The sequence below is a fragment of the Dendrobates tinctorius genome, unplaced genomic scaffold (genome assembly GCF_039654945.1).
Source record: "Dendrobates tinctorius isolate UK_male_01 unplaced genomic scaffold, ASM3965494v1 ptg000165l, whole genome shotgun sequence".
In the NCBI taxonomy this organism is placed as follows: domain Eukaryota; kingdom Metazoa; phylum Chordata; class Amphibia; order Anura; family Dendrobatidae; genus Dendrobates; species Dendrobates tinctorius.
In genome coordinates, this window is record NW_027361832.1 from 6,644,141 (window position 1) to 6,764,641 (window position 120,501).

Consider the following 120,501-nt stretch of genomic DNA (forward strand, 5'->3'; position numbering starts at 1 on the left):
TCAGTGATACCAATTTTATTTACAATCATCTTTTTTATCGTGCTTTATTCCTCTTTTTATTTGGCGGTGTGAGAATAAAAAGCGAGGCAAGAAACAATGCTTTATTTTATTGTGGTGTTCACTATAGCGGTCAACTAGTGGGACAGTTTTATAGGTCGGGTCGTTCCGAACACGGTGATACCAAATATGTGTACTTATGTTGTTTTTTTTTTTTTTCATAAAAATACATATTTATTGGTACAATACACAATTTTTTTTTCCTTTTATATCTTAACTATTTTTTTTATTTTTTTTTTTACTCTTTCACTTTTGCTTTGTCCCACTATTGGACTTTCACTTTTTACTGTCTGATCGCTTGTAAAGCATAGACAAGCAGGAGCATACTGCTAGGGAATTTAGATTGTGAGCCCCATCGGGGACAGTGATGATAATGTGTGCAAACTGTAAAGCGCTGCGGAATATGTTAGCGCTATATAAAAATAAAGATTATTATTATTATTATGGTGTAAGCAAGTTTGCTAGCGCTGGTGACCTGGATGTCGTCATGACAACATCAGGTCATCATGGCAATGATCGTGATGACATTGATAATCGGAGAGCAGAAGGGGCTCCCTCCCTCTGCTTGCCTGCTAAATACTGCGATCGATATCGATTGCAGTATTTAGAGGGGTAAAGCCCCGAGAGCGGTGCGGGAACGGCTCCTTCACTGGGTGTCGGCTGTCAGAATCGCGCATGTACAGTCTCTGTGCAAGCAAAAAAGCCTCCACAACTTTGTCAACGGATTGCTGTTGGATCTGGTTTAATGAATGACTACTGGGCATGTGAACGCAGCCTAAATTTCCCTTTAGGCTACTAGTGGGAAAAATAGTTGCCGTTTTAGTCCACAGTTATTATCAAATGTGAGAAAAAATGTACCATTTGTTCCACAAGTTTATTTGTACAAATTAACACCATAATTCTGGCTCATTTAGTTTGATATACCTGCCCTAAGTACAGTCTTATATGACTCGCATCATATTTATTACCCTAAGTGTTTTAGACACTGGAAGCACCAGATTTCTGGAAAAAAAAACAACTGAAAAGTCAAAATTTTTTTGTGCAATGCAAGGTTGCGGGAAAAAAAAAAATCACCCTTCTGCTGATTTCACACCATTTTCATAGTGGGCAGACCTGGAGCGCGACGACACCTGTTCGTCAATTTCATGATGAGTGAAGGCATTCCCTAAGTCACAGATCATCATCCAGCAGAGGCTGGAGTAAGATTTGTGGTGAGGCGCACGTCACTCTGCACCTTGCCAGATTCATTAGGAGGCATACGCTCTAAAATACTCAGTTATCAAAATTGGCAAGAGAATCACCGGTCTTGATCAATTGGGGCCTCTGTGCCTTGTCCAACAAGGGGTATGACTGCTCTGAAATGGGCATGGTTTGTCATAACAGAAGTGTGGCCTAATATGCCCCAAAATTTTTGCACAAAGTTTTGCCACAAAAATTGTGTAAATTTAGATTACAGTCTTAAAATATACCACATTTATCAAATAGCATGAGTCATTGTGATAAATCTTGTTCATTAAGGGGGCGTCTAAAAATTATCCAGTGTAGGCTACATAGCACCCCGTGTTTAATGGGTGTTTTTTTTGCGAATTTTACAATCAGTCTTCGGCCTGTGTATTCACATATCTCCACAGTAATAAAACATAGAGGTCAATAATTAAAATATTTGTCTCCATAGTCAGCCGCGTATACACTGGCCATCACATTTCCTAAGCATTGCTCACCTGTTACCTTCCTGCACAAAATTCACAGGCTTAGCTGAAATATCGCAAGCCGGTGAGAGGGAAGGCTACAGGGAAGTCTTCTATTACACAGTGTGAATAGACGTGGATTGCACACTGCTTCCTTTCCTGTTTGTTCTGTTTTACAGGCCTGAACAAACTAGGTCTGTTCTTGTGAAACCAGATTATTCAGATGTTTGTGTGCACAGGGGGAAGGGAGGACTCCGGGAAGAACTGCCAGTTGACTGCAGAACACTAGTGCCTCTTGTGCCAGAGTCTGACACTTAATACCGGTGACATAAACATGTGACGCAATCATATCTAGTGAATATAATCATGGTCCGAGTACAGGCAGCAACGTACGGACCAGCCACAGGTCTCCCGATCCAAACTTCGCTGGCTCAACAGGCACACAGTATATGGAGGCTGTCAGGCCTGGGTCAGGAGACTCACAGCTGGTCCATGCATCTAGGGGCCCTAGTCAAGTGTGGTCCTAAATGCTCACATATTGCACCATCACACTCAAACATTTACATGCACAGAGTTTAGACCGTTAAAGGAGTGCGATCTACTATATTCAAAGCGTTTGGCGCTTGTTTCCCGGCTTCTTTACACAGGATGACGAGAATGATGGCCCATAACAATCACTAATAGATCAGTCTGTCCCTATACAGTATCGGGTTATCCAATAATGGATAGTTGGAAACCGTGGTGTGGCGCCCCCAGGAGTATGGTCGCCACATTGGCTTTGCCTTCCTCCAGGGGAGGGTAATGCCAGGATTGGAGGCAATGATGGGTCTCTCTCACAGTCAATAGATACATACAACACAGTTCCACTCCTGGCCAGCAGGGGGAGCTCTGACCCAGGATTGTGGGGAGAGGAGGGCTCTCTGTGGGCCAGGAGGAAGTAGGAGTTAGTTAGTCTGCGGAGAGTGAAGTGTGCAGACGTGGAATGAGAAGCTGGAGGTTGAGCTGCGGAAGGCGAGCTCTCTCAGCTTGAGAGCGCAAGGACTGGAGTCTGGTCTCCACAGTGGTACGGATACTAACGGTCCTGCCACAGATACGAGAAGAGTAGGAGGCTGTAAATGCCCTACTCCCATCTAAGACTTGTCGGATAGAGAGCCGGGGATTCAGAGAGAGAGAGAGAGAGAGAGAGAGAGAGGAGTCCCAGAGAGAGAGGCTACAGCTGTCTGCCGTGCAAGTGGAGTTCTAGGAACATCTGGCAGGAGGAACTTCAGAGTAACTGAGTACTGGAGTGCTTCACACCACACAAGCGCTAGGAAGGAGACTGCACAGCCCGTCTGTGAGAGAGAATCCCTGAGTTGCTTCCAGGCTAGCCTGCTCCAATACCATCTGTAATCAGGACCCTGGACTGCAGTTATCAAGTAAAGGTACAGAAATTGCACCCCGCTGTGTCGTGTCTGCTTCCTACCCTATCGGCACTGCTATATCCCCGTGTCAACCACCTATACACTGCCCTGGGGTTACAGCTTCACCTGTGGGGAGCTACACCATCTAAGCTGTGACACACCATCAACCCCAGAGGATCTGCACGCAGCGTTGGCTAACATCTTACTTGCCAAACACCACAGGTGGCGTCACAAACTTTCCTTATAAACTACATTACAAACATCACCGCCATTGATATTGGGCCCTAGGGCCACGGACCGGGTCACCGCTGCTGTGACACACCCCCATGACACCGGCCCAGTACCGAGTACCCCACAGCCCTGGGTGAAGCGAGGGCGACCCAACATTGGCGTCACCAACAGGATTACGGAGCCCGGTATCCCCGGGTCCTGTGTGCCATAGACTGTGTTTAAAGACTGGTGTGTGAAATTTGGTGCCAGTTGCCGCCATTGCCGCGCTGCTTGGCGCACGCGGGAAGAAGGAGGCAGGCCTTCGTGGGCGGAGCTTGTCACAGAGCGCGAAGCAGTGAAGTGCCGCGCGGGAAGAAAGAAGAGCGTGCGAGAAGAGGAGGAGCTGAGGCCTACAGCCCGGAGCATCGGGCCTGTGAAGCGGCCGCTGGTGAGCCTACACAACCCCTGGCCCTGGCTAACGTTAACTAGGGGGGGAGAAGATGTCCACACCACAAGGTGATGCAGCGGCGGACGCCGCCACCAACCCCGCAGCACCTCAAGGAGGAGCGCCTGCCGCAGTGGTCCCCATCATTCCGCTGTCTATGCCCTACATACAGGGAGCGGCCTGGCTACCGCAGTACTCGGGTGAGTCACATACCATGAGTGAGTTTAAAGAGAGACTGTGCAGCTTGTTTAAAGTTTACCCCCTGTCTGGAAGCCAGAAAGTAAATATCCTGATTGGACAGCTCATGGGTGCAGCAATGAGAGAAGTGAAAGCCTGGCAGGACACTGATAAAGAGACTGTTGTAAAGGTCCTGGCCAAGCTGAAGAGCACTTTTGACACCCGCACTGCCACTGAAATCAAGATGAGGTTCTTTGGCTGCAAGCAGAGGGCACAGGACAGTATCAGGGATTATGCTCTCAACCTGCAGGAGGCGCTGCGAGCAGTTAAGCAAGTTGATCCTGACAGCGTAAAGGAAGAAGATAAACTGTTGAAGGAGCAGTTCATTGAAGGACTCCTGTCCAGTACCCACCGAGGACAGTTGCGTATAATAACCCTGCAAAACCCTGATCTGGACTTTGCTGAATTTAAGGACAGGGCTATCCGGGTACTGCAGGAATCCACTGACAGCCGTCCAGCGCCCCCTAGACACCAAGCGATCACCTATCATCAGGAAGCAACATCCTTTCCTTCCATCCCTGTGGAGGCCAATGCACAAACTCTGGACAAAGATCCAACTGAGGAGCTACGTCTACAGGTCCAGGAGTTGACCAAAGGAATGGCTGCACTCACTAAAACTGTGCAGTCCCTGTAGGTGTCCTCCAAAGACAAGATTCAGCTTGCTTCCAGTCCAGAGGATGTCGCGTGGCTCCGGAGGAGAGCCCCGCCACTTCAAGGAAGGAACAACGATCACTATGAAAAGGATGGACGTCCCATCTGTCATTGCTGTCACAAGGCAGGTCATCTTGCAAGGTACTGTCCTTTAAACGAGCAACCCCTGGGGCAGAGGGCCAACCCCCAGGAGTAGGATCCCCAGGCCCAAGGAACTGGAGTGCCAAGTATGTGGGAGGGAGACCAATCCTTCCCGTGGTGATTGATGGTATCCCCTGGTATCCCCCAGGTGACCACCATGCCCTATATTCTTTACCAAGAGGTATTGGGCTGATTCTGAACTCACCCGTGGTCCCACTGATTAACTGACAGTAGTTGCTAGTAATGGTCAGACCTTACCGCAGATTGGATGTAAGGAGATTACTGTTAAAGTGGGGAGGGTGGAATTAAAGTCTCAAGGTCTGATAATTGTTGATATTGATAGACGTGAATGTAACCCTACGATGACTCTTGGTACAAATGTAATTGAAAACTGTCTGTCCGAGGTTATTGTCTTGTTGCAACAGGTGGCTGAGACTGCTGGTTCCGGAGAACAAAGAGTCCTGCAGAAGGAGATCCGAGCCCTGATGCAAAGACAACAGGTGGAACTCTCTGGCGGAGAGATTGGCAGCGTCAGAGTGAGTGATGCCATCCCCATTGCAATACCCCCCAGATGTGAAATGTTGGTATGGTGTCGGGCAGCCATAGGTTTTAGAGGGAGGGATTACCAGGCATTGGTAGAACCAGTATACTCCGAAAGTAGGCCCACTGTCCTGACAGCCAGAGGGGTGGTTGATGTCAAGAAAGGGAGAGTACCTGTACGTCTTCTGAATTGTGGGGAAGAGGAAGCCACAATACCTCGGTACGCCACAGTTGCTAAGCTGCTCACCGTTAACAACAACTCTTTGCAGGCAGCAGAACCTTTGGTCTCATCCGATCAGGGGGAGGACAATGGTTCTGTGAAACAGCCAGAGGAGTGGTGTCAGCAACTGCAGGTGGGAACTGACTCTATACCTTCATACCAGAGAAATGGTGTCTACAGAGTGACACAAGAGTATGAGCGGGTATTCAGCAAACACCCACTAGATTTTGGGCAGGCAAAAGGGGTCCAACATCATAACCCCACAGGGGACCATCCACCCATAAAGGAGAGGTACAGACCTATACCCCCAACACAGTACCAGTGTGCTAAGAGTATGTTGAGGGAGATGAAGGAGGCTGGGGTTATCCGAGATAGTTGTAGTCCCTGGGCAGCTCCAATAGTTTTTGTAAAGAAAAAGGATGGTACCATGAGAATGTGTGTTGATTACAGGAAAATTAACAGCATTACACAATGCCTACCCACTACCTAGAATTGAGGAATCCTTAGCTGCACTTAAAACTGCTAATTACTTTTCCACCTTGGATCTCACCAGTGGGTATTGGCAGGTTCCCGTGGCAGAGGCAGATAAGGAGAAAACCGCATTTACCACTCCAATGGGTCTCTGTGAGTTCAATTATATGCCATTTGGGCTCTGCACTGCTTCGGGGACATTTCAACGGCTGATGGAGTGCTGCCTGGGACACATGAACTTTGAAACGGTCCTGCTGTACCTGGATGATGTCATTGTTTTCTCCAAAACCTATGAAGAGCATCTGGAACATCAGGCTGAAGTGTTTGAAGCTTTGTCCAATTTTGGACTGAAGGTGAAGCCCTCCAAATGCCACCTCTTGAAGCCCAAGGTACAGTACCTCGGTCATGTGGTCAGTGCAGAAGGTGTGGCACCAGATCCTGACAAGGTCACAGTTATCAGGGACTGGCCGAAGCCCAGCAACCTTCATGAAGTACGCCAATTCCTTGGACTGGTAGGCTACTACCGAAGATTCATCAAGGGCTTTACTGAACTAGCCACCCCTATACAAAACCTTCTGGTGGGGCAGTCTAAGAAGAACAAGCAGAAAAATTCCACCTTTGAATGGACTGAAGAGTTAGAGAGGTCCTTCACCAGATTGAAGATGGCTCTCACACGTGACGAAGTTTTGGCCTACACAGATTATGAGAAACCCTTTGTGCTGTACACAGATGCCAGCAATGTGGGACTAGGAGCGGTACTGTCTCAGGTACAGAACGGAAAAGAAACAGTGATCTCCTACGCCAGCAGGAAGTTGCGTCCCACCGAAAGGAACCCTGATAACTACAGTTCTTTCAAGTTGGAGTTCCTTGCCATAGTCTGGGCTGTCACCGAAAGATTCAAGCATTATCTAGCCTCCGCCAAGTTTACAATCTTCATGGACAACAATCCGTTGACCCACTTGGGCACTGCAAAGCTAGGTGCACTGGAGCAGCGATGGATGGCTCGGCTGTCTAATTACAAGTTCACTATCAAGTACCGAACAGGGCACAAGAATGCCAATGCTGATGCGCTGTCCAGGATGCCGAACCTACCAGATGCAGGAGAAGACCCCGAGGCTCTTGAAGAGATAAAGCTACCTCCCTTTCACAGGCCACTGGCGGCCCAACGTGCTCAAGGAGTGAGAGACAGACGGTCTGGCTTGAAGGAGGTCACCCTGAATCATTTGCCCCATCATGACTGGGCAGAAACGCAAGATAGTGACCCTGCAGTCCGCCTGGTGAAGGAGCTGTTGATACGAGCTGTCTCACGCCCAGAGGTGGATGCTCCTGAAGAAACCCAGCAGTTGTGGAAGGAGAGAGGCCGGCTGTTTATATACAAAGGGAAGCTGTATCGGAGGAGTATCAATGCCCGCACACATGAATTGGTCTGGCAGGTAATAGTCCCAAAGAGGGAGGCATCAATGGTCCTGGAAGCATACCACCAAGGAGCTGGACACTTCGGATGGAAGAATTTGGAAGCATTGCTCCGAGAGAGGTTCTACTGGGCTGGTATGAGGAAAGCCATTGAGAGGTGGTGCCGGGAGTGTGGACAATGTAACCTGCGCAGAAAGGATCGAGACAGCCAGAGAGCTCCCCTGCAACCAATCATCACCAAACAGCCCCTTGAGTTGGTAGCCCTGGACTATGTGAAGCTGGTTCCCAGCCGGTCGGGCTACAGCTATGCTCTTTCCATTGTGGACCACTACTCAAGATTCCTGGTAGTTGTGCCTGTCAAAGCTCTCACTGCCAGGACAGCAGCCAGAGCATTCCAACAACACTTCTGTAGGCCACATCGGTATCCTGAAAGAGTACTCATAGATCAAGGTCCAGCTTTCGAGGCAGAAGTGTTCCATGAGTTCTGCAACTTGTATGGTTGTAAGAAGTTCCGGACAACACCTTATCACCCACAGACCAATGGCATGTGCGAGAAGATGAACCAGGTGGTGATTGACCTGCTGAAGACATTGCCCTTCGAGAAGGGGAATCTGTGGCCTGAGAAGTTGCCAGATCTGGTAGACCTCTACAACCATATTCCAGTGAACTCTACCAACTGTACTCCAGCATACCTGATGAGAGCAAGACCGGGTAGGCTGCCTGTGGATTTGGACATGGGAGTCCTCACGCCGGAGGCCACGTCGCCAGATGCTGACTGGGACAAGGAAAGGCAGCAGCAGTACAGAAGAGTACAAGAGTGTGTGGAGAAGAGTCTGGCCCAAGCAAGGCAAAAGCAAGAGAAGCTTTACAATCAGAATGCACCTGCTATCCCCTTTTCGCCGGGAGAACTAGTCCTCAAAAGGAAGAGGAGGTTGCACAAACTGGATGATCAATGGGAGGCTGAACCTTATACCATTCTGCCCTCAAACTTTGATAATGCTAAAGTATTCCTTGTTAGTAAAGATGGAGGAGAGACCTCAGCAGCGGTATCCAGGGATCATTTGAAGTTATGCTCTGAGCAGTTAAACGAGAGGAAAGAAGAATCAGATAACCTCCAACTCGCAGAGGCCGAAGAGAAGGTCAGCACAGTGCTTGGGGAATTCCCTGCAAATTGGACTAGAATTAATGATGCAGTAGTGGTACCAGTGTTGTTATTTCCCCAAGTGGAAGCACAGGAGGACGTGACTCGAGAGGATCAGGAAAATCAGGTAGCAGAAGCCACACCAGCAGTGGAGCCAGAGAACCCTCGCCCTGCCAGTGGTGAACCTGTTGCACCCCTGGGGAGTCCAAGAGTCACTAGACAATCACATATCCCTGTGCCAGGTAGAATCCCTAGTAGTGTACCCAGTACCTCACACACTATAGCACCAGTGTTACGCAGATCTACTCGTACCACACAGGGAATGCTACCAGTTAGGTTCCGCATATGAAGTAAATGTAAATGTTGAAACTGTTGAAATGTAAATATGTAACTGTTTTCCAAGTTTTGTGCCTACAGGTAAGATTTTCCTTTGAGTTTTTATGGACACTGAACCACAGGACTTGTGTGTGGTAAAAAACTTTATTTGTATATACTTTACCATTTGCCCAGGAATGGACCATGGACATTGATGATGGACTTTTCATCATAGGACCATTTTTGGAAACACTTGGTTTTTGTACATTTTTCCCTTTTTCAATCTTGTACAAATTATTATTGTCTAAATGTTTATATGTTATTCATGTTTTCTTTGTTCAGCCCAGGAGTGCTGACTTTCACTAGGGGAAAATGTGGCATCCCCAGGAGTATGGTCGCCACACTGCCTTTGCCTTCCTCCAGGGGAGGGTAATGCCAGGCTTGGAGGCAATGATGGGTCTTTCTCACAGTCAATCCATACATACAACACAGTTCCACTCCTGGCCAGCAGGGGGAACTGTGACCCAGGATTGTGGGGAGGAGGGCTCTCTGTGGGCCAGGAGGAAGTAGGAGTTAGTTAGTCTGCGGAGGGTGAAGTGTGCAGACGTGGAATGAGAAGCTGGAGGTTGAGCTGCGGAAGGCGAGCTCCCTCAGCTTGAGAGCGCAAGGACTGGAGTCTGGTCTCCACGGTGGTACAGATACTAACGGTCCTGCCACAGATACCAGAGGAGTAGGAGGCTGTAAATGCCCTACTCCCATCTAAGACTTGAGGCACAACAGCAAACAGATAGAGAGCCGGGGATTCAGAGAGAGAGAGGAGTCCCAGAGAGAGAGGCTACAGCTGTCTGCCTTGCAAGTGGAGTTCTAGGAACATCTGACAGGAGGAACTTCAGAGTAACTGAGTACTGGAGTGCTTCACACCACACAAGTGCTAGGAAGGAGACTGCACAGCCCGTCTGTGAGAGAGAATCCCTGAGTTGCTTCCAGGCTTGTCTGCTCCAATACCATCTGTAATCAGGACCCTGGACTGCAGTTATCAAGTAAAGGTACAGAAATTGCACCCCGCGTGTCGTGTCTGCTTCCTACCCTATCGGCACTGCTACATCCCCATGCCAACCACCTATACACTGCCCCGGGGGTTACAGCTTCACCTGTGGGGAGCTTCACCATCTAAGCTGCAACACACCATCAACCCCAGAGGATCTGCACGCAGCGTTGGCTAACATCTTACTTGCCAAACACCACAGGTGGCGTCACAAACTTTCCTTATAAACTACCTTACAAACATCACCGCCATTTATATTGTGCCCTAGGGCCACAGACTGGGTCACCGCTGCTGTGACACATCCCCCTGACACCGGCCCGGTACCGAGTACCCCACAGCCCTGGGTGAAGCGAGGGCGACCCAGTGGCAGAACCTCATAATGCACACCTCAGCTGTTGCAAAACCTCATAATGCATTTATACTCCTGAAAGTGGTTATTGACATGGCGAATCTTAAAGTAGGTGTGCAAAATACAATTTTCACACTGATGGCTGATTCAAGCGGTTGTCACGTGATTACTCGCATGCGATTTGCAGACTTGTGGTCATGTGACGACTGACGTCTCTTCTCTCTTGTCTCATTGTTCTCATTTCCGGTTTAGAGAATTAGGAGGAGATGTCAGTCGGCACATGACCACAAGTCTGCAAATCGCATGTGAGCGATGACATGAAGTCACTTGAATCAGCAAGTAGAGAGAAATCCTAACAGATCACAAATATTACACACCTGTAGGATGTGGCATCTAAGTGTCAACTTGAATACTTTTGCAAGCCACTGTGTAATAGATTAAAAATATATAATATTAATTACCGACATTGGCTTGCAAAAGTATTCAAACAGTTCCCCCTCCATGGCATTTTTTATGTTTTGCTACTTCACAACCTACATCATCAGGTCATGTAAAGAACATGCCTACAACTGCGAATATTTGGTTTCCTATTCTTGTGAAGCAAACGACAAATAGGACAATATTACTGAAAACTTCAGTGTGCATAACTATTCACCCCCCTAAAGTCAGTACTTTGTTGAGCCTCATTTTGCAGAAATTACAGCTTCAAGTCACTTCGGATAAGTCTCTATGAGCGTTCAACATCTTGCCACTGGGATTTCTGCCCATTCCTCAAGGCAAAACTGCTCCAGCTCCTTCAAGTTAGATGGTTTCCTCTGATGAACCGCAATCTTCAAGTCTGACCACAGAGTCTCAATTAGATTAAGGTCTAGGCTTTGACTAGGCCGCTCCAAAACATTTACACATTTCCTAATAAACCACTCGAGTTTTGCTTTAGCAGTATGCTTTGTGCCATTGTCTTGTTGGAAGGTGAACCTCTGTCCCTGTCTCAAATCACTGACAAACAGAAACAAGTTCTGCTCTAGAATATCCCTGTATTTTGCAAATATTGGTCTTCCCATTGACTCTGGCCTATTTCTCCTGTACCTGCTGTTGAAATACATCCCCACAGCATGATGCTGTCTCCGCTATGTTTCACTGTGGGGATGGTGTTCTTGGGGTGACGAGCCATATTGATTTGGTGCCAGAATTTACCTTGGTGGCGAAAAAAGTTTATTTGGTCTCATTTGACCACAGAACCTTTCCTCTCTATATTTGGGGAGTCTCCCAAATGTCTTTGTCAAACTCCAAAGGAGCCTTACAATTTTTGTGTGTAAATAAAGTTTTTTCTGCCCTCTATACCATAAAGCTCACCTCTATGGAGTGTATGGCTTATTTTGGTCGTATGGACGGATACTCCTGTCTTTGCTTTGGCACTCTGCAGCTCCTTCAGAGTTACTTTTGGTCTCTGTGCTGCGTCTCTGATTAACAGGCATAGTTTTGGCAGGCAGCTCACTCTTGGCAGATTTTCATGGTACCATGTTCTTTCCAAATCGGATTACAGAAATATTTAAACAGGGTATTATGTAACAATAGGTTAAAAGCCAAGGGAGGCGTGTAGACACTGGTTAATCTACTGCAGATAAGGGAAAGCATACAGACAAATGGGGATCATCTTCATCTACAGACTAAATATCTGGGTGGTCAACTCCTACTCTGTATAGTGTAGCTGTGGGAACCAGGATTTAAATGTCAGACAACCGGAGGGTGTACCCGGAAGTCATGTGATCAGTGTATAGGACGGGAGAACAAGCTGGTGAGTCACAAGAGACCCAGACAATTCTACAATGCAGCATTTCCCTTATAACGGTGGCTACTATTACAGCCCCAGCTCCAAGGGAAACAAGATGACAGTCAATTATAGATCAATATTTTAAACCCTTCGTCTGAGTCACTCTCCCAGGGCTGTGGGGTACTCGGTACCGGGCCCAATGAGCTTCAATGGGAGATGTCACGGCAGCTGGGACCCGGCCCGTGGCCCTGGGCGCCCATTGTAAAAGGAGTTGTTGCAGTGTGCTTATGGTGATGAAAGTTTATAAGTGATTCGTGACGCCACCTGTGGTGTTCGGCGATGAAGATGTAAGCCGACGCTGCAGACAGATCCTCTGGGACAGATGGTGTGGTGCAGCAGTGATGTTATAGCCCCCCACAGGCAGGGCTGGAGTCCCAGGGCAGTGTAGGTGAAGTGACACGTACAGTGGCGTATCTAGGGGGGGGCAGCCGGGGCAGTTGCCCCGGGCGCCGCCAGCAGGGGGGCGCAGTCGGGCCGCCTAATGCAGCGGTCCGCAGTGTCCTCCCTGGCGGCTGCGTTCTGCCGACCCCCGCCTGAGAGTCGGCGGTTCTCTGTGTCAGCTGTCAAGCTGACAGCCGGCGCAGAGAAGGAGGCCATGCCGGCTCCCAGGGAGCAATTGTACTGGCGTCTATACAGACGCCTGTACAATTGAAGCTCTGACCGCCGGGCCAGAGCGACGTCAGCAGCGTGATCAGGTCATGTGATCACGCTGCTGACGTCACTCCCCGGCGCCCAAAGCAAACGCTGGTGGTAAGTGTGCTCCTCTGTGGAGCTGAAGAACCACCGAAGATGGGAGATGAGGGGGAGTTAATGAGTGGAGATGGGGGGGATTTGTAGAGGGGATGGCGGTTAATGTGTGGGGGTATTTAGAGTGGGGATGGGGGTTAATGAGTGGGGATGCCATGGGGTTAATGTGTGGGGGGATTTGGAGTGGAGATGGGGGTTATTTAATGTGATGGGGGTTAATGAGTGGGGGGGTTAATGAATGGGGATGGGGATTAATGTGTGGGGGCATCAATGAGTGGGGATGGGGGTTAATGTGTGTGGGGGTATTTGGAGTGCAGATGGTTATTTAATGTGTGGGGGGATTTGGAGTGGTGATGGGGTTAATGAGTGGGGATTGGGTTAATGTGCGCGGGGGTTAATGAATGGGGATGGGGGTTAATGTATGGGGGCGTTAATGAGTGGGGTTGGGGTTAATGTGTGGGGGTATTTGGAGTGGGGGTGGGGGGATTTGGAGTGCTGATGGGGGTTAATGAGTGGGGATTGGGTTAATGTGTGGGGGGATTTGGAGTGGGGATGGGGGGTTATTTAATGTGTGGGGGGGATTTGGAATGGGGATGGGGTACTTAATGTGTGTGGGGGATTGGGGATGGGGGGATTTAATGTGTGGGGAGATTTGAGGACACAAAATAAAGAGTATGTATGAGGAAACAGTATGGGGGATTGGTGCAGACAGTATGGGGAGCGAATGGGTTAATGTATGTGGATGGACACAGTATGGGGAGTCGGGGATATGTGTGAGCAGACAGTATAGAGAGTGAGGGGGTAAATATATGAGGAGACAGTATGGTGAACAGGTGGGATGCTAGAGGGGAATAGTGTGAGGAGACAGTATATTGCAGATATTTTTATTTAGGGGCATTATAATGACACTTCTATCTTTAAGGGCATCGTGTGGAGATTTTCTGCAGAAGACCGGAGAAGATGGACGTCTACAGAGACGAGATGTGGATGAGAAAACTCATCATGGGGTCTAGAAGAAAAGGTGACTGACTGCAGAGACGACGTCATCTATAATGTACTTGGATGTAAATGTTATTTGTGATACTGACTAATTCTCATGTTTTTATTTGTTAGGAACATTAAAGGGGTTGTCCAGGTTTGTGCTGAGTCTGCAGTCATTCTATGTGACTGCAGACTTCTGAATTCTCACAGTGCGCGCTGAACGCTGTCAGGATTCTCTGGTGCCGGTAATTTACATACATGCGGTCACATGCTGACTAGACGTGTGTGGCCTCACTCAATGAAAATGAACGGAGCGAGGCCGGGCACGTCTAGTCAGAATGTGGCCAGAAGTATATAAATCACATACTTGTGCTGACATGACGGTACATCAGCAAGGGAGAATCCTAAAAGTGTGCAGTGCATTCGTTGTGAGAATTCAGAAGCTGCAATGTCAGGACTCAGCTCTGCAGGTTCCAGTAGTCATCACATAGACACTTCACTCATATGCGATTTTCATAGGTATGATCCTGTGACAACGAGCTTCTCTTCCTGCTTCTCTCAGTTTTTTACTGAACATTGAGAGCATTAGGAGGAGCAGCTCGTGGGTACATGGCTAAGTGTTCAAGTCGCATATGCGGCGGGGGGGGGGGGGGCGCCGAACCGAATTCTTGCCCCGGGTGCCAGAAAGCCTAGATACGCCTCTGGACACGTAGATGGTGTAGTGTCAGGCGCAAGGGATGTAGCAGTGCTGGGCAGGTTGGCGCAGGAATAAGTGGAGGACACCAGGGCATGTAGTTCCTAAGCTTTACTCACTGTCTGTTGCAGGTACAGGGGCCCGCATCTGTGCCGTGTCCTCCGGGTCAGGAGCTCAGCCAACTTCCAAGCAAGATAACATAGTAACATAACATAGTTTTGAAGGCTGAAGGAAGACCTTATGTCCATCTAGTTCAGCCTATTTTTAGTGCAGCTGTTCTGCATTGTTGATCCTGGGGAAGGCAAAAAACCCACAGAGTAGAAGCCAATTTTCTCCATAGGGAAAAAAATTCCTTCCCCTAAGCTGGGTCAACCATCTACCTATAATATTATGTTATTCGTAACCTTCTATACTGTTACTCACAAGAAAAGCATCCATTCCTTTCTTAACCCCTTCACCCCCAAGGGTGGTTTGCACGTTCATGACCGGGCCAATTTTTACAATTCTAACCACTGTCCCTTTATGAGGTCATAACTCTGGAACGCTTCCTTGAATCCTGATGATTCTGACATTGTTTTCTTGTGACATATTGTACTTCATGATAGTGGTAAAATTTCATTCAAATAACTTGCGTTTATTTGTGAAAAAAGCGTAAATTTGGCGAAAATTTAGAAAATTTCGCAATTTTCCAACTTTGAATTTTTATGCCCTTAAATCACAGAGATACGGCACACAAAAAACTTGATAAGTAACATTTCCCACATGTTTACTTTACACCAGCACAATTTTGGAACCAAAATTTTTTTTTATTAGGAAGTTATAAGGGTTAAAAATTGACCAGCGATTTCTCATTTTTGCAACACCATTTTATTTTTACGGACCACATCACATTTGAAGCCACTTTGAGGGGTCTATATGATAGAAAATACCCAAAAGTGACACCATTCTAAAAACTGCACCCCTTAAGGTGCTCAAAAACACATTCAAGAAGTTTATTAACCCTTTAGGTGCATCACAGGAATTTTTTGAATATTTAAAAAAAAATGAACATCTAACTTTTTTCACAAAAAAAATACTTCAGGTTCAATTTTTTTTATTTTACCAAGGGGAACATGAGAAATTGGACTGCAAAAGTTATTGTGCAATTTGTTCTGAGTACGCTGATACCTGATATGTGGGGAGAAACCACTGTTTTGGCGCATGGCAGGGCTCAGAAGGGAAGGAGTGCCGTTTGACTTTTTCAATGCAAAATTGGCTGGAATTCAGATCGGACGCCATGTCACGTTTGGAGAGCCCCTGATGTACCTAAACAGTGGAAACCCCCCACAAGTGACCCCATTTTGGAAACTAGACCCCCCAAGGAACTTATCTAGATATGTGGTGAGAACTTTGAACCCACAAGGGCTTCACAGAAGTTTATAACGTACAGCGGTACAATTAAAAAATCATATTTTTTCCAAAAAAATGATCTTTTCACCCCCAATTTTTATTTTCCCAAGGGTAATAGGACCCTAAAAGTTATTGTGCAATTTGTCCTGAGTACGCTGATACCCCACATGTGGGGGTAAACCAATATTTGGGCGCATGGCAGAGCTCAGAAGGGAAGCAGCGCCATTTGACATTTTTGGCTGGAATTGAGATCGGACACCATGTCGCGATTGGAAAACCCCTGATGTACCAAAACAGTGGAAACCCCCCACAAATGACACCATTTTGGAAACTATACCCCCCAAGGAACTTATCTAGATGTGTGGTAAGCACATTGAACCCCCCAGTGCTTCACAGAAGTTTATAATGCCCGGGCGTGAAAATAAAAAATTCGTATTTTTTCCACAAACATGATCTTTTAGTCACCAATTTTCCCAAGGGTACCAGGAGAAATTGTACCCCAAAAGTTGTTGTCCAATTTGTCCTGAGTACGCTGATACCCCATATGTGGGAGAAAACTACTGCATGGGCACACGTCAGGGCTCGGAAGGTAAGTAGTGACGTTTTGGAATGCAGACTTGGATGGAATGGTCTGCGGGTGTCATGTTGCCTTAGAAGAACCCCTAATGTACCTAAACAGTGGAAACCCCCCACAAATGACCCCATTTTGGAAACAAGACCCCCTAAGGAACTTATCTAGATGTGTGGTGAGCACTTTGAACCCCCAAGGGCTTCACAGAAGTTTATAATGCCAGGCATGAAAATAAAAAAATCGTATTTTTTCCACAAACATGATCAATTAGTCCCCAATTTTTTTATTTTCCCAAGGGTAACAGGAGAAATTGAACCCCAAAAGTTGTTGTCCAATTTGTCCTGAGTACGCTGATACCTCATATGTGGGAGAAAACTACTGTATGGACACACGTCCGGGCTCGGAAGGGAAGTAGTGACGTTTTGGAATGCAGACTTTGATGGAATGGTCTGCGGGTGTCATGAGCGTTTGGAGAGCCCCTGATGTACCTAAACTATTGAAACTCCCCACAAGTGTCCCGATTTTGGACACTAGACCCCCCACGGAACTTATCTAGATGTGTGGTGAGCACTTTGAACCCCCAAGTGCTTCACAGAAGTTTATAACGCCCGGGCGTGAAAATAAAAAATCATTTTTTTCCACAAAAATGATATTTTTGCCCCCAATTTTTTATTTTCCTAAGGGTAACAGGAGAAATTGAACCCCAAAAGTTGTTTTGCAATTTCTCCTGAGTAGGCTGATACACTACATGTGGGGGTAAAACACTGTTTGGGCGCATGGCAAAGCTTGGAAGGGAAGGAGCACCATTTGACTTTTTCAACTCAGAATTGGCTGGAATTGAGATCAGAAGCCATGTTGTATTTGGAGAGCACCTGATGTGCCCAAACAGTGGAAACCCCCAATTCTACCTCCAACCCGAACCTCAACACACCCCTAACCCTAATCTCAGCCCTAACCCTAGCCCTAACCCTAACCCTATCCCTGGCCCTAACCCTAGCCGAACTTTTAAATTCCTATTTTGCATCTGCTTTCTCTCAGAAAGGAAATGTAACATCAACTGTTCTTCACTGTCCCATTAAGGGAATAGAAGATTCCAGGATATCTATAAACAGAAATATAGTGAGGAAACACTTAGCTAACCTAAATGAATTCAAGTCTCCAGGTCCAGATGAATTACACCCCAGAGTACTGAAGGAGATAGCAGAAGAAATTTTTGAACCCCTCTCCATAATCTTTGAAAATTCTTGGAGAACAGGTGAAGTCCCAGAAGACTGGAGAAGAGAAAATGTTGTTCCTATCTTCAAAAAGGGGAAGAAGGTGGACCCAGGCAACTATAGGCCGGTGAGTCTGACTTCTATACCAGGAAAGATCTTTGAGCAAATTATCAAACAACATGTATGTCAGCACCTGGATAAGAATGAAGTGATTAAACAGAGTCAGCATGGGTTTGTAACTAATAAGTCATGTCAGACTAACTTAATTTCCTTCTATGACGGAATCACTGATTGGGTGGATCAAGGAAATGCTGTAGATATAGTATATCTTGACTTCAGCAAAGCATTTGACAAAGTCTCTCATACAATCCTTATTGAAAAAATGACTAAGTATGGAATGGACAAGGCAACTGTTAGGTGGATTCATAACTGGCTTAGTGATCGGACCCAAAGAGTGGTCGTAAATGGCTGCACATCCAGCTGGAAGAATGTCTCAAGTGGGGTACCACAGGGCTCTGTCCTGGGCCCTGTATTGTTCAACATCTTTATCAACGATTTAGATGAAGGATTTGAGGGTAAACTGATTAAATTTGCTGATGACACAAAGCTAGGAGGGATAGCTAATACTAGAGAAGAGAGAGAGAGGATTCAAAAAGATATAAATAAACTGGAGAAGTGGGCAGCAACTAACAGAATGGTTTTTAACAGGGAAAAATGCAAAGTACTACATCTGGGCAATAAAAATGAAAAAAGCATATACAGAATGGGAGGAATAGGGCTAAGGAACAGCACATGTGAAAAAGGCTTGGGTATACTAATAGATCACAGACTGAATATGAGTCAACAGTGTGATGCAGCAGCAAAAAAGGCAAATGCAATTCTAGGATGTATTCACAGAAGCATACAGTCTAGATCACGTGAAGTCATTATTTCCCTCTACTCCTCTTTGGTCAGACCTCATCTGGAATATTGTGTCCAGTTTTGGGCACCACATTTTAAAAAAGACATCAACAAACTGGAGCAAGTTCAGAAAAGAGCGACCAGAATGGTGACCGGTCTGCAAACCCTGTCTTATGAGGAAAGGTTGCAGGATTTGGGAATGTTTAGTTTGCAAAAGAGAAGACTGAGAGGAGACTTAATAGCTGTCTACAAATATCTAAAGGGCTGTCACATTGTAGAAGGATCAACTTTATTCTCATTTGCACAAGGAAAGACTAGAAGCAATGGGATGAAACTGAATGGGAGGAGACACAGATTAGATATTAGAAAAAAGTTTTTGACAGTTAGAGTGATCAATGAATGGAACAAGCTGCCACGAGAAGTGGTGAGTTCTCCTTTAATGGAAGTCTTCAAACAGAGGCTGGACAGACATCTGACTGGGATGATTTAGCGAATCCTGCTTTGAGCAGGGGGTTGGACCAGATGGCCCAGGAGGTCCCTTCCAACTCTGCGATTCTATGATTCTATGATGATGCTGTATGGTGGCTCGTTTTTTGTGGGACAAGATGACGTTTTCAGCGGTACCATGGATATTTATATGTGTCTTTTTGATCGTGCGTTATTGCACTTTTTGTTTGGCGGTATGATAATCATTATTTTTTGTTTCGTTTTTTATTTTTATTTTTTAAGGGGTTCGCTAAAGGGGTTAACTAATGGGACAGTTTTATATGGCAAGTGGGACATCACTGTCCTGTGACAGATCGCTGATCTGTCACATTACAGATCACTGTGACAGATCAGCGATCTGTCACAGGCACTGCTGCAGACTTCCTCATGCCTGCACTTTGCAGGCACTGAGGAAGTCAGCTCCCTGCAGGCCCCCGAAGGCCCCCGTCGCCATCTTGGATTTGGGGGCCTGCAGGAACGGAGCGCCCCGCAGCAGCGCTGCACATTGCGCTGCTGTGGGGGGCTCAGGGAAGCAAGGAGGGAGCCCCCTCCCTGCCGATGCTTCCCTTTAACCCCCGGTACACAGCGATCATGTTTGATCGTGGTGTGCAGGGGGTTAACGTGTTGGGGGCGGTCCGTGACCACCCCTGACACATTGTGCAGGGTGTCAGCTGTGATAATCAGCTGACACCCGGCCGCGATCAGCGGCGCTCACCACGTGGGCGCCGCTGATCGCGCTACACGTACTATCCCGTCCATGGGCATAGGGGCCCGGGTCCATGGATGGGATAGTACGTCTGATGTCAGAAAGGGGTTAAATTCATTCAGTGAGTTGGCCATCACCACTTCCTCAGGAAGAGAATTCCAGAGCCTCACTGCTCTTACCGTGAAGAACCCTCTTCTATGCTGGTGCAGAAATTGTCTTTCCTGCAAACGAAGAGAATGCCCCCTTGTTCTTGTCACAGTCCTTGGTACAAACAGTTCATTGGAGAGATCTCTATATTGCCGTCTGATATACTTGTACATATATATTAGGTCTCCCCTAAGTCTTCTCTTTTCTAGAGTAAATAGACCTAATTTTGATAACCTTTCTGGGTATTGTAGTGAACCAACTCCATTTATCATTTTAGTAGCCTGCCTTTGAACCCTTTCAAGTTCAGTAATGTCTTTCTTGAGCACCGGTGTCCAAAATTGCACACAATACTCCAAGTGTGGTCTGACGAGTGATTTGTACAGAGGGAGAATTATGTTTTCATCTCGTGTCCCCAGACCTCTTCTAATGCATCCCATGACTCTATTTGCTTTGGTGGCAGCTGCCTGACACTGGGCACTCCAATTTAGCTTCTTATTGACTAAGATGCTTAAGTCTTTTTCCATGTCTGATTTCCCCAGCAGTTTCCCATTTAGTAAGTATGAAGATGAAATACTCCTTTCCAACACTCCGCCAACATATGTGCCTTTTCTGAACATCTCCTCTTATAGCGCCTTTGAATGAAGTACTCCTAGTACTGAGTTACACTGGAGTTCCTCCTGTCAGATGTTCCTATGAACTCTACTTGTACGGCAGACAGCTGTAGCCTGCTTCGGGGACTCCTTGCTACTAAGTCCCGGCTCTCTCTTATGTTGCTGTTGTGCCCCCAAGTCTTGTGTGGGAATAAAGTGGTCACTACTTCTATACTTCTATTCCTCCGGTATCTGCTGCAGGACCATTAGTATCCATACAACCTCGGGGACCGGACCCTGGTCTTGCGCTGTGAACTTGGGAAGGGTTCTCTCTTCCAACCCTGTTCCTTAGTTCCTCTATTCTCCTTACGTTCTGTGCTAATCCTTCTTCCCAATGGAGAATCAAGCTTCCTTTCTCTGTCTCTTTCCTGTGCCAGCAGACCCAGATCACTGTGGCCTGCTGCAGCACTTCCTTCTTCCATCCCTCTCCCGAGATCTTCTTTGTCGCACACTCTGTCCTTCTACATCCTCATTCACTGGCTGAATGAATGACTGAATGACTGACTCAACTCTTCCCGCTCTTTTGTGTAAACTAAACTCCACCCACCTCCCAGCACGTTTCGTGTTCCAAGCAGGGAGCCACCAAGGGGTGCTATGCTACACTCCAAGCAGGGAGCCGCCGAAGTTGCTTTGCTACACTACTTTGTGGTGTGGGGTGCAGGTGTTGGAGTGTGGTCAGGTTTCTCCACTTTACCTGGATAGTGAGGTACCACACTTCAGGAGAAGGTGCAGTACCTCTGTGGCGACTGAACTCTCAGGGGTGCCACATACCCCCGTTAAACACAGCACGTCCGCGAGCTGCAAGAAAACAGAAGTTGACAAATACATGAACATACAAAATTTTTGTAATGCTAATAAACAGTTCTTATCTAATCTTCTCAATATGAGAGGCGTTGACTCTTGAACGTTGCAAACAATTTTAACTAACTATCTTTAAAGTTATGCTACCTAATTTAAAGTGCTATTTCAAGCATTATCACTTCTCACACATTTTCTACTTTCTTTTATTAACCCTAAGTGACAACCGTGGATGCCTGGTTCGTCACCTGCATCTTCCAAATCTTCACCTTTATTCAAATCGCTTTATTAAAACATTCCTATTTGTCATTGATACTTAATAGAGTCTATATAAAAGCTATTCTCTACTAATACTGTCATAAGGCACATTATAAAATACTTCACATCAAAACTTCAATAATTCTTGTAAGTGCTGGACACCGCTCCCAGCCGGGATCTCTTGCAGTGTCCTTTTGGTAGGAGCCATGCTCCACGATGAGGAAGTCCTTATTTATAAAAGACCTATGTAAAACCAAGAGAGGGCACCTAAAGAGGTGCAAACTATTTACAATGACAGTTTGTGATTCACTCCAAGATCATGATCACCATAGTTCAGATTTTCATAATAACTATTGCCAACGCAACTAGGCAAACTGAAGAAACTGGAACATAATTTTAAACAATGGGGCACAACGGTGCAAATCCCCTTTTGGGTAACAAAGTTAGTTATTCAAATTCTCCTTAAGGTTGGTGGGCCCCTCCTGGGGTACTGGAAGCTGGTTGCTTAGGCTGCTTCCAGGGGAGATGCTCTGGGTGTCTTCATCCTGTTGCTGGCGATCTACAAATTGCAGGTATTCTCTTTCTCCTGGCATGAGATTGGCACCTACTGGTATAGGGGGAATGGCAGCGATTGTCATTGCTACCGGTACTGAATGCACATCAGCTGTTGCAGATGGTATTTCTGCTGCCAACAGGTCAGCCAGGGCTGTAGCCGGCACCGATAGATGCTGCTTTGCAATCCCAAGTGGTACCACAGTTGGCGGTACTACAGCCAGTTGTTGCGGGCTGGATGCCATTGGAGTGCCACCACTCATGGTCTGGGTAATCACTGGACCATTTCTGTCCACAGTAATGGCTCCTAGAACCAGGATCCTGGCAGGGGCGGCGACCATACCTGGTGCTTCCCTGTGATGTGCTGACTCCTGCTTAGGTACCGGGGGACGAATGATGGCAGCCGCAACCCCTGGAGTGGACTGATGAACGGTTGGTAGTAGCATACGTGTTGGCACAGGACGGGGGCATGTCGGTAAAAGCCTGCGCGGCCGCGCTAGAGCCGGGCTGGGACTCAGCTCCTGTCCCACAGCCTCCGGAACCCTCATGTACCTTCTCCTAGCAGGCCGCATCCAGTGACAGCACCGGCCCAGAGGTGGTGGCGGGCGCTGTAAAGGGTGTCGCAGCGGCCGTATGATCTGCAGGTGTTGCTTGGGGGAGGATGGCTTCTCCCCGCCATTTTCTCCTGGCCTCCGCGCTCCTTCCATCATGGCGTTCTTCCCTTTCTCTTCCTTTCTCGACTCTTTTCACGCCACCGGCTCCTGCCCCTCCTTCTGGGGGCGGCGTCTTTTTCCTACTCCTCCATACCATGCCAGTATACAAACCCCTCGGGGGGTGGGCCATGTTGCTGTCGCATAGAAGTTCAGACAGGGGAGGCCCAGGATTGTTTGCGCTCTTTTCTTAGGACCACCCATGTTTTCACGCCCTTCTTCACCGCACTGGCGGCCATTTTTAGCATTCATTTTACAGTCTATCAAATTGGGTCTTTTGCACATTTCCACAAACTTTTAAGTCCAATAAATCGTAGGCACACAGAACCCGGTGGCATCGGGCTTCGTCATCCTGTTCGTGATGCCAGAAATGGGTCACCCTCCCAGGGCTGTGGGGTACTCGGTACCAGGCCTGATGAGCTTCAATGGGAGATGTCACGGCAGCTAGGACCCGGCCCGTGGCCCTGGGCGCCCATTGTAAAAGGAGTTGTTGCAGTGTGCTTATGGTGATGAAAGTTTATAAGTGATTCGTGACGCCACCTGTGGTGTTCTCAATGAAGATGTAAGCAGACGCTGCAGACAGATCCTCTGGGACAGATGGTGTGGTGCAGCAGTGATGTTATAGCCCTCCACAGGCAGGGCTGGAGTCCCAGGGCAGTGTAGGTGAAGTGACACGTAGATGTTGTAGTGTCAGGCGCAAGGGATGTAGCAGTGCTGGGCAGGTTGGCGCAGGAATAAGTGGAGGACACCAGGGCATGTAGTTCCTAAGCTTTACTCACTGTCTGTTGCAGGTACAGGTGCCCGCATCCGTGCCGTGTCCACCGGGTCAGGAGCTCAGCCAACTTCCAGGCAAGACAAAGTACTCCTTTCCAATACTCCGCCAACATATGTGCCTTTTCTGAACATCTCTTATAGCGCCTTTGAATGAAGTACTCCTAGTACTGAGTTACACTGGAGTTCCTCCTGTCAGATGTTCCTATGAACTCTACTTGTACAGCAGACAAGCCTGCTTCGGGGACTCCTTGCTACTAAGTCCCGGCTCTCTCTTATGTTGCTGTTGTGCCCCCAAGTCTTTTGTGGGAATAAAGTGGTCACTACTTCTATTCCTCCGGTTTCTGCTGCAGGACCATTAGTATCCATACAACCTCGGGGACCGGACCCCGGCCTTGCGCTGTGAACTTGGGAAGGGTTCTCTCTTCCAACCCTGTTCCTCTATTCTCCTTACGTTCCGTGCTAATCCTTCTTCCCAATGGAGAATCAAGCTTCCTTTCTCTGTCTCTTTCCTGTGCCAGCAGACCCAGATCACTGTGGCCTGCTGCAGCACTTCCTTCTTCCATCCCTCTTCCGGGGATCTTCTCAGTCTCACACTCTGTCCTTCAACATCCTCACTCACTGGCTGAATGAATGACTGAACGACCGACTCAACTCTTCCCGCTCTTTTGTGTAAACTAAACTCCACCCACCTCCCAGCACGTTTTGTGTTCCAACCAGGGAGCCACCAAGGGGTGCTATGCTACACTCCAAGCAGGGAGCCGCCGAAGTTGCTTTGCTACACTACTTTGTGGTGTGGGGTGCAGGTGTTGGAGCGTGGTCAGGTGTCTCCACTTTACCTGGATAGTGAGGTACCACACTTCAGGAGGAGGTGCAGTACCTCTGTGCCGACTGAACTCTCAGGGGCGCCACACGTCACCTTGAGATTTTCCATTTTTTTAACTTTTTTTCCTCCCCTTCTTCTTAGAGTTTATTTAACTTTGACAGAAAAATAATGTAGCCATATGAGGTTTTTTTTTTTTTTTTTGTGGGATGAGTTGTACTTTTGATTAAACAAGTCTCCTGGGAAACGGGAAAAATATTCATAGTGCTGGGGAAAAAAAAAAATGTGCAATTTCACAATCATTTTGTTTAATTGGTGAGGAAAGGGAATACAGTCCAAATTTGTGACAAAATTTTTCTTATGAGATCTGGGGCTGGGTGACGGTGTATTTTTTTTTTTTTTATTGTGTATTAACATACCAGGCAACCGCCCCCTCCATGTATTGGTAGGCTGGGAGCAGTTGTTTCATCGGTATTCTTGCACGTGTTGCCATCTTAATTATATGGGTCCACTGCATCCTGATAGTGCATTTGTCTGGAGGCCTGTACGGGTAAACCTTTTTGCCGTTTTCTATTATTGGAGGATTTTTAAGTCCTCTTTCGGTGCTATTTCAGTGTATTTTTTTTTTTCACCCGGAGCTGATTTTTTTTTATATTATTTTGGAGGAGATAGTGTTTTGACCACCTGTTATAGCAAAATTGCAGAAGCCAAAAAGGCAATTTTGGCGGTTTGAGTTTTGTTGATCGTTACACAATTTAACGATCGGATTGATTGACTTTATATTGTGATAGATCTGGCATTTCTGAATGCAGCACAGCTACATATGTATTCATTTTTTATTGTGGCATTTTGAATGGGATAATCTGAATTGTTTATATATAAAAAAAAAAAAAAAAAAAAAAAAAAAAAATTATATAAAGGTTTTTGTTTTTTTAACTAGCTTCAATAGTTCCCTTAGGAAACATGAAACTGCGATTGTCTAAAAAGTTTAGAAAGGGGTTTAAAAAAACCTAACATCTGACACAATAATCTTTCCATGTGCCCTGAGCCTATTTGACCAGGGACAGATTACATCATTTCGATCATGTGTGCACATGGGTAGTGCATGGGCGATCACCGCCACGTGTCAGCTGATTCTGACAGCTGACACCCGGCACCGCTCCTGGCACTTTAACCCCAGAAATGCTGAAATCACAGCATTCTGGGAGCCGGCAGAGGGCTGACAGTCACTCTGCCTTTGGATCGTAACCCACGCAGGGTTCCGATCATTGCCATGGTGACTGTCAACTAGACAGTGGTCCATCAGTCAGACCACGGACACCTCAAAAGGATAGGCGGGCGCTAACGATGACCTGGTAGGCGAAAGGCCTCGGTCATGGCGTTCTGGACATTTGAGGGTAACAGAAGGGGGAGAGTACTGGGAGGTACACACCGTAGAGTAGTGCAGGTGAACCTATCCAACCTGAAAGAAGTTGTCACATGGCGTGCACGCCAGTGAGTAGCAGTAGGCTGCTCGGAGCACGGTGCTCCCAGTTTGGTTCGGCCCCTCGCGTGTGGCGGGTTTAGCCCAACAACTGGTCCGACAACAGACGGTGGATAAGCTTCAGGACGACGTAGGGAGTACGATTGTTGGGGGCGACAATAGACAAAGGAAGGGCGAGTGTGGGGAAGGTGACTTGACGGACAGACTTGACTGAAGGAAGAAGGGACGGTTTGTGCACTATAGACGGATAGTGGCAACGACAGAAGGGAAACAGCTGGAGGAAGATTGAAAAGGAGTGCAATACCTAGATTTGACCACAAGATGGCAGGGTGGAGTGAAGAAAAGGACTTGACAGCAGCTTAGGGCAACAAAACCGCTTAGTCATGGGGGGCGGGGAGATGGGAACCCAGGAGGGGATTTCCCAAGGAGGGAGATAAATAGAGAGTTCTGGTCCCGGGAAGAGCTCAGGAGCAGAAGACTGAACGGTGGAGAGCTCGACCAGGGGACTGACAGGAAGAGACTGTCGGGGGGGGGGCCCTGACATCAAGAACCGCAGGACAGACAAGGCCCCGGGGGTACCTATTGGACAACGACCTCAGGCAGGTGAAGCGCTGGCGGTAGATAGGTCTAGGAAAGCCCCAGCTAAAGATCCGCGAGGAACGTCATTACGACTGAAGGAAAGGTGAAGGTACCCGGGTCTGAGTAGGGAGAGCTGTAAAGAAACTGCGGTGTATGGCTACGGTCGTCAGGACGGCCAATAAAACCCAGAACTGTTGCAACTGAAATCTGCCTCCGTATAGTCTGTCGGCTGTGCGCAGTAAGCAGTGGACCACCCCACAATCCGGGCCATTACTACAACTTAGCGATTAAAAACGCAGCATGTTCATTAATTATACTATCAATTATATGGGCAAAACGCTTAGGTAAACGCATGCAAAAACGCTTACAAAGGCGCGTCAAAAAACGTATTTCATTTTTTCCCCCCACATTTCAAGAATTCCTGTAAAGTACCTGAAAGGTTAATAAACTAGTAAGGAACAGGGAGTAACTGACTCAGACTTAAAGAAGCACTTGCATCAAAATGCATCCCTAAAGGCTTTGTTCACACAAGACATTTCAGCATTTTTTACTGCAGCAAAACCTGCACTCTTGGCATAAAAGAAGCAGTGTCAAAAATGCAGGTTTGGTGTGTCTTTTGCTGCATTTTTCAAGATATCAAAGTTCAGCTTTGCCTCCATCACAGAAGCATGAACACTGGTCACCAAGACATATGTTCATGAAAAAAATACACATACAAATATAACAGGTAAGGAAGGTGAATTGCTCTGGAATAATTTATGCATGACATTGGAAGTGCATTGAGTTTGTAGGACACCATTTACTTTCACACTTTGGTTGGCCACCGAGTTGCTCAGGGATGGTGCAGTCTCACACCTTGGTTGGCCTATGTTTACTTTATACGCCTCACTAGTTTAATTAAACTGTACTAATCCATCTCAAGACAATGCAGTAAACCTGGGAAGAGAGGAAACAAAAATAAGTGTTCCAAATATGGCTCCACTCCCCCCCCCCCACACTAAGAACGCAGCAAAAACCTGATACCTGTGTTTTTTTTCACCACCCATTACTTTCAATGGGGGGAAAAATGCTGAAAAACCACTGGAAGTAGTGACATGCTCTATTATGATAAAAAAAAAAACAAAACAAGCAAAGCACGAAAAAAAATTACAGAAAACTCATAACTAGGCATGTGCGCAAGATTTCGGAAATCTCAGACTTTACAGTACCAGCAAAACAGCTGAGCATTTGCATTTAAAAAAAATCAGAACTGCTTAAACACCTAGTGTGAACATAACCTTATATTGCAGTCATATAGCATTGTGCATTTATGGATCACCTCCTGGGCTGTGGGATACTCTGTACCGGGCCAGTGTCTCAGAGGGACGTGTCTCGGTGACGGTGACCCGATCCGTGGCCCCGGGAGTCCAATGTAGAGTGGGTTGAACAGAGTTTTTAGGTAGGTAGTTTGTGATGCCATCTGTGGTGCTCAGCAATGAAGGTGTTAAGCCGACACTGTGGTGCAGATCCTCTGGGACAGATGGTGGGGCGCAGCAAAGATGTAATGGCTCTCCACAGGTAGAGCTGTGGTCCCAGGGCAGTAAAGAGAGGTGTTGAGGTAGGTAGTGTTAGGCACAGAGATGTAGCAGTGCTGAGTGGGTTGGCGCAGGAGAAAGGCAATGACGCAGTTCCAACTCTAACTCGAGGTTCTGGCCCAAACAGGTGCCAGCTTCCAGGTCAGGGACACAGCCAACTCCCAGGCAGATGGAATTAACCCTTCCAGCACTCCCTTTCATGTGCCTGTTCTGAATATATAATCTCTAGCGCTAATCTGAAGTAATTGCAGTTCTGAATTACACTCAAGTGCCTCCTTCTTGATGTTACTTAAACTCCACTCGTGACAGGTGGCTGTAGCCTGCTTCGGGGACTCCATACACTCACGTCCTGGCTCACACATAGGTTGCCACTGTGTCTTTGGTGGGAATAGAGCGGTCTCAACTCCTATTCCTCTGGTTTCTGCTGCAGGATCGTTAGTTTCACAAACGACCTTCGGATACCAGCGCCCGGCCTTGGCGCAATGAACTTAAGGAAAGGCTCTACACTAGCCCTCGTCCCCAGTCTCTCTCCTCACGTTCCGTTCTTATATGTCTTCTTTCTGAAGAACTGATCTTTCTTCCTTCTCTTTCCTTGCAAACAGCTCCACCTCTCTCTCTATCCCTCCACCTCCTCTCCCTTTAAACTGGTTAAATGAGGATAGTGGTAAAATGCATATAGTACGGTACATTTATTATTAATTTAAGTGCACTACATAGTACTTCCTGCATCATTTGTGCCAGAAGCAGATACAAACAGAAGAGGCCACTGTGCAAGAATACATAGGTTCCTTTAATCCAATAGCTCCTCATAATTCACAAATCCACCAGTTTGAGGTGGTAATAGGTCTTACCTCTTGGGCCCCTGTGCAGCTGCATCAGTTGCAAGTTTATTTCTGATTGGGGCATTATTGTGTTTTTTATAATGGCATCTTACTTTGACTTCTATTCTGACAGTATCAGGGGTGTAATGATCGCAGAGTACAACCAGGCCTGCTGTCACCCATTTCACCTGTACGTGCCTTCTCCGATACATATTTAGGTGAAAATTTATTGCAGCGCAAAGACCTGCCAGCTCGCTGCACTGCATACATGCCTCTGGCAATCAGAGGGCAGCAGCTGACATCACTTGCCAATGATGTGCATGGCAGCAAAGCCATGCACTGCCCATGCCAGCACACCAAAGCCACTTGATGACTTCTGTACAGGCTACAAAAGAAGAGAACACAATGTGGCATGGGAGCAGAAGGCAGCGAGTAAAATAGTTTATTTTTAATGTGTGCTGGAGAATAACTGAAAGGGTCCAGAATGAAGGGGGGGGGTGTAGTTTGAACACATGTCTTTATAGGATGCAGCACACTACTTGGGCCTATACATCTGACCAACATGTCGGTGAGGGCCCAAGTCCAAAATTGTGCACCATGGAACTCCTTGTCACGCTACTGGACAGTATTGCCTATTCCCAAATATACAAAGCAGGTTCTTTACACTTTTGCCCAGAGGCCCTGGCACAAAAAGGTTTTACTCCATGCAATGTTAAAAAAAAAAAAACAAAAAAAAACACTGTCTGAAAATGCTGATTATACATACTTTATTATATATGTATTAAAATATACAACTGCATACAAAATGTGACCGTAATTTTTTTAAACTATCCCATCTTTCCCCAATAAAAATGCGCTACAACTTCATTTACACCCTTTGTAATAAACACAAAGAACCCAAACAGATCTTTGCTGTACAGCATACCCTTCTAGATAGTGGTTGACCAAACATCTGTTCAGCTTAACACCCTGACTCCATCAGACACCTGAACGGTTCCAAACGTTCATGGTTCTCTATGGAGAGAGCAGAATATAGTGGTTGACCAAACATCTGTTCAGCTTAACACCCTGACTCCATCAGACACCTGAACGGTTCCAAACGTTCATGGTTCTCTATGGAAAGAGCAGAATAAGCCACTGTTAAACTTTTATGGCAATAGTTTACCTAGTAGTAGAGAAAACAAAAAGAAAAAACAGCCAGTCAAATTCAAGCTGCCCCCTCTTCATTTCCTCCAATATCTGTCAGGAGGAGCCTTGTAAGGCCCCATAAACATTATGGTCAATGGGTTCAGTCAACTTATTTAAGTTGTGTGGAGGATTTGACAGCCATTTGGCAATCCAGGTAGTTTTAGTTAGGAAAAGGTGAAGAAAAAAACCCCAATATAGATCACACAAGTGTCTCCAAACTATGGCTTTCCACCTGTTGCACAACTAGAACTCCCAGTAATCTGGGCTCTGATACACAATGCAGTGTAGAAATGATAATATTCCGATTCCTTCCGTCATGTGGATCCAAAATCCGCCGGTCAGTCGCGCTTTCAAGAAAAATATCTGTATAAAATGTACATAGCGTAAGTCAACGTAGCAACACCTCAGTAGAAAGTGTACAATATTCAGACGGAGGATGTAAAACAGCTACACAGCCGTCAGATGGATCCGGGGACTAATTTTCTTAATTAGGAAGAAGAGGTGGAACCTTGTTTCGTATGGGCATCATCCTGTAAAGACGAAAAAGGCATAAATTAAATCTCTCCTTCCATCAGATGACAGACAACCACATGCAGGGACAGGAAAATGGGTGGATAGTTTGCATTTGTAGAGGGGGGGGCAGTGCCAATGCCAGCCGAAAGGGGCTCCGCTAATGTTCTGTCCTAGAGTCAGTTTAAATTGGTATTATTTGGGCACTGTATGATGGCATGTTCTTAACTGTTGCTACTAGAGCACTAGAGAATTACATGTTATTTTTGCAGTGTATGATTGTAAAAGCAACACATTAGATCGCAATTTTGGCAACTACATGGCTATATTTGATACTTGGTCAATGTGTGTTAATATTTGGAATTTAGAGAGCTACTGCAAAATTGTAGTTGACTGGAAATTAATTATACCTCTTGCTGATATAGCAGACATTCCAAAACTTGAAATCCCCCCACACATTAAGGTACTGTCACACTTAGCGATGCACCAGCGATCCCGACCAGCGATATGATGCGGTCAGGATCGCTGGTGCATCGCTAAGTGGTCGCTAGCGAAAAACGGCCCAGGACGTTCTCACGCGATCGATGAGCAGCGGGGGAGCCGGTCGGAGGCAAGTATCAGACATAGCGATATCGCTAGCAATATCGCTATAACGTCACAAAATCGGTGACGTTATAGCGATACCGCTTAGTGTGACAGGCCCTTTAGACTGCCATCAGCCAATTGAATGGCTGCCTGCCATCTCCCCTGAAGCACCTGTAAGGAAGACTACTGGGCTGTGGGTACCAGCGAGACCAGTTCCGGAACTGCCAAGGCTGTGTCCAATGTTGCGGGGGGGGGGGGGGAACAGGAGAACCCATGACCTGGACATGGGACATGGTAAGCGAGGGGGGGGAAGGCAGAGGGTTTAGCGCAGGAAGAGGCAGAGCAATCCCACTGAAGAGAAGACATTAGGGACCTGAAGCGCCACAGGGAGCGTTAGACCATGCGCAAGTGAGAGAACAAGGGCAGCGTACGCCGACCAGGAGGGTGTTGTGCAGGACTCCCGATTGCAGAGCACGCCAAGCGGGAGATTGTGGTAAAGGACTACTGGCTGCAGAGCAGCGTGATGGACTAGGGCCTCAACAGATCAGACCGGTGACCGACCCGTTGCCGCCAGAAGAGTGCAAACAGATCTGTTGGGCGGGAAAGCCTGAAGGTTGCAGTACCAGCATTGGCTGGCTTTCAACTTTCGTTTTGGTGAACTGAACAGCAACAGACTCACGATAAGTGAAACAGTTAAATGCATAGACATTGGCTCTAAGTTAAACTGTTCATGTTCTTTAGCTTAAAAATCTGTTTAACCCCTTGTTGGCTTCCTGCGAGGAGAACCCCTCCTGTGTTAAACCACACGCTTGTTAACCCTTGCCCTGCTCCTGATACTGCATCCTTTTACCCGCTTTACACACCAATACACGGGAATCCTTAGTCAAGCCTTCCTGTGTCCTGTAAGAGCCATGCGGCAGCTTATCTCTGCATTGAACAAAAGGACTGGCCCAGAGGTGTAGCTTGGGGTTCAGCCCGGGAGGGGTGAAACATTAGTGGGCCCCAACGCTGATTACAAGTAGTGTCGCAGCCATATAGGGGGTATAGAGGGACCCAAGTCGATTACTATGCTGTTCCGAAAAATTAATTTCTATACAAATACCCACACTGATATTACCACCTTATGGTAACCATATAGTGGTAGATCCCAGTGTGGCAGAACATTAACAGATCTCAGTACAGTTCTAAAAGAGGACATTTTCTTATGGGGTCCTTTTCCAGTCTGTCACTCACCGAGATGTAGCACTGCCCCCAAAAAAAGGAAGTAACAGAGCCAGAATAAAAACGGAAGGATACATGACCCACAGAAACTTACAAGAGCAGGGCTGGCAATAAAAGTAATAGAAAAGTTAGTTAGGAAGAGATAGTAATGACAGTGATTGAAAATTGTAGTGGAAAAATCTCTTTATACTGTGAATGGGGGGCACTCGGGACATTATTAGTGTCCCACAACTTCCCTATACATTGCTCCCACAAATTATAATGCCCCTCATAAAAGTCCTCACTATATGATGCCCCCAAACTGTATAATGGACCCCACATTAGTTCCCATATGTATGAAGTCTTCCCACAATAGTCCCTTCACTACATGAGGACTTCCAAATAAGCTCTCATACTGTATGATTGCCACCCATATTGGGCCATTACAGTGTGCGACCTACTCAGTAGCCCCTAAAATGCAAGTCCCCCTCAACGTATGATGCATCATACATAGTCATATACTCCCGTAATCCAGGATCCTGACAAGTCCACTGGGCAGACCAACGTATTGATGTCTCTGAACTACCTCTCAGCCACGGCAGGATGATGCATTAGCCAAGAGTCCTGACGAGGCCATTGCATTCTCCTGCCTGTGGCAGAGAGCGGTAGCGCAGGGAGATGGTGTTTCCTTGCCTTACTGCAGAGCTCAACTGTATAGTCAAGTATGGCATAGCTCCTGGCGGGCAACTGCACACCGCGCCCCTCCTGGTAGCTACGCTAATAGTTCAGCTATCGGAAATGTTAAGTGGGGACCCCATAGACTGGGCTGATCCTGCAGATATTGGCGGGTTCGTCCAACTTTAGTTTAGTGTTATGGGGTCTTTACACTACATCCAAGTTCCTTATCAGTAGGTCCTTTGAATGTGAGAAGAAACTTTAGTATTTGTATAGTACAGGAACACTGGTAGAAGATACCAACTTCAAACCAGAAGTCCAGCACTATTAAATAGAGAGATGCCCAAAGATTTGTAGAATTCCAGGCTTTTCGGGTATCTTTATGTAGGATATAGACACTGAATTTCTTAGAAATTATTTTAATGCAGAGGTTAGTGTAATTTTTTTTCTTCATTTTAAAATGCTACAAATCGGCAAGAAAAGGCAAAATCAGTGAAAACCTGCAGCACAGACACCGCAGGTCACGTTACTGTGCACATCTTTCCCGCAACGTGTTGATGAGATTTAGTAACATCTTGCCGATACAGTAATAAACCGGCAATTTTCTGCATGTAACCCCATGTAAAGGAAACCTGCAGTGAATTCGCAGACACTACCTCAAAGATTGACAGAGGATTCGATCTCCGTGATCCATATAAAATAGACTTTTTAGATTGGCGAGCGACATTGGAAAAGATATTCCCTAATTTTTTTTTTTATTGGACTTACCTTTTTTTGCTTTCTGGTATGATTTGCTGAAGTTCCATTGTCCTCCTATATAAAATAATAATGTTAAAACAATATATATTTTCTGTAGAAAAGTTGAGTAAAAAGTTAGTTGCTTACAATCTCAAGGTTCTCCTTCTTGGAAGCAGCTGGCTGTTCACTGATTATCTTTTTTAACCAGGTACTTATAAGAAAACCCTGCAAGTGACAAGATAGAATATTGGGTTAGTAGGACAAACTATAGGTCTGGACATTTTACACCTAAACCAATTTGTTTCAACTAAAAAAGTGGGAAGATTTTTCCCCACCCGTCATCCGTGTACTTTATTTTTACACAGCAGCAATTAATCATTTACAGAATTAAATATATCACCCCCCTCCCCCAAGTTAAAGAATTGCAATGTATTGTTTAAAATCAGATGTTATACTGTGGCTCAGTATTGGCATTTAACCCCTTCACACCGAGCCTGTTTTTGCCTTCGTGACCGGGCCAATTTTTTCATTCTGACCAGTGTCACTTTATGAGGTCATAACTCTAGAACGCTTCAACGGATCCTACTGATTCTGACATTGTTTTCTCATGACATTGTACTTCATGATGGTGGTAAAAATTTTTAGATATGAGCTGCGCTTATTTGTTAAAAAAATCAAAATTTGGTGAAAATTTAGAAAATTTTGCAATTTTCAAACTTTTAATTTTTATGCCCTTAAATCAGAGAGTGATATCGCACAAAATAGTTAATAAATAACATTTCCCACATGTCTACTTTACATCTGCACAATTTTGGAAACAATTTTTTTTTTTTTTTTGGAAGTTATAAGGGTTAAAAGTTGACCAGCGATTTCTCATTTTTACAACAAAATTTGCAACACCATTTTTTTTTTTAGGGACCACCTCACATTTGAAGTGAGTTTGGGGGGTCAATATAACAAAAAATACCCAAAAGTGACACCATTCTAAAAGCTGCACCTCTCAATGTACTCAAAACCACATTCAAGAAGTTTATTAACCCTTCAGGTGCTTCACATGAATGAATGGAATATGGAAGGAAAAAATAAACATTTAACTTTTCACAAACATTTTACTTCAAAACCATTTTTTTTATTTTCACAAGTGTAAAAAGAAAAATGAACCACAAAATTTTTTGTGCAATTTCTCCCGAATACGCAGATACCCCGTATGTGGGGCTAAACCACTGTTTGAGCACACGGCAGAGCTCAGAACGGAAGGAGCGCCGTTTGACTTTTTCAATGCAGAATTGGCAGGAATTGAGATCGGATGCCATGTCGCATTTGGAGAGCCCCTGATGTACCTAAACAGTGGAAACCCCCCACAAGTGACCCCATTTTGGAAACTAGACCCCTTAAAGAACTTATCTAGATGTGTTGTGAACACTTTGAACCCCCAAGTGCTTCACAGAAGTTTATAACGTAGAGCCATGAAAATAAAAAATCATTTTTTTTTCCACAAAATGACCTTTTAGCCCCCAATTTTTATTTTCACAAGGGTAACAGGAGAAATTGGACCCCAAAAAGTTGTCCAATTTGTCCCGAGTACGCGGATACCCCATATGTGGAAGAAATCTACTGTTTGGGCACACGGTGGGGCTCGGAAGGGAAGTAGTGACGTTCTGAAATGCAGACTTTGATGGAATGGTCTGCGGGTGTCATGTGCATTTGCAGAGCCCCTGATGTACCTAAACAGTGGAAACCCCCCACAAGTGACCCCATTTTGGAAACTAGACCCCCCAAGGAACTTATCTAGATGTGTGGTGAGCACTTTGAACCCCCAAGTGTTTCAGTAAAGTTTATAATGTAGAGGCGTGAAAATAAAAAAAATCATTTTTTTTCCACAAAAATGATCTTTTAGCCCCCAACTTTTATTTTCACAAGGGTAACAGGAGAAATTGGACCCTAAGAGTTGTTGTCCAATTTGTCCTGAGTATGCTGGCACCCCATATGTGGGAGAAAACTACTGTTTGGGCTCACGGTGGGGCTCGGAAGGGAAGTAGTGACGTTCTGAAATGCAGACTTTGATGGCATGGTCTGCGGGCGTCATATTGCATTTACAGAGCCCCTGATGTACCTAAACAGTGGAAACCCCCAATTCTAATTCCAACCCGAACCCCAACACACCCCTAACCCTAATCTCAGCCCTAACCATAACCCTAACCACAAACCTAACACCAACACACCCATAACCTTAATCCCAGCCCTAGCCCTAACCCTAACCCTAGCCCTAACCATAACCTGTGTACCTGCTTTTTTCTTTTCCTTTACTTTTTATTTTTGTGACAAGATCGCTGCGCTGCGATCTGACTCATAGTAACGCCACTTCTCCTCTGATCTCACACTGACAGATGATCAGAGGTGAAGCAGCGTTACTATGTGACAAGATCGCTGCCTGGCACAACTGTGCCAGGCAGCGATCAGCTGTGCCAGGCAGCGATCTAGTCACACAGTAACGCTGCTTCACCTCGGATCATCTGTCAGTGAGATCAGAGGGAGAAGCCGCGTTACAATGAGGGAGATCGCCGGGAAACAAGCAGCTTTCCCAGCGACCGCTCCCATTGGCTGCTGTGACGCTGACGTCATCGGGACCTGAACCAATCAGGTCTCGATGACGTCGGGGGTCCCAGCATGCATTGTGCACCGGGATCCCCGCGTTGTAAGGTATGTGGGGGTCCCGGGGGGCTCAAAACCGCCGACAGTAGATAAACGTCGGCGCTGCACAAAGCCCAGCAAGTGCCAACGTTTATCTACTGTGGGCGGTCGGGAAGCGGTTAAAAGAGGCTTATCGCACAAGAAAAAATACATTTTAACCCCCTTCAAGACCTTGCCCTTTTTTAGTTTTTGCATTTGTTTTTTGCTCCCCTTTTCCCAGAGCCATAAGTTATTTTTGCGTCTATATGGCCATGTGAGGGCTTGCTTTTTTGCAGGACAAGTTGTAGTTTTGAACACCATTGGTTTTACCATATGGTGTACTCAAAAACAGGGGGAAAAAAAATTTTTCCAAGTGTGGTGAAATTGCAAAAAAAAAAAAGCACAATTCCACAACTTATGGATTTTTTTTTTTTTTTTTTTAAACACGTACACCTAATGTTAAAACTGACCTGCCATTCTGATTCTCTTGGCCATTACGAGTTCATAGGCACCAAACATGTCTAGGTTCTTACTTAAGTGGTGAAAAAAAAACAAGACAAAGCAGTTTGTTTAAAAAAAAAAAAAAAAAAAAAATTGCGCCATTTTCTGATACCCGTAGCATCTCTATTTTACGTGATCTCGTGTTGGGTGGGGTCTTATTTTTTGCGTTCCGAGCTGACGTTTTTAATTATACCACTTTTGATCGCCCGTTATTGCATTTTAATGCAATGGCGCGCAGACAAAAAAAAAAAAAAAAGCATAATTCTGGCGTTTTGACTTCACGCTACGCCGTTTAGCATTCAAGTTAATTTTTTTTTTTTTTTTTTTTTTTTTATAGATCGGGTAATGTGTGCATGTTTGATTTTCATTTGTATTTTGAATGGGTGAAAGGGGGGGGGCAATTTGAACTTCTATATTTTTACATTTTTCAAAAGTAATTTTAAAAACTGTCCCCCACTTTTGGCATGCTTCAGTAGTTTGTTGGAGACTAGAAGATGCCATAACCCAATCAGCTCTGCTACATCCAGGCAATGATCAGATCACCTCTACGTAGCAGAATTACTCACTTGCTATGAACGCCGACCACCCATTGGTGACCCGCGTTCATGTGACGGGGTCACCGATGGGTGAAATTCCGGCACGATTGCTGGAAGTGCATGTTAAATGCCACTGTCAGTTTGACAGCAGCTTTTCACGAGTTAATAGCAGTGGGTGGATCGCTATTCCACCCGCGGCTGGTCCGGGCACATGTCAGCTGTTTTAAACAGCCATCATGTGTTGGGAAACATGTGGGCTCACCGCCTGAGCCCACATCAAAGGGGGGAAACATGACTTGCACAGTACTAGTATGGCGCAGGTCATGAAGAGGTTGAATAGATCTTAGAAAAATAATTCCCACAATTGGATGTATTTAAATAAAATGTTACTGTGCTGTGTAGGAACATGGTTTGATCATACCACATCTCCTGGGCAGAGGAAGCAAAAGAGCCTATACAGACAAGACAGCACGGGATCACAACTGATTTGGAGGTAAAATATTGTTTAAAAAAACAGCAATGGAAATGCCTTCTCTCAAAATATGCAATATCGTGCTGTAATGTCTGAGGCAGTTAAAGGTGTTGTCCAACCTTAGGATAGAAGTCTGCAGCACTGGTGGTGGGAGCGTGAGCACAAGTATGCGATTTGCATACATGCAGACTAGACGTGCACAGCCTCCCTCAACACAAGTGCGGTGAGCAAGGCCGGACATCTAGTTGGAATGTGACAAAGTATGCAAATCACATACTTGCTGTCACGTGACCACCTGCTACCAGTGAATCCTCACAGCATGCACACATGTACCAAGGCAAGGCATCCCCTTTAAAACATGCGCAAAAGTCAATATGTCAACTGCAAATTGCAGCTCTATGGAAGTGAATATAAAGAATCTTTCAAGAATTTAAGCGCTTTTCATGTGTACACAATGCTTGGGTTTTTTTGTCAGCAGTTTGAGCATACTTAAGAAATAAAGGTTCCTTTCATTTCTCAAGGTTCCAAAGAGCAAAAATGTAGTTTGGGTGAATAAATGATTTTTTCGCCAATTTTGGATGTGCCTTTTTATTACGCAACATTTGTTATGGTTGAGAAAGTTTACACATCTGGATCATTATGTGTATTGGTGCATGATTTTCAAACACACAGTTATGCAAACCATTATTGCCAGAACGATGGCGCCACCTCTGGCCATGTCCAGAAAATCCAAGATTAGAGCCTATATTATATCATGAAGTGTCATGTATGCGATATGTTATACGTCTGCCACATGGTTTATTCATCATATGCATTATCTTCTCTGTTCATACATTGCTTTGATTCATGGGCATACCATATTGACACGCGTTTTTATGCATGTGCCGCTTTATCTCCATGTTCTAAAGTACCTCATGGAGGCAGCCAGGGAGAATGCCATGACACGGCGGCGCTGCAGCAGCCGCCTCCAGAGTTTAAAGTGTGCTGTTCAATGATTTGGCTGATACTTGGATGACAGCCGAGTGCAGTCCGACTTCTGTTGACCCTCACAATGGAGAAAAGTTGTTCTCCATCTTCTCACCTGCATTACCTCATCTGAGAGAATTGGATCACACTAAGCTGACACTGATCAAACGGAGTTTGTTGGGAGGGTCCTTAACATGAGTGATCCAAGTCTGTCGGAGGAGAGACTATATGCTTGAGTGACCCCCACAGTTAGCCCCTCTCCATCCTTAACAAACCTGGTTTGTCCAGATCGTAATCCATTTCAGGACATCGTCATCCATGTATCCCAATTTCAGCTCTTGCTGGTCGCTGTCCATTTCTGGTTGCTGAAAAAGGAAATGCATTTCATTCTATAGCCTATATCCAAGATGTATCGTTTCTCCTTGCGGAGAATGACATGCTAAGCATGCCATTAAAGGGTCGACATTGACTTATGATTGCTACTTCCAATAGGTGGCACTAGAGTTCTAGTCCTCTTCCTCTCTGAAGAGACAATTTGCATATTCTATAGCCTAGAAATAAGTTAGCGCGCCCCACCTTGCTCCATCCACTTCCAGCCAGACCATTTTGCAACTCCGCTTGCTCCCATGTAGTGCTGCGTTACTTAAATGACCCACACCACCACAATCAGAAGGGGGGGGGGTTGTTGCCATTGTTTGATAACAGGTAGGCAATGCTTTAACCCCTTAGTGAGACCAATTTTGTACTTCATGACCAGACTAATTTTTACAATTCTGACCACTGTCACTTTATGAGGTTATACCGTAACTATGGAACACTTCAACGGATCCCACTGATTGAGATGGTTTTTTCGTGACATTGTACTGGGTAAAATTTAGAAAATTTTAAACTTAATTTGTGTCCTTACATCAGATGTGTCACAAAATAGTTAATAAACATCTCCCACACGTCTACTTTACATCAACACAATTTTGGAAACAATTTGTTAGGACGTTAAGGGTTAAAAGTTGACCAGCAATTTTTCATTATTGCAACAAAATTTACAAAACCATTTTTTTTTTTTATTGACCGCCTCACATTTGAAGCGAGTTTGGGAGGTTAATTTGGAACCAAACTTGTTTTCACAAGGGTATCAGGAGAAAATGGACCACAAAATTTGTTGTGCAATTTCTCCTGAGTACGCCGATACCCCGTATGTGGGGGAAAGCTACTGTTTGGTGCACGGCAGGGCTCAGACGTAAGGGAGCACCGTTTGATTTTTTTGAACGCAAAATTGGCTGGAATCAATTTCAGGCGCCATGTCGCATTTGGAGGCCCCCTGATGTTCCTAAACAGTGGAAACCACCCAATTTTAACTCCAACGGAAAAATGGAAATACCTTTTATTTTATTATTTTTACCCAGCTAAGGGGGTGATAAAGGGGGGTGTGACTTACTATTTTTTTATATTTTGATCACTGATAGACCCTATCACAGTGATCAAAATGAACCAATAAAAGAAAAGTCTTTTTGCCAGCTGGCAGATCTCAGCCGATGCATTGCGTCCGCCAATTTCTTCCCGGAAGACGACGCCACGGTACCCCCCATTTCGCTCTGATGTGCTAGATCATACCAGAACACAGAGATAAATAGGAATCAGACTTTACAGTAATTATTCCGTGAACAGTGATCTCAACACTGGGGTCGGTAAACCCTAACCGAATCATGTTCTCTAGGGCCTCAGCTACCTCTGGTAGCTGAGACCCAGGAGATTTTCCAACGCTGTAGGGCGTTATAACCTTATTTCTCAGCGCTGTTAAAAAAAAACAGCGCTGAGGAATATGTGGCGCCCCTGAGGCTCAGTCGCCACAGAGGTACTGCACCTTCTCCTAAGGTGTGGTGCCCCACCATCCAGGTAGGTTGGAGGCTCCTGACCTCACGCCAACACTCGCACCCCACACAATAGAGTAGTTCAGCACAACCACATTGCGGCTCCTTGCTTAGAGAGAAGCAGAGCACCTTTGGTGGTTCCCTGCTTGGAACACTAGACGTGCTGGGAGGTGGGTGGAGTTAGAGAATATAATATATTACACACACACACAGGATGGTTTAGGATGATAGGTCAGTGACAGGAGGTCAGTGAGGAAGGAAGCCATTCAGGAGGAGTGGGGATCCCTGGAAGAAGGGATGGAGGAAGGAGTGCTGCAGCTGCCTCAGTGACCTGAGCCAGCTGGCACAGGAAAGGAAAGAAGGAGAAGGACATTGACCTGAAGCCTGAGCTTCCATAGATTGGAAAGGACAAGTATGGAACGTAGGAGTAAAAGGGAACACAGAGGACATGGGTTAGAGGAAGAACCCTGCCTAGAAGTTCTAAGCGCAAGGCCGGGGCCCGGTCCACGAGGTTGTATGGACACTAATGGTTCTGCAGCAGACACCGGTGGAGTAGTGGGCTGTAAATGCATTACTCCCATCTAAGACTTGTGGGCACAACAGCAATACGGATAGAGAGCCGGGACTCAGGAGTAGAGAGTCCCCGACGCAGGCTACAGCTGTCTGCCATGCAAGTAGAGTTCTTGGGAACATCTGTCAGGAGGAACTCCAGTGTAACAGTACAAGGAAATCTTCACACTTAAAGGTGCTATAGAGGAGACGTTCAGGAAAGGTACATAAGTTGGCAGAGCGTGGAAGGGAGCTTTCCATCTTGCCTGGAGGTTGACTGAGTCCCTGACCCAGAGGACACAGCACAGAAGCGGGCACTACAGACTGAGTAAAGCTTTGGAACTACATGCCCCGGTGTCCTCCATTCCTTCCTGCGTTCGTCCGCCTGACACTGCTACATCCCCTGCGCCAGACACTACATCATCCAAGTGTCTCCACATCTACACTGCCCTGGGACAACAGCCCTGCCTGTGGAGGGCTATACCATCATTGCTGCACCACACTATCTGTCCCGGAGAATCTGCATGCAGCGTCGGCTTAACACCTCCCTTGCCGAACACCACAGGTGGAGTCACGAACTATTCATCTAACTACATTCCACCATTCACATCTCCCTATTACTTGGGTGCCCAGGGCCACGGTCCGGGTCACCGCTGCTGTGACATCCCACTGACACCGGCCCGGTACAGAGTACCCCACAGCCCTGGGAGGGCGATCCAAATAAGTACCCTTAACTGCCACCATTAAGAGATGTATTGGTGGTCGTTACAGGGTTAAAGCAACACAAGTAAGCATTACTTGAGGCCCGTTTTGCAGCACAGTCGCCTCTTATTCTGTGCCTACAGGGCTGGAGCATTGATGACCATTCGCAAGCAGCAAGTCACCAGACTCTGGCCTCAGTGCAGATTCCATGGTTGACAGCCGTAATTGGCTGCAGCGCTTGTATGTCGTAGATCGAACATCACAACTGCATCCCAGGAAACAGAAGTGGAGAGGCTGCAGTAGAACAGCAAAGTTAATAATGGTGAGTGAGTGATATTTTTTTAAAGCATTACTTAGTTTTGTACCAATCAGACCAAAAAATCTCTAAACCATTTTTTTTTTTTTTTATTATGGAGACCTATAATCACTGGCACAGTGGAAAGGGTCGTGTACAGCAACCTGGTCATGTGGCTGCAATTAAGAGGAGTAAGTCAGGTGATGTCTGTGGCTCACAGTAAACATGACCCACAGATGGACCCCGATGGTAAGGGTGACGGTTTCCTGGCCCCGACTCATCACCTTATAGACATATGATGCTGTGGAGTTCAGCTCAGGAGACACGTGGCCGGTGTGCACATGAAATGTCGTACTCAAGACGGGTGAAACAGATGTTTGACGCCGACCCTAATCCAGCCTAGTCACCCAGTTCGCACACACTGGACCTTTTAAATGCAAGTTAACGATCTGCTTTATTAGCACAATGACTTGTACGTACTTTGTGAAGTAGGGGAACAAACTCTGGAAATGCAATTTGCATATACCACTTTCTTCCACCATATTTATATCAAACTAAATTTTAATTTTTTTATTTTTTTTTTTTTTTTATGGGGTAGGGTGGGGGGTACAGTTTGTAGTAACAGGACTTAAAAAGAAACCATAAAAAACCCGCTATTGACCTGTAGATATAGGGATATTAGCATTCTGAAGCCGTGAACGCAGCACTGAAAATTCCGCTGCCAGGAAGAAATGACCTTTATTCCTCCCTTCAGCCTCAGGCTCAGTCAGACACAGCTTCAGTCACTGCTTAGTACACAGTGAGCGGCAGATGTAACCACAACCTGGCACTGTGCCGAGCTGTGACTTAAGGCGTGTCGGCGGCACCTCTGATTCAAACTCAGACCGCCGGGAGCAATAAAGTTAATTTTCCCAGCAGCAGGGCTCTTAGTGCGGCAGTCCATATTTGCAGGGTTTTTTGACTTGACAAGTTTCCTTTCATAGTCGCCAAATTGCAAAGAAAACTTTAGATCTACCAGCAGGAAGGGAAGACAGGCTAACGCGTTTCAATAACCATTAGGCTATGTTCACACGCAGATTCTTTGCAGCCAAAACTGTCTTGGCAGTAAAAAGTGTGTACAATGTTTTTTTTTGCAGGTCCTGGGCCATCAGTAATCTGTGGCCGCTGGACAGGAGCTTGGCGAACTGTCTTACCCAACAGCATCCACAGCTCGATTGGCAAATACCCTAAAAAGAGTCCAATACTATAATAAAGCCAAATGAACCCACCTTGTATGAATTTACATGGAGTCCCTCTGGTCCCATATTAGGAACCCATATGCCCTCCATGAAGCATCTCACTCTCCCTAATAAGTAATAACTTCTTAGGCCGCTTTCACACTTCAGGCTTTTGGTATCCGGCATGGGGCGGCGAAAAACCGGACTGCCGGATCCGGCCGCATACGCAGACACCAGATCCTTCTTTCTGCCGGATATATTCCTGGCAGAGAAGGTTTCCGGGCATGTGCAGTGCGAAAAACCGTTGCATGCAACGTTTTTGCCGGACCGGCTATTTTCTCCGGCTCCGGAAAAAACGGATGCGCCACATTGCCTTCCGGCGCAATGCGGCAGCAATGAAACAGCACGGGGAAAAAGCCGGATCTGGTCGTAACAGGCGCCGGATCCGGCAGTCCGGTTTTTCGCTGCACCATGCCGGATACCGAAAGCCTGAAGTGTGAAAGCGGCCTTATGGAGTCATAGCAAGTGACAAACGCCGTATTACAGATCTGTACAACACGGAATGATACATGGCAGTGGATGAAATCTCTTTTCCATTTAGTCAACGAAAGAGTCTTAAAGTTTTTCTACCAAATCCTTACATGGAGCAGGACATCCCAGGCAGAAATTCTACTAATATGAAGATTCATTATGTCAGTCCTGTCAGATAACTTAAATCTGCAGTAGAGTTCATCATTTCCCACAGATATGGTGACCATGGTGTTGGCGTCTTGATAATCTGAAACACTAGGGTCCATCCTCTGGTAACTGTAGTGTTCTATCTGTTGCATAAAAGCCAAGATCTGGAAGATAAAATGATCATATAGTAAGTATATCTTGAATTTGGCTTTTAAAGCCAGAAAAAAAGTCATTGATGAGAAAACGCCGCCATAGTTCCCATGGTGTGTTATGTTCTCCTTACACTTTCAAGTGGTGGAGGGGGGTTTATTTTTAGGGAAACAAAGACACCAGGTCCACGCTTTGAACTGAAATTAGAAACGTTAAAGACAAAAAACCCTGCCAAAACAACAAGTGTTTGGACAAAAATAAACCAAACACAGAACATCAGCTCTGCCCCATTCAATTAAGTGAAGTTGATCTGCAACTTAAAAAAAAATGTTAGTCTACACAACTTTACAAAACTATGGCAGTTAGATGATTTTTGGCTTTTTACATTACCTTGAATTTGTCATTTGTTTTTAGTAGCTGTTTGAGTGCTATTTTCTGTTCTTCTGTAGGTCTGCACCAGTTCATTCCAAATTCTTGAACAGCCTGTATATTAAAAAAGTAAAAAACATGGGAGTTAAAAATTGAGGACATACAGAATTTATGAAGCTGCACAAATCTGTACTTTAAAGTTAGTGTGGAAACTGGGCCACAATTGTGAGGGCCAAGGATGTGCCACAACAGTACCACACGCACGGACTCCAGAGAATTGTGACATTAAGGGTGTGTGCACACGCTGCGGATTCTGCTGCGGTGTACAGTACCATTATAATCAATGGAAATAGAAATCCACTGCAGAATATTCTGCGCTGATTTGCTGCGGTTTCAAAACTGCATGTCAATTCTCTGTGCGGATTCCGCTGCGGTTTGGCACCTGCTTCATGGCAGGTGTCAAACCGCAGGCTAAACCACAGAAAATCTGCAGATAAACCGCAGGTCTTTTGACCAGCGGTTTTACACAAATCCGCACGGAAGATTCCGCAGGACAATCCACAGTGTGCGTACACACCCTAAGTGATGGTCCGTGGTGCTGAAGTCAGCTCCCATTCTCCCCTGCTCTGCCAGCATTCAGCACCAGCAGGGGAGAATGATGAGAGTTCTATTCAAGTGATAAACAGTGACAGCAGGAGCTGCTGATTGAGTAATCCTTACCTGCCACCTGCACTATAAATGAATGGGGGGGGGGGGGAACCTGCGTTCCCCTGGATCTTTTATTTTTTTAACCAGCCAGGCAAAAACTGACAGCTGTGGGCTGCAACCCTCAGCTGTCAGTGTTAGCAAGGCTGGTTATCAAGAATAGATGGGTCCCCACACTTAATTAAAACAGCATGACGTTCCCACCCCCCCCCATTGACAGCCAGCCTTGTTAAAGATGACAGCCAGGGGCTGGCATTCTTAGGCTGGTAAGGGGCCATGATATTGCCTCCCCCAGCCTAAAGTTATAAGCCAGCAGCTGCCCAGAAAAGGCACATCTATTACATATTACAGACTCTTTGCCTGTAATATGTGAAGGGAAGGAAGTGAAGGGAGGGAAGCATAGGTAAAATAAAGTATCCTTGTCATGCTTGCTGTATTACTGAAATGTAATGTGCCGCCGCATCCACACGAAAACATACTTGCAGCTCTATGTAAATCAGTAGATGGGGGAAAACAAGCTTTGTGCCCACTAACTATTGTACATTTGTTAGAGCGTTATTGGTGGAACTGATGTATTTTTATGATCTGGACTGAGGCCTTAATTGATAATGCATTGAACCTGGGGTTACCTCGTGTCATCTGATGGTATGTGGACTGAGTGGGAAACATCTGATTTAAACAAATTTGCTATAACCTAGGGTCACGGAAGAACATTTTGGCCCATGCAACCCCTACAGGACAATTCATACATCTGTACTTGTGCAACTGAGGAGGGTTGAGATAGAAGAAAAAAACAAAATAAAAAAAAGCCACACCTTCACACACAAGGAAATATCCAACTTACCATTTCATAGCTGCAACATAGCGATACTCAATAGAAGGGACTTTAAGCATGATTTGTGTTGTCCACTAGTTGGTTTTTAAGTGCATTATTAATAACCTTTGTGCAAAAATAGAATAGCAACACCTACCAATGTAGCCTGAAATGTCTAAACATGTCCATGTGGGTAAACTCAAAAGTATGATATAGTGAATAATACAGTAACTACTTACATAATATGATAGGGGTGCAAGGACACACCTAGAGACTGACAAATCCTAGCAAAACGCACCTTGGGGAGCTGGAACACATTTAGGATCCATTATGCAGGTAGTTTTAAAAAAAAAAAAGTAGGCAAATCAAAATAGTCAAGCTTTATTACATGTCCATCAGATTAAAATTCACACATGGTAGAAACAAGTCAGTGTTTCTGCCATCACTGACTGCTGCCCTTAGAGCATAGTCAATGTGAAAGATCAAACTTTTAAAAAGGAAACCACTGCCAATTATGTGTAACATTTACAATTACGCAAACGCAATGAGGTGCAATTATGGAAATATATTGTATGTTGGGAACATGCATGACTAACAACCAGACCAAAAAAATGGCGTAGTAGAAATAAACATGAAAATTGCAAAGCGTCTAGGGACACTTTGTAAATTAACAGTCATTTCTAGAATTCATGCCTTTGGGTTGCTTTGTATCCAGTCTCACCATGCAAAAAGGAGTCTACCATTAAGAGTTGACAACTACCTCAACGATCAGGAGATTGAAAGCTTTCCAAAAAAAAAAAAAAAAAAAAAAAAAGCTGTCTAACCTCCAGTTAGGTCGTTCCAAATAATGCCCTATGGCTCCTGTATAAACTACTATTAATGAGACAGATGGTCATCTCTTCATCTCTGCTCAGCTATCCTCTTCAGTTTTCAACTGGTACAGCCCACATCATTTTTCATAGATATCACACTCAATGCAATAAATCACATGACAGGTGTCAATTAAAATACGATGTAGTGTTTTAAGAGCGCTTGATACAGCATCAGGGTCCTCAGGCACACTCCTTACTTGACAGTATCGCGGGTGCTCGAGTGTCACAGTAATGCCATAGCCATATTTCATACTGGCATTACTACGATTGGCCGGCCGCATCGTGTCATGGAACCTTATACAAGACCCGGTGACATGATGCTCGGCACACAGTCCTCAAGAAGCAGTTCAGCGAAGCTTTGTTTTAGGAGGGAGAGTGCATTTTAGAACAAGCATATAGGATAGGCAGTCTAACATTGCCATCGCAGTAATTTTGTTTATATTTTAACAGTCTCTTTCAGGGCTACATACATTTTCTTTTCCCTATTAATACCGGAAAGTTTGCAGATGTACACCCAATTTAAAATGTACAAGGCGTGCAGTAATTGATGGGGAGTTAGATATGCTGAGGAAGAGGCCATGGGCTAGGTGAAACTGAAGGTGAAGGAGCACAAACATCCATGAGACCTAGCATCCAGTCCCACTTTCTGGGGGGTGCAAGACACCACTCTTGAAGCCAGAACAGTGTATACATACTTCCAGGATGTTTACCAGCACGACCCAGTCTTCCGTGCAATCCAGTCTCACTAGCCAAGGGTCTGGACCAAATAATCCTTACCCCAATCCTCCTTCCTGCCACCATGGAGAGTCCCAGGAGACAAGTGATCCCATACGTCAAGGAGCGCTTTACATGTTGATTTATTGATTCTGGCCTCTTGCCCTGCATGTTTCAAGGAGGGACATGAGGAGCTCATGTGTATCGATGCCCAAATTTTGACCATCCATGGTCAGAAAAAGATGACTGTGGGGCATTAGTGCCTTAAGAGGTGGATGATTATGAGGCGCAGTTGGCAAAAAGTGATGTTAAGTCCACAAGTCAGGAGGACCAGAGTACGGAAGAGCAGGACAAAGGTCGTGGACGATGAGATCACCGACCCAATCTAGGAAAATGCCATGCAGAGCGTGTCCAGCAGCGTACGAGGGGGAGGGTTCCACAACAGGCAGAGGAGTGGCCAGAGGTTGAAGGCAGGCAACTGTTCCCCAGAGCACCCACACGCATCAAGTTTACAGACCAAGGGTTAATGAAAGAATGGTCATTTGCAACATGTGAGGCACCAAGATCAGGAGATGCCTGACCACCACCAGCAAGCTCGGACACGTCAAAGCACCCAACTAGGTGGACTGAATGCCTGGGTCAACAGTGTCTGCGGGTGACACCACTGCCTCTTCCCATGTCCTACATGATTGCCAATCCCCCATCCAAAACAGACTCTGATGCCCCCTGCCCTACACCTGTAGTTGCACATTCGCAAGCACCATCAGCAACCATGTCACATTACTTGTTTCAGCACAGCGTTCAGCTGTCCCTGCCACAGGCTTTGGAACACAAGAAAATACCCAACCTCCCACAGGTCCAGACAGACTACCAATCCTGAAAATGTTACCGTTTAGTCTTGTTTACACTGAGGCTTTCCACAACCCCATTGTGGCAGTTGTCCTGTGGTACCATGTCCCCACCTGCCCTTTTTCCCGGTGTGCCATGCCATGCTCTGACCAATGCAGTTAAAAGGAAGGTCCACTTAACGACCAATATGTGGTAAAGTGCTTGTGGCCAGGGATGCTTCATTTCCCCAATGGCACGAGTCGCACCCTGGGACTGCACACATGCTGCCAACACCGATAGTTGCAAGCCGTAGTTCCATCAGTTTCAAAACACCTCCTACATACCCAAATTGTCATATCTCAGAGATTGTCATCCATATCAGTTGCAAGCAGGAAGTACTGCCTTGGTGAAGCAGCAACAGGCTCTGCTGAAACCAATTTGTTTAGGTGACAAACAGCACACCACTGCAGTATTGGTAAAGGGTTTAACAGACCAGACAGATCTGACTCCCCACTGAACCTATAACTAGGCATGATGGTGTGAGATAATGACCATAAACTGGTGGTGGCAACAAAGATTGGCAAACTTACACATGTACAATGTCTGGCCCATGTGCTCAACTTAGTGGTTCAGCAGTTCTGAAGACCTACCCATGATTTTCCTGAGCCATTTGTGAAGGTATGCCACTTGTGAACCCATTTCCACAAGTCAGCTACTGGTGTGCAACCTGACTATGCTGAGTTCCACATTACATTTGTAGGCAAGGCTTTGTGAGCAGCAGAATACCACTGCAACATGCCAGTTGGTATTCCGGTCAGCCTCCACACAAACGATAAGTGGGCATGGATGTCTGACATCCGAGGTTGTACAAAACTTTGAGCAATCAACCAAGATGGCAAGTGGCGATGCCATAATCAGCAAAACCATCCCACGTCTGCTTACTCAAAGGCCCGCTGCTCACAATTAAAGAGGAAACTTTGCATGTGGACCAGGTAGCGATGGAGGAAGTACACATGGTGATACTATCCAGCCTCATCTCATCTTCGCTTTGTGGATTGGGTAATGAGACAAAGGAGGCTGTGTATGAAGAGGGAGGTTACTGCCTGCTCTACAGAGGATACTACCAACACCAGCTTTATCCCATCTGTTCAGCGCAGATGGGCTAGCGAAGAGGAAGAGAGTAGTGATGAGCAAAAGTGCTTGGATAAGGAGTTATCCAAGCACGCTCGTGTGCTAACAGTGTATTTGGGGTAGTAAAAAAAAACAAAAAACAAAAAAAAAAAAAAAAAAACAGGATTTTGGTTGCTTACCGTAAAATCTGTTTCTCAGCAGTCTGTGCTGCTGTCACTAGGAGGTTGACACTATGCATGAAAAAATCACCATGGTTACTTACCGGTAGCCGGTTTTTCCCGGAACCCATGACAGCACGCCTGAGAGAGGGATCCGCCCCGCCAGGACAGGAACCTACTGAGATATAAGGGGCAGCACCTCTCCCCCGCTTCAGTTGAGTTACAGAGCATTGAGAGGACTTCCCGGTTAGTACATGTTAATCCAACACCACATCACACAAAACACCCTACTAATTGTGCACACCCATACGGTGAAAACCAGGGGGGGGTTATGGGAATATATGGCTGCTGTCATGGGTTCTGGAAAAACCGGCTACCGGTAAGTAACCATGGTGGTTTTCCCTTCACCCATGACAGCACACCTGGGAGACTTTTGGAGACTTCTAAACACCTTAGGGAGGGACCACCGCTTGCAACACCCTTCTACCAAAAGGTTAAGTCAGCGGAGGAGGATAGATTTAATCTATAGTGCTTAAAGAAGGTGGAAGGTGAGGCCCAAGTAGCAGCCCTACAAATCTGTTCAATCGATACCTCTGCTTTTTCAGCCCAGGAGGGCGCCACGGCTCTGGTGGAGTGAGCCTTAATGCAGTCAGGAATCGGGATACCACTAGCTGAGTAGGCTACACTAATGGCCTCCCTAATCCATCTAGCAATAGTCCCTTTTGAAACCCTATAGCCTTTCCTGGCACCCTGAAAAGCTACGGGACCTCCTCCATTGGCTAGTGACAGATATGTATTCTAGCAGGGCTCTCTTAACATCCAAACTATGGAACTTTTCTTCCCCTGGATTCTTTGGATTATCGCAGAAGGATGGGAGGATAATCTCTTGACCCCGATGGAAATCTGACGCTACCTTAGGCAGATAAGCGGGGTCTGTTCTTAGCACCACCCTGTCCTGAAAAACTTGTGTGTAGGGTGGATTCACAGAGAGCCTGCAGGTCGCTTATTCTACGGGCTGATGTAAGGGCCACTAAAAGGATTGTTTTTAGGGTCAGAAATTTTTTTGGGAGCTGATGTAACGGCTCATATGGTTCCTTTGTAAGGGCCTCTAGTACTAGGTTTAAATCCCAGGGAGCTATCCTGGGTATTGGAATAGGCTTAGCCCTATGACAGGCTTTGATGAATCTGGCTATCCATCTATTCACTGCCAAGTTGCAGTTATAGAGTGCCCCTAATGCAGATACCTGAACCTTAAGCGTATTTACCGCTAATCCCAGCTGTAATCCTGCTTGTAAAAACTCTAAGATGGCACTAATCGGGGGTTCTTGTTCTAACGGCTTACCTAAGAACTGTAGGAATTTATTCCATGTTCTGCCATAGATATTAGTCGTCACCAGTTTCCTACTTTTAAGTAGGGTGGTCACAAACCCAGGAGAGAAACCTCTACCCCTTAAAAGCGACCTTTCAAATTACACACCGTCAGATGGAAACCCTTGACTTGTGCGTGGAATATCGGGCCCTGAGCTAGAAGGAACGGGATTTCTGGCAGAACCCATGGATCGGAGAGGGACATTTTCCACAGTAGAGCAAACCAGGGCCTTTTTGGCCAAAATGGAGCTATCAGAATTACTCTGGCTTGATCACTCCTGATCTTCTTGACCACTGTTGGGATCAGAGCAACTGAAGGGAACGCATAGGCCAGCTTGAAGTCCCACTGAATGTGCAAAGAGTCCACTGCCCATGGATTTTCCCTCGGGTTTAGAGAGCAAAACTTGTGTTTGCCTGTTGTGCTTGTTGGCAAAGAGGTCTATTACTGGTTCCCCCTAAAGCTGCGTTATTTTTTGAAAAACGGTCCGATTTAGGACCCATTCTCCTTGCCTCAGAGTATTGCGGCTCAGGAAAATCGGCCTCTGTTTTCTGCCCCTTATGTGTAAAGCTGTTAAGGAGTGTAAGTGTTGCTCCGCCTTGCCCAGGATGTCGTCTGCTGCTTTCATTAGGGAGTGTGATCTTGTCCCCCCTTGGTGGTTGATGTCTGCCATGATGGTTGATGTCTATTTTGTTGTCCGACATGATGCGGACATTGCGGCCCCTGAGTAGGGGAAAAAAGTGGGTTAGGGCTTTGTTAACTGCCCACAATTCTCAGATTGGAGGATGCCCTCCTTTCTTGAGGTGTCCAGGACCCCTGGCCTACACGACCCCTTAGGTGTGCCCCCCACCCCAAGGAGCTTGCATCTGTTAGAATCACATCTGTCACCTGTTTGTCCCAAGGTATTCCTGTGGTCAAGTTTGTACTGTCCAGCCACCAGTTAAGAGTGTCTCTGGTCTCTAATAAAAGCTCCAGACCTCCTTCTAAACACCCTTTTAGCGATCTTTGTGCTGCTAGTATCTCCCACTGGAGTGGACGGGTGTGAAATTGAGCCCATCTGACCGCCAGAATACAGGACGTCGGGGTGCCTAGTAGAGACACCGCTTTCCTCAATGTCATCTGAGGTTGGTTTCGGGCAGACAAAGCCATGTTCCGTACCTTCTCTATTTTGGCCTCCGGAAGCAGACACACCTGCTGTTCTGAGTCCAGGATAAATCCTAGGAAGGTCTGTTGCTTTAGGGGTTGTAGTTTCGATTTTTTGAAATTTATTATCCACCCTAATTCTTGTAAGGTGTCGGTCACCTGGCTTAACTGCGTAGTGCATTGGTTCTCTGAGTTGCCCACTGAGAAAATCGTCCAGGTAGAGTATTATGACTATCGTGAATTCGGAGGAAGGCTGTTACTTCCGCTATGACCTTGGTGAAAATTCTCAGGGCCATGGATATGCCAAACGGAAGGGCTTGGAATTGGAAATGCCTCAGTATGCCTTGGATATAAAGCGCTACCCTCAAAGTATTTTTGGTAATCTGGATGGATAGGGATATGATAATATGCATCCTTCAGATTGACTACAGCCATAAAGCAATCTTGATGTAGTAGCTTTATGGCCATAGTCACTGACTCCATTTTGAAGGTCTGATTCCCACTCCACCGATTGAGTCCTCTGAGGTTTATAATTGTCCTGAACGATTGGTCCGGTTTCTTTATCAAAAAAACTGGTGAATAGAAGCCTTTTCCTTTCTGTGTCTCTGGGACTTCATAAAGGACCTGTTTGTCTATTAGGTTCAGGATCTCCGTTTCCAAAGGCCAACTGTTCTTCGGCCACTTTTCTGATAGGGGTAACCACGAACACGGCTTTCGGCTGTTGAACAAAGGGGGATTTTCAGGCCTTCTCTTAAGACGCTTAGGATCCAGGTATTGGAGGAGATCTTTTCCCAGGCCTGGGAAAAGAGTGCCAATCTCCCACCTACTGGAATATTGGCGTCATTGTGGTGATTTTCTTGAGGTGGAGGTACCCCCACCAAACATAAATCCCAGCTTTTTTTCTTTTGTCCTCCCATCTCCTTCTGTCGGCTAGAGGACGCCCCCTATTGAATCTTCCACCCCTCCGAAAGGGCTGTCTTCTCTGCTCTGTCGGGAATCTAGGGAAGCCTTTTGTCCTGTCACTTGCTTTTTCCAGGATATCATCTAGGTTCTTCACGAATAAGAATCGACCATCACAGGGGAGGGAGCACAGTTTAGCTTTAGACTGCAGGTCTCCTGGACAGCCTTTAAGCCAAAGTGCTCGTCTAGCAGCATTTGATAATCCTGCCACCCTAGCCGACAACCTCATGGAATCCGCCGAGGTGCCTGCTAAAAAAGCTGCTGCCCCATGCAAGAGCTACATATCCGCCAATATCTTCTCTTGGAACCATTGATGCTAGCCTTCCTGCCAACTGCTGCAGCCAGACCATCAGGGAGCGTGCCGTGCAGGTGCCTGCTATTGCCGGCTTTAATCCTTCCGCTGTCGCTTCCCATGCATGCCTCAGATATGAGTCTGCTTTCTTGTCTAGCGGGACCCCAAGAACCCCTGAATCTTCCAGGGGCAGGGCCAATTTCTTACAAGACCTGGATACTGCTGCGTCTATTTTTGGGACCTTGTCCCATATTTCTGCATCTTTGTGCTCAAAGGGGTATCGCCTCTTAGAGGTGGAGGGAAGAGCCCCTGATTTTTCAGGTTTCCTCCACTCTCTCAATAAGCGCCTGGATCTTTTCGTTCACAGGAAAGGTCCATTTTTTTCTCTTGGAGCCCCCCCAAACATATCTTCTAGGGGTTTTGTCGTTTTCTCTTCCCGTTGGCCCATCGTTGTTCTAATGGCCTTTAGGAGAGCATCTGTCTTCCACCGGAAAACATGGCTAACCACCTGTGTCGCTGTCTGAGGAGCACGACTGTTCTGATTGAGACAAGGCCGAAGAGGAATCTGAGGGAGAGCTAGGGGGATTCTTCCTACCTTTCCTCCCTTTTTTCAATAGGGTCTTAATTGAACCCTCCATTTCCGATCTAAGGGCCGATATCAGATTAACCGCGAAACTAGGCGCTTCTTCCGCCATAGTTCGCTGAATACAACTGGCGCAGAAGTCTGCCAGTCTCTCACTAGGGCTGTCTTACATATAGCACAGTCCCCATTATTCTTCTTGCTTCCTGCTTTTTTGGGCCTTTCCTCTGGGGTCAAATATACACAGAGAAAGCCCATTAACATAAATGCTAGCATTCACAAAGATCACTCACCACCCGTAATCAAGGGTACCGGACTAGGAGGCTGCGTCGGAGCACGTGAGCTGTGCTCTCTGGATCTCGAGGATTCTCCCAACCTGCAGCTGGGGGGGTGGCTGCTGCTTGAGCGGCTTCCATGTTTGCGGCAGAAGGGCTGTGAGGGCGGCAGAGACAAGGACCTCTCCTGCTCTGACTCCATACTTGCACTGTCTGCCCCGCCGCTGCTCCTCATGGGCTCATGCCTCTGTCCTGGTGAGTGCCTCCGTTCAGCTGGCTCCCCTCCCCCCTGCGACCGCCGGCTGACCGCTTCAGAAAGCCGGCGTCGCACCTGTCGCCATGTCACAGTCGCCTAGTGCTGACGTCAGCCGCACGCCCACAATCCTTTGCACCGCCGACGTCAGCGGACGGAAGGTGCCCGCGTCTCTCCCCTGTCAGACACCTCGGGGATTGAGATGCGGGCACGAGGGGAGGGCGGCATGGTGGGGGCTTCCAGGAGCCACCGGGGATCCCACCTGCGCCCACATGAACCCGGAGCCCCGGAGGGCCCAGGGACTGTGCCTCCAGCACCCGACAGGGTCGGGTCTTTTTTTTCCTTCGCCCATGACAGGCACCGTCCGACAGTGGGATTTCTTCCAGTTTTCACCGTATGGGTGTGCACAATTAGTAGGGTGCTTTTGTGTGATGTGGTGTTGGATTAACATGTACTAACCGGGAAGTCCTCTCAATGCTCTGTAACCCAACTGTAGAGGGGGAGAGGTACCGCCCCTTATATCTCAGTAGGTTTCTGTCCTGGCAGGGCAGATCCCTCTCAGGTGTTCTGTCATGGGTGAAGGGGAAAAAAAAAAAAAAAAAAATTATTAACTCCGCAGTATACACCCCTCCGAACGGCTGTAGGACAATCAGTTAGTGAAAAAGCAGTAGGTGGAGACATCATGTAAGTCATCATATATTCATTACACGTAATAAAATCATGGGAGGGCGCTGTGTCCCACATTGAGAAACAGATTTTACGGTAAGCAACCAAAAATCCCGTTTTCCCTTTCGTCTCATTGGGGGACACAGGAACCGTGGATGTCCAAAAGCAGTCCCTGGGGTGGGAAAAGTCTTAGGTACTCACCGGTTAATGGTATTTTTCAGAGTCCATGACAGCACCACCTGAGAGAGGGGATCTGCCCATTAGGAACAGGAAACCTACAGATACAAAAGGGTGGCACCTCTCCCACGCATCAGTTGGATTACAGAGCACAAGAGGACCTCCAAGGTTAATGCATGATGTACAGTATCATTATCTAAATATTTATCACCAGTGGACATATACAAGAGGAAGACGTGCACACCCGATTTAGCTAAGGGAAGGGAATATACGGGTGCTGTCATGGACTCCGAAAAATACCGTTAACCGGTGAGTAACAGACTTTATTCGGTCATCCATGACAGCACCACCTGAGAGAATTACAGAGTGTAATAACTACTTTAGGGAGGGACTACAGCCTGCAGTACCCTTATACCAAAGGAGAGGTCTGAGGAAGCACCCAGGTCTAGCCTATGACGACTATAAAAGGTGCTCGGGGAGAGGACCAAGTAGCCGCCTTACATATCTGGTCAATGGAGACTTCCGATCTCTCAGCCCACGAGGTCGCCATGGCTCTGGTGGAATGCGCCCTCAGCTTTCCAGGTGGCGACCTGCCCTTTGCGGTGTATGCTATTGAAATCGCCTCTCTAATCCACCTGGCTAGTGTATTTTTTTTGACGCTCTACAACCTTTCCTAGGACCTTGATGGGAGACAAACAGGGCATTATCTTTCTTCCAGGGATCGGTGACTGCCAGATATTCTATGAAGCATCTCCTAACATCCAGGGTGTGTAGTTTCTCTTCCTTCTCATTAGCTGGATTAGGGAGGAAGGATGGAAGGACTATTTCCTGTGTCCTATGAAAGCTAGAAACTACCTTAGTTAAGTATGCTGGATCAGGCCTAAGTATTACCCTATCCTCTTTGAACTGTAAATAAGGAGGACGCCTAGATAATGCCTGGATATCGCTTACTCTGCGAGCTGATGTCAGAGCTACCAGGAAGGCCATTTTGAGGGACAGGTTTTTTATGGAAGCTGATGAGATAGGTTCGAATGAGGTTTCCGTCATAGCTGTGAGGACTAGGTTCAAGTCCCACGGCATGAATCTATCCTTCACTATTGGCCTGGATCTACCTGCCGCCTTAATGAACCTGCTGACCCAGTAATTACCAGCGATGTTGTAGCTAAAAAGGGCCCCCAAGGCTGATACTTGTACTTTAAGGGTACTGGTAGAAAGCCCCATGTCCAGACCTTTCTGTAGAAACTCTAATATCTGAATTCTAGGCGCTGAATCCCCAGCGACTACTCCTGAGTTCTGAAGGAATTTTTTCCAAATTCTGACAAATTTTTGTAGTAATGATTTAATGATTTTTCTACTTTTAAGTAGGGTGTTAATCAGGTCTGGGGAGAAACCTTTATCTATTAGCAGTGTCCGTTCAAACTCCACGCCGTCAGATGTAGGCCAGCCACCTGAGGATGGAAGACTGGGCCCTGGGATAGGAGATCCGGGATGTCCAGAAGAACCCAAGGATCGGACACCGACATGGTCCTGAGGCATGAGAGCCATGCCCTCCTGGGCCAAAATGGAGCAATAACTATCACCCTTGCTCTGTCCTTTCTGATTTTCCTCATCACCAGGGGTAGTAGAGATAGGGGAGGGAAGGCGTAGGCTAGCCTAAAGTCCCACTTTATCAGAAAGGCATCTACCGCCAGAGGATTCTGTCTGGGATTTAGGGAGCAGAATTTTCTTAAATTTCCTGCTCCTTGGTGGCGAAGAGATCTACCTCTGGATGTCCCCACTTTTGTACAATCAGGTTGAAGATGGAGGTGTTTAGGGACCATTCTCCTTGCTTTAGCAGATCGTGGGTTAAAAAGTCTGCCGTGATGTTTTCTTTCCCTTATATATGTAGAGCTGTTAAAGATAGAAAATGCCGCTCTGCTAGTTGGAACAACCGCTCTGCTACAGTCATCAGGGGTTTGGAACGAGTCCCGCCTTGGTGGTTGATATAAGCCACGGTGACTTGATTGTCAGAGAATACTCGTACGCGATGGCCCTGTAGATACACAAGGAGCTTTTTAGCTGCCTGCTACACTGCTGTCAATTTTTAGGTTAGACGACATTTCTATCTGATGTTCCCATAGGCCCTGGACTAGCATTTCACCCATATGGTCCCCACAACCAGAAGGGCTAGCATCTGTGGTGACTATGCAGGTTATGTTATACTCCCAGGGTACCCCTCTGGATAAATTATCCTTATCTAGCCACGACTCTAGGGACTCCCCTGTGTTTCAGGACAAGGTTAGCTGGCCCTCCAAGTAACCCCCAAGGATTTTTTGATGTAATAAAACCTCACCCTGTAGTTTCCTTGCATGAAACTGGGCCCACTGGACTGCCGGGATACAGGCCGAGAGAGAGCCTAGAAGGGACATTGCTTTCCTGAGGGACATGGTGAGGTTATTAGAGGCATTCAGGACCTGGTAGTGCAGGCGAACAAGCTTCTCTGGAGGCAGACGGCATTCCTGTTTCTCAGAATCTAGGATTAGGCCCAAGAATTATTGGACTCTCATCGGTTGCAATTGAGGTTTTTTGATGTTCGGCAACCATCCTAACCGCTCTAGGTCAGACATTGCCCTCTGTAGCTGTTCCAAACAATGATCCGCCGTTTTGCCTACAATAAGGAAGTCGTCCAGGTAGGGGACCTCTAGAATGTCTGATTCACGTAGATGGGCCATGACCTCCGCTACCACTTTAGTAAATACTCAGGGGGCGACTGCCACCCCAAAGGGGAGGGCCGCATATTGGAAATGTCGAACTGACCCATCTAACTGAACCGCCACTCTGAGGAAACGCTGATGAGCTGCATGAATGGGTATATGGTAGTAGGCGTCCTTTAAATCTAACACCACCATAAAGCAGTTTTGGAACAGCAATTTTATTGTGGATTTAATGGTTTCCATTTTGAAAGGACTTATGACCAGAAACTCGTTGAGGGCCTTAAGGTTTATTATAGTCCTAAAGGAGCCGTCTCGCTTGCGGACCAGGAACAGAGGGGAGTAGAAACCCTTCCCCCATTCTCCCTCTGGAAACTGTTAGGACCTTCTTGCCGCACAGATCATTAACCTCGGCCTCCAGGGCAGCTTGTTCTGAAGTGGAAGACATGAGTGGGGTGACTTTAAATCGATCATGGGGAACCCTGGAGAATTCTAGTCGCAGTCCCACAGCCATCACCCCCAGTATCCAGTTGCTATTAGAGATCAGCGACCAGGTAGGGTAGAAGGCAGCTAGTCTCCCTCCTACCGGGGCAACTAGTCATTGGAGCGGCTTCTTCGTGTCGCGAGCTGGACCTTCCTGGCGCCCCCCTCCTCCAAACATAAATCCTGTACCTTTACTTCTTTTCTCATCCCATCTGTCCTGATCTCTGGACGGGCTTCTACAGAAATATCCTTTCCTGGTAAAGGGACGTCTATAAGAAGGGTTCGGCAGACTGGGGAATTTCTTTGTCATCCCCAGCTTTTTCTAATAGTTCATCCAGGACGGGGCCGAATAGATACTCCCCCTCACAAGGAATGGAACAGAGTCGGGACCGTGCCTGAATATTTCCCGGCCAGCACTTTAACCAGAGCGCTCTTCGCGCTGCATTAGATAGTCCCGCGGCTCTAGCTGCCATCCTTGCAGAGTCTGCTGAATCATCGGCTAAAAACGCAGCGGCATTCTGGATGATCGGCAGATCTTTTCAAATGGATGCTCTTCAGGCTCCGTCTTTTAGCTGGGAATCCAGTTGATCTAGCCAGACCATCATGGATATGGCTGTACATGTGGCAGCTATGGCTGGTCTTAGTGCACCTGCTGACATCTCCCACGTTCCCTTTATAAAAGAATCTGCTTTTTTATCCAGCGGATCTTTCAAGGAGGCCATATCGTCAAAGGGTATGGAGGATTTTTTGGACGCTTTGGCTACCGCTACGTCCAGCTTAGGGGCCTTATCCCATCTGCTTACTACTGGGTCATCAAAGGGGTATCTCCGCTTGAAAGCTGGTGGCATGGTGCCCCTTTTTTCAGGCCTCTTCCATTCTCTATCAGGCTTTTGACTATCATTTAATGGAAAAGCCCTGCGTTTTCTGGGGTCTAGACCCCCGATCATCATGTCCTGTGCTGAGAGTTCCGGTTTTGTGTCTGCTACCCCCATGGCGGACCTTATTGCTTTAACTAGTCTATCCATTTGATCTAAGGGGAAGCAGGACCGGCTAGAGTCTTCATGCGAGGAAGACGAAGAGGAGGCCGAGGAGTCTGAGGACTTATCGTCTTTCCTAGGGGCGACCGAGCACTCAGAGCCTGAAAAACTAGCCTCTTCTTCTAGAAGATTCCCCTTGAGATAGGACTTTCATCTCTAACCTGATCATCTCCCTCAGGCTTGACGTGAAGTCAGGCATCTCTTCCGCTACCTGCATAAACGAGGGAGTGTGTAAGGGCCTGACAATCTACCCATGGACTCTCGATCCCTATCAACCCCTACAGTCTGTCGTATGCATGGCTGACATAACTTTTTAGGGTCGCCATCTGGTAAGGGGCAACTACAGAGGGCACATTCCCTGTGCTTCTGTTTTCCCGTAGCTTTCCTCCCCTGCGAAAAAACATAAGGGAACACTGCATCAGGGTACATTCACAGAGATCTTACCCATGCAGATGAAGCAGGTACCGGATCACAGAGGGAGGCAGGGGTATCCTTTAGTCTGGAGGAACTTCCGCGGCTCTGTCCGCTTGTTCGTCTGTTTCTTTTGCTGGCCACTCGTATGCGGTTTTGTTGTGGCCTGTTTCTGTGGGCACTCCTGCGCCTCGTCCTGCTTGTCTATGGGGGCTTCCGTCGTATCCATCGCTGGGCCTTTTGGAAGCACCCCAGCAGCGTCCCCGCCTGCCTTATATGACCTCCTGGTGTCCGAGTCAGCAGGGTTCTGGCCGTGGCACCACCCACCCGGGACCCTCCCACTCGATAATAGCCCCTGGAAGAGGAAGACTTCCTAGCCTGGATCATTGTATTAATGACTCGGTTCGAAAAACCCGCTGCTCTCAGTATTTTGGTACAACGGCCATGCCGTCAAATTGAGCAACCGAGAATTCAGGTGGTAAAACAGCCCCTGAGCCAGGAGATCTTGTCTGTCGGGGAGTCTCCAGGGGGTGCCTGTGAGAAGATTGATAATTTCTGCGAACCAGGCCTTCCTGGGCCAGTATGGGGCGATCAATAAGACAGGCACCCCTTCCGCCTTGATCTTTAGCAGCCTGGGCAGGAGAGGAAGGGGAGGGAACAGGTAAGAGTGAACTGTGTCCAGGAAATGACCAGCGCGTCGACCCCTATTGCTAGAGGATCGTGGTATCTTGAGACAAACTGTTGGACCCTTCTGTTCTGTCGTGATGCCTGGAGGTCCACATCTGGAGTCCCCCATAGCTGGCATATCTGACGGAACACTTCCTGGTGTAAGGACCATTCCCCTGCCGCAAGCCCCTCCCGACTGAGGAAGTCAGCGGCCGTGTTGTCTGTCCCGGGAATGTAAACTGCCGAAATTGCGGTTTCTGCCCAGTTGAAGATTCTGGATACCTCGGCCAATGCCCAGGGACTTCTGGTTCCCCCTTGGTGATTGATGTATGCCACTGCTGTGGCATTGTCCATTTGAATCCGGACTGGCTGGTTGATGAGGTATCTTTCCCAATGTAGAAGTGCTAGAAAGACCGCCCTCAGTTCTAGAATGTTGATTGTGAGGATTCTTGCCTCAACCATCATCCCTGGACAGTCAGGTGGCGGAATACCGCACCCCAGCCCAGGAGACTGGCATCTGTAGTTATTACCTGCCAGTGGACAGGGGGAAAAGGCTGTCCCAGATTAACAAGGGGGGGGGGGGGGGAGGTCAGCAAGCACTTGAGGGACTCCCTGGTCTGAATGGAAGGAAGGGGCGATCCAGCGAAGAGATGGACCTGTCCCACTGGAGGATGTTCCTCTGCAGTATCCTGGAATGGAATAGGGCAAAGGGTATTGCCTCTGAAGCTGCCACCATTCTTCCCAGGACTCTCATGGCAGCGCGAAAGGATAGAAGCCGGAATTTCAACAGAGCGAATTCTCTGCTGGAGGGTAATCCACTTTCTGGGAGAAAGACCCTTCAGCAGCAGGTGTAGATTACCATTCCTAAGAATTCTAGGCATTGTGTTGACGTTAGGTGGGATTTCTCCCTGTTTATGATCCAACCAAACCAGGAGAGTGCGTTTAAATCTACCGCTAAATTTTCTTGGGCCTGAGCGAAGGAGGGCGCCTTGATGAGTAAATTGTCGAGATATGGTACCAATATTATGCCTCTGACCCTTAATACAGCTACCATCGCTGCCATTATCTGTGTAAAAACTCTGGGGGCTGTTGCCAGCCCAAATGGCAGGGCCAAACTGGAAATGCTGCTTTTGAACAGCAAAACGCAGAAACCTCCGATGTCCCTGAAAAATGGGGACGTGTAGGAAGGCATCCCGGATATCTATGGAACATAGGAATTCCTGATCCTCCAGAGACGTAATTACCGACCGAATCGATTCCATCCTGAAATGGCGTAAGCGGACCCATCTGTTTAGCCTTTTGAGGTCTAGTATGGGACGAACTGAGCCATCCTTTTTTGGTATCACAAACAGGTTTAAGTAAAAGCCGGCAAAACGTTCCTGCTCGGGAACGGGGACGATTACGCCTGCGCTGAGGAGAAAGTCGATTGCCGCAAAAAGAACCTAGAGCCATAGCAGCGTCTTTTGGTGGCTGCGATAGAAAGAAGCGATCTCGCGGAAGCACGTTGAAGTCTATCTTGCATCCTGTTGATACTGCCTCCTTTACCCAGATATCCTCTACTGAATTATGCCAGACATCTCTGAAGAGAAGGCGGCCTCCTAGTCTGGGAGAGGTACTGGGAAGGGAATTGGACTCCCTGCTGGCATCAGGCTGAAGTGGCTCTGCCTGGCCCTGACCTGGTAGCTCTGCTGTTGGAACTGCGGGAATGCCATGACAGGGTGGCCCGAAATGATATCTTCCTCCTATCTCTCGGTGCTTGTGACCTCTGCGGGCCCCAAGCATAAGTGCCTGTCACCGGGGTACAGCGAAGGGCTGAGCCCTACGTTTGAAAACAGACGAGGTTTGGCCTGAAGGTGAAGGGAGCTTGTACCCCCCGTTGCATCCTTAATGATTTGATCTAACTGACCCAAAGAGCCGGGTGCCCTGAAACGGCAGATTGGTCAGTGATTTCTTTGAGGACAAGTCAGCCTGCCAAGCAGAGAATTCGCTCTGTTGAAATTCCGGCTTCTATCCTTTCGCGCTGCCATGAGAGTCCTGGGAAGAATGGTGGCAGCTTCAGAGGCAATACCCTTTGCCCTATTCCATTCCAGGATACTGCAGAGGAATCCCAAAACGATTCCCACTCTGAAACCGCCTGGTTGGGTTTTCTCTTTCCCTGGCCAACACTTCTTCAAAATCCTTGTGGGAGGCGAAGACCCTAGAGGGGGGACTTATGACGCTTAAATGAAAAAACCTGATTAGGTTTTGATGTGGTATCCCCAATATTAAAAAGTCTCATTGATTGCGACAAGGCCCCAAACCATATCCTTGACCTGGGACTGTTCTGGCCCGTACTCCGAACCCTCCTCCGAGTGTGTCTCTGATAATGCCTTGCCTGATTCCAGGGATGAGGATCGGGAGGAGGCAGACGGCCAGAGGAATTCTGGCGGTGAGATGGAGTGAGAAGGGGACCTGGGTTGGTAGTCCCGTCTAAACCTTTTACGACCTCTAGAAGGCCCAAAAGGAGGCTCCTTTGGTGCTCCTGTGTCCACTGGAGTCAGAAGTGGCAATCTGTTAAGCACCGTTACCCAAGGTCTGTGATACCTTGGTAAGGTCGGCCACGGACTTCGATAAGGAAGAGGCCCATCCTGGACACTCGCTGTCTCCCGTGGCGATGGATGGCCCCTGGGTGGTAGGCAAGGTGGCTTCCTCCTGCTCCGGGGGAAATGTGGGAGCTCTGACAGGCAACGCGGGGGGCTGCACCTGCTCTCTAGCATAGGTGACACTGTAGGTCTGCTGCAATCTGAGCAGAGTGGCGAGGACTGACCTGAAGGAAGCCTGACATTGCATTTGGTACATACAAAATATTTGACCAATATCACTGAAGCGGATGAGGAGGAGGAGTGGGACTGCTCTCCCTTGGGCATACTGACAGGTTTTACCTGTGCCGACCGTCGGGGGTAGAGAGCAGAGTGAGGGAGCAACCTGTAGAGCAGTACTCACATACCCACGACCTGTGTCCCCGCCGCAGCTGCCACCCGAAGGCTGATGAGAGCGAGCATGAGGTGAACAGCCCTGCCGCTGCCTAGAAGCCTTATGAAATGCCTGCCCGGAAGTGGTGGGCAGGGCCCTGATCTGGCCTCCTGGAGCACCAAGGAGGCACTGGTACAGATGAGGAAGCCTGGGGGGGAGGGGTGCTGGCAGAGCCTGCCAGGAGCCAGAATTTGGAGTCAGCAGTGCTGGGCTCCTGCTGGAGCCCAGGGCCATAACGCTGCCATGGGAAAAGGCTGAAACCACGCTGCACCGCGTGCTTGACTGTAACAGGGGTTGGTTTACCTGCATGAAAAGATTGCTGTCCAAAACCTTTTCTGCAGGGCGTCTCTCTATCATCAGGCTCTGGTGTGTGAGTGATCGGAGAAGCCACCCGAACACGAGTCCTGTGTTAGGGAATAGGGTCCTGCCCGCGGGATTCGTGAGGATACAGGGTGGCAGTACACGCCATACTCAATCCTGGTGTAGGAATACAGATGTAGCATATCTACTCTGTATCCCTCCATGGTTACCTGAAAAGGAACGACACATTGAGGTATGCATGGGTCTGCGAGAGACCTCTGTCCACCTCCTGCTGACACTAAGCAAAACTGATGGTCCTACAGCTGTTCGGAGGGGTGTATACTGCGGAGGCGGAGTTAACATATATTTCATGCATAGTGTCAACCTCCTAGTGACAGCAGCACACACCCACGGTTCCTGTGTCCCCCAATGAGACGAAAGAGAAAATATGTTCGAGTCCCCACAGCTGCATGTCTCACAGTTGTAAGACAACCGCAACACATGCAAACAGGCAATTGAACATTTTTCAAGCACACAGAAGACACCTAGCACACTAGCATGCTCAGATAACACCTTATCATTAATGGAAAGTGGTCAGGAAGTCATGCCTGATGAGAATCTGGCAGACATGGCTGTCATTATGGCCCGCTGCCTTTCCCATGACCCTCACAATATATGTATTTTGGCCAACATTGTTTACTATTACTTGTTCAACCTTCCTGATCCACACTACAAGAAGAACTTTCCAACTCTCCATCCTGCTGTGGAAAGCGCTAGTAAATGGTGGGTTACAAGAAAGCCCTAGTTGAACAATTAGTACAAAAATTCCCAACTGACCAAGCAGGCAGCAGAGGTAGTAGATCCTTGGAGAAGAGAAGAGAGACACGGTTCAGAGGCAGGGGAACATCAAAGGTCTGGGAGAGTTTCATTGGACCCTCCCTGAAGTACCAAGAAGTGTGATGAGGGGGGGGGGGGGGGGGTTTGGAAGATGGTGAAGGGGTACATAGCCAACCGTACGAGCATCCGCAGCAATTCCTTTGTGCCACACAGCTATTGAACATCTAACCTAGACACATGGCATGAACTGTCCCTCTACATCTTGGAAGTGATGGCCTGCCCTACCGCTACCATTGTTAGAGCAGGTTTTTAGTGCCGCCGGGGGCATAACTGATAGGCGGATGCACCCATCAACCCAGAATGCCGACAGGCCGATCAAAATGAACAACTCAGCCTGGGATTGGCTTAGACTTCTCAACCCCCCCAGCAGCAGAACATAAAACCAATTCAAATGTAGGGCCATCAGGAGGCCGGCCCTTAACTTAATTTTTAAGTGCGTGCTTGATGCCCTCCATTTTTTTTTTTTTTTTTTTATTTTTTTTTTTAAATATCCGACACAAGATTTGTATGAGGCCTACCTTTACCAGTCTGGGAGTCCAACGCCTTAATAGTGGGAAAAGAAAGAAGGTTTTCGGAAGATGCGTAGAAGGCGGCCTCAGGTGTGTATTGCAGTCCCTCCCAATTTTTAGCAGCCCTATCTTTAGGTGCCTGGGCTTTGAGTCTAGGAGGCCCACTCCCTAACAATTTTAACAATGTGTATAATGTCCTCCGTTATGTCTAATACAGGGTGTATCGGAGTCCATTTTCATTCTAAATTTTGACAGTTCTTGCATTGTCTGCATAGGCTTTAGGAGTTTCAGAGTCCCTCCTTTATAAATTAAACAAGATGTGTCTAACCATGACACATTAGTAAAGCGTTAAAATTACATTTACCAGTAACTACTGGTGGGTGTAGTTTTATTTCCCCCTCTACCATGTCATCTACTGTAGTCATAGGTGACGGGGAAATACGGTGAGAATGGCACAGCTATTAAAAGGTGGAGGCGGCATTTTCTCCCGCTTTTAATTTTGCCTTATATACAGAAAACACCAAGGTTACTTACCGGTAGCTGGTGTTTCCGGAGCCCGTGACGGCACACGAGGGGGGGGGGGGGGGGGGGAAGAGATCTGCCCAGCCAGGACAGGAACCCTACTGAAGATAAAAGGGGTAGTAGCTCTCCCTCGCTTCAGTTGGTTTACAGCGCATGAGGCCCCCCCCCCGGGTTAGTACACATGGTAAAAAAATATCACCACATTTTATCTAACTAAAAAGAGCACACCAAAGGAGTGATTAGGGGGGGGGGGAATGTACAGGTGCCGTCATGGGTTCCAGAAAAACCGGCTACCAGTAAGTAACATTGGTGTTTTCCCGTCTCCCATGACAGCACACGAGAGACTTTTGTAGAAGACACTTTAGGGAGGGACCACTGCTTGCAGCACCCTTCTACCAAAGATTAGGTCAGTAGAGGAAGATGCATCAAGTCTGTAGTGCTTAAAAAAGGTCGAAGGTGAGGACCAAGTAGCAGCTTTACAAATCTGTTCAGTCGATACCTCAGCCTTCTCTGCCCAGGAGGTAGCCACGGCTCTGGTGGAGTGAGCCTTGATGCCCTCTGGAACCGAAGCGCCACTTGCAGAGTAGGATAACATAATGACCTCCCTGATCCATCTGGCAATGGTACTCTTAGCTACCCCATACTCTTTTCTACCCTGAAAGGCTACAAAAAGGGACTGTTCTTTCCTCCACTGACTAGTTGACATATACTGTAATATGGCTCTCCTTACATCCAATGTATGGAACTTTTGCTCCCCAGGGTTTCTAGGATTATTACAGAAAGATGGCAAGGAGAACTCCTGAGTCCTATGAAACTTTTGGACCACCTTGGGGAGGTAGGCCGGGTCTTGTCTTAGAACCACTCGGTCATCCAAGATCTGCGTATATGGAGGGCATATAGCTTACTCTACGGGCCGATGTTAAGGCTACCAGTAATACAGTTTTAAGTGTGAGTCGTTTTGGTGACAGCTCTAGTAATGGTTCAAAGGGATCTTTGGTTAAAGCCTCCAAGACTAGATTCAGGTCCCAGGGTGGTATCTTTGGGATAATGACCAGCCTCGACCTGCCACAGGACTTTATGAACCGGGACACCCACCTATTGGCTGCTAGGTTGCAGTTATATAGGGCCCCCAGAGCTGAGACTTGGATATTGAGGGTGTTAGTGGCTGACCCAAGTTGCAGCCCCGACTGTAGGAATTCTAGGATAGGTCCCACTGGAGCTACATCCCCTAAAGGTTCCCCCAGGAGGTCTAGGAACTTTTTCCACATTTTACTGTAGATTTGGGATGTTATAGGTTTCCTACTCTTCAACAGGGTGGAGAATAACCCTGGAGAGAATCCCTGGCGACTCTGTAGCGCCCTCTCAAATTCCAGGCTGCCAGATGGAAGCCCTTCACCTGAGAGCGGACCACTGGCCCCTGGGAAAGCAGGTCTGGAACCTCCGGTAAGATCCATGGATCTGTCACGGACATGAGTCTCAGAAGGGAGAACCAAGGCCTCCTCGGCCAAAACGGAGCTATAAGAATTATTCTCGCTCGATCCTCCCTGATTTTCCAGACCACTACTGGGATCATTGTTATCGGGGGGGAATGCATAGGCTAGGATGAACTTCCAGGGTATTTGTAGGGCATCTACTGCGAAGATGTTCTCTTGGATTCAGTGAGCAGAACTTCCTGACCTTTCTGTTGCGTGCGGTGGCGAACAGGTCTATTTCCGGTTTTCCCCAGGGTTGAACTATTTGTTGGAAGACTTGGAGGTTTAGGGACCATTCCCCCTGTCTTAGGTGCCTGCGACTCAGGAAGTCTGCTTTATGTATTTTCTACCCCCTTTATATGCAGTGCTGTGATGGATAACAGATTTTCTGCTAAATGGTAAACTAGGTCTGATATTTCCATGAGGCCCCTGAGATCTCATTCCCCCTGGTGGTTTATGTAGGCTACCACTGCCCGATTGTCCGTCATGACTCAAGTGTGGCGGCCCCGAAGCAAGGGGTGACAAGGTTTCACGGCTTTTTCTACTGCCCATATTTTTTTACATTTGAACCGTGATCCTTTTCTAGCGAGGATCAGGTTCCCTGTATTGAGTGGGATCTCAGGTGTGCTCCCCATCCTGTGGCACTCGTGTCGGTTGTAATGATGTCCTGTTAGAGGCTTTTCTACAGTCCACCAGAGTAGGGAATCTCAGACAGCCATGGAGACACAGTTCGCCCTCTAAATGCCCTTTCAATTGTTTTTGTGCTGACAGAACTTCCCACTGTAGTTGTCTTAAGTGGTACTGTGCCCACACTACTGCAGGTACACATGATGTCAACGAGCCTAAAAAGGGACATTGCGTTCTTCAGTGTCATAGCTGGCCTTTGTATTGCTGTGCGAGCTAGGCCCCTTATCTTGGTCACTTTGTTCTCTGGCAGGAGGCAGCGTTGTCGCTCGGAGTCCAGTATTAACCCTAGGAAGGATTGCACTTTTACTGGTGTTAATCTTGACTTGGGGATGGGTTTACTATCCATCCTAGTCCTATTAAAGGTGATATCACTTCCTTCACTTGGTGTGCGCAGTGGGTCTCCGACTTCCCTACGACAAGAAAGTCGTCCAGGTATGGGACGATCACTGTCCCGGGAACGAAGAAGAGACATTACTTCGGCCATCACTTTGGTGAAAACTCTTGGGGCTGTAGACAAGCCGAACGGTAGGGCTGTGTATTGGTAGTCTTTTACCTGACCTTGGACATAGAGCACTACTCAAGTATTAGATAGTCCCGATGGATTGGGATGTGATAGTAGGCATCTTTCAAGTTTATCACTGCCATGAGGCAGTGCTGGAACAGGATTTTTGTGGCCGTATTGATGGACTCCATTTTGATGGAGCAATTGTCTACCCACTGATTGGTTCTCCAAGAGCAGTCTGTTTTTTGTATTAAAAAGAGGGGGAGTAAACCCCCTTCCTTCTTGCACTGGGACGACTTGTAGGACTTGTTTTTTGCACTAGTCCCAAGACTTCTGTCTCCAGGGCCAGCTGTTGCTCTTGGGCTCTCCTTCAGGGTGTCAAAGGTATGCCTGGGCAGACAGGTGAATTTTATTTTTAAACTGTCCTTGATTATGTTTAGGACCCATGTACTGGGGGAGATATCTGCCCAGGCGAAAAGGAAGAGAGAAAGCCTTCCCCCTACCTCCGACCCAATGTCATTGGGGAGTTTTGGAGGAAGTAGAGGGCCCTTTAAACATATAGCCCGATCCTCTTTCTTTTAAGTCCCAATTTTTCCTACCTCCCGGGGGACAAACCCTGTTAAATCTCCTCCGAAAGGGCTTTTTGGGTTCTCCCAGAAAATCGGGGAAAGCATTTCTTTCTATCCCCCACGTTTCAAAATTTCCTCTAGTTTTTTCCCCCCCGAATAGGAACTGGCGATCACAGATTATGTTCCATTCTATGTTTCAATGGCAAATCCCCTGGACACCCTTTAAGCCACAGGGCTTGTCTTGCCGCATTAGACAGGCTTGCTGCTCTAGTTGTTAATCTCGCGGAATATGCAGAGGTATCCGCTAGGAAAGCCGCTGATCCACGTACCAGTGTCAGATTAGACAGTATTTCATCCCTAGGAACTCTATCCTTGATCTGGTCCTCTATTTGTTGTAGCCAGACCATGAGGGCACGAGCGGTAGAAGTACCAGCTATCGCTGGTTTTAATCCACCTGCCGAAGCTTCCCAGATATGCTTCAGGAAACAATCTGCTTTTTTTTTTTTTTTATCAGGCGGGTCTTTCAGCACGCCAGAGTCCTCTAATGGTAGAGATACCTTTGAGGATTTAGCTACGGCACCATCAATCTTTGGGACTTTTTCCCAGGTTTCTGAATCCTTTTGCTCAAATGGGTACCTCCTTTTTGATGTAGAAGGTAAGCCTTCTGACCTCTCAGGTTTTTTCCTTTCATTCCCTGTCAATTAAGGCCTTTATCTTATTTACAGGGAAGGTGCATTTTTTCCTTTCCTCCAGTCCTCCAATGATTTAGGAGTCTTTTCCTCCTTAAGGCCCGTTGTAGACCAGACAGCTTTGACCAGCTTTTCCACGTCCTCTGTTGGGAAACACGGATGGCCCCCTATATCGCTGTCCGAGGAGGATTCTGCAGACAGAGTAGAGGAAGAGGAGGTGGAGGGGGACAGGGATCTTTACCGAGGCCTCCGAATCAGAATCCCTTCTACGGCTTCTTTTATCCTTTTTAAGGGCTGCCTTTATGGAGCCTTTCACCTCTTTATTATAGCCTTAAGGCTAGTCACCAAATCAGGGGTTTCATCCTGTATGGTTTTGTTCATACAGTCAGCGCAGAGAGCTTTCTGCCACTGATCTGCCAGTGGGTGTCTGCATAGGGCGCATTCTCTATTCTTTGTTTTGCCGCTAGACTTCCTCGACCCCTAGTGATCAAACAGAGAAAATTGAACCCAGTTACCATAAGGGTGACATTCACGTAGATCACTCACCACCGCCAATCAGGGGTACCGGTCTCGGAGGCTCCTCAGATGCACTCGTGAATCGTGATGTTTCTTCTGGACGTCAGAGTCATGTCAGTCGTGTTTACGACTGCTGCTCCCACCACTCGAGCGGCTGCTCCTGGTATGCTGGCGGCTCGGCCTGACATCTGGCGAGAGCTCTTTCTGCTGCTGTTGCTGCTGCTCTTCTTGCCCCACTTCCACTGTGAAGTTTTGGGCATGAGTGCATCTTCTGTGGTCATCCCCCTTATAAGGGGGATCCACTGCACTCTCCGCCTCCTCCGCTTACCCCCACAGCCCCTCCCCCCTGCCGGGATCTTTTGCCGGCGGGCGTTTTTCCGATGGGCGCCACCATCTTTGATTCCGGCGTCGCCTTTCAACGTCATGCGGGCACGCCCCTTTCCCTGCATACGACCCAGAAGCGGCCACCCCTCCTGGCCTGGATAGATGCGGCAGAGGGGGGAGGGCGGCGCGGCAGCCACGACAGAGCCCCAGCCGTGCTGCATCTACGCCCGCTCGAATGCTGAGCCCCTAGAGCACCTGAGCAATACTAAGGAAATCCTGAAAACATGATCTGTTGGTGTGCCTTGAGGACTGGAGTTGGGAAACCCTGCCCTAGAGGACCCATGGACTGCGCTTCCCCCTCCCGACGCACAGCGCCCAGGACCCTGCCTGTTCTTCCACGCCGGCATGGGAGAGGGGCAGGTACGTGCGACGCCGTCTTCAGCACACGGCTCCCTGTCAGGACAGGAAACCCAACTGAAGTGAGGGAGAGGTACCGCCCCTTTTATCTTCAGCAGGGTTCCTGTCCTGGCTGGGCGGATTCCCTCTCTCATGTGCAGTCATGGGAGACGGGAAAACAATGGTTTCTCGAATTTTTTCCCTGAAAATCCAATCTTCAGTTTTGTAAGTTCGTATATAAAAAAAAAAAAAAAAAAAAAAAAATGGCATATACTCTGACAACATTGCTCCTAGCATCAACCTGGGAGTTAGACGCATCCAGGCGTCTAACTCCATACCCATTCTCTTCCCATTCCATTCGAGCACAGTTTCCATTCATTTCACCAATTTTCCTGCCTCCCCAGTAAAAAAGTCGCATTGAATTTTTTTTTTTTTTTTTTTTTTTTAAATACAGACTCAGGGAAAGTATATTAGCTATGAATTTTCCTCTCCTCATAACACCTATATTCTTGATTTAAAATTTAATGAAGAGATTCATATCAATACATGGTATTGGCTGGCTTCTTTGTGTCTCGGGGTAAGAAGTGGGGTCTTCCTGGGTCTCCTACCATACAGTCCCTTTTCATTCAGATGCCGACGGATAGTACGGGTTGACACGGTTGTACCCTCGAACTGCAGGGCAGCTTCAACTTGTTTGGATGTTAGTCGAGATTCTTTATCCAACATCCGCACAATCTTGCGTTGAAATCTCTTGTCAATTTTTCTTTTCCGTCCACATCTAGGGTGGTTAGCCACAGTGCCATGGGCTTTAAACTTCTTGATGACACTGCGCACGGTAAACACAGGAACATTCAGGTCTTTGGAGATGGACTTGTAGCCTTGAGATTGCTCATGCTCCCTCACAATTTGGTTTCTCAAGTCCTCAGACAGTTCTTTTGTCTTCTTTCTTTTCTCCATGCTCAATGTGGTACACACAAGGACACAGGACAGAGGTTGAGTCAACTTTAATCCATGTCAACTGGCTGCAAGTGTGATTTAGTTATTGCCAACACCTGTTAGGTGCCACAGGTAAGTTACAGGTGCTGCTAATTACACAAATTAGAGAAGCATCACATGATTTTTCGAACAATGCCAATACTTTTGTCCACCCTCTTTTTTATGTTTGGTGTGGAATTATATCCAATTTGGCTTTAGGACAATTCTTTGTGTTTTTTCATTTAAGACAAATTAAATGAAGATAAAGAATTTGTGTTTGCGCAATAATTTTCAGGAAGAAACGGAGTATTATCTGACAAAATTGCAGGGGTGTCAATACTTTTGGCTCCAACTGTACATACACACTCTTACTAAATCAAAATGTCTAATTATATGCCCACATGGGTAAAGAAGATCTCAAAGGTTTGATAATGAATACAGTAACTACCATAATACCTTCAGGCGTGTCCTTGCGCCCCTGACAGCCTAGCAAAACGCACATTGGGGTGCTGGGGAAAATTGAACTTTTCTGTAATTAGTTAGTGGATTTATCACATCATCCTTTAAATGGTTCTTTCCCCACAGGCATATGATTAGACATTTCAGCTTGTATTGCTAGGTGTGAATACATTCTACATATAGTGCTATAAAACACATGAAACTTAACAAGTTATGGTATCACAAAATGTTCCCATAAGTAGGGCTAAGTAAAATGCTATATAAAGGGCATGGCAGTAAAATCATTACTGGTATATTGCACGTGGATGTCCTGGTGTCCTCACTGCCCCGACGCGCATTTTGATCCCGTTTATTGGGATTTTACCGCTATGCCCTTTATATAGGATTTTACTCAGCCCTACTTATGGGAACATTTTGTGATGCCACAACTATATGCACTTGTTAAACTTCATGTGTTTTATAGCGCTATAGAAATTTGTGCACATTAGTTTATTATGCTGATTTTTCAGCTTGGATAGGGATATATGTGTACATAACCCCATGATTAAAATTAGCTGTTTATTATACATGACTGGTATTGTTTTACACATTAGTCTGTACAGCCTTTAAGCGGCACATTTATATAGCTCTATAGTCATATGCATTTATTTGATGCCAAGCACTTTTATAGTGGCTTAAGCCCTTTTTTACACATGTATTCATTTGATAAATGCCATAGTTACATGTGCCCATTGGGTGGGCCCTTTGTGCCATCTAGTTAGAGGAAGGAGATTGGTGCATAGAATTCAGCATTCTGTAAAATTGCACTTTATATATGAATGAAGTACTCTATATGAAAGGTATTTTCTTAGCGGGTTCCACTATTTTACCATGTGGTTATATCGCTGTTTTTTCAGCTTCTCTTTGCATCGTAGTTTGTCTATGACATGAGGTCCTTCGTTGTGTTGTAAAATCATGAATTCCTTTGTTTTTTTAAAATATTTCAATAAAAAATTGTTTTATTAGCATCCCTTTGTGTTGCCTGATTTAGGAACCAATTGTGTGAATTATTGTACTTTGTAAGGGATGTGTCCCAACTACAGGAGTTGTTTAAATTTCAGGACTTGTGTGATTAAAAAAATGTTATGAATAAGGAAATATGACAAAATGAAACGGCGATAAATTATGATGCTTCACACGATACCTGGGCATACAGTATATCGACAGCTGCTGGGCAGCCCATGAGCATGGCATCATTAGAGGGCGACATATACCTGCAGGCACAAGAACACCATTACATGATTAAGTGTATTCATAGAATTTTATAAGAATCAACTCAATAGGACTATACATCTCAACTAAACATTTACCATTTCTTTAGCATTACATTGAGTGTATTTACCCAAGAACATAGAAGTCCTGCATACTCATTACGTAAAAAAAAAACAGAACAAAACACATGCAAAAAACAGGAAATTTTAAACAGTCACAAATCTGCATCTGATAATAGGAAGTGAAGATTTTCAGTGACTTTAGAATAATCTAAAGCTGCTTCAATTTGTTTTTTTATTTATTTTTTTTTTTAAGTGGCCCCTTTTAATAAATTTGGTGCAATTTACTCCAGTGATTTTTTTTAATAGACCGCTATAACAGTCCTGATAAATTGCTCATAATATCCGAGATCATGTACATTCAGAGCCAGGAGTAAATCGTTGTGGTGACAAGTATAAAACTAGGCAAAGACTTCTAATTTCCATATAGCTGCATTGCAAGTAGAGAACAAAGCAGGAAATTTTTGCAGACGTACCATTTCCGGATGTCAATCTGAAAAGCCTCGTTATTTATATTCCAAATGGTTAGAAATGGAATTTCAAAAGGTACAACCCTCTTCACCACTGCAGATAAATAGGATCAGTCATAATGTACAATGGACATTTCTACATAACAGATAACCGAGCAGTCCTGACAATTTACTAGTTTGGTAAAATAAAGCACTACCGGTAAGTAAAATACCCTGCTGTACTGTAAGGTGACATTTTTAAAGCACAGACATGATTTATAGGGAACCCCTCAACTTCAAGATGCAGTCAACTTTACAGACCGGGGAGAAGCTGAACAGATTTTTTTTGCAGTTGTGCAGGTAAAGATTCAGCAAAACTTGTAATTTAATTGAAATATTCCTCTGCTCATTCAGGATTTTTTTTTTTATATAATCAAGGGAGCCATCCTAATGAGTGACTGTATACACAGATGTCTATCGCTTACACTAACGACCGGCATCCTTTTTACACCGCAACATTATTGGGAAATGACGTTGAGTTATGATAACCGGCTAGGCCAAGTAGGGTCCATTGACAATTAACTTCTCACTAAGTAAAAACCCCCACAGAGACTGAACCCACAGATATCAAGTCATATGGCCAATATAGTCTAGTGTGTATGGGTGCCCACTGCAACCCTCTCGACATCAATAAGGATCCAGTATGTCAGATATCAGGCTGCTGATCCTATTGTTGCCCAAGAAAGAAAATTTAGAGTGCCAAAACTCCGTAGATAGCGGAGTACACTTGTGTGAATATAACCTAATAGATTAGTATTCGTTATGAGCAGACATGCTCGGATGTTATCCGAGCACACTCAGGTGCTAGCCAAGCGACTTCGGCGTGTTTGAAAAATATGTTCAAGTCCCTGCAGCTGATCGACAGCTACAACACACAGGGATTGCCCAACAGCCGAGACACATGCAGTTGTGGGGACTCAAACACATTTTTCGAGCACTCCAAAGTCACTCTTCGCCCACAAGCGTGCTCCGATATCATCTTGTCCGAGCAAGTTTGCTCATCACTAATAAGCTTAAATATTGCGCCATTAAGCATTAGACAATCGTTCCTAAGGGATTTTTGCTATAGCCCTAATAAGTATAATTCTTAACTGCGAATTGTGAATAAATTACCATAGTACAATAAACTAAGTGATGCGCAGTGGTGATCTAGCATAATCAGCCCACGCAGACTATACAGTGAATGATTTTAATAGTGGCACGATAATTGAAAATGACTTGACAATTTCTAGTTATTTCAGTGACCATTGTTGGTTTTTCTTACATTACCAGAAGGTACCAAAAATTTTGTACATTTGTGAAGTTGTTTGCTGATCGCCAGACATTTAATACAGAGTTTACACAGGCAGACCACACTTCAGGGGCACACTGATCGATCAGTAATCACATCACTCCGTGCACTAGGCTGCCACTGTTTTCGCAAGCGCAGGTTTTGATTACACAGGATGAACTTGCCCAAAACAATCTTTTGGGAAAAAAAGGATCAATTTGTTGCATCGGGTGATCGGCAGGATTGTGAAATGAATGATTAGTACGGTGGTTTTTATTGACGACCAGTATGGCAGTATTTGATTATGTGGCATGGTCTATGTGACAGTATTGGTATATTGGTCTTGGTATAGTGGACAGAGATCACTTGTTTTCTCTGCTATTAATACGTTAGCAGAAGTGTATTTCCATTAGAGACTATACTTGTAAGTTTAACCCCTCAGTGTCATGTTACATTTTATACAGTGGTGCAGATTGCATTAAAGGGTGTGCTCCTCTGAAATAAAGTTACCCAGCCACAGGATAAGTGATAACTTATTGATTGATGGCGGTCTAACTGCTGGGATCAGCTCCAAAGCGACAGAATGGGGAACTTTTATCCCTGTTTGAACAGGATGTTCCATGCTACCCCTACCCTATTCATTCCCTATGTGGCGGCCGAATGCTGCATGAACATGGCACCCCAGTCTGACCCTGGGCAAAACTTACAGACTAAGGGTACCGTTACACATAACGATGTCCCAGCGATCCCACCAACAATCCGACGTGGATGGGATCGCTGGGACATTGTTAGACAGCCCCTCCAGCGATCAGGACCAGCGAGCACGCTGGTTACCAACGTAAACATCGGTTTCTAAGGGCTGCGGGGCCCTTAGAAACCCGATGATTACCCTAGATACCAGCGTGCACTGCAGGCAGGGCGGGAGGTGGAGGCAGAGCGGCGCAGACAGACTGGCGTAGCTCTGCTATCTGCTACTCTGGTCTGACAGACTTGAGTAGCAGATAGCAGAGCTACTCCGGTCTGTGCGCCACTCTGCCTCCACCTCCCGCCCTGCCTGCAATGCACGCTGATATTTAGGGTATACATCGGGTTTCTAAGGGCCCCGCAGCCCTTAGAAACCCGATGTTTATGTTGGTAACCAGCGTTGCTCATCGCTGGCTCCCGCTGCCACACGCAGCGATGCGCGCTGGCCAGCGGGAGACCAGCGTTGAAAAAATGGGCCAGGATGATCCAGCACGATATCCCACGGGGGGGGGGGGGGGGTCGATCGCTGCTGGATGTCACACACAGCGATCTCGCTGGAGAGATCGCTGATGTGTCACAAAATCAGCGATCTCGCCAGCAAGATCGCTGTGTGTAACGGGCCCTTAAGGCTTAAGCCACCTTCACAACATATCTGTAGACCAAAAACCAGGAGTGGAACAATCAGAGGATAAGTAGAATAGAAACAAGTCACCACTTCTGTATTTTTCACCCATTCCTGGTTTTGGCTTACAAATACAGAGGTAAAATACTGAACGTGTGAACATGACCTTAGACTCATTTTGGAAAGCTTTCTATTGTGATGCACTGTATATAGCGAATCTCACTATAATTAATAGTAATCTTCCAATTTAGCTAGAAATTTCAAAACAAACCAAAGAACTTACCTGAGAAAATGCCATTAGGATCTTTGTGTGTGATGAACAAGCCGAAAAACTCCACAAGTTCTCTGGATAAACTTATCTTATATAACGCAGCCTGTGAGAAAGTACACGGCACAAGTTACACATTCATCTTATTTACACGCTGGCCCACATTTATTAAGATTAACAGCTTTTAGGAGGCGTTGGGGGCACAAAAGATTTAGTGCAAATTACACCACTCCAAATTTTAACAGTTTTGCACCTTAATGACATAGTTGAGCAACGCAATTAGAATTGAAGTTAAGGTGTGCCAATTTTAGATAACGAGTGTTTAATAGTGCAAGTAAATGCAAAATTTGCAATATATAAAAAACATCCTAGAATAAGATTAACCATGCTTTTTTCCCCCCCACAATTTCAGTTTGATAATAAAAATTGTTGTAATAAATGCTGAATAAAACATTGATAAATTTGGCATAGGCATTCACAGTAAATGTCACAAGTTATGTAGTTTTGGGCGAAAATGTAATGCTAGATGTCACCACAAAAGGTAGATAATACCAATACAATGGCCCTCATAATATACCCCAGTCCAGGGTTCACAAGGGCCATGTCTACCCTCAATGCCCTAGTGATCGGCATCTGCTTATTCACAGTCAGGTCAAATGACACCTATAGGTTATACAACATCTTAAAGGTGTGATTCCAACCTGCACCTCACCCATCATATATTTTGGGGGCCTTGTAGTGCACCGCTGTTAGCAGAGTGTTGGCTGCACCCATTGTATGGACGTGGACATGACAAATATGAAAGACTGTACAATATACAAGACATGGTCAAGTTAGACAAAAGTGACTTGTACGGAATATGAAAAAATAATTACCTCTAGCACTCGCTCTGCAATGTCAGAAGTCTTGGATTCTACATTAACCAGTCTGTCATTTGGCAGGTAAACTTTGAGGATCACATCTGTAGATAACATCTGAAATGTTTCCTTGAGAAAAGAAAAACAATTTTTACTAGTTCAGAACACTGAAAGAGGCCATACTGACTGATACCTAGACAGGTGACCGTTATAAATTCAAGCAGCTAAACCAGCTCTCAATTTGCACTGACAAGGGGCAGAATCCCGAAACAGTGTCTGCAAATTGAGATTTTGGCTAAGTCACGTGACAAGGCTCATTAGAGAGTCTATTGACTTTTAGGATTTCTACTTCCTATAAGTGACACTACAGATCTAGTCTTCTTCCTCTCTGAAGAGACAATTTGTATATTTCCCAGAGGAGCATTAGGGCTTGAAAGTCTTCTCACCTCGGCATGTCAGGCTTGACATGTCACTCTCCACAAGGAGAAAGTTTCAGAAACTTTCCCACGCTATAGAGTTCACTTCAGGTCAGCCAGGGAATCCGTGCAGCCTCACTGACATCAGCGGTAGTCACTGAGGCTGCGCAGACTCCCTGCCTGACTGGCGATGAACTGACAGTGTGGGAAACCATTTAGAAACTTTCCCACACTTAGTAGTTCATCCCCGGTGAGCTGGGGTGCCTGCACAGAGATGAATTCATTCATTCTGCAGTGGTTTACAGCAGGGCCGGTAGCATTAGCACAGGTTCCCATTGTAAGCTAGTTAACCCGTTGTGATTGCAGTGGGGGACCCGACAACTGCGGAGAGGTGTATATTGTATTTTTTTTGTTTGTTTGTTTTTTTTACAGAACATGGTCTTTTTTGGATTAGCAGATTAATAAATGTTGTCAAAAACTTGGTGTGATTATTTCATTAAAAGATTTTAACGAATGTGTGTTTTTTTAACCCTTTACTGTTTTAAAGGTTAATAATGGAGAGGTGTCTTATTGACACCTCTCCATTATTAACCCGACTTAATGTCACTTTTCAATAGCAAGGTGACATTGACCCCATATGCCACCGCTACACAGTAGTGGGAAGAGAGGGGCTAAGTGCCAGAATTGGTGCATCTTATTGATGTGTTATTTCTGGGGCGGCAATATGCATGCTCCCTGTCTAGGCTATAAATATCAGCCCGCAGCTGTCTGCGTAGCCTTTCTGGCTATAAAATATAGGGAGACCCCATGTCTTTTTGGGGGCCCCCTATTTTAATAGCCAGTAATACTATGCAGACAGCTGCGGGCTGATATTCATAGCCTAGGAAGGGGCCAGGGATATTGCCCCCTTCTGGCTACAAATATTGGCCCCCAGCTTTCCCCCTCTGGCGCAGAAAATTGTGCAGGAGCCCACGCCTTTTTAAAATATATATGGCTATATAACCATAGGTATATCTATGTATTCTATCCCATCTATATCCATCTGTCAGTAGGTGTTAAAAAACGGATCAAAAACGAACAAAACGGATGAAAAACCAGACGCGACGGATCTGTTTTTTCGACGCATCAGTTTCACAACCTGCAACGGATCCATCAGTCCGTCAAGCCGACAGATTGTGACTGACGCCAAAAACTGATGTGTGAAAGAGGCCTAAAAGGGTCCCAAATTTCCAACCAACATGGCATAGATTGAGTATATAAGGATTAGATAGGCTGGACCTCAACTTGCACGATCTTCTGTTGTAACACACAAGATAAGCCGCCAGCATGGGCATCTGGCAGCAGCCTATTCTGCTTCTCCTCAGAGGATTACCCAGGTTGTTGCATGAGCATTTGTCAACAAGCAATTTATAGTGCATGAACACCTATAGTGAGTAAAACCAATGCTTCATAGCTCACCATCTGTAATTTCTGGACACCTGTGATGAAAACGTCACTGCTGGAAACAACGGGATCGGAAAAAACTGAAAAACATTACAGAATATTAATGCACTTATTAAATCCATGCTGATTGCGAGTGGTTAGTTTTGCATTTCTCAGTTCATAGAAATATGAAAAACAATTTAGGGCTGTGGGTCTCATCCATGCAACAGAATAGGACCACCAGAGGGCATCATAGAACAGAATGCAAAGTGAACAATAGGTCAAATATGGATTTTTGAAAATAGTTTCACACTAAGCAGAATGTGTGGTGGGGGAAGCAAAATCCAAGTTAGATGGATATTTGACACCCACAATAATTAAAACATTTTTCCATATAAAAGTTAACATACACCCTCCTTACATTTTTTTTTATCAGAAGATTTTACATAACTTGCTACTTTGACTCAATTTTGTGAATCATAGAATCATAGAATCGTAGAGTTGGAAGGGACCTCCTGGGCCATCTGGTCCAACCCCCTGCTCAAAGCAGGATTAGCTAAATCATCCCAGTTAGATGTCTGTCCAGCCTCTGTTTGAAGACTTCCATTGAAGGAGAACTCACCACTTCTCGTGGCAGCCTGTTCCACTCATTGATCACTCTAACTGTCAAAAAGTTTTTTCTAATATCTAATCTGTGTCTCCTCCCATTCAGCTTCATCCCATTGCTTCTAGTCTTTCCTTGGGAATGGGAAAAGTCAGGAAGAAAGTTTTATTTTAACATTGTTTAAAGGCAGCTATTGATTATCCTAAATGCCAATCTCTTGTATCTTTTCCCAAGGCATGACTGATATTTACATTAAAATAAAAATTGAAATAAATCTAAGTTTATGAAATTATGCATATTTAAAGAAAGAATGCTGTGACCAAGCACAATCTACAAATAGTTTGGAGGTTTGTTTTTTTCCCCTACAAATACATGGCATTTGAGAACCAAGTGACCTCACCTTGTTGCAGATACAGTTTCAGCAATACCCTCCTTTCTTCAGCCATTTTCCTGGTCATTGCCAGATAATATTTTGGGGGAAATGTTGGTATCTTGTTACTAAATATACCACGCATCTGTAATTTAAAGTCCAAACACATCTGTTATGTAGAAAATGTAAGTGCATACCATGAAAAAAATTCTTACACAAGTTTATTAGGAAATGTGTCACATTGGTCATTTGTTGGACAAAATTACTTACAAAAGGACTTTATACACTTGCAGATGTGTGCATTGTAACTGCAGGTGATTGTACAGTAATTTCCTGCATGTAGAATTTGACAGAAAATATTACGATTTTTTTTTTTTCCCCCCCACACACCAAACACAGGGCTTGTGTGGTGTTTGCAGGTACGCAGGATGCAGTGACGAGTCACGAGACAATTAGGTGCTTTCTATATTAACGTTTATAAGACTAGAGGGGACTTTCCTCAGTCCCGGCCTGATCACCAAAAGCGGTAACACGGGTTGCCCTCTCAGGAGGTTCTATACAAGCACACACAAACGGGTAGAACACAACTACTTCCGGCAACAGCCGGTCACTATAGGGCCGCGGTATGGCCGACTAATTATAAAGTCAACTTAGCCGTCCAGATGTCCCTTGCCGTTCGGGTTGGTGGTCTTTCGGCGTAGTAGTTGCTGGGCCCAGTTGCTGAGGCGATGACAAAGACTTTGCGCACTCCGGTGCGCTGATGACACTGGAGCCCCACAGGCTCCAGTGTAGTCCTCAGATGGTTGGGCCGCAGCCCCTGGCCTGGGGCAAGCGGCAGCGATGTGTGGTGGTGAATGACAGGCCACCTGCGCAGCTAACGGCTGCGATGGGGAGTCCGCAGTCAGCAGAGGCCCGGCCCCTGCTGCTGACCGGAGAGGGACAGTGGTAGCCGCCGGCGGTACTGTGCTTGCCGCGGCCACAGGTAACAAGGCGGCTGCAGGTGGCGGGGAACAGGCCGCAGCCGCGAGCTGGAGAGAGACGGCAGTGGCTGCAGGTGACCGCAGCCACGGGCTGAGGGGAGGCGGCAGTGGCCACGAGTTGAACTGGGGGCGCAGGCTGGAGCGGGGCAGCAAGTCCCGGATATTCGCCTCGGTACCGTCCCTCTGGAGTCCTCGGTGAGTGTCCTCCCTGGCACTGGTGAGTCGCTCTCGCTTTCAGCCGCTCCCACGGTCTCCTGCTGTCTGTCGGTCTGCTGACTCATCGTCCTGGGAATTCCCCGCCTCCTTTATATTGGTCCCTCCCCCGGCCCATCTGTCTGTCACAACGGTCCGACCCCGAATTCTGTCCCCCGGAACCCAGATGAAGGCTCCCTTGGTTCTGGCCCGGACACTTGACGGGGGCCGTTCCTCCCACACTTGCACTAAGAAAGTCTATGAAATTGCTCTGGGTACTCAAACTCTTAAAAAGGTTGGACAAGTACCTAAAATCTCCTTTCTAAATATTTAATCTTTACACTGACTACTTTTGTAGTTAGGTTTATTACAAAATGCACTACACTTCTCAAACAAAAAAGTCAGGAAGTGCTGTAAAAAATACTGGAGGAGTCTCAAACTGGACATTACAGTAGGCTGGGGCTGCACTCACTTCCCTGCAAAATCTATTGCCCTTCCTGGAACAGGAAGTCAGCAGGAAGCAACCTGCAGTTAAACACATCCCCATGCAATCCTATGGGATTCCACAATTGCTGTGTCAATGCTGCTGATTTTACCACTGTGGAATTGCATAGCGGTAAAATCAGCATGTTCATTATGTCTGCAGAATCGAGGAGATTCCGCAGCCATAAATTGCATTGAAACGCTCACTCACGCAACCTCCAGTTATCTAGCCCAGTCCTTAGTTTCTCCACTAGTCTGGGGCCGGTCCCCTACTGCGACCTCGTCCCTCCACCTATGATCGGAGTGGATGTGGGCCCCACGGGTGGATTCCCCACTAACAGTGCCCCTAGGACCCCTTCATTCTTCCACTGAATCTTATCTTTGTTTTTCTGTCTTTCCTTACTCTTTCCAATGTCTGCTGGTCCAGGGCTGAGCCCTTACTGCTCAGGTCCCCAGCACCAACTGCTCACTTTTGCTCTGACACTTCCTTTAGCTCCCCTTCTGCTTTCTCCACCCACACTCTGCCTAGTCCCTCCCTGCACCTGAGAGGTCTGGTGTTGGATGCAAGTTTCTGGGTTCTATGTGGTGCACCCTCCTTACCAGAGAGCGGAATACCATACCTTGTTATGATTGGGTCACCGAGGAGGAAAGCAAGACCAAGCTAAGCCACAGAAAACCAGAGAGGTTGGCAACTAAGCAGATTGCAGACCCCTGACCCTATCCACACAACTAGCAGTAGCCATGGAGCGTACCTACGATCCTAGATGCCTCGACACTGACGGACAACTAACTAAGCGTAAAGCAAGAAAGGGGAAATCTAAACTGCCCCAGAGCAGACCCCAAAGGAATAGCCCCCAAACATTGTCAGTGAGACAAGATGAAAACACAAACAGATAGGAAAATAGACTGAGCAAACAATGGGGCCCACACTAATTAGACAGGACAGGAAAGAAAGACACTGTCTGCAATCACGCAAAAAACCCTGCAAAAAATGCCCAACACGTCTGATAGAAAAATACTGAAGTCACTAGACTTCGCCCACTATATAAGCACTCTGGTATATTCTGAAAGCAGAGCAAAAAGAGGCCAATCTAATAAGGGACAAAAACAAACTTGCACAAGCAGTAACATAAGGATGGAAATTCAGCACAGCCCCAGCTGGCTGACCACACAAAACTGAAATAGACAAAACCAGATCAAATGTGAACAATAGCAAAAGAACACTTAGCTGAGCATGCAGGGCCTGAGCTGGGAACCAAGACCTCAGGAGGCAGGAGAAAAAAAAAAAAAAAAAAAAAAAAAAAAAAATCACCAGCAAGGGATAGAGGGAGTCAGCTGTCTTAAATCCAGTCAAACTCCAGATCTCCAGTCACATCCTCATTATCAGGCCTCTGTTAATTAGATCAGCTCCATTACCTCCAGTAATCAGAGGGAGCCCGGAAAGAGAACTCACGACCCCTGTCAATATAACCAGCTCCACTACCTTCACTAGTAACCAGAGGTAGGCCAGAAAGCAAATTCACAACAATACCTCTGGTTTGTTGGCATATGCAACAGAAATGGACTTATTGTTTATGTAAAGGAGGACTTTACACTAGCCTGACATCAGATGGCGATAGTGTGAAGTTAAATGTTTGCTGTATTGTAGGGAGGGAAGTTCTCTAATGTTGATGTTAGGTTTACTTTTGCTTTTGACTGTATTATGCCAGCAGCACGACTGTGTGCTTCTGAATTCTTCTCATGTTTACTAGAGTTGAGAGACTTTGGTCAGATCGGGTTTCGTGAAACCCGAAAAACAAAATTTGAGTCAGATGAAACTGGTCCGACTAGGGCAAAAAAAGTCAGGGTTTCATCCGAAACCCGACCCCAATGCAAGTCAATGGGGAATAAAAGTCGGCATTGAGTGGATGAATGTCATCCGCTCAATGCCAACTTTTATTCCCCATTGACTTGCATTGGGGTCGGGTTTCGGACGAAACCCCGACTTTTTTTGCCCTTGTCGGACCAGTTTCATCTGACTCAAATTTTGTTTTTTGTTTTTTTGTTTCACGAAACCCGATCCGACCAAAGTCGCTCAACTCTAATGTTTACCCATAAGAAGTAAATACTGTTTACTGAAGATAACTTGCTCAGTGAAGTTCCTGTGTACTGGTTGATTCTCAAAAGATACACTCTGCTACAGGTTATGGACCCAGGCACCCAGGACAGACACCCAGGAGATAGTCCCAGAACACAGAATCCCAGAAGATAATTACAAGCAATAACCTCAGACACAGAAGCAGATAAGCTCTGTTAACAGAAGGAGATATAACCCAGTGAACGGAGACAAAAACAAAAAAAAAAAATCCAGATACAGAGGGACAAAGGAATGTTCCAGGAACTGGAGGGCCGCACACTGGAGATTACAGAGAATCACCACACAGGATATACAGGAACTCAAGAAAGAAGAATATCTTCATAAAACAAGATTATATAAAAATGATGTGCAGCACTGAGCTGAAACTCACAGTAGCTAAGCTGAACAGTAAAAATTATCAGTTATGGAAATTCAAACTAGAGATGTTATCTAAAGACAATTTATGGGAAGTAATCATTACAGATAGACCTAACATAGTAAGGCCGAAAAAAGACATTAGTCCATCCAGTTCAGCCTATAAAATTCTGTCAGAATAAATCTCCAGATCTACATCCTTCTAAAGAGCCTAACAATAACTGTAAGATACAATATTGTTATGCTCCAGGAAGACATCCAGGCCTCTCTTGAACCCTTCGACTGAGTTCGTCATCACCACCTCCTCAGGCAGCAAATTCCAAATTCTCACTGCCCTAACAGTAAAGAATCATCTTGATGATAATCAGACATGGGATAGAAAGACTAGAAAAGCTAGAGCCACCATTAGCTTATTAGTGGATGATGCTCAATTAATACACATAAGGAATGAGGATACAGCGAAAGGAATGTGGGAGACATTGAAAAATCTATATGAAAGATCCAGTTTAAATCACAAGTTATTTCTATTAAGAAAGCTTTACAGTATGAGAGTGTGCAAATGATGATATGCAGAAGCACATTCTCAATGATGGAAGTAATATCACAGCTAAGGTCTATTGGTGAAGACATTGAAGAAAGTCATGTAGCAGCAATATTGTGCAGTTTACCAGATTCGTATACAGCCTTGATAAATGCCCTAGACACAAGACCAGAAAATGACATCACATTAGATTTTGTGAAAATCAGACTAATAGATGAATATCAGAGAAGAGAACAGAAATCATTCTTCTACTGAAGAAAACAGTGGAAACGCTCTTAAAGCTACAGAATCTAAAAAACCCGATAAGAGTGTTTCAAATGTAAGAAAAATGATCATTTAAAGAAAGACTACCATATGGAAAGCAGAACAAAAATTACAACAGAGAGCATACACAGAAAGTGAACAATTTCCATTTCATGTGACAATAATTGGAATAGCACATTTAAAATAACAGACAAGAAATCAACACTTGGTTGGTTTATTGATTCAGGAGCAACGAGTCATGACAAGTGACAAGAATTTCTTCACTGATCTTGATTTAGATAAGAAGCCATTTATCTTACAGATGGACGCAAAATAACCGCAGAAGATATCTGACAAGGTATGCTAAACTGTTCAAACAAGTTCGGACAAAATTCAAAGATACTTGTACAGAATGTGTTGTATGTTCCAAAATTGGAAGGCGGATCGTTATCTGTGAAGCGTCTAACAGCCAATGGACTCACTGTAAAATTCAAAGACAATGTGTGCAATTCTAGCAGGAAACAAGGTGATAACCAATGTCAAGGCAGATGAACAATTATGTCATCTTGACACAAACGAACAGATGAAGGTATGTACACATGATCACAAGAACTGTATTCACGTGTGGCATAGACATCTAGGACACAGACACCCTGACAGTATAAGGGAACTACAAAGAGAAGAATTGACAAAAGATCTAAAGATATCAGATTGCTCAATTACTGTAAGATGTGAATGTTGTATAAAATATAAAGCCACAAGAATATCTATTCCAAAAGAAAGTTAGATGAAAAGCAAAAGACCACATGATTTGGTGCATACTGACACATGAAAGTGACTACATCAGGAGGAAATAGATACATGGTGACTTTCATAGATGACTTCATAGATGACTACTCAAGATACACAGTCACATAATTAAGAACAAAAGTGAAGTTTTTGATAAGCTTGTAGACTATGTAACAAGGTCGAGTAACAAATTTCAAAGGAAGCCAATTGTCATCAGAAGTGATAATGGAGGTGAATTTACAGGTCACAAAATAGAAAACTACTTAAGACAGACTGGAATAGAACACCAGAAAACTGTTCTGTACACACCTGAACAAAATGGAGTAGCAGAAAGGAAAAACAGAACTCTGACAGAAATGATGAGATGTATGCTGACAGATTCCAAACTACCAGAGAAATATTGGGGTGAGGCAGCAGTGACAGCTACATATCTACATAACAGACTTTTTTCCATAAAACTCCATATGAACTGTGGCAAGGTATGAACCTAAGTGTCAATCATTTAAAAGTTTTTGGATGTAAAGTTTTTATATTCATTCCAACAGAAAAACATTCCAAACTTCAAAACAGATCCATGGAGGGAATATTTGTTGGACATTGTGAACATTGCAAGGGATACAGAATCCTAGATCCCAAACAGACAGTCACGGTGAGTAACAGTGTGACATTCATTGGAGGATCTAGATGAAGACACTGATTTCAATTGACCAAAAAAAAAAAAAAAAAAAAAAAAAAAAAAAAAAAACACAGCAGTGACATAACCAAGACATTCAATGAGAGAAAAAAAAAAAAACAAAAAAAACCCACAAAAGGTAAACCACCAAAACGTCTCTCATACAAGACAAGCACAAGTAAAATTTATGAACCTACCTCTTGGGAAGACATACCTAAACTCCCTAAAGAAGCTAATAAATGGATAGAAGCAACAGAAATTAAATCCATGCATGACTCAAATACATGGACACTGACAGATTTACCAGAAGGAAGAAAAGCCATAGGATGTAAATAGATTTTTAAAGTAAAATACCAAACAGATGGCACACCTGAAAGATCCTGAGCAAGACTCGTAGCTAAAGGGTAGTCTCAAAGATAGGGAGAAGACTATGATGAGACATTTGCTCCAGATGTCAAACATACTACAATAAGAACTTTACTTACAGTTGCAGCAGTGAAACAGATGGAACTGTTACATCTGGATGTAAAGACAGCATTTTTGAATGGAGATTTAACAGAAGACATTTACATGGAACAACCTCCAGGATTCAAAGATGAAAGAAACCCAAACAAAGTTTGCAAACTACAGAAAAGCATATATGGTTTAAAGCAAGCAGCTAAAGCGTGGAATGACAATCTCAGAAGCACTTACAAATGAAAAATTTCAAAGAAGCAAAGCTGATCCATGCTTGTACACAAAAAGGCTGATGAATAGATGGATTTATGTACTTCCATGTAGACAGTTTGATTTGTTCTGAACAAGAAAGGGATAAAGAAAAGATTCTAAAAGTCCTGAAGCGACATTTTGAAATCAAAGACTTGGGAAATGTGAAACAGTACCTAGGAATACAGATAGAAAGAGATGACGGAAGTTTCCTACTGAATCAAAATCACATGATACAAGACATAAAAATTTGGATTGAAGGATGCAGAAACAGTAAAGTCTCCAATGGAAACTAATTGTCTTAAAGAGATGAATAGTGAGAAAAATATGTTACCAAATAATGAAGAGTACAGAACAGCAATAGGAAAACTACTGTATCTAGCGACTGTTACAAGGCCAGACATCGCAGCAGTAGGAATCCTGAGTAGAAAGGTGTCAAGACCAAATAAAGCTGACTGGAATGCTGTAAAGAGAGTAATGCGTTATTTGAAAGGAACCAGCAACGTTAAGCTCAAACTACCCACAAGTGATAATTGCATTTTAACAGGATACGTTGATGCAGATTGGGCTGGAGATCCAACTGACAGAAGATCTACCAGTGGACATATTTATTTCCTCTCAGGTGGACCAATAAGTTGGACAAGTAAGAAACAGTCAATTGTGACACTGTCTTCAACAGAAGCAGAGTATGTTGCCGCAGCACATGCAAGTCAAGAAGTTCTGTGGTTAAGACAATTGTTGACAGACTTAGGACAACCACAGTTTGAACCGACAAAACTGAAAGACTACAACCAAGGATGTCTTGTTGTTAAATATTATTAGTTATGGATTAGTTATGGAGTTGTATTCTTATCACACTCAGTTCTGTACTGGACATTGCCTTCCACTAACACTGCATGTGCTATTTTAGCAAGTGGTAAATGTCAGCTCCACTACATATTTTAAGCTTGAGGTAAATGTCAAACTCCATGTATACCGAGATCACGTGCTTTAAGAGACGTATATAATTAATGGCTAACTGTAGAGGTCGCTTGTTCCTTCCCTCACCATCATGAGACACAGACGCAAGATGTCATCTCTTCACGGACATAACTGAACAGCTGGTATGTTAATCCAACTCACATCCAGAGAAGCTATGCACTGCAGGACACATGTCTTTTCAGAGTTCCAGGAAAGAAGGTTATAAGCTTAGCTATGAACTAATGGACAATCTCTCTTTCACCTATTTTTATGTTTTTCTGTAATCTTTTCTTTGATGGAAGAATCCAAATAAACCACTACAACATTTTTATAAGAACATTTGCATTGTCATATTGCATCTGGTAACTAGTCCTGAGTATTTTATAAGAATACGCATTTTTTACACTTGTTCTTGCCCAGATGGAAAGTCAATCCAAGAACCAAGCATATTGATGTGAAGTATCATTTCTTGAGAGATCATCAGGAACAAGTAGTCTTGAAGTTGGACAATATTCTAACTGAAGAAATGACAGCAGACATCTTCACGAAGGTGTTGAATGCTGATAAACACCAGAGACTAATAAAAAAGTTGGGTTTGACTGAATAAGTCCTTACTGTTGAGAAAGGGTGTTAGCATATGCAACAGAAAAGGACTTATTGTTTATGTAAAGGAGGACTTTACACTATCCTGACAGCACATGGCGATAGTGTGAAGTTAAATGTTTGCTGTATTGTAGGGAGGGAAGCTCTCTTGCTATTGTTAGTTTTACTTTCGCTTTTGACTGTATTATGCCAGCAGGGCTGTGTGCTTCTGAATTCATCTCATGTTTACCCATAAGTAGTAAATACTGTTTACTGAAGATAACTTGCTCAGTGAAGTTCTCCTGTGTACTGGTGGATTCTCAAAAGATACACTCTGCTACATGGTTGAGGTGTAGTACCTCTGTGGCGACTGAACCCTCAGAGGCACCACAGAAGCACTGGCTTTCTCTGCCCAAGAGACAGATGTTGCTCTGGTAGAGTGAGCCATAAATTTCTTGGGCGGTGGAAGACCCTGGACATGATATGCCTCAGATTGCCCTATTGATCCAGTTGGCAATTGTGGATCTGGAAGTCTTCTTCCCCTTATTCTGGCCTCAAAAGGTGAACAAAACAGGTTTTGTCCTTCCTAGTTTTTTTGCCCCCAATCACCTGAAGATAATGGAGTACATTCTCTGAACATCCAAAGTGTGGAACCGTTCTTCCTTATTTCCTGGCTCTTGATAAAAGGAGTGAAGAATTATCTCCAGAGACTTGTGAAAGACTACTTTGGGAAGAAATTATGGATCAAAATCACAGAATAAGTCAGTCCTGCAAGATCTTCATATAGGGTTCATTGATTGAGAACTTGTAATTCGCCCACTCTTGGCTGTAGTTCTTGCTACCAGGGAGGCAGATTTCCAGGAGAGTCCGTCTATGGATGACAAGGACTCTAAAGATGGTAGTGTGAGCTCCTTCAACACCACATTCAGGTCCTAAGATGGAACCAAGTTCGTAGCTCTTGGATGTATGCAGGATACTGCAGTCATAAACCTTCTAATCCATCGGTGAGCCAACGTCTGGTCAAAATATGAGCTTAGGGCCGCCACCTGAACTTTGAGCGTGCTAGGCCTGAGACACTTCTTTAGCTGTTCCTGCAGAAAATCCAGGATCTGAGCCAAGTTCGGCTGGTGTGGGTTAGGTCGTTCAGGTGCACTGCATGAGATAAAAAGGTCTTCCATATCTTCTGGTATATAGAGTTTCAGCTTTTCTGTAGTGTCCTAATGACCCTGACAATCCTCTGGTATGCAGGATTGAGAACTCAGAAGCCAGGCTTTCAGCTGTAACCTCTTGGGATCCAGATGAAATATTGGCCCCTGGTGGAGGAGGCTTCTTACCGGAGGTAGCTCTACCAGTCCCTTCTGTCCTGAGGTTGGCAAGGGTCCCGAACCAGCTTCTTTTGGGCCAGAATAGTGCTGCCAAGATTACCTTGACCTTTTCCCCACTCATCTTTTGTAGAATCCTTGGTAGGATTGGTAATGGAGGGAAGGCATAGGCCAGTCTGAATATCCATGGGTGGGCTAATGCATCTACACCTAAAAAGGGATCAGCTGGATTTGTTGAAAAATATTGATCCACTTTTGCATTCTGTCCACTTGCAAATAGATCTACCTCTGGATGGCCCCACCTTCTGCTCAGTATCTCAAAGAGCTCAGGACCTAGACTCCACCCCCCTGGATGAATTTCAGTTCTGCTCAGAAAGTCAGCCTATATGTTTACCTCACCCTTTATGTGCAGAGCAGAGGGAGAGAAGGTGTTCTTCAGACCACAAAAATATTCTGGCCGATGTTACTTCAGATCCTCGTGCCTTGAACTTCCTTGATGAAGGTGGGCAACTGTTGTCATGTTTTGCAAGATTAGGGAGGTTTCCACCCCTCCCTTGTGGGCCATGGACATAAAAGCCGTCTTCTACAGCACATCGGAGATTACCTGTCTGAATCCTGCTCATATAGGTACTATACACATGATCAGGTTTTTAAATACATCGGTTAGGGACTGCTCTGATTGTGTTACCTTGACATTAGGTAAAGCAGCTTAGTATAAATTTTTTGCAAAAAAAAAAATTACCAAATACCCCGTTTTGTTACCTTTTTACTAGCACTTGCTGTTTACTGTTATTTTTACAGCAGAGTATTTTCATTAGTTTGTTTTACTGTGTTTCAACTGTGGTCATGTTGTCTGAGTATATTTTGACATGGGTATCCTGGACTACGGTTACTGCGGTCTTGAGTACCTCCTTTACCGCCTTCAGTTCCCTGAAGTTTGAGGATCATTGGCTTATCTCGTCTGACCAGCATCCCTGGAATACGTGTTGGGATACCATGGCTCCCCATCCTTTCCCCACTGGCATCCACTTTTATAGTGATCGCTGGGTCTTGCATCCAGGGAACCCCTCCGCTTAAGTTCTTTGTTTTTAGCCACCATGTCAATGAGGTCTTCACACGAGGCGGCATCCGGATCTTCTTGTCCAAGGATTCTGGGGATCCGTCTGGCGCCCCTGAGGGTTCAGTCGCCACAGAGGTACTGCACCTCCTCCTGAGGTGTAGTATCCCACTCTCCAGGTAAGATGGTAACACCTGACCAGCCTCCAACACCCGCATCCCACACAACATAGTGTAGCAAAGCACCTTTGGTGGCTCCCTGCTTGGAACACGAATAGTGCTGGGAGGTGGGTGGAGCTTAGACTGCACAAGAGAGCGGGAGAAGATTAGGACTAGGTCAGTCTGTGAGAGAAGCTTCCCTGAGAGGGATGGAGTGAAGGAGGTGATGCAGCAGACTCCTGTGACCTGGAGCTGCTGGCACGGGAAAGAACTAGAAAGCCTGATTCTCCAGAAGGAAGAAAGATTAGTATGGAACGTAAGGAGAAGAGAACTAAGGACTAGGGTCGGAGTGGAGCCCTTCCTCAAGTTCTAAGCACATGACTGGGGTCCGGTCCCCGAGGTTGTATGGATGCTATGGCCCTGCTGCAGACATCGGAGGAATAGAAGTTGTCACCACTTTATTCCCACTTGACTTGGGGGCACAACAGCAACGCGAGTGAGCCGGGACTTGATAGCAAGGAGTCCCTGAAGCAGGCTACAGCTGTCTGCTGCACAAGTAGAGTTCTAAGAAACATCTGAAAGGAGGAACTTCAGTGTAACTCAGTACTGTGAGTACCTTGAATAAGCGCTAGTGTGGAGACGTTCAGAACAGGCACAGGAAAGGGAGAGCTGGAAAGGTTAATTCCATCTGTCTGGGAGTTGACTGAGCCCCTGATCTGGAGACCACAGCATTGAAGCAGGCACCTATCTGTGCCAAGAACGTGAGTAAAAGAACTGGAACTGCATTCATCTGTCTCATTGCCTTCTTCCTGCGCCAACCCACTCAGCACTGCTACATCTCTGTGCCTAACACTGCACCATTTGTTTCTCCTCACTATCTCATTTGCCAACCTCATCTACTCCACCCTGGGACTACAGCCCTACCTGTGGAGGGCTACAACATCATTGCTGCACCACACCATCTGTCCCAGAAAGGCAACCCTGCAGCGTTGTTCAAACTGACCAGAAACCACAGGTGGCGTCACAAATCTCAATGACTTTATCCCCATCATTCTACCCCCTTTTACATGGACGCCCAGGGCCACGGACCGGGTCACCGCTACTGTGACACTTTCTTCTGAGATAACAGGCCTGGCACCGAGTACCCCACAGCCCTGGCGGGCAATCCACGTCCAGTTTGCCAGGATATGCGTCTGAAATGTTCTAGCGTGTGCTTGTGGATGCCGTGTCATTGCCCCATATGCTGCACACTGACCAGACAGACGCTGCATAATTGTGCCTTTTGTCCCTACTCCCAGGGGGACCATTACCTTCTTGGCTCTCCTTTTGAGCATAATGCAAATGACAGCAGTACAATACATAGTACTGTGATGGTCAATGTGACCGAAACGTCTATACTGTATGTACTGTACGTTAAAAACTACCTTTTCGCTGGAAATTATATAGTGTGCCAAGTTTCTATATTCATATGACTTCGGACTAGGATCCTATTGCTGCACCACCACTTTTATAGCTGTGCTAAACGGTTTTTGTATTGTAATAGATCCGAGAACCAACAGCCCATCTTAATGAGATAAGATACTACAGGGCAGGAAAATTCTTTGATTTTAACAAGACCTATTTTTGTTTGGGCAAGAAAGATGTTTAGCTGTGTGAGTCTAGCAGCACTCCTAAGAATGTCTTTGTTGTTGCAGGAATTTTTTTTTTTTTTTTTGATGTTCACTATCCAGTCTAGAGACGACAAGATCTGGGTCACCATCTGTAGATGTTCCTGTAGCATGGGTACTGAAGGAGCCACCGACAAGAGGTCGTCGAGGTATGGAACAATGAATATGCGATGACCTCTGATGTATGCCGTGACCTCTGACATGATCTTTGTGAAGTTTCATGGGGCTGAGGATAGACCGAATGGGAAAATATTGAATTGATAATGTCCTGTGTGCAACTGGGAATCTTAAGAATGTCCCATAAGTTGAATGGATCAGGATTAGTGATGAGCGAGTATACTCGTTACTCAGGTTTCCCCGAGAATGCTCCGGTGGTCTCCGGGTATTTTGGCGTGCTCGGAGATTTAGTTTTTGTCGCCTCAGCTGCATGCTTTGCAGCTGCTGGACAGGCTGAATACATGTGGGAATTCCCTAAAACAGGCAACCCCCACATGTATTCAGGCATGTATATACTACTCAACATGCTGAAATGGTGGCCTGCTCCTACCACCCTAGTTCATTGATACACAATACACACTGGATTGGTGCACTTGCAAGTACACCCAGTGGCTCATACATACAGTCATCTGGTGGAAACCATGGTCCCCCAGGATCGAAGTCCCTAGTCTGGGTAAGTGAGGGCTTATGGTGCAATGTGCCCCAGGAGTGGTCACCCTGGTGGGAGTCTGAGCTTACTTGGAGTGAGACCCCAGGTAAGTCTTAGACTCCATAGCACACCGCACCTAGCCTTTCATTCTTCTTCAGCACCCTACCCCTATTCCTGGCCTTTGGGTCAGGAAGGTGAATTTTTATAAACTCGGTCAAAGGTCCAGTCAGCTTTGGGCTGAGAAACCAACACGAAACAAGGTTCCCAGCCTCACTTGGGTGAGAGTGTGGTTAGACACTAGGAGCACGAAAACTGCTCTCCCCCGGCCTCAGCTAGGGAGAGCATCAAAGATCCCTGACCCTCGCTGTGGCCTTCTGGCTCAGAGGGATGGGGATAGTTTATTGGGGACCCTCTCCTCAAGGAAGTGTCCACATGAATCCTCATCTTGTGCACCGTTATGGTGTGTAGAGCCTTGGATGTTGCTTCAATCCAAAAAAAAAAACCTCCCCCTCACCACGCTTATGTATTATATTGCCCTACATTACAGAATGTTGTGTCTCAAAATACTTGTAAGATGCAAAAACCTGTATTATCAGTTCATCATAGTGCACTGAAACCTGTGCATGTGTCAGATCATATCAAGTTGCAAGAACAAGCTCTTAAACAGCCTTCAACTGAACATAAAGCAAACATTTTACTAAAAACGACTGTCACTTGCTCAAAATATTTCAGTAAAAATTCCTTGTAAAAATTCCTGAGCTCCCGATTTTGTTCCCCCCCCCCCCCCATTTTACTCTGTCACTCCTTTGCAGAGATATTTGTTGCTGTACATTAGTTGCTTTTATAGCCCAGTATGTGAAATCTCCACTTGCAGTCCAACTGGGCGTTTCATCAAAGTCTCCTTTGGGGACACTTTCACCCTACTCTCCAACATGCAGATGGATCACCCTCAGGGCAGTGGGGTGTTTTAGTTGGTAGCAGGCCGGTGTCTTAAAGAAGATGTGTCGCGGTGGCAGTGACCCGGTCCGTGGCCCTGGGTGTCCACGTAAAATAGGTTTAATAAAGTTTGTGTAGATAAATTTCGTGACGTCACCTGTGGTATCTGGTCAGAGGTGACCAGCGCTGAAGTGCAGATCCTCTAGGACAGATGGTATGATGCAGCAGAGGTGTAATAGCTCTCCACAGGCAGAGCTGTAGTCCCAGGGCAGTGGTAGTAGAAGTTGAGGTAGATTGTGTAGTGTTTAGGCACAGAGATGTAGCAGTGCTGAAAGGTGACGCAGGAAGAAGGCAGAGACACAGCTGAACGTAGTTCCAAAGCTTTACTTACATTTCTGGCATAGACAGGTGCCCGCTTCAGTGCCGTGTCCTCCAGGTGAGGGGCTCAGCCAACTCCCAGGCAGATTGAGTACACCCTTCCAGCACTCCCTTCCATATGTGCCTTTTCTGAACGTCTCCTTACTAGCGCCAATCTGAAGTACTTGTAGTTCTGAATTACACTCAAGTTCCTCTTTCTTGCTGTTACTCAGAACTCCACTCACATGACAGGCAGCTGTAGCCTCCTTCAGGGACTCCTTACAATCATGTCCTGGCTCACACACTTTGCTACTGTGTTGTCGAGTTTTAGGTGGGAATAAAGTGGTCACAACTTCTATTCCTCCGGTTTCTTCTGTAGAACCATTAGTATTCACACAGCCTCGGATACCGGCGCCCGGCCTTTGGCACATTAACTTAGGGAAGGGCTCTGCTCTAACCCTAGTCCCCAGCTCTCCTCCACACGTTCCGTACTTTTCTATCTTGCTCTTCCTTTCCAGCAGCTCCAGCTCACAGGAGGATGCTGCATATACATCCTTTCACTCCATCCCTCTGGGGATCTGCTCTCACTTCCTGTCAGCTTTGCCCCCTCTAGTGCAAACTAAGCTCCACCCACCTCCCAGCACCCTTCATGAACCAAGCAGGGGTCACAGAGGGTGCCCTGCTGTTCTAAGGTTTCCGTGCTGGGTGCAGGAGTCTGGTCCGGTGTCCCAATCTTACCTGAGGAGTGGGGTACTACACCTCAGGAGGAGGTGCAGTACCTCTGTGGCGCCACACAGTCAATTATAGCTCTGTAGTGTCAGAGTCTACTAGATCAGCTGCAGAGCTGGTATTGCCATATTCCCCTCCCTGGACATCAGGAAAATCTGGGAAGTGGCAGGTGGGTCGCATCAATTGAGACACTTAACAGTGAACAGATAATTTCCTTGTCTGTATTAAAACTGGGGCAGAATAGAAAGTTGAGCATTAGCCCATGGGTCATGTCGCTTATTACATTTTCTGAATGGCATCTGAAGACCAGTCATTGATGGCAACTACTATGCTTTTCCTTTGCACCAGATTTGATACATCTTTTGTTCCAATATTTTTGGTTATAAACACTCCTCTTAGGCGCCCCCCCCCCTCCCATCACTCAACTTTGTTTTTCTCTAACCAAATCATAATTTTGTTTTTGCCAACATGCCTGTAAACTTTAATGGGTACTTCTCACAAGAGGGGAAAAAAAAAAAAAAAAAAAAAAAAAAAAAAGGATGTTCCACGCATGTGCACTATAGTGGTGGGAATGGTGCCTTATTATGGGCAAAGTTAGAACCTACCTGTTCATCCCAGTAATGGAGATCCCTGTATCGTGCTTTGAAAAACATAAAACCTTCCAGGTAGACAGAATATAGCTGAAATTAGAGTGTTACAATATTAGGTGCATTAATAACAATATCCGGTACAGTCAGTAATCATCACGATGACAAATTACTTGTCACCTCGTCTGCTCCATAATGCCAAAATGTAGTTCAGTTTAGATTCCTAGGTCACCCTTATTCACAGATTTACCGTATAATAATGTACTGGGTCGTTTGTTGAATTACTGATGAAATACTGCTTTATTCTGTACATAGTGGGCCAAATACTGCTCATGTTGGAAGAGGTGGGCCAGTGAAGCCTGTATTTACACAGCACGATTACTGAAGACTATTCCCCCAAAAACACTCACTTCTCAATAATCGTGCAGTGTAAACAGGCTGCTGATCACCCAACAAACAAAACACTCTTTTTTGGTGAAATAATCTTTTAGTCACTTGTCAATAAAAAAAAAAAAATCATGTGCTGCTGAGAACAATGGGAGCTTAGGAGCATAGAATGATCAGTTACCAATTGTTCTGTGCTCATTATAAGTGCCTGTGTAAACAAACTTAGTGATCACTAACTGGCAAACATGTATTCCATCCATTATTGTTTACAACTCCTGGTCATCTAAAGTAAACAAGTCTTTAAAAAGGGGTATTCCTATCTCCAAGATCCTATCACATAGTAGGAATGCGAACAATAAAATCTCCAAGTAGAAATGTAGTATAGTTCTTCTAATTAGCCATGTCGATTACCCAATGTGCATAGCAATGCAGTAGCTTAGATATCCATGGTTAAAACCACTCAGTGACAATTAACTGTTAGTGGTCATAATCATGGATACCCAAGCTACGACAGTGCTCTGCACATGGGATAAGCAACATAAATCAGAAGAACTATACTGGAGGCATTTGCCATTATTACACCTACTTCATATGAGAGGATCCTGGAGATGGGAATACCCCTTTAATAATGAAAAGAGGAGGACTCTCAGATATTTATGGCTTGTCTGTAAAAGCACGTGCATCAACATTCCCCATTAGGCAGATGATTGTGGTCAGTTTTATATGTGGTATCCTCAGACTGTAGAAGTTATAACACCACCCTCAAGAAAGGATGCAGAACAAATAGGAGTCATTGACCTCATACTGGAAAGCCCCATTAACTACAGATCTGAGGAACGTGGTCACAGGAGAGAATCAGAGAGACAGTACCACCAGATCTTAGCGTTAGAGACCTGGAATGAGGAAACGACCTATCAAAAAATGTGACAGCAGAAAACAAACACCGAGGTTCAGGAGGATCCTGCCCAACCACTTGGAAGAGGTGAGAAACCCAGAGATATTCTTAGGTTTCCCCATCTACTCAGTCTGTCCTGATATCTGACTAGAACTAAAGACCCCGTCTCACATAGCGAGATCGCTAAAGTGTCACCGATTTTGTGACGCAACAGCGACCTCGCCTGCGATCTCGTTACATGTGACACATAGCGGCGACAGGCCCTCCTGCTGGATATCGCTGATCGTGCTCGAATGTCCAGGACCATTTTTTGATCGTCGGTGTCCCGCTGGCCAGCGCGCATCACTGTTTGACACCGACGAGCGACCTCGTTGGCGACATAGGGACGCAGGCGGGAATCGTCAGAATAGCTGCTGTGTGACAAGGTCCCAACGACCGCCGAGGTCGTTATACGGATTGCTGGATCGTTGCTGCGTCGCTGGTGAGACCTGCCTGTTTGGCAGCTTACTAGCGACCATGTGGCGACGTAACAGCGATCCCTACCAGGTCGTATCGTTGTCGGGATCGCTGGTGCGTCCCTACGTGAAACGGGCCCCTAGCTTTCTATTACTGCGGTGATCCGACAGTGCTAGGTAGAATGTCAGAAGGTAAATCCAGGAAATGTGATATGTTAATCAGAACAACTGGGCTCCTAGAGTCCTAACTACTGGAAAGATTCTGAATACATACTGTATTCATACAAAGTATAGATCAAACATTTTATGTTTCATCAGTGACATATGTAAAAGTAGACAGAAACAGTCTCCTACATCAGGAAAATAGTCGGTGGGACTTTGTGAAAAACATACTAGTGTGAATCCTGCCTTACCAAATCCATTCCGGTTTGGTATCATGCAATTGTGGCGCCCCTGAGGCTCAGTCACCACAGAGGTGTGGTACCCCACCATCCAGGTAGGTTGGAGGCTCCTGACCACACTCCAACACAACACAGTAGTTCAGCAAAGCCACATTGCGGCTCCCTGCTTGGAGTGTAGCAGAGCACCTTTGGTGGTTCCCTGCTTGGAACACGAAACGTGCTGGGAGGCGGGTGGAGTTAGAATACATAAAAGAGCGGGAGGGTTTAGGATTAGAGGTCAGTCAGTCAGTGAGTCACTCAGAGAGGAGTGAGGACAGAAGATCCCTGAGAGAGGGATGGAGGAAGGAGGTGCTGCAGCAGATCTCAGTGACCTGGGTCTGCTGGAACGGGAAAGGAAAGAAGGAGAAAGACATTGAACCGAAACCTGATCTTCCATAAGAAGGAAAGACTAGTACGGAATGTAGGAGTAAAAGGGAACAGAGGACGTGGGTTAGAGGAAGAACCCTGCCTAGAAGTTCTACGCGCAAGGCCGGTGCCTGGTCCCCTAGGTTGTATGGACACTAATGGTTCTACAGCAGACACCGGTGGAGTAGTGGGCTGTAAATGCACTACTCCCATCTAAGACTTGGGGGCACAACAGCAACATTGATAGTGAGCCGGGACTCAGGAGTAAGGAGTCCCCGAAGCAGGCTACAGCTGTCTGCTGTACAAGCAGAGTTCTTGGGAACATCTGTCAGGAGGCACTCCAGTGTAACTCAGTACTAGGAGTACTTCACACTTAAAGGCGCTATAAGAGGAGACGTTCAGAAAGGCACATGTTGGCGGAGTGTTGGAAGGGAGCATTCCATCTGACCTGGAGGTTGAGTCCCTGACCCGGAGGACACAGCACGGAGGCAGGCACCTGTGTGTACTACAGACTGAGTAAAGCTTTGGAACTACAAGCTCTTGTGTCCTCCATTCCTTCTTGCGCCAATGCACCCAGCACCGCTACATCTGGGTACCAGCTTCTACACCGCTTGTGCCTCTCCTCTTCCCCGACATCTACACTGCTCTGGGGCTACAGCTCCACCATCTCGGCTGCAACACACCACCAGCCCCAGAGCATCTGCATGCAGCGTCGGCTCAACATCTCACTTGCCGAACACCACAGGTGGCGTCACGAACTATTCATTCAAACCATTACATTTCCCCCATTACTTGGGCGCCCAGGGCCACGGACCGGGTCCCCGCTGCTGTGACACATCCCGCTGATACCGGCCCGGCACAGAGTACCCCACGGCCCTGGGAGGGCGACCCAATATCACATGCCACAGAGAAAAAAAAAAAAAAAAAATGGAATATGGATGATCCGTATGGGATCAGTTTTTGGGGCTCCACCCATAGAATTAATATTGTCCTATGCAAACAATGGAAGAGACCAGTGACTGATGACTTTTATTCCACACAGACACCCGGACCCCTGTGGGGGGGGGGGGAAGGAAAAAAATCCTCATCTGAGCAGCCTTAATGAGCAACATTGGTCGCAGTGCAGGTCGATTTTAACAGGGACATTATAAGTACATATGCTTGTCCTAGGCCATGTTCACACATCACATTTTTTCTGCATTTTCTTTAAATTTTAAGCTACGGTACGTTTTACAGTCCCAGCAAAATCTACGAGATTTCTCGAGTCTCATGCACACGCTGTTTTTTTTTATTTCCCTGACCGAATTGGAAAACTGCTGCGTTTTCTTAACCCTTTAGTGACTGGGCCAAGTTTTTCAAACCTGACCACTGTCACTTCATGTGGTATTCTCTGGAACGCTTCAACAGGTCCAATTGATTGAGACTTATTTATAAAAATATCAGAAATTTGTAAAAAAAAGAAAAAAAATTCTAAACAGTAGCAATTTTCAAACTTTGAATGATTATGCCTTTAATCCAGACAGTCATACCACATAAAATAGTCATTAACCCCTGGAGGTATTTTCGCTTTTTCACTTTTCGCTACCCTTCTTCCCAGAGCGATAACTTATTTTTCTGTCAATATGGCGGTGAGGGCTTGTTTTTTTATGGGACGAGTTGTACTTTTGAACGACACAATTGGCTTTACCATGTCGTGTACTGGAAAACAGGAAAAAAATTCCAAGTGCGGTGAAATTGCAAAAAAAGTGCAATCCTACACTTATTTTTTGCTTGGCTTTTTTCTAGGTTCACTAAATGCTAGAACTGTCCTTCCAGTATCATTCTATCATTGTGTGCCAAGCTGTCGTTATTAAATTATACCATTTTGGTGCAGATACGATCTTTTGACCGCCCAATATTGCATTTTGATGCAGTGTCGTGGCGACAAAAAAAAGTGTGATTTTTTTTATTGTTTCATCCTGAATGAGGCTAATTGAAGTCTTATATTTTTAATTCCCCCCACACACACACACTTTCGGCATGCTTCAATAGTCTCCATGGGAGACTAGAAGCTGCCACAACCCGATCGGCACTACTACATACAGGCGATCAGTTCGCCTCTATGTAGCAGAATTGCTGACTTGCTATGAGCACCGACCACCAGGTGGCTCTCATAGCAATCCAGCACTGACAACCATAGAGGTCTTCAGGAGACCCCCCGATTGTCATGCCAAGCCATCAGTGATGCGCAATCACGTGATAGAGGTCACCGGTGGGCAGATTTCCGGAAGCACATATAATATGCCGCTGTCAGCGTTTGACAGCGGCATTTAACGCGTTAATAGCTGCGGGTGGATCGTGATTCCACCCACGTTTGTTCCGGCACAAGTCAGCTGTTCAAAACAGCTGACATGTGCCAGGAAAGATGTGGGCTCACCACCAGAGCCCATATCAAAGGTAGGGAGTACAACATCAGCGGAAAGGGGTTAAACAACACTTCCCTCATGCCTGCTTTACATCAGCACCATTTTTAAAATCTCCTTTTATTTTGTTAGACGGTTTATAATTGGAGCAGCAGTTTTTCAAGCAAATGTACTTTTTCAGGGACCTATTCAGTTTAGAAGTGACTTTGGCAGACCTATATGTCGTAAAATCACCAAGAGCGAGACAATTTTTAAAAATTAGCACCCCTCAAGGTATTCAAACTTCAGTCAGGTAGTTTATTAACCATTCGGCTGCTTTTCAGGAATACAAAGCAACATGACCGGAAGGGAAAATTTAATTTTTACCATCTAAAATGTCACTAATTTCTGAACAGGTGCCTATAGCTGGCAAACTCTAAGGCCATTATTTGCCTGTGAATTGCCATGGCAAACATCAGGAACACACAATCATGATGTCAGGGTGCCGATGGGCTTAAAGAGGAAGCCCCCACAGTCAACCATTTAAAATGTCATAGTTACTATTGACAGCAGCTTCTAAGGGGTTAAAAAGCCATGGTTGGTGCCAAAACAAGAGCGGATACAGCAAGGTGTCGGCGATAGCGTACGAAGAACAGGTGCTGCATTTTCACCAGTCGGGGGAACGTGGTTGTCTGATGTGAGGTCAGTTAAAAGACGTATTGGTGGTCACTAAGGGTATGTTTCCATGCAGTGTATTGCCGGTGCCCGCTCTGCCCAAAACGCTGCCCCCCCCCTTTCTACGCACAGTGATACCGCATGTGTTCATTGAACACACCGCATCATATACATTGAGTCTCCGCAAGATAAATAGACATGCTGCGGTCTAAAAAGACGCACCACATGTCCGTAATTTTGGGTGTGTCACCTGCATGCATAGTGAAGATGGGATTTCATAAAATGCCCTCCACTATGCTGCAACATCTGGACGCTGCGGCTGTAAGCAGCGTTCAATCGCAGCAAATCCAGATGTAATACGGCACGTGGAAACATACCCTAAGGGACTAAAACTGCACAATGTCACTTTGTTCAGCGTTTTTCAGCCATAGAAAGCAATGAGTAACTGCAAGAATGCCATTATCAGATTTTGCTGCGTTTTTGGTGCAGAAAACTCAAAGTTGCATTGTTTTGTTTTTGTTTTGTTTTTTAAAGCTACATAGAAAGTTAAAGACAGCAACCTGCAAGTACAACAAAGCCACAAAACACTTTCTGATTCAGTAATATTGCATTTCTCTACTACATGTTAATATATTCAAAACAATAGTTACCAAGCAAAAAAACAAAAGCAGCAAGTGTGAATTTAACATAAGTATTTGGCAAGTAGATGCCTATAATAAAATTCTGTAATATAGAGTTTATAAATATGATAATGCTTTCAGGATAAACAGGTTTAAAAAAAAAAAAAGTAAAAGCAGAAATTCTGATACTTAACCACATAATTTCCACCCAGGTTGTCCACAAGGTTTTCTGTGACAGGGATGCAGATATGCATGGCTAATCAGAAAGAGCAATGATCCGTAGTGTCAGAGGCAGCAGAGCTGAGCACGGTGCTGGAGAGGAGGACTGGTACTGCCGGAGCTCCCTACCGGGCGGGTGTCTCCTACCTGTATAGGGGCGGCTACACCTGTGACCTCAAAGCACACTGCTGATCACACATACACCTGTGCAGGTGGGCCGGACTGGCCTCCTTTACATCGTGATACAGAAACATCAGACATTTTGGTCATATAGTAAAAAAAATGCATTTAAAAACCGCACTCAGTGCTGTAAATTTTTGGATTTTTTTTTTTTTACTGGTAAAGCACATCTGCAAAAATCCTGCGGAGGAAAAACACATCGCAAAATCTCAGCAAATTATGATAAGGGTATAGGGCGTCTTTAAGACATTCTTGGGCAAAGCGAGCAATCTATTTCTTGTAGCCGCATCACTGGCAGCTGTGACGAAATTTTTGCAATGGTTCTGGGTGCGTCTTTTTTCTATTATTTAGACCACAATCACACATCCAGTATTTGGTCAGTATTTTATATCAGTATTTGTAAGCCAAAATCAGGAGTGGAACAATCAGAGGAAAAGTAGAATAAACTATTTTTGATCATGCACGTTTTAAGGTCGTTCAAACTGATCACAGACAGACGACACACAGGCGTAAAAAATGGACACGCGGGTGAAAATCTGGTGGAAATTCTAAAAAAAAATAATCTGAGTTTTCTGGATGTCTGCAGGCTCCCTAAGGCCTGAGGCGCAGGCCGTGCGCAGTATGCATTTGGTGGCGCCTGCGTCCTTTTGACGGTGCGCCGACCAGCGCCAAACGCAACCTGTTGCAATTTGGCGCCGGCGCCGCCAAACGCATACTGCGCACGGCCTGCGTCCTCCGTGATAAAGATAGGGGACGCAAGATGCATGCAGCGTCATGCGCCCGGAGGCGGAGCTACCGGCGGAGGCGCGGCAGGGGCGGGGCTTAGCGGCGGCCGTGCGCAGGCCGGCACTGCGTCCTGAAGCGCAAATGTGAAACCGGCCTAAGGCCAGTTCCACACATCAGTGTCTCTGGTACATGTGACAGTTTTCTCACATACAGGAGACACTGACACACGTAGACCCATTCAAATAAATGGGTCTATGCACATGTCAGCGTGTTTTCATGGACCGTGTGTCCGTGTGCAAAACACGCTGACCTGTCTGTTTTCTCCCGGACGCACGGGCCACAAAACAGGCCCCACAAGTGCACATGGAGAACACACATTGATGTCCTCAGTGTACACGGATGGCCACCGGGGAAGTAGCACTACTGTAAGCGCTGCTCCCCTGCAGGTGGTGCTGAACACGGCTGTCATTGTTCTCCCCTGCTCTGCCGCGGTCAGCGCGAGCAGAGGAGAATGGATGAAAGCCACGTTCAACACCAGCCCTGGCGGCCGCCCTTGTGGTACTGATACGGCACACGGTTGCCACCTGTGTGCCGCACGTAGTACACACACGGACACTGATATCTCCGGTACCGGCATATCAAGACGTGTGAAACCAGCCTCAAACTGTGTCCAGTTCTGATGAGGTTTTTTGGAGTTCTCATGAAAATGAATGGAGAAAGCTGCGCACACGGACACCTTATACCCGACAGCAGCAAACTACAGGGTTCTATTCTCAAGGAACATGCAGGTTCCAGTTTTGGAACCCACATATTTTTGGGAAAATCCTGTAAATATTCCATAAATGTGTGAGATGGGAATACTATTGTTTGGTTAGGGCTCAGTCACACGTATGTGTTTGTATCTTGTGTTTTTTCACTAACCGCACACTGACATATTTTGTTGGGCTAAGCTATGCATTTTTTGGTGAGTTTTTGATGTTGCAGATTTGCTGCAATAATTCTGCACCCATTAAGTAAAATAGGTTAGGCCGGTTTCACATTTGCGCTTTCGAGCGCAGCGATGGCCTGCGCACGGCCGCCGCTAGGCCCCGCCCCCTGCCGCGCCTCCGCTGGTTGCTCCGCCTTCCGGCGCATGACGCTGCATGCGTCCTGCATCCCCTATCTTTATCACTGGGGGCGCAGGCCGTGCGCAGTATGCGTTTGGCAGCGCATGCGTCCTTTTGACGGTGCGCCGACCAGCGCCAAACGCAACCTGCTGTAGTTTAGTTGCGCTTGGTGCATCATCAAAAGGACGCATGCGCCGCCAAACGCATACTGCGCACGGCCTGCACCCCAGTGATAAAGATAGGGGATGCAGGACGCATGCAGCGTCATGCGCCGGTAGGCGGAGCTACCAACGGAGGCGCAGCAGGGGGCGGGGCTTAGCGGCGGCCGTGCGCAGGCCGTCGCTGCGCTCAAAAGCGCAAATGTGAAACCGGCCTAAATTGTATTTTTTTCAAATACGTGCAGCATCTATCGAAATATATTGACTCCCTTCTCAAGAGGCATTGCCTGCTAACTCCACAGGCCGCTCTTCTCTCTATTGACCTTGAAGAGCTCGACCCTTCGAAAAGGTTTGTTATTATACAAATTTTCCTGGTGGTTAGGAATTCCCTGGCATTGGATGTGCAAAGTTTTCAGACATTTTGGAGAAAATCTCTTCGCACTACTCTTTGGAACTACGCTTCGCTATTATCAATAACAACTTAAAGAAACACGCAAAGAAATGGGATAAATGGAAATCAATTCCTATTACGGCTTAAACCACAGATATGCTGAACTTTATTGTTCAAATAATAAACGACATCTGCACTACGGTACGGCTGATGGAATACTCTCATAGATCTGGTCAACACATAACTTTGTTTTTTATACTGGTCATTAAGTGCCTACAGTTTTTTATGATATAAACTTAAGTTAGATACAGTTTACAGCTGCATTAATTTATTATGCAAAACTATGGAAATGTATCTTTGGAGTTTTCTCGTTTTTATTGTCACCCCATTTCCCTTCCCTTTCCTTCTCCTAATTGTACCCCTCCCCTTTTTTTTTTCCTAAAACCTTACCTTTCCCTCCTCACTCCTCCCCTTATTAAAACTTCAAAATCAATAAACACAGTTGAATAACAAAAAAATAAACGCAGCATCAAAAACTCACCAAAAACCGGACACAGACCAAAAACAAATGAAGATTGGCGCACCGACACTGCTGGAAACCGATTTTTTTTTTTCTTTTGACTACAAAAAAAACAAATAACGAGTGTTTGTCTCCAGTTTCACATGTGCTTATTGCTTGTTCCTAGTTCTGATGTAAATGTGCAGGAGGGCAAATACATAACTACTGGAAAGAAATGTCAAATATTTCAAGTGATTTTTTTTTTTTGGTCGAGGAACCTTTGTAACATTTAAAAGTGAAAGTTAAGACTTTTGATCTTGATCTACGTGTTGGAGTACGTACGGTGCACGTGAGGTTTTTTCTGGTGGGCGCACCCACTGAGTTTATCAAGAGAAAGCTGATTCAGGTAACGACGGTGTTTTTTTTCCCTGAATCTTCTTTTTTAGTTGTTTTTTGTTGGTGGTGGTTTTTGAGCACTTTTTCAATGTTTTTCCAGCATTTTTGTGGCATTTTTTTTACTGGCATTGCCAAATGTATTCCATTTGGAAATGGAGAAACCGCTAGGAGCTTTTCAAGCAAAAACACTAGAAAATTACTCAGATCGCCTAGAATTGTAAGGTATAAAAGCATCTTCAGAGCACAAAAATGTCTGGAGAATGGTTGGTTCACTTCTTCTTCATAACTATTTGGAAACCTGAAGTGGTTAAAAGAAGCACAGAAGACTGAACATATGAACGGCAAGCTGTTTCCACATAGGAATATGTTCATTCTTTTGAGCATTAGGCTGTGTGCACACGGTGCGTCTTTGATGCGTTTGTGCAGCATTTTTCCGTGCAGAATTGACACAAAAACGCTAAGGAATCCTTATGCCAGCAAAGTCAATGAGAATTCTGAATTGCTGTGCACGTGATCAGTATTTTTCCTTTCAGGATTTGCTATGTGTTTAAATCCGCAGCATGTCAATTCTTTGTGCGTCTTTGCCTACGTTTTTGACCCATTGAATGCACATGAAAAAATGCCTGCAAAAAACGCAATTTCTGCAAGCAAATACTCAATACTCAATATGCGCACTTATCCTATGCTTCCCATGGATTGGTGTCTCAGTCGGGTCCTGTCCAGCTCTGCCCTAATTCACATTGACATTGTTCAACACATGGTAAAGTTTTAATAATAGAGACAGGTTAGGACCGTTCTGATGGGTACTCCTTGTCGCGGTGGGATGGCTTGTATGCTTGTAATGACTTCACGTGATCTAGACTGTATGCTTCTGTTAATACATCCTAGAATTGCATTTGCCTTTTTGCTGCTGCATCACACTGTTGACTCATGTTTATTTTATGATCTATTAGTATACCCAAGTCTTTTTCACATGTGCTGTTGCTTAGCCCTATTCCTCCCATTCTGTATATGCTTTTTTCATTTTCATTGCCCAGATGTAGTTCTTTGCATTTTTCCCTGTTAAAAACCATTCTGTTAGTTGCTGCCCACTGCTCCAGTTTAACCTACTACTACCAACATACCAACAAACATGTGACTATGCACTCTAGCGTTATGGACAATGAAGGAGCCCTTGGGTCCCGAGTCACCCGACAGCTGAATCATAACAATACCTCTGTTGTTTCTGTGAGTATATTTGTATGATTGGTATTTTCCTTTATCCCTGTTTGTATTACCTTTTTAGTCTGGTTGGTGTATTATGGTACACTGCTACTCCTCTCTTCCCTGGGAGAGCTAAGTCAAGACACGTGGCCCCAGCGAGCTAGTGCGCCTCTAGCATTTGGAGACAGGGAAGGATCCCATGATCTTGAGACACCCAACAGAGTTGTGACATTAATTACATTAATGTCCCTAACACTAGGGGTACCCTAGCTTGCCCTGTTACCCGGATTACTTCTGATGGTGAAGACACCGGGGCCACATACCTTGCCTTAGCTCCTGAATCCTTATTGCTGAGTCCCTGTGATGGGGTAACTAGATGTTAGGAATATTTTTCTCACTCCAGTTGAAAAGTTGCATGGGTGTTAAGATTTGGTCTGAATATGGCCTCTGGAGGCTTACTCGAGCTGCAAGGCATTTCACGATGCCACCTAAATCATCACAAACACATTTGCCAGGAGCTAATTGCCATTCTGCTCCACTTCAAAATCTTTCTTGTGATGGCATACATTTATAAAGTTGTTCCTGTTTTTATAGTGTGCAGAAGAGCCATCTGAGAAGTAGTAGACCTTGCACAGTCTCCCCCTGTTCATTCTCAACATCTCGGCTGTAAGAAGGCTTTCTCCGCTCTCCAGCTTTACATCACTCCAGCTATACTCCTCTGTCCTCTACCACTTCTAAGCTGTAACATAACATAATATTAATATAATAATATCTAAAACTCATGAATTGGTTATTTAGGAAACATAAACTCTACACTTTTAGACTACAAGCTGAACAGATCTGAATTACAAATTTTCAGATTGAACCTGTTCATATAGTTATGTTTTGAAGTATGATCCCTTTGACATCCCAACTTGAGTTTTGCTACAGATGTGGCTAGGAGCATAGGAGGCACGTGATTTTTTTTTTTAACTTTATATCTTATTAATTTTTTTTTTTTGGAAATGCTTATGACATTAACGTCATATGACACCGACGGGCAAGCCAACGTCAGCTGCCGGCCGGCCCTTGATTGGCTTGTGGCTGGTATTGTGGTACATAGTGCTGGTCTCCAAGGACGCACATTCAACTGAAAAGAAGTGCTGGCATCGATGGCCCTCTGTACCAGACCGTGATTGTCGTGGCTGCTCTGGTGCCTATGGGCTGTATGATGCAACCTCAGGGGCCACACCTGGCCATGTGTTTCAGATTTCTGCCTTAACCTATGGCATAGAGGAGAACTCCACAACAAAGGCCCCGCTACCCGCATGTGGTCTGCTGAAAGATGTTGTGTGGCTCGCAAAAAACCTGTAGACTCCAGTTCTCATCTTTCCATATTCCACTGTATTCAAGTCTTCACGTATTTGCCAGCACAGCTGAACACTTTGGCATCAGGACCGGCGCATACCTTATGCTGCTGTCGCCATCGCCACAGCACCCCTTTGCACGGCAAGGACGTGGCCAAAAACAATAAGTGCTCCAGAGACTAAGATAAAATATACTGTAATAGGAGAGAGAATGGCGGCTGGGGCTTCTATGAGGGCACCTTATGGGGCAACTGGGGGAATTGTGAAGGGGGCACAGTATGTAGAGGGTCAATGTGGGAGATATTTTGGAGAGGGGCAGTGTGGGGTACATGACAGAGAGGGGTAGAGTGGGGGGACTCTACGGAGATGGGCAGTGTGAGAGGGATATTTCGCAGAGTAGTGTGAGGGGAACCTTACGCAGAGGGGCAATGTGGGGGTGACATTATGGCGAGGGGCTGTGGGGGGGGGGCATTATGGGGAGGGGCTGGGGGGGCATTATGGAGTGAAGCAGTGTGATGGAATATTATGGAAAAGAGCCGTGTGGGGGAAACATTATGAGAGGGGCAGCGCGGGAGAGTAATATTGCGCAGGCAGCACAGTGTGAGGATTTGGTTGAGTTTTTGTTGCAATAACTCGGTGTAAGTTTGGATAAGTTTAGATGTGCACACAGATTTTTTTTTGGACCAGAAACTCTCCAAATCCTTCTCAAATACTGAAAACTTTGTTCTGAGGATGTATTAATGTCATGACGGTGGTTCTGCCGATGTATTCCTCCCATTACCCCTTTGAATTTTTTTGCTGCCCTTCAGATGGGTTCAGTATGACACTGTTGCCCTTGAACAACAAAATGTTATTCCGAAGACAAGTTATCACCTATCCATGCTGATCGCTGGGGTTCTGACTGCTGCAACCGCCAGCGATCACAAGATTGGGACTTTGGAACGCCAAGGACTGGCCACCACAGGACCCTGTCCTGAATAGAGCAGAGGTGCATATGTTCGGCCTCCGCTCCATTCATCTTCCATCAGACCGTCAGAGATAGCTGAGTGCAGTTCTCAGCTTTCTCCAGCAGTCCCATAGACAATGAATGGCGCGGAGGCCGAACATGTGCAACTCTGCTCTATTCAGGACGGGGTTCTGGAAACTTGGGGTTCCACTGCCCCCAACTCGGGATCACTGCAAGGTCCATCTGTTTTTTGAGGGGGAGGGAGGAATAATCCTTTGAATAATGAGCTTTATTGGATTCAAATCAGCGTGATATAATGCATTTCTACCTGTAATGCCAATTAGAGGCTTGAATCTAAGTATACTTTTTCTGTATTACTTTACTGTACTTGTAGCTGACTCGTATGTAAATCTAGCTTTCTTACCTAAGGGGGCGTGTTCCTCAAGAAAACACCCACCGGAAGACTTGACCACACCCCATTGATATCAAGACTAGATTTACATACAGGGAAGAGGGGACCATATCTCAGGATCAGAGAGGCGCAGGAACAATAAATATATATAAATGTAATCATTGGAGTTATTGAACTTTGCCTGATCTTAATGTTCTTCCATGTGGTGTGAAGATAGATGAGCGAAATGTCGCCACCTTGTGGTCCAAAGTAGTCATGGTTTTTCCAAAAAAAATACTGATTTGCATTTTTTTTTCTGCCCTGTTTATTACCATATGTTTTAATGTGGTAACAGAAGATGCACTCATACATCATTACCCGACACCCTCATGTACCTTAATGAACAACCCAATGAAAAATAGACCAAGAAAGGGTTACTTAGAGTGTCCACAGACCTCTATGAACCCAATTGATGCCAAATTATTGTATCTGCCAGGAAGATTTATCACTTTTTTTTTTGCTATACAGGATCTGGGGAAAGTTAGCATATGAGGAGGCATCACCCAGTTTTTGGAGCACAATTTAGACGCTTGAGAAGATTGACTGAGTCTGTAAAAGCCGTCTATGGAGCTTCCTAATGAAAAAAAAAAAGGATTTAAGTAGATGCTGCACTGACAAAATATATGTATAGAGATCGCATTTGTATTTACTAAAATTCTGTTATGAAATGTAAACTTATCTGATCCCAACTCCTATACTGTACAGTTAATGACATGCAAGTTGTAGCCACTAGAGGGCAGTGATGTATTTGCATCCTTGTGCAAATTGGATTCATGACTCGGATCAAAAACAGACGTCTTCACTTTTTATTGCTTGATCCGCAAACCACAGACATGCAAACATCCCCATAGACTACAATGGCCAGCTCTAGCCGTACTAAAACAAGGACAGAACAAGTATATATCTAAAAAACGGCCATCTGAATGAGGCATTGGGAGGAGTAACAGCGCGGTCAGGTAGACTCACTTATCACTTTTTATTAGAAAAATCAGATGAGTATAATGTCAGCTGTAAGGTCTCATTCATTCATTTTTCATGTACTTGTTTTATCCGTGTTTTTGTGGACAGAACATGTGTCCAAAAGCATGCACTAGTGTGATCTGTTTTATTGGGGGTCAGACTCGCCCATTAAACTCAATAAATGTTTAAAAAATATGGCCGTCATACAACACTATCCACATAGGAAACTGTCTTTGGGCTATCATTATATTTTAACTTGTTGATGTATAAGGCTGTGCGTCCACAGTGAGTTTTAGTTTTGACACTGCATTTTCACTGCGTCAAAAACGCAGCGTCTTACAGATCCAGTAAAGTGGATGGGATTAATAGAAATCTCCTGACCGCTGTAAACTGACCTGCGGTAAAGTGTCAGTCTTTGCTGACAACACCAAACTATGTAGAGTAGGAGATTATAATCTGACCTTCATATCACAGTATTGCAAAACGATCTGGAGAAGATGTCTGAATGGGCAAACACTTGGCAGATGATATTTAATGTAGATAAATGTGCAGTAAAGCACCTGGGACGGAGTGATCCTATTGCTGCATATACAGTAAATGGGACCATACTCGGGACTGCAGAACAGGAGAAGAGCTTGGGTATTCTGGTTACAAGTAAGCTGAGCAGCAGTACTCAATGCCAGGCAGCAGCCGCAAAAGCAAACAAGATTTTAGGGTGTATAAAAAGAGAGAGAAAATCCCGTGATCCCAACGTATTGTAAGCCCTTTATAGATCACTGGTAAGGCCACATCTAGAATATGGGATCCAGTTTTGGGCTCCACATTTCAAAAAGGATATTCAGAAGTTAGAATCCGTTCAACAACGGGCAACTAGATGATTACAAGGGATGGAGGCCGCTCATATGAGGAGAGGCTGGAAAAGTTGGGATTGTTTAGCTTAGAAAAAAGACACCTCAGAGGGGATCTCATTACATGTATAAATATATGCGTGGTCAGTACAAAGGACGGCACAGGACTTATTCCTTCCAAAGACCGTACTAAGAACCAGAGGGCCCTCATTACGGGTGGAAGAAAGGCGATTCCGGCAGCTAAATAGGAAAGGGTTCTTTACAGTTAGAGCAGTCACACTGTGGAATGTACACAAAACATTGCAGGTTATAGATACTGTAAATTAGTGACAAAATGTACAATTGGTGGAGAAAGGTTGAATGTGATGGACCTGGATATTTAGTCAACCTATGGAACTATGTATCTATCTAAAAAAAAAATAGTCAACACAAAAATAATGTAACACAATAATACAATAAAACTTTATAACATATGCTAAAAGGAACCTGTCAGGAGCCCCAGTCTTGTCATACAGACGGGGGGGGATTCAATTTTTTTAACCACAGGTTCCCTGATTGTGCTAGGAAACCATGCCTATCTCTGTACTGTGTGTAGCAGTGCACTGAGCCCCCGGCGCATATCTCTGTACTGAACCCCCGGCGCACATCTGTGCACTGAGCCCGCCCCCTGCGCACATCTCTGTACTGAACCCCCGGCGCACATCTGTGCACTGAGCCCGCCCCCGGCGCACATCTGTGCACTGAGCCCGCCCCCGGAACACATCTGTGCACTGAGCCCGCCCCCGGAACACATCTGTGCACTGAGCCCGCCCCCGGAACACATCTGTGCACTGAGCCCGCCCCGGCGCACGTCTCTGTACTGAACCCCCGGCGCACATCTGTGCACTGAGCCCGCCCCCGGCGCACATCTGTGCACTGATCCCGCCCCCGGAACACATCTGTGCACTGAGCCCGCCCCCGGAACACATCTGTGCACTGAGCCCGCCCCCGGCGCACATCTGTGCACTGAGCCCGCCCCCGGCGCACATCTGTGCACTGAGCCCGCCCCCGGAACACATCTGTGCACTGAGCCCGCCCCGGCGCACATCTGTGCACTGAGCCCGCCCCCGGAACACATCTCTGTACTGAACCCCCGGCGCACATCTGTGCACTGAGCTCGCCCCCGGAACACATCTGTGCACTGAGCCCGCCCCCCGAACACATCTGTGCACTGAGCCCGCCCCCGGCGCACATCTGTGCACTGAGCCCGCCCCCGGAACACATCTCTGTACTGAACCCCCGGCGCACATCTGTGCACTTAGCCCGCCCCCGGAACACATCTGTGCACTGAGCCCGTCCCCGGCGCACATCTGTGCACTGAGCCCGCCCCGGCGCACATCTCTGTACTGAACCCCCGGCGCACATCTGTGCACTGAGCCCGCCCCCGGCGCACATCTGTGCACTGAGCCCGCCCCCGGAACACATCTGTGCACTGAGCCCGCCCCCGGAACACATCTGTGCACTGAGCCCGCCCCCGGCGCACATCTGTGCACTGAGCCCGCCCCCGGCGCACATCTGTGCACTGAGCCCGCCCCCGGAACACATCTGTGCACTGCGCCCGCCCCCGGCGCACATCTCTGTACTGAACCCCCGGCGCACATCTGTGCACTGAGCCCGCCCCCGGCGCACATCTGTGCACTGAGCCCGCCCCCGGAACACATCTGTGCACTGAGCCCGCCCCCGGAACACATCTGTGCACTGAGCCCGCCCCCGGAACACATCTCTGTACTGAACCCCCGGCGCACATCTGTGCACTGAGCTCGCCCCCGGAACACATCTGTGCACTGAGCCCGCCCCCGGAACACATCTGTGCACTGAGCCCGCCCCCGGCGCACATCTGTGCACTGAGCCCGCCCCCGGAACACATCTCTGTACTGAACCCCCGGCGCACATCTGTGCACTGAGCCCGCCCCCGGAACACATCTGTGCACTGAGCCCGTCCCCGGCGCACATCTGTGCACTGAGCCCGCCCCGGCGCACATCTCTGTACTGAACCCCCGGCGCACATCTGTGCACTGAGCCCGCCCCCGGCGCACATCTGTGCACTGAGCCCGCCCCCGGAACACATCTGTGCACTGAGCCCGCCCCGGCACACATCTGTGAAATGAGCCCGCCCCCGGAACACATCTGTGCACTGAGCCCGCCCCGGCGCACATCTGTGCACTGAGCCCGCCCCCGGAACACATCTGTGCACTGAGCCCGCCCCCGGCGCACATCTGTGCACTGAGCCCGCTCCCGGAACACATCTGTGCACTGAGCCCGCCCCCGGCGCACATCTGTGCACTGAGCCCGCCCTCGGAACACATCTGTGCACTGAGCCCTCCCCCGGCGCACATCTGTGCACTGAGCCCGTCCCCGGCGCACATCTGTGCACTGAGCCCGCCCCCCGGAACACATCTGTGCACTGAGCCCGCCCCCGGCGCACATCTGTGCACTGAGCCCCACCCGGCGCACGTCTGTGCACTGAGCCCCCCCCTCATCTCTGCACTGTGCCCCCCCGGCGCACATCTCTGCACTGTGCCCCCGGCGCACATCTGTGCTCTGAGCCCCCCCCCACATCTCTGCACTGTGCCCCCCCGGCGCACATCTGTGCACTGAGCCCGCCCGGCGCACATCTGTGCACTGAGCCCGCCCCCGGAACACATCTGTGCACTGAGCCCGCCCCGGAACACATCTGTGCACTGAGCCCGCCCCCGGCGCACATCTCTGTACTGAACCCCCGGCGCACATCTGTGCACTGAGCCCGCCCCCTGCGCACATCTCTGTACTGAACCCCCGGCGCACATCTGTGCACTGAGCCCGCCCCCGGCGCACGTCTCTGTACTGAACCCCCGGCGCACATCTGTGCACTGAGCCCGCCCCCGGCGCACATCTGTGCACTGAGCCCGCCCCGGAACACATCTGTGCACTGAGCCCGCCCCGGAACACATCTGTGCACTGAGCCCGCCCCCGGCGCACATCTGTGCACTGAGCCCGCCCCCGGCGCACATCTGTGCACTGAGCCCGCCCTCGGAACACATCTGTGCACTGAGCCCGCCCCCGGCGCACATCTGTGCACTGAGCCCGCCCCCGGAACACATCTCTGTACTGAACCCCCGGCGCACATCTGTGCACTGAGCTCGCCCCCGGAACATGTTTGTGCACTGAGCCCGCCCCCGGAACACATCTGTGCACTGAGCCCGCCCCCGACGCACATCTGTGCAGAGCCCACCCCCGGAACACATCTCTGTACTGAACCCCCGGCACACATCTGTGCACTGAGCCCGCCCCGGAACACATCTGTGCACTGAGCCCACCCCCGGCACACATCTGTGCACTGAGCCCGCCCCCGGCGCACATCTCTGTACTGAACCCCCGGCGCACATCTGTGCACTGAGCCCGCCCCCGGCGCACATCTGTGCACTGAGCCCGCCCCCGGAACACATCTGTGCACTGAGCCCGCCCCCGGAACACATCTGTGCACTGAGCCCGCCCCCGGCGCACGTCTCTGTACTGAACCCCCGGCGCACATCTGTGCACTGAGCCCGCCCCCGGCGCACATCTGTGCACTGATCCCGCCCCCGGAACACATCTGTGCACTGAGCCCGCCCCCGGAACACATCTGTGCACTGAGCCCGCCCCCGGCGCACATCTGTGCACTGAGCTCGCCCCCGGCGCACATCTGTGCACTGAGCCCGCCCCCGGAACACATCTGTGCACTGAGCCCGCCCCCGGCGCACATCTGTGCACTGAGCCCGCCCCCGGAGCACATCTCTGTACTGAACCCCCGGCGCACATCTGTGCACTGAGCTCGCCCCCGGAACACATCTGTGCACTGAGCCCGCCCCGGAACACATCTGTGCACTGAGCCCGCCCCCGGCGCACATCTGTGCACTGAGCCCGCCCCCGGAACACATCTCTGTACTGAACCCCGGCGCACATCTGTGCACTGAGCCCGCCCCCGGAACACATCTGAGCACTGAGCCCGCCCCCGGCGCACATCTGTGCACTGAGCCCGCCCCCGGCGCACATCTCTGTACTGAACCCCCGGCGCACATCTGTGCACTGAGCCCGCCCCGGCGCACATCTGTGCACTGAGCCCGCCCCCGGAACACATCTGTGCACTGAGCCCGCCCCCGGAACACATCTGTGCACTGAGCCCGCCCCCGGCGCACATCTGTGCACTGAGCCCGCCCCCGGCGCACATCTGTGCACTGAGCCCGCCCCCGGAACACATCTGTGCACTGCGCCCGCCCCCGGCGCACATCTCTGTACTGAACCCCCTGCGCACATCTGTGCACTGAGCCCACCCCCCCCGGCGCACATCTGTGCACTGAGCCCGCCCCCGGAACACATCTGTGCACTGAGCCCGCCCCGGCACACATCTGTGCACTGAGCCCGCCCCGGCACACATCTGTGCACTGAGCCCGCCCCCGGAACACATCTGTGCACTGAGCCCGCCCCCGGCGCACATCTGTGCACTAAGCCCGCCCCCGGAACACATCTGTGCACTGAGCCCGCCCCCGGCGCACATCTGTGCACTGAGCCCGCCCCCGGCGCACATCTGTGCACTGAGCCCGCCCTCGGAACACATCTGTGCACTGAGCCCGCCCCCGGCGCACATCTGTGCACTGAGCCCGCCCCGGCGCACATCTGTGCACTGAGCCCGCCCCCCGGAACACATCTGTGCACTGAGCCCGCCCCCGGCGCACATCTGTGCACTGAGCCCCACCCGGCGCACATCTGTGCACTGAGCCCCCCCACATCTCTGCACTGTGCCCCCCGGCGCACATCTGTGCACTGAGCCCCCCCGGCGCACATCTGTGCACTGAGCCCGCCCCCGGAACACATCTGTGCACTGAGCCCGCCCCCGGAACACATCTGTGCACTGAGCCCGCCCCGGCACACATCTGTGCACTGAGCCCGCCCCCGGAACACATCTGTGCACTGAGCCCGCCCCCGGCGCACATCTGTGCACTGAGCCCGCCCCGGCACACATCTGTGCACTGAGCCCGCCCCCGGAACACATCTGTGCACTGAGCCCCCCCATCTCTGCACTGTGCCCCCGGCGCACATCTGTGCTCTGAGCCCCCCCACATCTCTGCACTGTGCCCCCCGGCGCACATCTGTGCACTGAGCCCCCCCGGCGCACATCTGTGCACTGAGCCCGCCCCCGGAACACATCTGTGCACTGAGCCCGCCCCCGGAACACATCTGTGCACTGAGCCCGCCCCGGCACACATCTGTGCACTGAGCCCGCCCCCGGAACACATCTGTGCACTGAGCCCGCCCCCGGCGCACATCTGTGCACTGAGCCCGCCCCGGCACACATCTGTGCACTGAGCCCGCCCCCGGAACACATCTGTGCACTGAGCCCGCCCCCGGCGCACATCTGTGCACTGAGCCCGCCCCCGGAACACATCTGTGCAGAGCCCGCCCCCGGCGCACATCTGTGCACTGAGCCCGCTCCCGGAACACATCTGTGCACTGAGCCCGCCCCCGGCGCACATCTGTGCACTGAGCCCGCCCTCGGAACACATCTGTGCACTGAGCCCTCCCCCGGCGCACATCTGTGCACTGAGCCCGCCCCCCGGAACACATCTGTGCACTGAGCCCGCCCCCGGCGCACATCTGTGCACTGAGCCCCACCCGGCGCACATCTCTGCACTGTGCCCCCCCGGCGCACATCTCTGCACTGTGCCCCCCCGGCGCACATCTCTGCACTGTGCCCCCGGCGCACATCTGTGCTCTGAGCCCCCCCCCCCACCCACATCTCTGCACTGTGCCCCCGGCGCACATCTGTGCACTGAGCCCCCCCCGGCGCACATCTGTGCTCTGAGCCCCCCCCACATCTCTGCACTGTGCCCCCCGGCGCACATCTGTGCACTGAGCCCGCCCCCGACGCACATCTGTGCACTGAGCCCGCCCCCGGCGCACATCTGTGCACTGAGCCCCACCCGGCGCACATCTGTGCACTGAGCCCCACCCGGCGCACATCTCTGTACTGAGCCCCCCCCCATCTCTGCACTGTGCCCCCCGGCGCACATCTGTGCTCTGAACCCCCCCCCACATCTCTGCACTGTGCCCCCCGGCGCACATCTGTGCACTGAGCCCCCCCGGCGCACATTTGTGCACTGAGCCCGCCCCCGGAACACATCTGTGCACTGCGCCCGCCCCCGGCGCACATCTCTGTACTGAACCCCCGGCGCACATCTGTGCACTGAGCCCGCCCCCGGCACACATCTGTGCACTGAGCCCGCCCCCAGAACACATCTGTGCACTGAGCCCGCCCCGGCACACATCTGTGCACTGAGCCCGCCCCCGGAACACATCTGTGCACTGAGCCCGCCCCGGCGCACATCTGTGCACTGAGCCCGCCCCCGGAACACATCTGTGCAGAGCCCGCCCCCGGCGCACATCTGTGCACTGAGCCCGCTCCCGGAACACATCTGTGCACTGAGCCCGCCCCCGGCGCACATCTGTGCACTGAGCCCGCCCTCGGAACACATCTGTGCACTGAGCCCTCCCCCGGCGCACATCTGTGCACTGAGCCCGCCCCCGGCGCACATCTGTGCACTGAGCCCGCCCCCCGGAACACATCTGTGCACTGAGCCCGCCCCCGGCGCACATCTGTGCACTGAGCCCCACCCGGCGCACATCTGTGCACTGAGCCCCCCCCTCATCTCTGCACTGTGCCCCCCCGGCGCACATCTCTGCACTGTGCCCCCGGCGCACATCTGTGCTCTGAGCCCCCCCCCCCCACATCTCTGCACTGTGCCCCCCCGGCGCAGATCTGTGCACTGAGCCCCCCCCGGCGCACATCTGTGCTCTGAGCCCCCCCCCCCACATCTCTGCACTGTGCCCCCCGGCGCACATCTGTGCACTGAGCCCGCCCCCGACGCACATCTGTGCACTGAGCCCGCCCCCGGCGCACATCTGTGCACTGAGCCCCACCCGGCGCACATCTGTGCACTGAGCCCCACCCGGCGCACATCTGTGCACTGAGCCCCCCCCCCATCTCTGCACTGTGCCCCCCGGCGCACATCTGTGCTCTGAGCCCCCCCCCCACATCTCTGCACTGTGCCTCCCCGGCGCACATCTGTGCACTGACCCCCCCCCCCGGCGCACATCTGTGCACTGACCCCCCCCCCGGCGCACATCTGTGCACTGACCCCCCCCCCCAGCGCACATCTGTGCACTGACCCCCCCCGGCGCACATCTGTGCACTGAGCCCCCGGCGCACATCTGTGCACTGAGCCCCCCCCGGCGCACATCTGTGCTCTGAGCCCCCCCCCCACATCTCTGCACTGTGCCCCCCGGCGCACATCTGTGCACTGAGCCCGCCCCCGACGCACATCTGTGCACTGAGCCCGCCCCCGGCGCACATCTGTGCACTGAGCCCCACCCGGCGCACATCT

The 120,501-nt window shown here is 47.0% G+C and overlaps 1 protein-coding gene across 2 annotated transcripts; it reads right to left on the reverse strand.

The window, feature by feature from the left end:
* Positions 1 to 29,758: 29,758 nt before the first annotated feature.
* On the reverse strand, positions 29,759 to 104,036 carry SNX31 (sorting nexin 31). 2 transcript variants are annotated; one of them, XM_073550441.1, is made up of 14 exons: positions 103,831 to 104,031; positions 97,436 to 97,510; positions 81,350 to 81,464; positions 80,382 to 80,446; positions 78,526 to 78,636; positions 77,666 to 77,756; positions 74,714 to 74,801; positions 74,111 to 74,180; positions 44,899 to 44,991; positions 44,322 to 44,522; positions 39,325 to 39,414; positions 34,052 to 34,129; positions 33,935 to 33,979; positions 29,759 to 30,726 (listed from the first exon to the last, which is right to left on the reverse strand). In XM_073550441.1, the coding sequence occupies exons 1-14, from the start codon at positions 103,888 to 103,890 to the stop codon at positions 30,685 to 30,687; spliced, it is 1,224 nt and encodes a 407-aa protein (XP_073406542.1). In that variant the 5' UTR covers positions 103,891 to 104,031; the 3' UTR covers positions 29,759 to 30,684. The 2 variants fall into 2 exon arrangements, with proteins under 2 accessions (XP_073406542.1, XP_073406543.1); XM_073550442.1 differs by lacking the exon at positions 97,436 to 97,510 and having other exon boundaries at positions 103,831 to 104,036.
* Between the last annotated feature and the right edge of the window lie 16,465 nt (positions 104,037 to 120,501).

What these genes read in the sequence shown, in the direction of transcription:
- SNX31 (XM_073550441.1), bottom strand. Translation starts at nt 103,890, where the DNA reads ATGCATATCTGCATCCCTGTCACAGAAAACCTTGTGGACAACCTGGGT. An exon ending in ACCTGGGTGGAAATTATGTG is followed by an intron (nt 97,511 to 103,830) that starts GTTAAGTATCAG and finishes CTCTAATTTCAG; the next exon opens with CTATATTCTGTCTACCTGGA. An exon ending in GAAACTGTATCTGCAACAAG is followed by an intron (nt 80,447 to 81,349) that starts GTGAGGTCACTT and finishes AATGTTTTTCAG; the next exon opens with TTTTTTCCGATCCCGTTGTT.